Below are 140,907 nucleotides of genomic sequence, written 5' to 3'. Positions count from 1 at the left end.
GTAATAATATGAACCAAAGGTCCAGCAGGTGGCAGTATTACTTTATGACTGTCTCAGCTTTCAGGAATCCCCCTCTTGTTGAGACCTATGGTTGAGACTGGAGAATCACAGGGTTGAGTATTGCAAAAGATTGCAGAACATTACAGTCATTCAAATGTTATGGGGAAAAAAACATTAAAGCCATTTTTTTTTATTTAGAAAATGTCAAGATATTACTGTGTATATAAATAAAATAAAATAATTACAATACAATTTAGGTCATGAGACATTTCATAGAATCTACGGTATTACAGTATCAAATAATGTTATGAATGTTAAGACCAAATAATTGTAGGTTATATTTATTAAGAAGTCAAGCAATTAGACTGATTTTATTTTCATAATAAAAAGCAGGATGTGCCTTTTTTTAATGTTTTAAAAACATGTTTTGCTCTAGTGCTTAAGCTCTGTCAGTTAATTTGAAATTAACGCTCCGGTGTTAATTACTACCCTAACTCTTCAGTTTGTTATTGAGAGAAGTCACTCTCTTTGCCTGCGAGGTCCTCATTAGCTCATTGATTGAATCAAGTCATTGAATGTGAATAAGCATAATTTGGGCTCTCCATATTATCAGGTCGGTTGATAATTATTGTTTATGTTTTTGTGAGGTAATGATTTGGCTAATTAGTTGCATGGTGTCTCATCTGGTAGCATAAAAGGAAATCTTAACTGACTACAGTATGTCACAGTGATCGAATCAGAGTGCTTATAATATTCACACAAAATTATAACTGCTTTTGGTGATATTTTAAATCCTTCACAAACATTGTTTTTTGTTGCTGGTGCAACAGTGAATCAGTACTGCTTGTTAGGGAAATGAGTTGTTGAATGAAGTAATTGTTAGACAGTCAAAGGTCAGAGCTCTTGGGTCCAGTGGGTACGACCCCCGGTCAGCATCCATTACAGATTTCGTACCCACCCATCAGGACCCCAACAGTCTGGGCTTTCCTTACAGACTCCACTCAGGCTTTAGTTTACCCCCACCCCCCCACCCCAAATATCCAGACTGTATGTACTCTCCCCTCCTGCCTCCAGCTGCTGTGTATTTGATACATGACCCAGCGATCATTAGACAGTCTCCAGCGGGCCCTTTTGTAGCCCAAGGGGACACACACGGCGACAACAAAATATATTATTTTCAAAGAAGTATTTGTAAATGGAGTGTGAGGCAAAACCCCCTCCCCATATTTTACTAAGAAACGTGACTTGGATATGGTAAATAAGGTCTCTGTTTAGCAGGCTTAATATGTGGTAATACATTAGACAGGGGGTAATACTTGATGTGTTTCCCATTATCCATTGACTCCAAGCATTTAGGTGTAATAACCGCCAAAAAACATGGACTTTGCCATTGCATTTGTACTAAAAAATTAAGGAAAATATGTTCTCCTTTGATCTTGAATGTCAGCCACTCCATCTTAAGAAAAAAAAAAAGGTCTTAGCTCGTGTGTAGCAGCTGCGAGGGGAAGCTTGGGGGGGAGGCAAAGAAACCCGATAGCTCCCCCAGGCGTATTTTCAGTGCCCCGAAATAATGCATGCTTTTGATTTGTTACTTGTAAACACACCGGATAGCAGATCTGCGATATGACCCACAGTTTCACTCAGGCGTCTGTTTGGTTGAAAGAGGGTGGCAGCAGATGCATCCACAAAGCCACCGTGGAGGCACAAGGTGTGTTTTCTGTTCCTCGGTCAATTACTCTGCGGAGAATGGGATGTCTACATGTCCCCAAAGTGGAGAATGATTGAGTAGAGTGGCTGTAATTTATTAATTATGGTCTATATTCTTAGTCCGCGGTTCTGGCTTCATTCAATTTGTATGGATTGAGGAGTAATTACATTTGGTTTGTGTGTGTGTGTGTGTCTGTGTGTGTTAGGGAGAGAGAGAAAGAGCTAAAGATCTTTATGTCATAATTTAAAGTGCGGGTTACTAACGTTGTTCATCTTCATGTCGTCTCCCATTCTGAAATTTGAATGTTTCATGAGGTCTCTTTCTACCAGTTTATATAATCCACTTTATTCAGGAGTAGAAATAGAAACACTGTGTTTTAAAAAAAAAAAGTCTCCTCGCTCACGTTGAGCCTATAGAGTGTCTACTAATTGCAAAGCGTGAGACAACAATTGAGTTCCTACGAGCGTAACATGACTACTCCACCCTGTGGATGCACCCCCAACATCCCGGCTAACAAATAACAAGACCCCGGTTACCGTAGCTACTGCTTGTCTCTCGGACTGGCTGCAGATTCCACACGGAGGTATAGCTTGTTAATTTAACTCCGCTTTAACTTTAACATTCCTCTCTGTTGGGCCGTCTCCCAGGCTGCACGCGTCACCGCCTGTAATGGACAGTGCTGTGCGCTCGGTGCTTAGCACAGAGAAGGGAGACAGGGGAGACATCAACCTGCGCTCGGTGCTTAGCACAGAGAAGGCAGAGAGGGGAGACATCAACCGCTTTGTGGTGATAATGAATGGAAGCACACAAAAGGCCAGGAGCTGGCCATTTACAAAGCCTGCACATTGTGCTGTCTAAATGGATGATATTGGTAGACACTGCAGCTTTTCAGTTTTTTTATATAGAGAAAAACGTATTTTGGCATTGAAATAAAAATATATGCAGTACCCCTTACTATTGATTATAATGAATTTATACTAGTTATTCACATATTTGGCTTTTGTATGCGCCTTCATGTAATTTCCTAAGCAAACAAACCGATATAAACATGGCTGAAAGCTGTGTTCTTGAATGGATGCTTTTTGGCCACAGAAACAACAGTCATTTTAGTTTAACAGACGTGAACCAAGAAAAAGATACTTAAAGTTGTTTCACCACATTTGATGGTTTAAGATTAACGACTACCCAATTGAAACTTGATGGAAGGATGATTTATGTACCAAAGATGAGATTCTGGAGAACATCCCAGAAAGAAATAACTATTAGTTTCAACAAAAATAAAAATTGTGTGGAAATCACCAGGATGTTCAGATTTCTGTAATTGCTGTCGCTCTCGAAAAAGAAAACTGGAATTGGAAATAATTTTCAGCAGAGTGTGTGTAGGAAGCTACAGAGGAAAGCTAACCATGCAATTACACATGAGAAGGGTGCTGCAGAATCACAAGTGTCGGTAATGAACTAGTGAAGACACCCGCACTTACACAGTGGAAGGCAATGATATAAGCTGCCTTGTAATAGCGTGTGATTAAACTTGGTAACATTTATTTTTTCACTCGAGCACTATGCCACAGTGAAGAGTCCTGTGGAGAGATTGTGCATCTGTCAATTTGAAGATGACTCAATGCATTTCCTGCAAATTCATAACCCAGCATGTAAAACCAGTCATTTTTAAAGGGCTCTTCATGCGCTCTTTTGTTAATTTAGTTAAACATCAACCAGTAGAGTTCATGTTTTACACATTCCTACTTAACACAGGTGGAGATAGAGTTTCAGTAAATTTGAATACATGTTTAAAATAAAACTCCATACCATTAATATTCATTACAAAATAATTCCTTTGAATGTGGAATGAGCTACAGTTGTGCAAGACACAGAGTAGGTAATACTTTATGTAATACCCACAAATGTTGTATGATTATACGGTTACATTGTATACGACATGCATTACAACTTACTATGCAAAAAAACAAAAGAAAGACCGTACTCATATCATATTTATGAATGTTTTTTTTACAATAATTAACTATTTATAAATATCTAAAATATCTCATCCTTTTTCAAGAACAAATATATATTCTCTTACAGCACCATCAAACATGAGGATTAGATGCCTTTCTTTGTCATATACTGAATACCTTTGAGTTTTAAACAGTGATTTAGATGAAACAACCAGTATGAATATTTCTTTGTGCTTTTGGAAATTGAAATCAGCATTTTTCCCTATTTCCTGACATTTTATTGACACAATTATTAATATGCAAATGGTGTGCAGATTAAGCGGTAATTAAAATAACTGTTTCTTACAATAGTCTTCAGTGAAGTTCAATAGTCGATAATATTGAATTACTGTTCAGACCTTTGCTATTGTACATTTAATAAGACCATATAGGCTTCATACCATATTTTGATGAGTCTCTGACATCATCCAATTAAGCATCAAATGCTAAATGTATTATCTAAGAGAAACTTTCCTTTGGTCACCGGCCAAGATGTTAATTTGAACTCGGCAAGCTCAGCTATTTGTTTGGGGGATTCAGGATATTACAGTGATCCCCACAGTATAGCTTGTAAGATATGATCAATAGGGATTCATGAATAATGAAGAGGCCGAGTGGAGCAGAGACACTTAATTACAGTTTCAAAAGCCATTCTCGTTAATTGAGGAGAATAAAGGTGGTGAAGTGGACTGAACGGCGACATTAGAATTTTTTATCTCTGGCTTTCTTTTTTATTACAAAAAAAGACCCGGCTAAAAACACCAGCTGGTAATTAGCAAGTTCGTACTGTTTATCCCAAATTGATGCACTTCTATGTTTGACATTTAATATCGCAGTTTGTTTTGTGTGCTTGCTCCATTTCCTGTGACCACCTGTGAGCAGACTATCGTTCTTTTAATGTGAAGGCTAATCTGCTGCATATCCAGACAGTGTGTGGCCGCTGTGTGCAGCAGATACAGTATTAAATTGACAGCCCTGCCATCTGTTACAGTTATGTGAAATTATGGATAAACTAGTTAACAGACACTTTGGCCCATTGTCTGTTGTTTTGATAATCACCCTTAATAACGGACGGCATCAATATGGTCTTTAAACCTGATTTGGGAGTTAATGGAGTCAGATGGGGGCAGTCAGTGTATGCTCTGGGGCTAATGCTGTTAGAGATGTTCGTAAAGAGCAAATTAAATCAGTCATAGATTGTGCCCTCTCAAGTCAGCCAGACAACCAGACCCATTGAGGAGAAAAAGGAGGGGATTCATATTTTAACCTCTCACAGAAAATGCACTTATGTGGATGGAAAATAAAGTCGGAGCTGGGTGAATGAGCTGGATGTAAATGGTTATTGCAGAGAGTCTTAATGGCTTCCTGTTAGCTGCGGCAGATCGGTTGGAAGCAGAGACGGGGCTGTTTACAACTCAACCAGCCACGTTCTGCGTTCATGGCTTTAGACAAATGTAGTTACTAACATGGACAGTTATTTCATGTCACCAGACCAAAGTTTAGGCATCTTAATGGATGGTCCACAGTAGGTCAGTCATTCTTCAAACACAGTAATTGAGCTGATAGCATTCTGGGATTCTTTTTTTCTGATATGCTAAATTAATAAATAGATTAGTCGGTCATACCAAAACAAATATTCTTGTCTTAAATCATTGTAAAATGTTGCTGTTTGACGATTCACTAAACAATTACTCAGTTAATTGAACCAATAATCTACAGATGTATTGATAGGAAAACCCTTTTCTTATTTCCGCAGTTTAGGATGCAATGATCCATTCTTTGCAATGATTTAAATCTTTTATAAATCATATTGAAATACAAAATTAAAAAATCTTCAATTGCTTTGCCAACTAGAATCTAACTTTAAAATTCCTGTTATCCAGTGTTTCCTCTCTCTGCAGGTTGTTAATGTATTCACCCAGTGGGCCAAACCACACACCTAATTGCCTTGTTAAATCCATCCCAAAGGACAGCACACTACTATTGGTCTGATTCCATCACATTTGGCCCGTCGACAAACGTGTTTTGCCGCACCAGAGGTGTGTAACTCGCTGTTCCTCCCTACTGTGTCTGGTGAGACACGGCGTGGAACAAAGAGCCCGTCGCCTGAAGTCGGTGTGGCGTTACGCTCACTCAGAGTTCACCTGAAACACGGCACCCATGGCTCCAGGTAACGGCCCTCGCTGACTGATACCCCACTGGGATTTCTTTGACTTTATCAGGGGGAAGAATCTGAACTTTGTGAATGGCAATACACACAGGTGGTGACACGTCTCTACCCAATTACACAGATCTTCACATTATTCACGTTCGTCAGACCTGTCACGTCTTTGATCGCAAATAACCCACTTTTATACTTAAACAGTAACATCTATGGTCCAAATGCAAAGTCCATGAGACAAGTTTAGTAGATTATAGAAAGGATGTCTGAGACCAAATATGAGAATCAGTGCCATAAGCTTCCCTGCAGGTAGGAGCTAAGGAGATCACTATCAGCTGTTTGTGAGGAGATGTTAGAATGAGCTGTCGTCTTGAGTTGAGGGGGTAAAAGGTGAACAGCGCACCAAAGGCAGGATTTATGACTATTAGCAGACGGTAAATAAGAAGACAGAGTTTGGCCCGTTGAAATGTGAGTAGTGATGTCATTCACACGACCCCCCCGACACTGAAAGTGAGAGGCGGATCAGGGGTAGACACGTTAGGTGAGCTCTTAGCCCTTTGTGTGACACCTAACCTTAGCCCCAAGGGTCCTGTGCTCCCCATTAAGTGTTACACACACACACTCACACATTCTGCGCTTAACATTGTTTTGTTTCTTGTAAAATTGTGGAACATTCACAGTGAAAAGTGAGTTGGTTTCTATTGATCTATTTGCGGTTAATATTTAGGATGCAAGTTGTTGTTTTAATGTCAGCAGCTACTTCACGCTTTGTTCTTCTACTGTAATTGAGAAACAGTATCGTCTTTGCCCTCAGACACTTGCCTCAAGTGGCTGAGAGGTGACGTGCAGTGACAGTTCCTGTTCCTGACACACCTTCACCTGGCAGGCAGCTTGTCTAGACCACACAGAACCCCCCTCTTTGATTTCATGCCAAAGACGGTTGCATACTTCCTTTCTTTATTTGACAAAACACAGTCAATGTAGCAGTAAATCAAACCTGGTTTGATTTCAAATAATGCATTATTTCTCTGGAGCTTTTCTGCTTGGTAACAGTTGTGCATTCAAGCCTGTTTGTCTCTGAAGGTTTAATGTTAAGGGCTGTCCAAAACTATATAAATTCTTAGTTGAAAAATACTCATAAAACGTTGTCGACTGATTGATACGTTTATTTAAACAACAAATCTGGAGAAACGTGCATCCAAAAATATAAAGAAATTACTAATTGATTTTAAAAAATCTTAGTCACCTAATACCTAATCAACCCTTTATTCAACTCTAAGTGTCATTGGTTCATTCCCAATACAAAAAAATTGATTCCATACAATTGACCTGTTCCTGTTCTTATTGTGGACTGTTGTGAATATACGTGTTATTTTATTATATTCTACTATACTATGTTCACTATAATCTAAAAATAATGCAATTTCAACCAAATACGATTTTAATTTGCTCATAACAACTAGAAGTAATCACCAAAGATTTGCCTTTTGTATGATGTTACAGAAAAACAATACATGCAAAGGGCTTTAAATAACATTTAGCAAAATATATCCTTAAAATCATAATTTTCTCAGAAAGGATTTAGGTATTCTCAAAAGACACCATTAAGGATAAAGGATTCCAAAGGAAGGTGCAGCCGTAATGGTTCGTAAATGTTTTATGGACGCTTTCCCACATGGCAGTATGTGTTTCAGAGTCTCTCCTGCTGCTCTACAATAGTTTTTATTTTTTTGCACGAGTTTGAATATAATGATGATTATGTCTGCTCCACATAGAGGGCAACTTTGGTTCTGTCAAATTAGTTAATTACTACTACTTTGGGCTATGATTTGTTAGAATAATCCCTCTCTGATGTCTTTGTGTTGGTTTGTACGCCTCCCTGCCACCAGCTGTCATGAAGCTATTTTTTCATGCATCCCAAATTAATAGACACTCATTCTGAAGTGTCTGATGCTATTGTAATACAAGCCATGTGGCATTCGGCCAAGGCTGCAATATAAGACACAATTGTTCCTCCTGTTTTAATGCACAGTAATAAGTAAGTAAATGCTGGAAAGATGTGTGTCTGAAATCGCGGTGGCCTTTGTTGCAGATAATTAGGTTAGCAGCGAGAGTGTGCAGGTGTTGAGAGTGTGCTCGTGTTGTGTTTTCGACTTGCTCATATTCGTAGGCTGTCAGGGGTGTCGCACTTCCCATCAGCCCCAAATACACCAACCTCTTCACTATTAAAATGATCACTTTCAATAGCAGACAAAGGAAAGAGGGAACATATCTAGTGCAGGGTATTCTCCCCACCTCTAATGCTTATCTGCCTTTTGATGTCGGCGTAATAAAAGGCCTATTGGGCTTCCACAATGACCTGCAAAATGGACAAGGGCCGATACACTGGGCTCTGACTGTCGCTACCATTAACTAAAAGGCCCAGACATTATGGAGAGCCGGGGATGAAAGAACATGGAAAAAAATCATAATTGAAAAATTGCCTAATGCTAAAGTGAAAGAAAATGGAACTGTGAAAAGGCACTGTAATACTCTGTTATCCCCTGTAAATGCAGCCAAACAAGAGATGCGGCGAGGCATTCTTTTTGAAATGGATGTGGTTCAATTACCTGCATGTCTAAATCTAGTTAAGGCTTCCATTGTGAGGCTCAAACATAACAGGCAGTTTTGATGTAGTGTTAAAGCGTATTATGCCCTACAACCTACATAAAATCAAGAGAGCTATGACTCCATTCAAGATACAGAGGGGAATTAAAAGAGCTCACAGTGAGAAGAAGGTTCATTTAATATTTATTCTGTTACACGCTACCGTTTTCATTACTGTTCCAAAAGAGCTGCTAGATGTTTTAGTTGTGAAAAATATTTCTGTATTTTTTTTTTAATCCCATTTCTGTGGATGACTAATTGGTTCCTGGATCACCTTGCATTTATTTTCTTCGTATAAAAGAGATGTGATGTGTTCTAGCTTTAGCCCGTGATACATTTGACCAGTAGTAGACCTTCTACACTATCAAACTAGAATGGACCCTAAAAAAGCACGGTGTATCTGATAGAAGATAATTGATTAAACACGTTAATAGACAAAAGATTAATCAGCAAAAGTCAAGTGGAGTAAAAAATGCTGGTTAAATATCTTTGTTGTTTTGATTGTTGGTAGGATGCAACAAGCCTTTTTTTGAAATTGTGACGGGAATTTTTCCGATAAAGAATAAACTAAACATGCTGTGAAAATAATGGACAGGTGAACCAGTAATGAGAACAATGTTAATTGCAGCCGTCAAACATACATTTGGTCATTTGTAGGACGATGTTAGTAAAAGTCTGTTTTAAATATGGTTGAAAATTGGATCCTTTTAGAGATGTCCAGTTATTTCTAGACAATTTTATGGACTACATTTCAATGAAAGTTACACATTATTTAAAAAAAAGTTGTTTGAATTGTTGAATTACCATACTGTCTTTTACTTGTCAACCAAAATAAAGCCAGTTTTGTTTTGGCAGCTTTGTCATAATTAGCTGCAAATCAAAAAATGCCTTTTGGGTGAAATCTTTAGATATACAGTCTATGGTGAAAATTCAAGTTTGACAGATTTTATACCCTTTAAAAAAAAAACAGTCCCTTCCAAGAGGGATCAGTAGGTTTATTCTGGTCCTTCAGTCTTCAAGGCCCAGACTAAGCAACAGCATGTCCATGAAGAGGTCAAATGTGAAGCTCATGAGTGTCTGCTTAGCTCTGGGCCAAGTCAGAGGTCTCGGTCAGGGTTATGACCCGAGCGTGAGCCCCTGATATCCCAGAGCAGCATATTGTTTATGAGCCTCTTCTGTTCTGACTCTCACTTATAACCTTTATCATATTTATATTTCCTTTTCCTGTCTTTCTCTGCAGGTGACAGTTAAAATGTACAAGCGTGGACCTCAGGGCTGGCTGGGCAAATCCCTGATCGCCACCACCACCATCCCCCCCAACACCTATGTGATCTTCAGGATCAGCGGGGAGGAAACAGATGCCAAAATCTCAGCAAACACCATTCACAGCATCACACTCAGCCACTGACCGTGTGTATTGGCAAAACAGAGGATAGCATCACTGCATAGCGCTGTGGGAAGAGGAAGCTCTCTTTAATATAACAACAAAAAAAACGTTGCTCAAACCTTCTCATATTTTTACGAGTGCCTTTTACTATACAGTGTTTGTACTTTGTGATATAATGTCTTAAAAACACTTTCTGAATGTCTTTCCATGAATTTGCGATTGTCAGTGGCAATGATATGTTAATGCAGATGGTTTCATATCATTATCCTGATTAACTTTCCCTTGTTTTGGATTTCTAGGGCTGGCCCACACTTTACACTAGCCATTCATTAATCATTACGCTAGCTGATTGTCACGTCAGTTCAGGATTGAAGTGTTTAATGTGTTAATTGTGGCGGCCACAAAGCGGTGGCCACTGCCCCGATGAGGGCCGAGCATCCTACTGCCTCTGTGGGATTAATGGGCAGTGATTTACGGTCTGTTTAGACGGTGTGACTGTAAGGTGCTTTATTAATATGCTCCAGCGCACGGAAGAGATGATAACATATTCAAGAGCGCACAGGCGCGGCCACTAGCTACAATTCATAACTGAGTCACTTTCCATCAGTTACCAGGCTTGCACAGCTGCGCTAACAGCTAGCAATTGTATTTCATGTGCCTGGTAGTGGGCAAAATGAAGTTATTTCCATCATGATACCAGTGCCTTTAGCTAATGCAATAGAAGCAGCTCTCTGAGTTGATGGTATCTCTTTGCATGGCATCTCTCTACCTGAAACATCATTACACTGTACTCAAGCTCCTCACTTTTTCAAACGTCTGTTTACCATTTTACCTGAGGGTAAGATTTGGAAAACAGCACTGTATTCTTTACATTTGTACTCGCACATTTGTAAGAGTGTGGTTCTTTTTCAAATCTTCTTTAACATTGCTTGAATTCAAAAGGTTTTGGACAAATGTGTTGTCATTTTTAAGCTTACCTAGTAAAGAGTTTCCTCAGGAACGGTTTTGTACACAGAACTTATAACAATATGGGAAGAAAATGATTTGGAGAGATATGTAATCCTGAGTGCTAGGTGCATGCAGGTAAATATGAATGTGTTTGCTCTTTTTTTACTTTAAGCACTTTCAGTATCAAGCCAACTTGATTGTAACCCAACCCTTCAGTTGATTGATTTAGGCATGGTTGTTTTTTTAGCTGTTTGTGTTTATAATTTTCATGGTATTCTCAAATGTGTTTTTACATGTATTTGTACTATCTGGTGTCATAATAAAAATATGTAATGCTTTAATTCTTATTATTCAAAGCCACTTGTTGTCACTACTAGGCCACAAGCTTTCTTCAAAGCTCTGTGCACGTTGAAAGCATGCAGCGCGGTGACGGCTGGATATTAGGACTGGATGACTGGCCATGGGGACAAAGCGAGCTCTGTCGGGCAGCGTGGTGGCGAGAGGGAGGGGAGGCTGAGCGGAAATGCACATGGCGATCAGACCAGAACATAGTGTGACAAGGTAACAAGGTAAACTGATCCCAGGCTGCAATTCCTCTGCAAACTGAATCAATGAGGGTTCTGTTAAAGAGGAAATCCTCCCGGATATCAAGTTTATGTGAATCTATAGCACAATGGATTTAGCAGTAAACATGTTTTCCTTCGCAGTAAACATGTGCGTCATGTAACCTACAGATAGCTTTTCTGTACATCTGTAGGATGAATCCAGGAAGGGATGAACTACAATTCCCTGCAGTAAGGCCAGCTGTCTAACTTTGACCTCTGGCCGTTGGGCAAGGTCCCCAGGGTTGCCAGGTCAGGTGACTGCTTTGACCTTTCCTTTGTACAGGACATGGAACTGTAGAGCAGCGGACATGAAGGACCGACCCCTCTCGAATGACATGCGAAGAAACGAGTCACACCCTCATCCATTTAAGTTCCGAAACCCTGCACCACAGTGCTGTATACATACAGGTCAGTACTCAAGGACAAAAAAAGTTTGACTGAACCCCTATCTTCTGTTTTCTGCTTCAGTTTGACCAACTCTAAGGTTCTGATCAGACGGGTCAATACAGTCTTTTTAACTCTCTGTTTTCCGAGATGCAAGCCTGTTTCCTCTGTGAAGGGCTCTAGAGATGAGATTGTGTTGTACTGAGAGTCTAACCCCACGGGAAAAGCTGTGTTTACTGTAAGTGGGAAAACGTTTTGTGGTGACTCAGATTGTGCCCTTACACAAACACAATGTGAACAGCAACTGTCTGCATTAATATTCAGCTGTTAACAATCACTCTGAAGCTATCACGGCTGCTATCTTGACTTTACATTTTTTCAGAGAAAAAATCTTTGTATTGAGTTTCGAACATGCATAACCAGTGTTTGTCATTTAGAAATGGAAAGCAAAATGTATGCATACAATTGAGACAGTGGTTTGTACTGATTGAAATGACAAGAAACACAAACAAACAATAACGACTAAAATAATCCCCTACATTCACTGCCTGTGAGCCTTGTACACACGATTATTTACCAGGAACATTGTTAAATGAATATACAGTGGGGCAAAAAAGTATTTAGTCAGCCACCAATTGTGCAAGTTCTCCCACTTAAAAAGATGAGAGGCCTGTAATTTTCATCCTTGGTATACCTCAACTATGAGAGACAAAATGAGACAAAAAAATCCAGAAAATCACATTGTCTGATTTTTAAAGACTTTATTTGCAAATGATGGTGGAAAATAAGTATTTGGTCAATAACAAAAGTTCATCTCAATACTTTGTTATATACCCTTTGTTGGCAATGACAGAGGTCAAACGTTTTCTGTAAGTCTTCACAAGGTTTTCAGACACTGTTGCTGGTATTTTGGCCCATTCCTCCATGCAGATCTCCTCTAGAGCAGAGATGTTTTGGGGCTGTCGCTGGGCAACGCGGATTTTCAACTCCTTCCAAAGATTTTCTATGGGGTTGAGATTTGGAGACTGGCTAGGCCACTCCAGGACCTTGAAATGCTTCTTACGAAGCCACTCCTTCGTTGCCCGGGCGGTGTGTTTGGGATCACTGTCATGCTGAAAGACCCAGCCACGTTTCATCTTCAATGCCCTTGCTGATGGAAGGAGGTTGTCACTCAAAATCTCACGATACATGGCCCCATTCATTCTTTCCTTTACACGGATCAGTCATCCTGGTCCCTTTGCAGAAAAACAGCCCCAAAGCATGATGTTTCCACCCCCATGTTTCACAGTAGGTATGGTGTTCTTTGGATGCAACTCAGCATTCTTTCTCCTCCAAACACGTCTAGTTGAGTTTTTACCAAAGAGTTCTATTTTGGTTTAATCTGACCATATGACATTCTCCCAATCCTCTTCTGGATCATCTAAATGCTCTCTAGCAAACTTCAGACGGGCCTGGACATGTACTGGCTTAAGCAGGGGGACACGTCTGGCACTGCAGGATTTGAGTCCCTGGCAGCGTAGTGTGTTACTGATGGTAGCCTTTGTTACTTTGGTCCCAGCTCTCTGCAGGTCATTGACTAGGTCCCCCCGTGTGGTTCTGGGATTTTTGCTCACCATTCTTGTGATCACTTTGACCCCACGGGGTGAGATCTTGCGTGGAGCCCAGATCGAGGGAGATTATCAGTGGTCTTGTATGTCTTCCATTTTCTAATAATTGCTCCCACAGTTGATTTCTTCACACCAAGCTGCTTACCTATTGCAGGTTCAGTCTTCCCAGCCTGGTGCAGGTCTACAATTTTGTTTCTGGTGTCCTTTGACAGCTCTTTGGTCTTGGCCATAGTGGAGTTTGGAGTGTGACTGTTTGAGGTTGTGGACAGGTGTCTTTTATACTGATAACGAGTTCACAGGAGCCATTAATACAGTTAACAAGTGGAGGACAGAGGAGGCTCTTAAAGAAGAAGTTACAGGTCTGTGAGAGCCAGATATCTTGTTTGTTTGTTATTGACCAAATACTTATTTTCCACCATAATTTGCAAATAAATTCTTTAAAAATCAGACAATGTGATTTTCTGGATTTTTTTTCTTCTCATTTTGTCTCTCATAGTTGAGGTATACCTAGGATGAAAATGACAGGCCTCTCTCATCTTTTTAAGTGGGAGAACTTGCACAATTGGTGGCTGACTAAATACTTTTTTGCCCCACTGTATATGCATGTAATACATATGCATATACATACATGCAAGAAATACATATACTCATACACATCTGTATACATACACACATACAAACATATGCTGCAGATAAGCTATACCAATAACAGATCGTTTTACAGAGTGGAATGCATTTAAAAAAGGTTCCCAGGCTTCCTGGCATTTCCTGTTTGAGTATGACTTTACATTTTTGACACCATTATTGAAGCTTAAAGTGTCAGTTCACCCAAATTAAAGTAGGAATGTGCTACAGCGTTGGTTTGTACCTGCTCACGATAAAATTGTTAAGATGCTGATGGTAGTCAGGTATAATGCCTACTGTTCTCGCGGTTTACTACATTAGCATGCCAACATTTGCTATTTAGTTCTAACAAAAAGACCAGCCTCGGCTGGTGGTAATGTCATTAACAAAACAAAAATAAAATGTATTTATAATGGAAAAGTCAGGGTATCAGTGTAATCATAATGATGAGGCACCATGAATGTCTGTGACACATTTTATGGCAATATGTTTACAAGTTGTTGAGATATTTCTTGTCTTGAGCAAAGTGATGGACAAACCGACATTCCTATCTATAACTGAACAGCTATGATCTCTCCAGAAGGTTACTCTGGATAATCTAAAGACCCTGCTGTCAACAGTTTTCACTCAAACTACTTACTACCCAATAACAACTGCTGACAACGTTAAGACCATTCACCAACGCTCCTTAACCTGAAGACCCCGTGTCTCTTTTTTTACCCTTTTCTTGCAAAAACAGTTAAACCCATTCAAGATTCTAAAGGGGTTTCAGATAAAACAAACTAAAAAGGGAAAGTGAAAATGTGATGCCCCCAACTTATATAGATATGGAAACTATGATAAGGGGTTAACATGAATCGTATCAAGGGGCAGAAGCAAAACATGCACATACATAATTACAGGAACTGGGAAAAGGTTCATGCAGTGACTGAAATAAAAACTCCTTTCTTAGCACCAGCATTCATAAAAAGCTGATGAATCCAAAGGTTAAGAGTACTTGTGAAAAAATGCATCGTGCCTTTTTTTTTTTATGCAAAAGGATAGAGTGTTATTATGTTGAAAGTACATTTTGCAGGCTTTTATAAAACTACTATGTGATAATGAAAGGAGGCAGGCTGTCTGTCTAATGCCCAACACCCTTTATTCTGTGACCACTACTTTACTGAACAGCAACAAAGCTTTCAGTGTGAAAGCAGCAGAATACACAAGAGATTAAATGTGTTCCACCTCTTGCAGATGTTCAGAATTAAGTAGGGTACTCAAAAGTAACATCAAGACTCCATTAAATTCTGACTTATTAATACACTTTAGTGTCCAACAACAAAAAAAGAAAGAGTATTTCATTGTGTGTTCACAAAGGAATGAATAAAATGGGCACATGGGTAGCAACAGGCAGGGGCCTGCAGAAATTAGCCCATCTTTAAACAACCCATCAAAAAGCACCACACTTGTAAAAAGCTACAGGACAACAAAAGACATACAGGAGTGAATGAAATGAAGCTTCCTTGCCAATTACTGCGGCGAACGTGGCCGCACTGGGGCTTTTTGTGCTTCACACAGGCAGTCTTTTCTCCCCTTGTCCCCGGCTATTGAGAGGGATACATTAGCCAGGCGGGGATGCAGGGCTGGATGGATGGAGTGGAGAGGAGCAGAGCGGTGCGTTCGCTGTCATACAGCTCACTTCACACCCGGTGTTACAGACCTCTCTTATGACTTCACTCACAGTGCTCGCACAAAATGTGATTCTGAACAATGTCATTTTCTACCTGCTTTCTAAGACTTTGCAAAAGTAATCCAGACGTGGAGAATATCTGCTCACTTTTATCTGATATGTTGCAGTGATGATGAATCGTGTGTGTGGTTTAATTTATCATCGTATTTAAATCTATTATGTTTTGCTGTTTACTAATTGGTCAAATAAACCGAGGGCTGATGTCAGGTATGTTGTATAAAAAATACATTTTCTTTTCATTTTCTGTCTCATTTTGAAATGCAATATTTTCCAGATGCACCATGTCAGTAGGAATGATGTTTGGTGATTTTCCATCTCGAAGTCTACATTAAAACCTCCTCAAATGTAATTGAAAAGTGACATTTGTCCAGTGAGTGTTTCATCTTGTAATAAGTACCTTCTTCGATTTAAAACATGACCATTTAAATGCTGTCTTTGACGTGCAAAGTCTGACTGCAACACTTGTTAGGTTTAATTTTCAAATGTTTGTTTCTTCTTTTCACGTAAATGCCTCTGGACCCCCTGACTAAATGCTCGGCTCTTTATTTTGATGGCAATCCCATACTATGCAGGGTCATAGTGTGTAAATGTGCTGCCTGTGACAACTATCAGCAAGGTTAATGCTGCGGATAACAACATCCATCATTAGCGCTGTCCTCTGACCTGCTCCATATAATGTTGTCAAATGTGTCAGGCGCCAGATTATTGGGAGGTATGATGATCAATAGATAAATAACAGGGAGTGCGTGGAGCGGCTGCAGAATAAACCTCCATCCAGCATTCTGCCGCCTGTCACAAATCTGAAATACAAATGGGCTAGCCCGAGGCAAGAGCCATCAATAATAATATAATGTGTGGACGATGATGAATTAGAGCCAGACTCCTCAATGCATCGCCGTTCTACGCACAGAAAAACCTCACTGGCTGAATGCATTGATCTCCGTATGCACATTAGTTTACTTAATCTGCATTTGAGTCGATGGGACAACACAACGTTTCACTTCACTGAATTCAGAAAAGTTAATAATGTCCGATAATCAAAAGCTGTTTATGAAAGCACCTCTTTTTGTGCGCCATTGATTGGACTGTAATGCACTGATAACTCAGACAGTATGCACTTAGGAAATGACAAATGCATTTTGTATTCAATAACATAGATTTTCCCATGCTTAACCACAGGTTGTAGTTCAAACACACATGTCCACATCCATAAAAAAGTATTAACTAATATTGTCCCCTTTTTAATGTTCTCATTGAACTTATGAGAAGTTGAAGGAGAATATAACACAGGAAGTGTGTCATTTCACATTGATGTTAACTGGATGTTTAATTTATACTGCTATAATAGTTTACTTAACATAATTGTATTAAATAAAAATGTATTTTGCCCAAATTTTTTCTTACGTTTTTTGTTAAGCAATTTGATACTTGTGGTTACGAAATATTATATTAATTAATGAATAACTCAATGGAAATGTAGCACCTTACTTTTAAGTGTGAGTCTTATAATTGTTGTTTCATTCATCTTTAAGTAGACAGAGTTTGTTTGTCTGTTGCCATATTACTCCCATTGTTTATTTAAAAACATCATTCATATTCAAGCCTAACTATTTCCTCTGACCAAACTTAAGTCACTCTACATAAACATTGCACATGAACTGATTAATACACACATCACTGCAACAGAGAAAGCTAATATCAGAAAACAGCTCCGAGCAGCTTCACTTTAAACAGTGCTGTCACTTAAGACCCATGAGATCCCCGTGGTCCACAACTGCTACCACAAAAGAGGTGGTGTAAATGTGCCTGCGTACTGAAAACTGCAACAAGATCACAGTGTCTTGACCTAAATGTCACAGGGCAAACCATACAAGAAAAAAAGACCCAAACAGAAACAATGAAACAAATGCACTTTGCCAATGGAACTGAAAAGGCCAATATGGATCACTAATTGATAGTTCAGACCCCTGTGCTAATTCTCTTGTGCCTATACAACCTAAAGACGACTATGTATCAGAAAATAGTATATGCACAAGTTTATCAATCTGTTTCTTACAATGTGACCGCAACACTTAATTGGCTGTCCGTTGGCTTTAAATAATATTCTATTGGGCATTTTGCAAATAACATCTAATAAAGCAGGTTGAAATGGATACAAGGAGTCATTTAAACCTTGCTCCGCAGTCACCCAGAGGCACACAGGGAAACGTGATCCTCAAAGATGTGGTGCATTAGTTCTGCTAAGCTAACCGTGAATGCTAATTGCAGGAAGGACAAACTGTAACCCCTGCCCTGTGGCCATGAACCCATTAAACAGCACAGAGGGTTTCATAGACATGGAGAGCGTACAAAGAGGCTGGGGCTGAAAAGGCCTGCAATCGGATTTCGGTTTGAACGGGGATAACAAGTTTTGCAAAGTCCCCCCTGGGATCTGCCCTCGCCTCATTTTGTTCTGAGATACATCGATACAATGCAACAGGTTTCCGAATGGAATATGTTGCCACTCAGCAGGAATTGACATGAGTTCTCACAGAGCCTGACAGGTGCTCTCTTTAGCATGTGGATCAGTTAAGTTTGGGTACGTCCCCCCGCTGGAGGACATTTACAAACAAGCGGTTCAATACGACACCCTATACGCTGTGGGAAAGGTGTCATCCTGAATAGGAATCATCAAGTGCTGTCTCTGTTTTGTAGGCAACATTAATCACTTAATCAGAACAACACATGGACGCCTCTATTTGTTAAACATTAAGCTTGCTTGGGGCTCAGCAGTTTATTTTTCTGGCTGAGCAAAAGTCATAAACAAGAGTTCCATTTTCTGAGTGTTTTCACCTTTAATCTCTGCGGCTCTGGTGCCTCCTGGCCATACCTTTTCAAACATGACCCCGCTGCACCGACTGCCCCCGACTACTTCTTCATACATACATCCATCAGTTTGACAAGTGGCATGAAAGCTGCTCTTTTTTTCAATTAAACATCCATTTCAGCAATTTACATTTTGAAGGGAATGTTTACTTGCATGTCTGTCTTTCAGGAAAGGCAAGTATGGAAGAGTTTGTTTAGATCTAAAGTGTTTATAAGTTGAGCGTAAGTAAGTAAGTAAGGGTATATTACATTACATTATTTGCCAATCAAGAGGACATAAATGGACAACAGCAAGAAACCTGCAAATAGCTACATTAGCTTCAAATAAAACAAAATGTTTTAAGTACTACATACATTTTCTTTTTGTATGGCCAAGCTGCAGATATATCATGCTACTATGGCAGCTCTTTATATCTCCTTAGATGGAGACTTTCTCTATTGTCAAAATCTGTGACCTAAATGCAGCCTACCATACCGTCATTCATGCACAACATTGGTCAATTCAATCTGATTTCCTAGTCTTATTAGGCCTGATTCTAAAACACCGATGCCACACATTTCTTTGCCAAATGATTAATCTGTAGCATAAAGCCTAGGAGCCCCTAGTAACCTCCAGCCCAAAATCTGTGACCCTCCTGTCACACCCGAGATGTTTTGATTTACTATAGCCCCCGCTCCCAGGTGAGCGTCCCCTCCACCAGTGAGCCCTGTGCTGCCTGTGAGGAGATGGATGGCTGCGAGTGTGAAACCTAGCAGTGGGTTACATGGCCTTGAGCTTCAGCGTCTAATTAGGCTCTAATGTAACTACAATGCTCTGGAGAAGATGTTGTCTTGCCCTCCAAAGCTCTTTAAAAGCCTCCTCGGGGCAGGGGGAGCTCTGAGTGAGGAGCTGTGGCAGGACTCAGCCAAGTCCTAAAGAAAGCTCAGGTTTCCAGCTGGGATGCTCTGGAAACGGGACGCTAGCTACAAGAACAGCAGCTTTATTTAGGACCAGTTTGATGGTTGGTTTTATATCTTCACATTTGAAGGACAGACACAATGTTGGTAATACTTTTTTCATCCAAATCTCAGCAAGAAATTGAAACAAAATCAATAATAAATATTGAATTGTCTGCTTAATTGAGTTGAATTTAAGAGCTATCTAACAAGACAAAGCAAGATATGCTAAAGGAGGATGTTCTGTTACATTTCAAACTGGCAACCCAAATGATTTCCTAAATAAATATCTACAAGCATATCTTAATTTATAATCTGTCATTCACGCCCTATCAGACACTTTTCATGAGACACATTTTTTTGTAACATCATTATCACAAAGATCTGTTGAACTGTTGCCAGCAATGGAAATGATTGGAAGCATGTCTCAACTATCTTTAAAAGTTTTGCAATGAAACAGTTCATTATTGATGATGTATGCTTTTCAAAGTGACTATATAGCTGAATTATTTCTAAAGGAAGAAGAAAGCCCATTATTGATTGTGTCACCGTTTCTTGAAACAGATACAAATACATCATGTGATTTCCTCATTTCTACGCAGCTCATGAAGCTTGATATAATATTGGAAGCCGCTCCGAGAGATAAGGTGTCTTCTCGAAGGTCATCTGTGCCCTCTTGAGTGAACATAAGAGCCTCCTGTGGTCGGGTTAAATGCACATGACAGGCTGTAGGAGCACAATCACCCATTTTAATTGTCATGTAACGGTTTCATGTAGAGCCAAACTGTCTGCAACACTTCAGCGGTTGGAAACCAGAGCCTGGCCACACAACCACAGATGTGGTTAACTGGGCCTTTACTGGAGGAAAGAAAAACAAATATCTGTGGAGACAGGCTGGGAGGAAGATAAGGAAACAGATGTATCTGCTGCAAGCTGTGAAGTTCCAGGCCTTAATAAATGGTAATGAATAAACAGGGAGTGGTGGATGAAGAGCTCAAATATTATGTGAAAGTGGCAATAATAATAAAAGTAAAAGGTCAAATTCAGATTCAAATATTTCATTTCTGAATGATAATCGATTATAAAAGGATGCATTTATTTGTAAATAACGTTAATGTTTGAACTGGTAAAGTTGGGTCTAATTTAAATGCCCCTAAATACTGGTGGTTACATTTCATCAGCATTTTTTCTTTGTTTCTTTGCAATAATAATGTCAATTGGTTGAGTAACTTTAGCAATGAAAAATATGTAGTGAACTAAAATCACATGTTGCTTACTATATATAATAGAAGAAATGCAGAAAATACTTGAGTATAAGTGATTTAAAATGGTACTTAAGTACTTTGTAAATTCACTAAGTTACATTCCACCACTGTATGATAAGGAACCTCATTGGTGACTCTTTGCACATAAGGCTAACAAAAAATACAAATTGTTTCATTATGTACTGAGAAATTGGCTGCTAAACAACCGTCTTTATGAAACATCTCTAAACAATACAGACAAGAAAAATTGTTTCAAGGACACTCAGAGAACATCATTTTCCAATTTAGCGGAAGCCAAAGATGAACAGGAAACAAGGTAATTTGCTGTAGCTCCACCAACAAACCCCCCGCCCCCCCACCATACCCCGCCTGCTTCATGCGCAGTAATTATGTCCCAAAATGAATGCCGTTTCATATTAAGCTGCAGTCATATTCGAACGTCAAAGATGGACTCATTATCGGCAATCATGGGAATTAGTTACATCATTTAACCAATCCCAACTAATCATTTCCAGGATACCGCAGAAGCAGATAGAGCCATTAGAAAAGATTGGAGCTCTTAAATAGAATAATTGACATCTATATCTTCGCTGCTGCTTTGGCTGAAGGGCTTCAGAAATTGCATTAGTTGCAATTGAAAAATCTGAACTGAGGGAAAAAGACACCACTTAGACTTTAGCAGGGCTCTGCTCAGTGTTCCCTGCTCCCATTCATATAATGCCCCGTACCGCCTTAACAAAGGTCTGTGTCGCATCCCACTGTCACCAGAGTAACAACTCGTAAAACTGCAGCTGCTAAATTCAGGGGTAATAATGAAAAAGGTGTTAGACCACGGAAACACCTAGGCCATTTTTATCTCCAATAAAATGTTTATAATGTTTGTGAGTTACCGGTAAATGTTATTTTCCCCTGTAGATTTATCAAGAAATGACTTAACATGAATATAACTTAAAGATGGCCTTATAACCCTTAATGTACCTCCTGGAGCGATGAAGCAGCATTACAAATAAGTTAAATCTAGAAATGAGCAGAGGTGGGAGAAGTACTCAGATCCTGTACTTGAGTAAAAGTAGAAGTACCAGAGTGTAGGAATGCTCTGTGTCAAGTAAGTCCTTTAATCAAAATGTTACTTAAAGGGGACCTATCATGCAAAATGCACTTTTGTACGTCTTTTATACATGAATATGTATCCCCGGTGTGTCAGGGAACTCACCAAGTGTCAGAAAACACAACCCTCTCTCTTCTCTCCTCCATATCCAAATCTCAAAAAACGGGGCTGCAACGGATCTGATACAGATTTGAAATATCTCTGACGTCAGAAACAAGGACCTCCTCCTATATGGGCAACTCTCCACCTATCAGGGGAATGAGAGGTTGCCGTGGCATGGTGACAGCATGGTAACATGACGTTCGTGCCACGCCCCCCTCCTTTGCAGGGGGGCGTGGTCAGCTGCAGCTCATTTGCCACAGAATCAGCCCTTGTAAAAACAGGGCTGGAATACAGAAAATAGAGCGAAAGGAGGCATGGCTAAAATGCATGATCTGTTTGGTATTTTGAAAAAAAAACTTCAGACATGTTTTATATACAGTGGGGCAAACAGGTATTTAGTCAGCCACCAATTGTGCAAGTTCTACCACTTAAAAAGATGAGAGAGGCCTGTCATTTTCATCCTAGGTATGCCTCAACTATGAGAGACAAAATGAGGAAAAAAAATCCAGAAAATCACATTGTCTGATTTTTAAAGACTTTATTTGCAAATGATGGTGGAAAATAAGTATTTGGTCAATAACAAAAGTTCATCTCAATACTTTGTTATATACCCTTTGTTGGCAATGACAGAGGTCAAACGTTTTCTGTAAGTCTTCACAAGGTTTTCACACACTGTTGCTGGTATTTTGGCCCATTCCTCCATGCAGATCTCCTCTAGAGCAGTGATGTTTTGGGGCTGTCGCTGGGCAACACGGACATCACATTGTCTGATTTTCAAAGAATGTATTTGCAAATTATGGTGGAAAATAGGTATTTGGTCACCTACAAACAAACAAGATTTCTGGCTCTCACAGACCTGTAACTTCTTCTTTAAGAGCCTCCTCTGTCCTCCACTTGTTAACTGTATTAATGGCACCTGTTTGAACTCGTTATCACTATAAAAGACACCTGTCCACAACCTCAAACAGTTACACTCCAAGACTGAATCTGCAATAGGTAAGCAGCTTGGTGTGAAGAAATCAACTGTGCAGTGGCGGTTCTACGGGGTGGCACGGGGTGGCAGCTGCCACCTCAGAAAAATGCCTTGCCACCCCAGCTGCCACCCTATTTGGCAGCTTTGTTTTGAAAGAAAAGTTGTGGCTCATCGGACATTTATGAGAGAAAATCTCTAATGTCCGAGTGCAAGTGAATGCAGCACAAGACGCAAGCCTTGTAACCCCCCCCCCCGCTTGGAAATATGATTGGCAGTGATTTCATTTGAACGGGAGGACAGCGCAAAACGAGAAGCATTTCGGATACAAGTAGACAGAAGGAATGAGGTATTTGCGGTCAGGGTATGGCTGGGGTAGGCTACAGCTATACCAATAAATGGCTTAGCCCCACCATGAAAAATGATGTTACAGTAAGCAAAATAAAGTCTGCCAACTCGCGCGGAGTAAATTGCACAGACAGCAGTTAGTAAGATTGATTTCAGTAGCCACTTGTCTGGAAATACCGAAGACTAGAAACGGTTTTGAAAACGTTTGTCACGTAGTGATCGTCTTCTCAATAGAACATCTTTGATAATGTCTTCTGGCCAATCAGAATCAAGATAACAGCGTGGTGTTGTTGCAGGAAGTCCCGACGTTGAATACTTTTGCTGTAGTAGATCTCGATATACATCGGTACAACTATAAGACCCCACGGTTTGATGATTGATAGGTGTTGGCTGTCTTTCCTTTTGACACACAGAACAATGGGGGCTATCCACCCTTATCCACAATGTAAAGTAATTCACACAGCCTCTTCCCTCTCCTCTCTGTAAGGAGCAGCAGGTTCAGCTTTCAGAACAAAGTAAAGAAAAAACTAAAATGATATTCATTTTTTTAAATACGTTGTTTAGTAATATATATTTATTTTTCTTCTTAAGAGATAAGTCAAGTCAAATATTTTTAAATGTGTCGTAAAACTGAAGTTACACATTTCTTTGTGTGAAGCGCTCATTGAACTACAACTCTGGTCTTGCACACGTCACCAACACCAAGATGGCCGTCACGTTGGTACATTTCACCTCTTTCTTTCAGAATGAGGCGAAAAGTATTAAAAGAGGTGAAAATCACTACAAGTCTGGGTATGTTGAGAGCTGTACATACGAAAAAGGGGAGTTAGTCGGTTCCGTAAGAGCCAGCATGCGGGACCGGCTTTACAAGGTTTCGGTGAGTAACACGAGTGTAATGTGTAACGTTAATGTCAGCTAGCTAACATTAGCTAACAAGGTACACTCTTGTGTTTTGTTTTAGTTGCTCTTCGAGAACGAGCAAGAGGTACTATTACTGGTATGATAACAACCTGGTACAAAGCACACGCATCTTGTTAAAGTAAGTAAGTACAGTAAGTAAATTTATTTTTAGCTATTTGGAGGGAATACATCAGTTATGACAGCAGTTACGCGACTCTGGGATTTGTAGCATGCCCCCCGGACCCCCCTAAAGGAGGTTAGGTCCCCCCCCCACTTAAATCATGTCCACATGGATAGGAAACTAAATTGAACACATCTTGTGTTCATATCTTTCTGTTGTGGTGGTCATGCCACACCGTGCACGCGCATGCACACGTGAGTCATGGTGAGATATCTGGATTAAGAGGTTGCTTTTTCTTTGCACAGCATGAAATGAATGGGCTGTGATTTTAGAATTTTAAGCAGAGGTCAATAATTTGTACGGACCTGAAATGGCCCTTGAGAGGGAAAAGGTTCCCCACCCCTGATTTAGATGATCCAGAAGAGGATTGGGAGAATGTCATATGGTCAGATGAAACCAAAATAGAACTTTTTGGTAAAAACTCAACTAGACGTGTTTGGAGGAGAAAGAATGCTGAGTTGCATCCAAAGAACACCATACCTACTGTGAAACATGGGGGTGGAAACATCATGCTTTGGGCCTTTTTTTCTGCAAAGGGACCGGGACGACTGATCCGTGTAAAGGAAAGAATGAATGGGGCCATGTATCGTGAGATTTTGAGTGACAACCTCCTTCCATCAGCAAGGGCATTGAAGATGAAACGTGGCTGGGTCTTTCAGCATGACAATGATCCCAAACACACCGCCCGGGCAACGAAGGAGTGGCTTCGTAAGAAGCATTTCAAGGTCCTGGAGTGGCCTAGCCAGTCTTCAGATCTCAACCCCATAGAAAATCTTTGGAGGGAGTTGAAAGTCCGTGTTGCCCAGCGACAGCCCCAAAACATCACTGCTCTAGAGGAGATCTGCATGGAGGAATGGGCCAAAATACCAGCAACAGTGTGTGAAAACCTTGTGAAGACTTACAGAAAACGTTTGACCTCTGTCATTGCCAACAAAGGGTATACAACAAAGTATTGAGATGAACTTTTGTTATTGACCAAATACTTATTTTCCACCATCATTTGCAAATAAATTCTTTAAAAATCAGACAATGTGATTTTCTGGATTTTTCCCCCCTCATTTTGTCTCTCATAGTTGAGGCATACCTAGGATGAAGATAACAGGCCTCTCATCTTTTTAAGTGGGAGAACTTGCACAATTGGTGGTTGACTAAATACTTTTTTGCTCCACTGTAGGTATGGCCCTACAATATATTATTCAAATATAGCATGGTAGGTCCACTTTAAAGTGTATATATATAATAAAATATAGATTCTGCTGTGATAAAACGCAATCCTGTTCTAAACCACATCAAAGATTATTTCTGAAACAGTATGGAGCTCAAATGCTTTTTCTCTTGCGGGTTTATCACAAGGTGAGTTCCTTCTTATTTCCTGCTTTTTAAACGCATGTGCTCTACAGTACAGGTTAGCTCTGAGTGTTAGCGAGGCTTGCTAATGTAAACAAAGACGAGATTACGTCCAAAACACGTCAGGCATTGTTTCTGATAGCAACTTTCTGTGGGTCCGCTGCCGATTTGACGTCAGATCGGCAGCAAATCTGTATCTGCTCGTTGTACACCCGTTTTTAAAAGATTTGGGTACGGAGGAAAAGAGAAGGGGTTTTATTTTCTGACGCTGCGTGAGTTCCCAGACGCACCGGGGACATATTTATGTATAAAAGGCATCACAAAGGGCATTTTGCATGATAGGTCCCCTTTAAGTAAAAGTATTAGCATCAAATATACTTAAAGTACCAAAAGTAAAATGACACATTATGCAGATTGGACCATTTCAGAATAATATATATTATATGTTTTTGATAATAACTATTGATCATTAAAGTGTTATCAAAACTGGTAAAGGTGCAGCTAGTTTTAATGACTTTGTATACTGCAGGTTAGATTTGTGAATCTACTCCAGGTGTGAGTAAAGTATTATTTAAGTGTTGATTATATTTCACATCATTAACCCAAATCTGTAAAGTCAATAAAGATAGGAAATAATTGTATTGGAGTAAAAGTTTATGATTTACCTCTGAGTTGTAGTAAAGTAGAAGTAGCTAAAAATGAAAATAGTCAAGTAAAGTATCTCAAAAGTGTACTTAAGAGAAGTACTTCAGTAAATCTACTTAGTTACTTTACGCCTCATTTCATCTTAGCGTCACCGGTGTTTCTGATGCAGCCGGGTCATCCAGTTTAGTGGTTTTCTCCCAGTAATAAATAGGCTTTGGTCTGAGCCGCGGACCCCTGATGTCTATCAGCACAGGTCAGTGTCCGGGGGCAAGTGGAGCCCTCGGCAAGAGCAGTGGATCATCGCTTTCCCTCAACACATCATCAGGTGCCTCTTCTGCCCCGACACATTCCTGCCATTTCATAGGCTTTCTTTCAAAAAGGTACATGTGACAAAACATGAAGTTGGCCAGAATTGATATAAACATGTTTTATCATACTGTCAACCTTTAAAACAAAAAAAATGTAATCAGTGTACCGGTAGATGAAATGTAACTCCATCATCCACTGCACAATAACCAAGCAGAACATGACAAAATAGGAGAATATAAAAATCAGCTTTAGTCAAGAAAACAAAAAGTTGGTTTACAAAAGATACATAAAACAAGAGACACAAAGTAGAGTTAGAACAAACAATAAGTCGAAGAGGGAAATAAAAACTGTTCTTGGAATTGTATTAAATGACAGCGATATATATGGTAATGGTACACTGGATGCCAGCAGATAACCCAAATGTGATAAAGGCTTCATACGCAGAGGGAACCATTCCCAGGCCCACTTAGGTTGACCTGTGAACCAAAAACAGGAGATTTAAACCCATTCAAAACTCTGGAGCTAACCCTGAACCATACATGGAGACAAGTGATATCCCATTTACTGAATTATGTTTAAAGTGTTTTTGACTGAGGGTCAACAGTATGACCAAAACAAAGAGCTGCTAAAATACATGTTTTAGAAGTTTATTGATTACACTTTGATCTAGGGATGCACCAATAGAGATATCGGGCTGATACCGACTCAAACAGTTGGGTTGGCTATAGGTGATTCGAGTTGATGTTTATATAGTATATACATTAAATACTGGAGTTTGAATGCATACATATTAGTATACACTGGTATGGGTTGGGTTCTTGGTGCATCCCTATTTCGGATGAACAGTGAGAAAGTCATGTGGCTACTGTGGAACATAAGTGGGAGCATTTTTGTACCAATATTACAACAAAATCAAACCTTGGTCTTCAGAAAACATTCTTGAAAACGACAAATGTCCTCGGAGGAGCAAAACATTTGACCAACAATGTGTTACTGTTTGAGTCCAATAAATCCGACCATATGATGCAAAAAAACAATAAACGGTATTATAAAAGTTCCTGGTCAAACATTGATTTAGTTTCACAAAAATAGTATTTAATACAGGGCTATTGTGGGGGTACAGCAGGGTTCTATATTTACAGCAGCATACACATACTGGTGGGGGAGGATTTCCAAGTTCTAATCTGTCTATCTTTCAACTGTCGGATATTGAAAAGTGGACGGACAGAGATACCGATCGGCATATTGTGCAGCTGGACGTGCCTCCTTGTAAATGCAGCTGCATACAAGATTGGGTGAGTAGCGGACTGCCACAGTGAGGACACGAGAGGTGAGGGAGACTCACTTGGGTTTCGTCTCGGCGTCTGTGACTTGGCGGATGAAGATGGTGTTCTCCGGGTGGCTGATGTCTCCCCTCTCGTGCATGTAGGAGGCGGCGATGGCGAGCATGGTGCCGTCGTTGTTGAAGGCCAGCGAGGCGATGCTGGTCGGGTACCTGTGGAACTGACACAGGCGCTTCTTGTTGAACGGGTCCCAGATGTTCACAAAGCCGTCCGAGCCACCTGGAAGAAGGAGAGGCTCAAGGTCAACCTCAAAAAGATTTAGGTCGTGTTGCTGCTGAGATATGGATCTATAATAACCCTGTGTTCTTCATGTAACCTTGGCAGCTAAATGGTAAAGGTCATAGGAAAACCTGAGCTTTATAAAAAACAATTTGCACACATACAAAGACAGACTAAATGTAGGAGAAAGCTCATTTTCTCATGTACTAACTAGCCGGTCTTACCTGTGGCAAAGGTGTTATGGATACTGTGAAAGGAAATGGCATTGACAGGGTAGACCTGCTCGATTCCCTCCTCCTTCAGTCTGTGGCATTTGAAGGCATACTTCTTCTTCTGAATCTCCAGGCTTGGGTCCAGGTACTCCACAGCTACACGTCCCTCGATTGAACTCAAGGCGTAGCCCTGGAGCAAAGACAGAAAATATGATGTTACAACCCAACTGCTTTTCGTTAACACAGGTATCTATGACAAAGTGTTCTCATAGGAGTAAATCCTCTGACAAGCTTAAACAGTATATTTTAGTACAAGTGACTACTTTCATTCATAAAGTTGACTTTAATTAAAAATGTACCTGTTTGTTGGGGAAGGCCCTGATGCAGCGAGTCTGATACTTGAGACTGGACTCTCTCCTTTGCAGTACGTAGCCCATGTTCCTCAAATCCCACACCAGGACTCGTCTCCCGGCTGTGCCAACGATCAGTCTGTCTCCAGCCACAGACAGGGTATACACCTTTCACAAAGACAAGAAACAGGATGAGACAGGAAAGAAACACACCGCCAAAAATTTCCAATGCCTTACTCGACACTAGACAAACACAATGTTACAATAAGTCATAACGAACACTTTCTATAACAAAGACTAAACAAACAAAAATGTGGTTATATGTTATTATACTATACTACGGTGTATCGTTTGCTTTACCTTTTCAGGCTGAGTGAAGGTGCCAGCGTTGCAGGGCGTCCTTGGGTCCCACAGCCTAACTGATCTGTCCCAGCTGCCCGTTACCATGACGTTAACCTCTGGGCAGTATTCCACACAACGAATGGGGGCGTCATGTGTTCCAACTATTGTATCTTTTTAAGGATAATATTAAAAGATCAGCAGAAATTAACACATACAGCAAATACATGGCAGATGTGAAAATATGTGGAAGGTTTAGAGACAATACTGCCTGATTAAAACTCTTATTAGTATTTGTCAGGTTTGTTACATACCTTGGTCTGTGTTCAAATCATGAGTTTTTAATTGTGCATCTAAACCTCCACTCCAAGAATGAGTTGGGTCCTGCAAAAGAAAAGGGAATGTTATCTGTGTGTGAAGCAGACTTCTGGGGTTTAACGTGACAATAAAAAGACTGAAGAAATATACAAATCTGTGACCTACATAAAAGGCACAGTCAAGAACTGGAGCTGAGTGCTGGTACTTCATCCGCATGGTGTTGCTTCCTACATCGAATAGGCGCACAGTGCCATCCCAGGAGGAAACCAGGAGGAACTGTGTTGCGCTGGGGCTGAACTTAACAGCAGAGATGCTGTCATCTGGTCCCTGGTGTAGCTTGTACTCGTTTGAGCCTGTCATCTGCAAAGATTAAACATATCATTAAGTCTGAAATTGTAACCGAGTGATGCGATAGATGCATAAAGACAAATGTACAGTAAATATAAAAATCATTCACACACCTCTTAGTGGCTGAAATACACATGTTTTTAAATAATATACTTCCGGAAAGTTATACCATAATAGCCTGCCTGGCATTACAATCCTAAAAAAGTATGTTATTTTTTTTATTCCCTATATATTACTGATTTACTCTGACCAAAAACCACTTGAACTAAACCACTAACATAGCAAGAAAGTTCAGGAAATTAAACCGTAAAATGTAAGAGAAAAAATTGAAAATACTTCCACATTCATAATGCTAGGTGAACAACCATAACATACAGGTGGGGGTTGTAAAGAGTTTTCTTTCCCAGATATTGATATCGGATGTTAACTTCAGATAGGTATTTAAATTGGGTTTTATTCCTTTGTTTTCTTTCTAAACCATGTCCCTTAAAAAGGAACAACAACGTAGATGTTTTGATAGAGTTACTGAAGCTAACATCAATGGAGGACAACCGCTCTCCAGCTTGTTGTTAGCCTAGCCCAGTGACAGCGCTTGAGGGTTTAGCTTGCTAGCTAGCCCTACTAAGTACTTCACTTAAAAGTCAAAGCTAAACAATATAGTTTTCTGTTGCAAGGCTGGTGCAAATATGACTTTACGTCGTGTGATCTCGATATAATGTGTTCTTGAGATCGACAACACGACATGTACCGCTACATATAGCAATTACACCTAGCCTTCTGCTAATGGCACTGGTGTCTGCTAATGCTAGCTTGAAAACGGTCAAGATAACGTAGGTTAAAGCCTTGATGATGGCATTTTCAGTTTACTTACCGCTTCAGTTTGCTGTGCTCCCGATGCGAATGGTGACTTTCTTTCACCGCGGAATTATTATATCTTGGTTAACAGCAAAATATAGAATATATAACGTGGAAATGCTACAAAGCAATGTGGCTGCGTGAAGCTATATCCTTAGCTAGCGGCGCCGATGCCTCAGTGGATGCGGATTGGTTGAGTCGAATGTTCAAGTTCCCGCCTGCGACATGATTGGTTCGTTTAAGTTTAATGTCTATTTCCGTTGTCTTAATGCAGATCACATGACGCAGGACTGTTTTTTTTTCTCTCTCTCTCTCTCTCTCTCTCTCTCCTCTTCTCCTCTCTCTGTAAGTATGAGTGTGTTTCATTTACGATTGATACAATGCAATATCAGAAAAACAAAATAATGCATTATTAAAAACAAATTGAATCAGCCTACATCGTAATCATCTTAGCCAATTGGCCTACAAACAAGGAAAACCTAACAACGATATAAAAAAGGGATTTTTTTTATTCAGTTGGCTGCTTCTTAGTGTAAGGCCTTTCGGCAATGCTAAACATACCTATATGCTGTTTTATAAAATTGATTATTTCTATATATATATAGCCTTTCTTCCTTTAGGGTTTTTTTTTAGGGGAACTTTACTCAAATAGTCCAGCCTTAGAATTACAGTACAAAACATCACAGGTTTCTTCTAAACATAAGCAATAGGCTACAATTTACATTTGTGAAGATGTAACGTCTGCCTTTGCTTTTTAATTTGTGAATGACAGAAGGCTACTTGGATCTGACTTGGTCATTTTTTTGATTTTCACTCTTTGTTACCTGGAATTATTTCTGCAGACTATGAATTTAGTATTGCAACTCGTTGGGAAAATGTAATTGTATTTTATCTTAATCTGGCGTTTCCTGTCAAATATTTGCACCATTCTTGAAAATATACGCATCAATACATAAGGCCTAGCAAGAGATCTGTGTTTATACACTTTAAAGTGTCACAATATTCCAGAATAATGGCTCCTCAATTATTTAACTTAAGAATTCCGCAAAATGTCTAAAATCATCAAATCAAAATGTGTAGCTATAATGAATAACTGTTAGAATTATCCAATTATCCGTGTTTTATTTTGGAGAGGACGGTCATTTCTGCAGTCCCTCAATGTGCCTAAACGCCTGATCGCCTATAACATTGTGTTTTTAAAGAATCGTTAAGAAAACATCACTATATCCTCACAAATGTTTGGAAACCAAGAACTTTAGGACACAACTTAATTGAATTATTTCTTCACAAGTACATCACTTTCATATTAAGGATAGATACGTATTTTTTGGAACGAAATCTTTACTTAAGATCATAATATACAGATTTTCAATAACAATATCAGAGAAAAACATACACCAAACAGAGGCTATTTTTGGCTCTTTGCATGGCTTTTAAATTACCGGAAAACATTGCAACATAAAAAGAAATCCCCATCAATGCAGTTTTTTTTAAGGATCACATGATTGTCTTCACTATTACAAAGAGAAAAGGGTTGCTTTTTTGTAAAAGTGAACTATAGCCTAGGTGAAAAAGGCTGGTAGCCTATGTGAAGCCAACATTATTGCACAATATAGGAAAATATCAAAATATTAAATTACACATGTGTTATACAAACACTGACACAAATATCTGTATATGGACAGTCAACCCTGTTTAAAACAAGTAATTTTTTTCCAAACAAAAACATTAAAATATATTTACCCACTTTAGAGCATGTAACAATTTTACCAATAACAATAATATGTTTTGTAATAACATGTTTTGAATGTCCCTCCTATTAAACCAAATGGAGCCATATGGGACGCTTCAGCAGGAAAGGGCTGCCTAATAATAATAATAATAATAATATTAATAACAATAATATAACATAACATTGTCTTCGTTAAATCTACAAAATGTACAAAATGTGTATTTTTTTCCAATGAAGGTCAATCATTTAAAAACATGTGTAGCCTACAGGTGCACAGTCAGTGTTACACAGGCCTCAGCAGTGGGACGTGGTGGGAATAGTACATGTGGTGGGGGAAAGCCAGCAGTGACTGGCCGCTCGGTGAGTTTGAAGCGGGGCCCCCGGCCGATTCTGGGGCTCCGTTCTCGTGGTAAAGTATGGGAACACGCACAATCCTCTGCGCCGCCGCATGGCTCATGTTGGCCGCCTCCAGCTCCGCGGCCAGCTGCCTTTTCCACTTATTCCTCCGGTTCTGAAACCAGATTTTCACCTGCGTCTCTGTCAGGTGCAGGGACGCAGCCAGGCCGGCCCTCTCCGAGCTGCTCAGGTAGCGCTTGATGTCGAAGGTGGACTCCAGCTGGAAGACCTGACTCCTGGAAAACACCGTGCGCGTCTTCTTCTTTCGACAGTGTTTCTTATCGGAGTCCAGCTCGTCCGTTTTCCTCCTCCAGTCGTCTTCCTGGTCTATTTCTTTCTTTGGCTCTTCAGAGTCACTTTCATCCAGCGCGATATCTTCGTCGGCGCTTTCCTCTTTGGCATCTTGGTCTATTTTTTGGAGATCCGGAGATCGCCTGTCCGGTGCCGGCGAAACTTCTCTCAGGCTGGCCTTCTCAGACCCTGGAGGAAGGAACACAAAGGTATTTAAATGTCTTTACCCTTAAACATATCCTGAAATGCAAAACATGTTTCAAAATGAATTATAGACATTTATTATTGGCCTATTGGGGAAATACAATATGGGAACTTTGGTTGACAAATTCACATTAAGGGATACAGCCATACTTCCTTATATTGCATGCGGCTATTTTAAATCCCATACTATAATATGGCATCCCTTCCTGATATGACATAATGGGCCTTTTGCTCTAAAATAAATCCAAATTCAGATTTTTCTAAAACATTACATTTCTCTCATCAACAAAGTTAATAGTATTTACCTCCAGTCCTGAGATGAGTCCCGAGTGTGTATGGGTACCACCAGGTAGACGCTCTCTCCAAATACTGCGCTGATAGTCCAATTCTCTGTGTGGGCAACTCAAACCGAGGGAAGGACAAGTCCCCGAGCCGAGAGAAGAAGTTGCCTTCAAAGACTCCTCTGGACGAGCCGAGGAAGCTTTTGGGCTTCGCTGGTTTGTCTTCGATGTTCAGCAGGTTCTTTATGGAGAACGGAGAGTCTTTTGCAGGTTGGCGAGTCTCTTGCACATCAGAGTCTGCCATCACAGTTTACTGTCCGATGTGGATCACCATCCAAACGTATCTAGGAAAAGAAACGCTTGAAAAAAAAATGATCTTGTTTTATGTTAAAACTATGCGAGAGAGAGAGAGAGAGAGAGAGAGAGAGAGGTGGGAAATCAGCTGATCTGAATGAGAGCTCAGAGATCACTGCGTCAAACTCGCGCTGGATTGCAATGATGAAATGTAAAATGCCATCCGACTTAAAACGTGCTCGGTCTCTGCTATTGGGCAGGTACAATAGCGAATGGGATGTGGGATGAATCCGCGAGGGGCTGTGACGAGAATGGACTCCAAAGAAAAAAGGGCCGCGCAAGCGTTTTGGCTTCGGGCTCAACAGTACGCAGCCACTTATCATCCAATTAGAATAAAGAGGAGAACGTCTCGGGGGTTTTGGGGCGTGCACGTGCCACAATCACCTGTTAGTAAATTGAATAAATGGTGAAGGGACTATCACAACTCAACGTGGAGCTGTACACAGTTTGGATTTGGCACACATATTACGCACAGTTTACGCACTAATGCAAGCCACACAAAACAAAAACACACAAAAAATGACTTCGACTTAAAAAAGGACATCATATTAATTTCGTTTTGCAAGATATGTAATTACAGAAGATGATTCATGATTGCTTGTAAAATTGTGACATGCTGAAGATCAATGTCATTCATCTGTTATTTGAAACTGATTCGTTCCACCTGTTTGTAACCGGAAAGCAATATACCTGCATTTGTACTGCACCAGATCTCATTGACTTCAATGTAATTATATTTAGTCAGGAAGTGCTACAGGCAGACATCAAATTGAATGCTTACCATTGTGACAAAGGCTTTTCAAATCTGCTTTGCACAAAAGCTTGCAAACCCACAGAGCCAGCAGCAGGTGATGCAATGCATGATGAGGATAAACAAGTGTAATAATGGTCTGAATGTAGCAAAAATATATTGTATATGTGTAATTAGACCTGATTACATTTGGTCAGATTAGATGATATAACAGAAGATAAAGACACCAATTTAGTTAAAAATGTTCAGCTTTCAAACTGTTTTTCTAACAATGCATGTTTTAGACTTCACCGGGCGAGAGGGATTTTAAATGCTGGATCTTTCAACCTTTTCTGACCTCTGGATTGTACTTTAAATGTATTTGGCTTAAAAAACCCTAAAGCAAACACACACAACAAGTCTGCATGCACCTGTCTTTGGATATAGATACTTTGTTCATCATTAAGTTAACATTATGCTCAGACTTATTTGTAAAGAACGGCAAAATAAAAATAAGTGAAGATACAAAATTCAAACGAGATACATTTAAGATTCACAATTTAAACCAAACTTGAAGCAGATGCAGAGCACTAATCATAACAATTGAATTTGCTCAACCTACAAACATGCAGCATGTCCTTTTAGCTCAGGGAGCGTTCTCCAGCTCTGAAGGACAACACTGTGTTTTGTGAAAAGCTACTTGAATCCCTGCATAATTAGAGGTCTCATAGCTGTGTTAAAGATGGGGGCGGAGAAAGAGGCTATTTGAGCCGCGTTTGCCGATGCAGAGACAAAAGCAGATAGCTGTGTTTTCATCAGATTATGTTCATTAAGCAGGGGCTTGCACAATAGACAGAACAAGTCAGAGTGGATCAGTGGGGGAAACAAGGTCCACTCAATCAATGATTCCAAAAGAACCATGAGGTTCAATTGAGTAATTTTAGTACAATGTTTGGGCAAAACATCTGGTCTGTTAGTGACATTTTATCCCGTCATTTTGAACCCGTCATAATTACATCTAATTACATCACACATAAAACACTATAGTACTATCAGTGATGACCCATGCCTAAATTATACCTTCATTTCAAATAAAAATATCAAATAACTGCTGTTTGATCAGGTATCTCAGTATCAACAATAAATCAGTAAATAAAATGTTTTAAAATTAATAAAATACTGTTTGATCATATTTAGTTTTTTGTAAGTGGAATAATTCAAAATAAGAGAAAAATAAGGAAAATGTTAAACTACTCTTAGAGAATAAGTAAAACAGGTCAATGTCTTCATTCATTTTTAACTTGCTTTCTTCTTTTTATATAGTTAGAAACAACATTTGTGGGGCACCAGTGAAAGAAAAAGAGAGAGCTTTATTATTAAAATACATTTTAATAAATGTAAAAAAAGAAATGACAATATTTTGGATGTTTGAATTGTAACCGTTTATAACCCTTGACCAAATGGGGATCTGAACATCTACATATTTTAGCAACTCCATCACTGCAGCGGGTATTAATCTGACAGTTATTATCCTAATCAATACATATTAGGTACTGCCAGTGATTAATGGATTCCTCATAAGATCAATTTTTTTACAAGGGGTCATCATGGGTAATGGCTATTACAGGTCTGTTAACATAGACACAGCTTGTCTGTGTTGTGTAAAACAATAAACCTCATTTTACACGGCACATGCAGGCTGTGGAAATGTAATCAGCTGAAAAATGATCAGTGAGTCAATTATACAAGGCAGGCTCTTTTCATCTGAAGCACCAGCATAATTAAATTGATATAAAATATCATTAGAGGTGACAGGCTGTTAAATGATGCGGTAATTGACTGTTCTCAGAGAGAAGCCGTCTCAACTCAGAGTGCTGCTGTCCCTCTGGAGAATGCTGCCATCTAGTGACAGAACTATGTATTCATTCATACTGTATATATAAATGCATCTGCCTCAGTCACACCACAGAAAGAAGGTTGATTCAGTATAATTCACATTTATTGTTATTGCCAAAGTTATTGATAATCGCTCTGTACAGAGAATTTCATGATATGATGTAAATGATCTAGTTTTACATAACGAGGAACTGTACAGTATTTCTGGAGCATAAAAGTGAGTGGTACCAGTTCACCTATTTGAGAGTATCCTGCGAAGACAGACTTTGTAAGTTATTCAGCTCAGTCACAGCCGACCCTCTGAAGGCACTGAAACATTAAAAGAAAGTCAAAATCTTTAAAAATGGTCATATTGAAACATATGAATCAGTTATTCTATTCTGACATGATTCACCACCATATCTCAATAAACAGAAGAATATGGATAAGAGGGGGAGGGGTAAAGCTGCAACGATTAGTCAATTAACAGAAAACAAAAGCCTATTATATTAGAAAATCAATTAAAGAAAATATGTATGTAAAAAAGAGATTTTCTGCTTTTATCAGTTTTATATCATATTTAACTGAATATCTTTTGTTTTTGGACTGAAACACCAAGACATTTAAAGACATCAACTTGGACTTAATGAAATATGGATGTACTTGTTGCACATTTTATAGACCAAGCGACTAAGCGATTAAGTTAAGTAAAATAATTGGCAGTTTATTTGATAACAAAGATAACCGTTAGTGGCAGCTCTATCAATATGACATTTTGTATTCCTAGACTTTTGTAAAAGTTTGACAGAAAGAAAATAGAATGAAAATAATTGCACCAGAGCAACTTTAACCCTAAAGCAGGAGAAATGGAACCACAACATCAGTCACATCATTAGTGCAAACTACTTAACAAAAGCAAACATATAGAACTGCAACAAAACTCTAGAAGATCTACAGCCAGGCATCGCCCAGCGTCATTTGAGGAGAAGGTAATGGAGTGTAACACAGCGGAGTGCAATCCCTCGGGCTCCGATGGATGTGTTCAGTGATCATACTCCTTATCAATGAACTTGGCCATGGTGGATAGCTGGATATTTGTTGTGCCCTCATAAATGGTACCTGCACATGGAGGCGAAACAAAGCATTAGGTTGAATTCCAATAGTACAAAACAAGGTACATTTTGTCTAATTCCTCTGCAGAAAACATGAACCTGCAGCTTTCCCTATCAGGACACAAAGGGGCTCATTATGCAGCGCAGTCTGCCGGAGCTCCAGCTGGATAACTGGGGAGCCAAAAGGCTGGTGTTGACAGGAAAAGTGACATGTTGCCCTGGCATGCTCCCTGGCTATGTGTTGGTATAATGGCACTGTGAGGGGTCAGACTGGGGGAATTCCTGCAGAGTCCGATTACAGCCACGAGCATCAGCCTTTCCCTCCACCCCACTCTGGTCCAATCACCAACAGCTACACCTGACCTTCCCCCAGCCCTTCAGGAGCTGTGTACTTTTCTATATTGCGGCTTAAAGTGCACCTATCATGCTATTTTTAGGCATATATTATGAGTCTCAGATATATAAAAACATATAAAAACATGTTTATGATGTGTTTTTCTCAAAATATAAACAGATCATGCGTTTTAGACCCTCATATCTCTCTATTCCAGCCCTGTTTAGAGAAACGCGGATTTTGGGTCCTTAGTTAAAAAAAAAAAAAAGAGGAGGCGGAGCTAATGCCTGATCAGAATTATATCGGAGATAAAGTTAAATTCTGCTTTGATAAAACGCCACCCTGTTCTAAACCACATCAAGGACTATTTCTGAAACAGTATGGAGCTCAACATTTTTTACCACAAGGTGAGTTCCTTTTTTTATTTCCTGCTTTTTAAAACACATTTGCTCTCCAGTACAGGTTAGCTCTGAGTGTTAGCGATACTTGCTAATGTAAAAAATACCATATTACATCCAAAACACGTCAGGCATTGTTTCTGATAGCAACTCTCTGTGGGTCCACCATCCAAAATTACGTAATATCGGCATCAAATCAGTATCCCTCCTTGTACCCCCCGTTTTTAAAAGATGTGGGTACGGAGGAAAAGAGAAAGGGTTTTATTTTCTGACGCTGCGTGAGTTCCCCGACACACATATTTATGTATAAAAGACATCACAAAGTGCATTTTGCATGATAGGTCCCCTTTAAGTCAGTTATCTAAAAGCAGCTCTCATTAAAAAATGTAAAACAAACGTCAATATTTGTTGAGTCATGCTCACCAATTTTACAGTCTCTGTAGTATTTCTCTATGGGGTAGTCCTTGGTGAAGCCTACTCCTCCCATCCATTCGATGCATTTAGATGTTGTAAGGCTTGCAACCTGAGGAAAACAACAAATATTATGACTCAGATAAAGACAGGAAGAAGTTTCGTGGTGACTGAAATTATATTTTTGCAGGGGTTTCTTTGCCAAGAAAGCAGTACGTAGAATAGATATAAAAACATGCAACTTTTAATTAATGAAACTATAATGAGAGGAATCAAAGTTCAGCAACACATATTGTAAGGGATCGGAACACTTGTGAAAATGTATATAACAGCAAGTATTATTACAAGGGGGGGAAATCCTTAGAAAAACATAAAATGGATTTAAAAATCTAAATAAAACAGATAACACTGATGACACCAATATTTTATGGAAATACATTTAAACACATCCAAAACCCTCAGTGACACCATCATTGTGTTGAGGTGCGGTCACTGGATCAGGTCGTCACCTCTGCAGTGAAGTATTTGGCCATGCAGGCCTCCTTGATGAAAGGTCTCCCGGCTTCCTTCAGACGAGCAGCGTTGTACGTCAGCAGCCGACCGGCTTCAATCTGTGTCGCTACGTGGGCTATTTGGTGCTGCATGCCCTGCAAAAACAAAGAGAACCAGAACAACATTAGAACCCACGACCAAATGGTGATAAATACAAACATGTTGTGCGAAGAGGGAAGACTATTGTGAACCTGGAAGTCAAAAATGCGTTGTCCGAACTGCTTTCTCTGCCGGGTGTAGGGAATAGTGTTGTCGAAGCAACCCTGTGCCAGACCAAGCATCTGAAACGCAGACGCAAAATGAACACTCATTGGACACTTTGTAATCTTGAATGGAACACATTGAGCCTGTTTTAATTAGATTACTTAAATTAAAAAGGTTTACCTGAGCGGCAATTCCAATCCTGCCCTCATTCAACATTCCAATAGCGTACTTGTATCCATGACCAATCTGTCCCAAAATGTTCTTCTCTGGTACCTGCAACAAAAACGCAAGGACTTAGTAAAAGACACAGTGTGCATATCTTAATGGAGCAGTAAAAGGTGTTCTGTGTTACCTTGACATTGTCAAAGTTGAGCGGGCAGGTGGAGGATGAACGCAGGCCGAGCTTGTTCTCCTTCTTGCCAATCTCAAGCCCCTCTGTGTCCCGGTCCACGATGAAGCAGGTGATGCCTTTGTACCCCTGTCAAACCAAAGGGAGTTTTTTCTTCACATTTTGTTGAACATAGCGGCACCATCTTTTTTAGTTAGAGAGGTCTCACTTTAAATGTGACAATTTCAGTGTGATTTGGCTAGTTTGTATTACATGTTAACAATCGCTATCAAGAGCTCAAATGCATTTAAGATATGAGGGAAAATCTGATTTCTTTGCGACGTGAGATGATGAAATAAGGTATATTTAAATTAAGACTTTCCTAGAGAAATACTATCGAATGTTTTATGCTGAAAAAATTGAACAAGAATAAAAAGATGTGTAGTTACTCACAGCAGAGGGGTCTACATTGGCCATGACCAGGAAGACACCTGCATGCTCTGCATTGCTGATCCACATCTTGGAACCATTGATGATGTAATAGTCCTTGTGTTTTTCAGCACGTGTCTTCAGAGAGAAGGCATCACTCCCCGACTCTGCTTCAGAGAGGCAGAAGCTTCCAACCTGTGTGACATGAAACAGGCAGTATAATGGAATTCAGAGAAGCTTAGTGTTATATATACACTGAGAGCCAGTATGTCACACAGTCCTCACCATGTCAGTGGACAGTCGGCTGAGGTAATGCTCTTTCTGAGCTGCTGTACCCAGGTTGCTAAACAGTGTGTTGATCAGTGTGTTCTGGATGTCACAGAGCACTGCTACAGAGGGGTCCACCTTCGCCAGCTCCTCGATGACCAGAATGGAAGAGAAGAAGGTGGAGCCAGTGCCGTTGTACTCTGGTTCAATCTCAATGCCCATGAGCTGTACAAGTAAATTCAACATCAGAGTCAGTGGATAGAAAGAAAACACTGGATTATGCATAATGTGTGTTAATTCACAATTTAACAAATTACATACACCCTGTTCAAAGAGAGATGTCAGGACTTCCTGGTCCATTGCAGAGTTTTCATCCATCTTTGACACAAACGGAGCAATGCGTTCTTGTGCATATTTTTTAACTGTTGAAGAACAAAACACATGTAAAGAGTTTAAGGGAATTTCTGTCTCCAGCTGTCAGATTCAACAGATCACGTGTCCAGCAGATGTCCAGCTCACCTGCTTCCTTCATCATGCTCTCCTCCTCTGAAAAGGTTTGAAGGGGAGGAAAGGAGACAACCCCCTGGTCTGTGGATGTTTCTGTGGCAGGATGGGTAGACCTGCTCCTCCATCCAGCCTGACATGCACCCCATGGTCGAAAGATCTGTCTGCACGACTGAAACCAGAACAGACAACAGTGTTTTAAATGTATATATGTGTACTGAAGCTAATGCAAGCTTTGAACAAGGGTGCGACACAGCCATGTCGGCCATTATTCACCACCAATATGAAGTTGATGAATTATTTCAGTGATACTCGTTTGTGTTTTATGATAGCATTAGCAGTATGCTAACAACATCAACATCGTCATAAGAGCCAGTCGGGTGATGTGACGTAGTTCAAGGATAAGGGATTTATACAGAGGAAAGTATTTTAAAAATCAGTGTCGAAACAAGACAAATGTTATAAACTGGGACAATAGTATTCAGTCTCACCTTTGAGAAAATCCTGACCAGTGGTGCCATGACTTCTTACGAAATGTGATGTGATGCTGCTTTCAAGTGCCTCATATGACAATCGGACACTCAAACTGTATGGTCAATGCGTGATTGCGAAAACTGTTGTAAGTACAGCACAATCACCAATCAGGATGCCCTTTAATAGGTTTAAACAAACAAAAAATATGGGAGTGCTTTATTGTGTGTGAAAGAAAGGCATGCTAATTTTGAATATATGATTTGTTTTACTGAATTAAAGACCGGGTCATAGCTACAGTGAATACATGAATGGGACGAAATCCAGCTTCGTGGGAACCCGGATAAAAAAACATTCTAAAAGGTATTTGAGAAATGTATCCCACAGTTTATTTTATAATATGATCGTCTTTTGTAAAGGTCAATATGTAAACAAGGTTTTACCTACAGTACACGAAGGCAGCAGATGCGTTCCCGGGGACACGGAAAACTGACGTTTCAGCTAAAACGGAAGCTTTCACCTGTTAACAATCCAGGGCCCACTTTTCCCCTTTTTTTCTGCTTAGCGATAATGTTACTTTGACGCTGAAAGGTTGGATAAGAACTGCGTGACGGATAGCGTTAGATAATCGTTTTTAATAATTAGGAAAAGTACGATAAAGGGTCGAGCTAGCTCAGCTGGGCAATGTTAGCATTGTTGTTGCTATGAGCTAACAATCAACATAGGCTGCTAACGTCTTTTCACTTACCTACTGAAGGATATCAGCAGTACAAGTTGCTGAGCTCTACACTATTCCTCTGGGGTAATTCCAGGTTCAATACAGAAGGAGGATGGAAGAGATAAAAACCGAGCCTGTGGATTTTGTAAAGGAATTTCAAGAATACCTGACACAACAAACTCAGCATGTCAACATGATCTCAGGCTCTGTTTGTGGTGAAAAGGAGTCAGAGCAGCCCTTTCAAGCAGGTAGGATTTGAGTACAATTCATTATAAACCGATATTTTTGTTAAAGGAAAAATACTAAAGTCATTGTGTGTCTGGTTTTAGTTGCCCCCAGGAGTGAGCAGAACGGTCTGGATCCTCCCTCGGTGGAGGTGAGCCTACCTGTCGAGGATGGGCCAGAGGTTCAGATAGACGGCCTAGAGAGGACCATCGATGGGAAATACAAGTGTAGCTATTGCAACTACGCAAACAAAGGCATGGCTCGTTTAATAGAGCACACCCGCATCCACACAGGTCAGTGTTAACATTGCATTCATTCATAAGGGCAACACCATGTCTAAACATCTATCTGCATCACAGATCATTCATGGTGAACACCCTTTTTAGTGAAAAGAACAATGCTGTATAAGGTATGATTGAATCAGAAGGTCCCCTGCATAAGTAAAGGATGGAAAATACATTTTAAAACAGCAACATTGTGTGAGTCTCTTCAAGATTTCAAAGCTTTTATTGTCATATGCACATAAGCTACAGTGTAGAAATGGCAATGAAATTCTTCTGACATTACATTTTGATTTAATCAGCTCTGCTCTTTACTTCCTGACATATTTTGTATTAGTCACTTGTGAGAATATTCACACTTACCCTGTTAACGAAACTTCAACGCGATCATCTAACTATTCATTTTTAATGTTTGCATTGACCTAAAATCCTAAATCTTCCCATCACTAATCATCAAGTCCTTTACTGTTCAATCTCTTGTACTGAACACATAAAACACTCATACTTAGAACCTAACTGTTGACTCTTTCACAATAAAGTTTGTTTGATTATAACCACATTATTTTTGCTCTTAATTTCTTCCCTAGGAGAAAAGCCTCATCGCTGCCAGCTGTGCCCGTTTGCTTCAGCGTACGAGCGCCACTTGGAAGCCCACATGCGCTCGCACACAGGAGAGAAGCCGTACAAATGTGACCTCTGCGCCTTCTGCTGTAGCGACCGCAGCAACCTGTCTCACCACCGCCGCCGCCGCCACAAGCTCCTCCCAACGAGGGCCGTCCGCTCCCCGTTCACCAATAAGAGAATGCTGACCTCCCTGCAGAAGAGGACGGGCTCACCGGGCTTCACCAGGCGACTACTCATCAACTTAAACTCTCACTCCATGGCGATGCCAAAATCAGATTATCTGAATAACTTTTCTCACAAGATCCATCACAATTTGAACAGCAGTGAGAACTTGGATGAGAATGACCGTCACAACAGAGGTGCTAATGGTTTCACTTTTACTAACCCACTGGACCAGTTGTCTACACTTGCCGGCCAATTAGCAGACCTCCATCCTCGTGCATCCCCAGACAGAGAGTCCTTTAAAGACGAGAAGCCCATCATCATTCACCAGATCTCGAGTGAACCTATAGCGATGTGTTCAAATCAAGTGCAGACTTCACCTCCTAAAAATGACTCTCCCACCTCAGGCTGCAGGAGTTACAGTCCTGTTCCCGGCCTGGGCTTTGACAACAGCATGAACACTCTTACTGCGAGTGTTAGCAGCCAGCCGAGCTCACCCCCCCCTGCCCTGACCACATCCGAGCAACTGCTGTTAAATAAGTGCGAGCACTGTGATATTCACTTTCAGGATTATATCCTCTACACCATTCACATGGGCTGCCATGGCTACGAGCACCCATTCCAGTGTAACATCTGTGGGCACATGTGCACTGACAAATACGACTTTTCATGCCATTTTGCCCGTGGACAACATAAAAAGTGATTCCTAGCATTCCTTCATAATGGAGTCTTGAATCCTTACGTATTGTATTGCATCAAGGTGACTGATTTACATTTTAAATTTGTTTTCTTATGTAGAGTTTTAAAATTCCCTTTTTGTTTTATACTAACTTTATTGTTGCCTTACTGCTGTTCTACATGGCTTTAAGCTTTTCATATTAGTTTTGAACATACCAACAGTAACACCTTGCAACAGTTTTACAGTAAAACATATATTGAAGCTCTCTAAATTGTCTTTTCAACTCATCCTACAGTCAGTATTACATTACATTACATGTCACTTGTTAGATGCTTTAATCCAAAGCGACTTACATACTCAATACTGTGGGCAATCCCCGCAGGAGCAATTTGGGGTGAAGTGTATTGCCCAGGGACACAACGACATGCTGACTGCAGTGGGCTTTGAACACAACCCACTGCACCACACGTCTCCCAGTATAAGAAAGGGCATTGTGACCACTGTCCTTCTGTGCCATTGCAGCTGCTTGTGTTTGATAGATTATGTTGTTTCATTACTCTGCAGTAATTACCTTAAACATAGGCGGTTATATATGAGACATTTTTTATGAAATACCAACAGTGTTTAACATAAAACATTACGAGCTTCGCCACAGTTTGCCATTCATCAAGGTGCTTTTTATCTAATTAGTAATTATACACCAAGGTTTTCACCTCAGTTGAACTGGCTGGATATATTTTACTGAAAGAAACTGAAGTGCGACTGAACAAATAATTGTCAAATTTTCTGTTCAAATCACACGTTTGTTTCTGCTTCCTGTTCTGATATTTACAGCTCATTTAACAGACTGGAGAAGATAGATTTCAATATCCTTTTCCTTTTTTTGTTACTTATTTATTCCCATAAAACAATTTTATATTTATCTTTTTTATTTAGTAGTTTTTTCTAACACATTTTAGGACAAGTCTAATTTCACTGTAGTTGCTGTGTATAGTAGATGTTAAGACACTGTTGAGGTCTCTGTGACTCCCATGATATAATGGGATGTAATAATAATTTATATTTTAATGAATAGCTTTTTCATTGTGTGAATCATGGTCTAAAGTTAAGACAGGGTAACTTGTTTGTTTGTGATTATCTTTGTATGAACAGGCAGTAAGCATCTGAGATCAATGGGTTTTTATCTCTTTAGTCATAGGTAAGTATATAATTTGTTTACTGACCCCATATTCCAGTGATGTGTAAATTGGCTTTGAAGGGAGATTAATAAAAAAATATATATATAACTTACTCTGAAAATGCATACATTTTCTTTGTTTGACTTAGTGCCTCAATCACCAGCAAAAGTACATTTAATGAACATGAAATAATTACAGTGTCTTGCATTTGCTTGTGTTTTTGAAGCAATTAAATCTGCCTTTGTGAAAATTCAAACAAGTTCAAATCATTTATTTTCATTTATGATTCTCAACAGGATTTCCTTTTTCTCGTGATCAAAAACATCCACTGCTCTTTCCACCACACCTTCCACATCAATGTCCTCTTCTTCGGTGAAAGACGCTTCCTCTAGAAACTGTCTCCGCAGGTTGTGAAGAAACGTTGCTTTAGACTGGTTCAGCTGAGCGGCCAAAGACCTCATGTGCTCAGGGGCGACTTGATTCTCTGGAATTAAGGGGACACAATTATCAAAACAATTGGTGTTAGAGCCAGTATTTTGTTTTTATAAGAAAGGCCACCTAATCGTGACGTCTGTAGTCAACCAGAGTATAAAAGACTACAATTCCCACGGCGCCTCCTCTAAAGTGACAGTGATGGGCGGAAAGACACCGTCGAGGCACCGTTTTTAACTGTTCAATTACCCTTTAAGTTATGAAGTTATATAAGCTTTAACAAAGAAAGAAATCAAAAAACAATACCTAAGTTGTTAGTTATTTTATTTGAGTTTTGCCTCTTGTTTTGCCTATTGTAAAGTTACATGTGTAAAAGTGTGTTATTTTATTTTGAGCAAACCCATTGCATAATATCATCCAAACCATCGGAGGCCAAGCAACTCATCAACTGTAAGTAACACAAATATAAAGGAAAGACAAACGAGTCAGAAATGTCTGTTTAAGGCGTCGAGTGGCTTGATAGAAAACAAGGAAGGAAACCACGACAATTTGCTCCAATTGACAAACTATTTGAAATGTGTGGTATTAATGATGAGGCTCACACACAACTGACCTCTGGCAGTCCTCATGGCTTCAGATATACGGCGTCGACAGGCCTGGTCAGTCTGATGGACAACACTAGAGGCACACTTCAGGCGGTCTGCCTCCTGCATAGCATGAGACCACAAAAAGAGCTGAACTCTTAAGGCGAATATACCGACAGATGATTTTAACATTATTCTCATTTCTTTGTCAAACTTTATGATCATGGTAGGACGGAAAACGTTTTCTTAAATCTGTAGATTATAATCTGTAAGAGAATGAAACAACTTGATTGAAAAGTTTTCTTGGTAAACATGCATTTAACAAATAAAGTCCTGCTTTTTGAAACTTGCAACTACTGGCTATTCTGCACCATTTTGATTAATTGTTCAGCCCTTACTGCCACACAAACGCATGTAAAGTGGCATCATTTGCTTTCATTATTACGATGACGTACCTTTTGTTCTGTGTTGTCTTCAGCCGGGCTCAGTGGGTTGCTCAGGGCAGAGGAGATCAACTCCACCACCCTCTGCCTGAGCACAAGCCAGACAGAGAAAGAAATGGCAACAAATGAATACTTATTTATGTTTTTGAAATACAGTAATTGGTGGTAATAACTCGGCCGTCTTACATGTCACATTCGGAAAAATCGTCTGTGGTGTTGAGTGAAATGCTGTTAGTCTCCCATGAGTTCTTCTGTGGATTTGGAGACTCCAGGCGCTTCACCATGTCCAATATCACTTCAGTGGGAATGGGTTTAGACCTGCTCTGGTTTCTGCTGATGCAGGACTCCAGATCACACTGCAGATACACCTGGCAGAAACCCAGCGAATCTAAAAAAAACAAACAGTCAAATTAGTTAAATGGCCTAAATCTTGCAAAATTACCAGTGTTGCCCTTCATGACAGTTCATTTAGCGGTCTATGCTGTAGAAAGAAAGTGCTTACACTTTCTTGCAAGTTGGTACACTTCATATCTCATGCTTGGATAGTAGAAGTTGTCATCCAGTAGAAAGAGGAGTGGTGCCCGGTCAGCCTGTGAGCGGTCCTCAGCTCCAGGCTGTATCAGAGGTAGGATGCATTGATCCCATGCTGCCCTGTTGATCTGACAGCTGCTCGGAAGCTCTGCCAAAACTCCAGGCTTCTCCAAGAACTGCTCGATGCACTGCAAAACTGCCTGTCTGTGTACCTTCCATTCAGTGTGCTAAAGAGAGGGAAAGAGTCAATCAATGACACCTTTTTAATGCATGCTGGAAATATGAAAATGTATTGTAATAATGGCACAATGCATTATGGACAAAACTAAAACCCAAAGGATGAAAATACCTATCATACTTTTCAGTGACTACATGTGTCTTAGTAAGCGTTTGGTCGATACAATGTCAAAGCCTGAGTTGTCAAACAATCCGAAACCCAAAGTTCCTGTTGAATGTAAAACAAACCAGCAAAAATGTTGCCTTTTTTACTCTTTTTCCGTGTAATCTACTATCGTACCCTTGAAATCGTTAATAAACGTATTCTTCTTGTAATACAAGAATATTACTCTACTAGTTCTGGAAACAGTGTCATTACATGGCACTTTACATGGGTTTTTTGGGGGGGTTATATGAGATGGGACCAATGAAGCTTATCCATCTTTATTACTTCTTGCAGTTTGACACCGTCTTCCTCCCCTCTGGTCTGAAACGCTTGCTCGGGGATCAGGTCATCATACGGCACAACGCTGGCTCTCCAGCCGCGCTGTGCAGCGGAGCGGAGGACTCTGCCGGCCAGAGAGGACTTCCCGGCAGCAGGGAGCCCGCAGAGGACACACAGGCAGGCCGGAATCCGGGACAAACCTCCAGCTTCCTCCGCTGTCATGAGCTACCAGACTGCTGCCTTAAAGTTCATATTTTCTACATGTTGTGGCTATGGGTGGTTGCAGTTGACAGCTAACTTCCGCATCCTTCGACCTCAAAACACTAGTAAACATGTGACTTCCGGACAAAACCCTTTCAAAATAAAAAGCAAAGGGAGCTAGTTCTACTTAGTTTAAGTTATATGTTAAATTAGGCAAATGTACAGTTGTACTAGATGGAAAGTATGGTCATGTGATTGAAATAAATATTTGCATATGTTGTGGCTATGGGTGGTTGCAGTTGACAGCTAACTTCCGCATCCTTCGACCTCAAAATAAATACATATTTGCATATATGTTAAAATATGTTTTGGCTATGGGTGGTTGCACTTGACAGCTAACTTCCGCATCCTTCGACCTCAAAACACTAAGTTTCCGGCCAAAATCCTTTCAAAATAAAAGGCAAAGGGAGAAAGTTCTGCTTAATTGAAGTTATATGTTAACATTTAATTAGGCTAATTTACAGGTGTACTAGATGGAAAGTGTGGTCATGTGATTGAAATAAATATTTGCATATATTGAGAAGTTACGTAATTTACATTTTGTAGAAAAAAAAACCTCTATGCTTCTTAAACAAAATGTTTGCTTTTTCTCGTCTTGAAATAAATATTTTTCACCTTTTAAAAAGCCTTCAAATGAAACAAGAAGGAAAGTCCCTTTGACTGTGCTTCTAACAATTCATGTCCATACTGAGGCTATGGTGAGGGGTAGGCAGAAAATGACTTAAGGGTCACAGTTGAAAAAATGAATAATTTCAAACCAGCTCATTGGAAAAGCATTGTGCAGGTGATCCATGCCAAAAAGCATGATTGTTGGTTTAAGTCATTCTTTATTCTGAGAGAGCACACAGCTAAGTGTCTTAACTGTCAACACGTGCAAATCAAGGAGAAGCAATGCCCTGATACATTTCTTTATTTGGTTAACATTCACAACATCTTTATAATATTTTAATACATATCCAATATAAAATACAAAATGTTTGGTGATATATTTAAAAATATTGTAAAAGACATATTCCAATATATATTAACTTGTCTGCAAGCCTCATCTACCACCAAAGTATTACAGTCAAACTTAAAAGAGGTGCAAGTCAAAATGAGTCTTGTTCTTAAAATGTCTTTTCATACAGTGTCGAGCCATGGTAAACTCCATACATTCATAATACAATTTAAAACTATGTAGTATAAAAAGCAGATCAACTTGGGGGTGGTGGCCTGGGTGGGACTGGTCTGGGGACTCCGGGGCCCTGTCTGGGAGCTGGGGTTTTTGCAGTGGCAGAGCTTGAGTTGTCATTCCAATAATCCAGTTCTCCGTACCTAAAACTAACAAGTTGTGTGACAATTCTGTTAGACCGGTTATACAGGCGTTCCTTTGAATAAAAAGCTCTAATAGCCACCTGTGTATGAAGGTAATATTGAAATAAAAATGTTCTTACCCAGAAATTGGAAGTGAGGTTTCTGATGGTTGTCCAGGCTGGAATTAGAAGAAAAAATTACTTAAAATCTGAATTTCTGAAACCAAAACATTCACCTCTTTTGTTTCTGAGATTTGTTTCCTTTTCTGGTTCAAGTCTGCAATAACCACGGTCATCGTTGTTTTACTTTTACAGCATAACCCGTCTTTTCAAAGTTCTTCAATCTAATTACACAACACAGAAATAGAACTGTATGTTTTTAATTTGAGATATAAATGATAAATGAATTGTAATGAAGGAATAGATTTTCATGACAATGTACATTTCCACTTCTCCCTAACTTCCACAAATTCTAATTCCTCAAATTTTAATTCCTCAAGCCTGGTGTAGATGAGTCTTTCTATTATATGATTTCATCAGCATTCTTTTTATATATGTGTGGATGTTAAATTCAGAAGTCCAAAGAGGAGTTTGTTCCAATTAAAAGTATATTTTTCTCCCATATATAAATCACCAATTCTCTATAAATCTTTCACCAAAAAGTATATACATTTAGACATCTGCTTATTTTGATAAACGTGTCTCTTTTTTATTTTGCACACATTTTCAGCTGTTGAATTAACAATGCACTGCTTTCCCTACAGTGATGATGATCAAGAAAAAGAACAAATATTTACCCCCACAGGAGGAGCTTGTACTTGAGGCTGTGTCGCGGCACTTGTGGGAACATTTCCGTTTGCCTGCCCATTTCCATTTTGAGCATCACGTGATCTAAGAAAGTGAAACATTTATGAGAAGCACAAATATATTCAGCAAGATATAAACCTTTGCAACTGTAGACTTTAAAATATCCATCTTTATGTGAGCTGATGTTTACTTTTTGCCTCTGTTAAGACACCGGTCCAGGGAGTCCCTCCTGAAGAAGTAGAGCAGCACCAGAACCAGAAGAACCAGAAGAGGAACGACCAACAGGAAGAAGATCAACAGGCCGTCTCGGAGGGAGTGGTCTGAGGTGGGAAAGGTCATAATAACAATTAGAACAGTGTATTTAGTTACACCAAATAGTCAACATGTATTCCTAACAGATAACATCAGCTATTTTTCGTCTTAGCAGGACATTTCCCCCCCCCCCCCCCCCCCCCAAACATGACACTACAAGAATATGATAGACACCACTTATATTAATACCTAAGAGTAGAGGATGGGTGCAAAAAAAACAGCTTAGTTGTATCATGTACATCTAAGGCCAGTATAACAGCTTAAATATCTGACTCTTTGTAGTTCATTATGAGTAGCATCACAGCATGAGAAGTGATGACATTGAATGAACACTGTGTCTTATTTCTAATGACAGATAATGATGACATTTCAATATTATTTAAATGTTCAAAAACCAAAACAAACTCAAATCTGAGCGACATGACAACACACGTAATAAGGAACCACAGAGTCATGCAGACAGAAGACAGAATGATTAATATATGAGTAATATGAAGCCTATTAAAGGACTACTGTATTAGATTACTGTGTATCAGGTGATGCTTTAAATAACTTAAAGATGACTTCCCCAATTTTGAATTGGCATTTAAGTAAAGCCAAGTCATATTAGCGCTTTTATATAGGACATTTTAAAACATTAGGAGTTCAACAAAAGTGGAGATTTGTGAAGATTTGCCTCAATACAGGTAGTTAAATACATAAAATTTGCTTGGAAAGGAATATTTCATGATTTAATACCTTCCTAAAATAAAAAAAGGTAAGAATATCAGATACGTATCTACAGTACATCAGATGAAAAAGCAGTATACATTGGAAATAAGTTAAGAGGGAACTTGACAAAAGCTATTGGGGCTGCTGAATTTAAGGGTCTGTAAAATTGATTTAAAACTTGATGGTGGCCTGGGTGCCACAAAAACCTTTGTCACCTTGGACTTTGAGGCTCGAGTGAGGGACTGAGGGAAGTTGTTGTGAGAATGACCAGAGCGAACTGGGGGCAGGTTAGGGGAACTGCATAGTGCCTTTGAATTTGTGTGTACAGACTGATGATATAAACTCACCTATCTGAGCAGGACCGCTATCTATGCTGCCACCTCGCCCAGATCTGTCACATTTAGGCGGGGCCCACCCATTTTTACAGTGGCAGTGCCCTTGGTCATTACACACCTGGAGAAAACAATATAACAGCCGAGTCAGACCTGTTATTATGGGCTTGGAATTTTATTTTTAATTTTTAAATGCTGCCTCACCCCTCGGCCATTGCAGGTGGTCTGGGCATCACAGTCCAAGTCGGGCCTCAGATTAGAGGCATTTTGACACATAAAGTCCATGCAGGTCTAAGAGAAAGAATACTAATTATAATGTATTGGTGCACCAAATTGAATCACTTGGCATCATTGTGTCCACTCCCACATTACTTTTCTGTACTGGAACAAAATCACATTTGTTCCTGGTCACATTCCTACCTTGGCGTGAACACTTCTTACAATAGCTTGTCTGTTTACCTTTCCTTCCTCACAAGGGCTGCCAGAGTTAACGTAGGCCGGATCTAGCACATCAGTGCCGAGGTTGAAGTCGGCATTAATACACTTTGATTCTTTAATGTCATCAATACTGACTGTGGCACCAGAAGGGACGGTGCTGAGGTCCACGTTGACACACTGCAACTTTCCACACATTGAATTTCTGCAGAGCAGGTTCAAGAAAACAGTCATACAATTAAATTCCGTTTTCTTTATGCTGGATGTATCCATAGTGAATCATCAATCATTCAATTATAAAAAATCTTGTACTTACGCTAAACTACATTTAGCGCCGTTTCCACAGTTCCCAAATCTATCTCCCCTCATATTAATAGTCTTAAAACAAACATCGTCTGCCTTTGTTGCTGGATCTGTCAAAAAGAGAAAACATATCCATGATCATGACTACACAAACCTGATATCTTATAGAGTTCAACTAAATGAAACAGTCTTCGTATATAGCATTATTGAATATACCTGGCGCAAAGAGATGTTTGCACTGGAAATCATACGTCTGGCATCGGCCTTCAAAGCAGTACGCTGAAGCTCCACTGTATTCACAGGGCAGGCTGTCCATGAGATAGAAGTCCTCTGGGCAGAGCGGAGTCTTGCCATCACAGTATTCAGAAAGATCACAGGTGTTAACAGACCCTCTGCATGGCGTTCCAGCAACTCTGATCTAAAACAAATCCAATCACATACAGCAATATGAAAGACACACCTTTCTTTCTTTTAAAAGTGCAAAGAACTTTTTGTCCGAGGAGCTGTTAATTGCCTATTTTCCTTAAAGTCATAAGCTAAATAACTCCTCAAGTCCAACTAAAGGCTGACCTGACAGTTGTCGCAGCAGAGCCCCTGAGCACAGGCAGCCCCCGAGTTGAGTTTGCAGGTGGCAGGGTTACAGCATTTATTGTCACATTCCTGTATGATATGAAAACGGAGAGAACTTTGGTCACCACCGCATTTAAAGTTTAAAATCGTACTAAAATATGTATTTGAATGAGGTTGTTACATAACGTGTATTTATAATCTGTAAAGCTGACACTAGAAATGTGTTAGTGTTACATGTTAAAGATATGAATCTGTACATAAACTGATTTGTAACTTTTTGTGTGTGTGTGAGAATCTTTAGCAGCAGGACTTTACCTCTGCTGTGCCACAGTCACATTCCTCTCCTTTGTCAAGCCGGCCATTGCCACACACAGCGACACCGACCATATCTGATGGGGAGGGCTGGTTTTTCAGACACGTGCCGCCTCCACGAAGGATCAGCTTCTCAAAGTCTTCTCCACTGCAGCTGCTGAACATCGGGGAACCACTATAGGTTGGAAGGATAAACCATTAATGTACAAATCCAATTGGACAGGCCTCACAATACAATACAGCTTTATTTATAAAGCACTTTAAAACCTCCAGGCCAAAGTGATGTACAGTCAAATAAACAAACAAAAACATACAAAAAAAACACACAGCACAGCTCAAACACACCATAAAAAAAAAATGTCAGCATAAAGTGTGCATATTGTGAAATCATATTAGGCTTCATGATCTCCATCCTTGAAAGTGCATTAAAAAGGTCATACATTTGCTTCTTATACTCAATTATATGGAAGGATCAAGTCCTCTACAGTAAAAACATAGACCTTATACATTTAACCTAATAGAAATCATAAAGACAGCCATCTGCTAGTTTTCACACCACAAAAAACACTTCTTAATTTAAGGGTAGATACACTGTCTATGTAAAGCACTCAGATTACACCATTTTATTTCAACTACTTGTTGTTTAATTTCATGTCAAGGAGTTAATAAATATTTTGTGAGAGTTGTGTTACCCAGTACTGGCCCCCATGATGCAGCCTTTTACATCGCAGGAACAGCCCATTCTGTCGTGGTTCATGCCCAGGTTATGGCCCATCTCATGAGCCACCACAGCGGAGGCAGCAGGCAAATTGTTGTGATTGAACTGAGAAAGCACCCAGTGCAAAACAAAGTAAAAGAGATATGAGAGTATTTTTAGGTCAGAGTGTAGGGAAACATTTCAGGTTATTCAATTAAGTTATCAATTGTTGAATCAAGATACTGTATTGTAGATCTTGCATTAGGGAATCTTTCAAAAGTGTAAACTTCATGAATTGGATATTATTTGGAATAGTTAAATAAAGAAAAAAAAAGGAAAAAGAAAGCACCAGATGTAAAAACAAAAATATTCTATTTTCTGTTCATCAGGAAGTAAATATAATTCATATTTCAACATTTTAAATGGCATAATGTTAAATGTCACTCTTAAAAGTAAATTCTCATTCAAGTGGCATTCAAAATAGTTGAATAATAATCCCTCCTTCTAGTGTGATTTTTAAGAATATTTAAACACCGTAAGGCATCACAATGCAAAACTTTTTACGGTATTCAGTCAGCCAAATAAAGTTGCCTTGTCATTGTGTTTAGCAAGACTGTTCAAGTCTAACCTGTTTGACTCCTTTGTTATTTAGAGCTGCACTTAAAGAACAACCCATGAATAATACAGAAGGTATCTGTTTCTGTATGGTGTTAGAAGTTAAAAGGGAGTTGAACTAACCACGTTGATTCCTCCAGAAGTTGCTGTGGAGCAGACTGTGCCCACGAAGGCCATACCCACTACGTTTCCATATGTCTTGGGCCTACCACTGAAGGGGACCAAGAGATAGATCACAAACTTTACTCTTCATGTAATATGCCGTCATCATATAAGTAAAAAAAAGCCAGAAAACACATGTCACTTACATAATAAGTTGTCCAATGTCATGCCTGATCTTTGGTAATAGCGTTGTCTTCCTCCACTTGACAAACTTTCCCAACACATCTCCTGCAGAGCCTGTCTCCACGTCAAAGGGAGTAGTGTCCTTAAAAATCTCCAGGCCCACCAGCACCACACGGATATTCAGCTTTTTGTAATACTAGAATAAAACAAAAATTACAAATATAAAGCATAGCACAACCCTAGAGCTTATTCAAGAATTAAGCGTTCTTTCTTTTGCAAACAACTTAACATCTCACCGCATCCAGTAGATTAGCCATTTCCACCATTTCCTCTCGTACCGCTGTATCGTTTTTCTTCTTATAAATATACTGTAAATACAAATATGAAAGATAATTATTGTAGATAATATTCTGCTCTTATTATCTCCAGCATTGGAAAAGCATAGCGACAAAGTCATGTTGTAGCTAATTATCAATTACTTACATAAAAGTGAAGACAAAAAAATACACACTCACCCTGAGATTATCGACAACTAGCACAAGCTCCACGTAACTGGTTTGAGGTAAATTGCGCTTCCTCTGTTTAAACAACAAACAGTCAAGAAGGTGAAGCACACATTTAGACACACTTTCAATTTCAAGTCCTGTTTACACTTTAGATATAAGTTCAGGTGAACTTGTAGAGCATCCTAACCCGCAGCAGTGAAGTGAGCGATTGGCCAGGCTCAAAGGGTTCATGGCTTTGCGTTGATGAAGCCTCACTGACGACCCCACAAGTGGTGGGCTCGACCTGAGAGTCATCCAGCAGGTACAGAATGTGCTCATTGGTTGTCGACTGTGGCACAGGTTCAACCCCATAGGTCTCATTTCCAAGAATGATCACACCCCTACAGAGAAATATAGATGAAGTGCACAGTAGACACAACAGTAGGTACACATCTCACTCTGTGTCAGAGCCGGATTGTGGCAATGCATTTAAAAACTTAGTATTACCTGGAAAACTAACTTTGGAAAAGAGAGACTCAGATAGATTTGATGAAATTGGACTGATTCAAACAAATCACCCAAATACACTTCCACATAATCAAAGTAAAAGTCAGAAAAGAGACATGTACAAATTATTGAGGTTCAAAAGGTCAATAACAGTTTCTTTATTGCTATCGATCAATAATTTTGAAAATAAATAACATAATTATGATATGTTTTCACTGAAAGACAATCAATGTCAAATCAGAGCCCTTTCTCTATCTCAAAGTAGGAACTAAAAACAGCAAGAGGGATTTTCCAACCTGAGGCCAGAGCATGTGCTGAGCGCTACCAATGAATCCTCATATCCCTCCACCTCTCCGTGGTAATAGCAGTGTACCTGGGGAAAAAAAGAAAAACATGGTTCAAGAATTGAAGTTCAAACAAGGAAAACAGAATGAGCAAGTGTCGACTTACATGCTGTTTTGGATGGGATGATTCAGGGTTACCAGTTGCATCACGTGAAAATTGAACAAAGTTTGGGTGTAAAAAGTCTCTGACAAGAGGAGGAAGAAAATACACAAGATATTTAATCTGAAGCATAACAAGGTCTAATGTTACTTTACTGTCTCCAATGGGCGACATTTGTTTTGGAGAAAGAAAGTGGCTGCATCAGGAGCAGACAACTCAACAAACGATACATAAAATAAAAATGCATTCTGCAAATATCAGCCTTGAACAACCAGACCACAAACATCTCAAAAACATACACACTTTAGTATATAAAGAACGTGTTAGTGGTGTGAGTATAGACCCATCATCTTCTCTGTTGTCTTAACCAGACCTGAATATTAGATCTGATCAAATTTGAGGTTGCTTGTGAGAACACTCAAATATTTCTATTTTGTTTGCACATTTCACAACAAATTGTTGAGGTTAGGGGCGGAGACAATCGTTTGTAGCCTACCTGTTCTTTTTTAGATGAAGGAGGTGCTTCCTGTTGTTAATTTCAAGTGCATATGATATTGCCTCTTCTCCATTTTTCTGAAATGGGAAAGAACAAGGAAGTATTCTTAATTTTCATATCAAACTACTTTAATGTTCAGTTGATATAATGAATCAGGGTTGTTTACAGTACCTACCTCTTGTGACTGTTTTGGTTTGCTGATGCTCCTTGTCAATCTTTGAATCACTTGAGGATTTACAATGGAGTACTTGGAAAGCCCAGTGAATATGTCTGGAAGAAAGATGAATAAATAAAAATCTGTTAATACTGTGAGAGTGGTTGAGTCAGGATATTTCTTCTCAGGACGCATTGCACCGATACTATAATTAAACCACATACAAAAAACAATGAATTGTGAAGTAGTACTGTGTTTTTAGGTTTCTTCATGTCGATTCAAAACAAAAAAGCAGCTAAGTATACACAATGAAACTCTTCTGTAGACTACAAACAAGTTCAATGGAAAAACAACCACATCAAAACCATCCAACCATCGTTGTCTCGGTTTACAAAAGAAGAAAAACACAACCTATTTCTGCTCCATCGAAGGACTAAAGCTGTAACTTACCTTTGTTTTCAATCCTCGAAATGTAAGACAGCAAGACAACAGCGAACAAAGAGTATTTGCTGTCCATGACTCTGGTTAAAGTGTCAAGATTATTTCCCCATTAGGTCTGCGCTATCATGTCTACTACTAATGTATGCAAGTGTGTGCCTTTGCTTCCTTCTCTGGGTCAGGTGCGTCATGTGGGTGTGGCTAAGGACAGGTGAGCTCCACGGATTCAGAAACCAAATGCAAAGCTGGTTGTAGCTTAATATCTCCAAATTTTGCAAATAGTTGAGCTTTACAATGCTGTAAATGTTAGTGTTAAGTGAACGGTTACACTGCCTAAATGATTTACTTCTATCCTACAGTAAGTGGGTGACTTTCTGTCGCATTCCTTGTTGTCGTTGTTGTTGTTGTTGTTGTTGTACACACAAGTATAAATATATATTGATATAAATATAAAGACTTAGTACGTCTACATAAAAAATAGCATTGGTTTCCAGAGGGCCTTATTCAGAATTTCTGAAAAAATTACTTTTCTATGTCAAAAACAACATTTGCGAGAACTGCATTGGAAATATCGCGTTGTTTTGGAAGTTGAGACGTCACGTCACCCATAGGCGGAAGTGTAATGTTGTTGAACAACGGCACTGTTTTTAGCCATGTTAAGTGCGTTTACCATTAACAAAAAACAACAAATGTTCTTATAATATAAGTTGAAGTTATTTCATATATCAAGTTATCAATTTAAACTACTCGGATAAAGTTTCTGACTTTATTCTGAATTATTTGCCGGTTGTTTTTACACCAGTTAGCATGTAAGGCAAGCGTTAGCTTACAAGCTATGGTTTGTTGACAATTGTTTCTCGACAGCTTGTCGATTTTTCTATAACTCTATATAATATTAAACTACAAGACATAATGTTCCTGCTTCATTTAGTACTTATCTAACGCTTACAAGTTACGAAACGTCCCATAGTCACCAAACCAGAGAATGGTGTCCCTTTGGTTAACCAAAGCACTATGCGCTTTCTTTAAATAGATTGTTTCATGTATGGCGTCGTACCATATATTAAGATTAACTAACCTATTGAAGAAAGGACTAACCAAGAATCAAGTCTGGACAAAACCACATAACGCCTCAATCGTGGTGTCAGCTCAAGTTGTATTGTGAGTATACATTCATTTTCTTTGTTATGTTTAAAGTGCCAAGACGCACCTTTCTCTCCATTTAATATGGACATGGTCTTATGTGTTGGTTTTTCTTTTGTAGAATGACTGCACTCACAGACTTGGAACCTTTAGCAAAGAGAATCAGGTTTGAAACCAGTGCCCCAACTTCCTTTGCATCTTTCCTCAAAGGTATTTGGATTAGATGCCATTTTAAAAATTCACCAAATAAGTCATTAGCTTGGTTTTTGATTTGTAACCCTTTTTTTCAGTCCCAACTTTTAGCTTTAAGATAGGAGATAATGACGCAGTAAATAAAGAAAGAAGGCAACACAACCCACTTAAAAGGATGGATATACGGCCAAAGGCTGGAGCAGATGGTCTGCGAGGCGTAAAGACAAAAGGTAACCATCAAAGAATCGGCCCAAGACAACAACATAATTTAAAAAGTACTCTTGATCAATGGTTGGTTAAGCCCAGAAGAAACCCAAGTACAGCTGACGGATGCCAAATCCAAGAGGATGTAGAGATGGACGGTGATGACAGTGTCTTACAAAGCACCTCAGCTCAGGTTCTAGACTGTACAAAGGCAGAAAAGCCTGCTCTCTCTGATTTGGATGAAGACACCCAGCCCATGACACCACAACACCTGTATGAAGACAATCCAGTATCCCCAGCCTTCATGGATTCTGCAGAGAGTGAGCATATGCAGACACTGTCTTATAATTATGATACGTTTAAGAAAGAAGAAGTGGAGACATGCTCAGCAACACAATACCAAAATAACAGACTTCTTTTCAGGGACATCATCACCAGATCTGCCTTCAGACAAACAAGGTGCAGACAAGGAAAATACCTCGGGCAAACCTCATGTCAAATGGCTGGGGACACCAATCAATGATCTCAACAGAATGCCTGAATGTGGGGGGCCGCTTCCACCGCTGAAGGATGTTCCTGGCCAACACACTGTGATGATAAGGGTTGGAGTATTTCTTTCTTCACACTTCAGATGTTTACGTCATTAAAACAACAGCCATTTATCTTGTCAATCTAATGTATTTGCATGTTTCTGAGACAGTGTTCAGAAAAAATGTGTACAAAAAGAATCTGTTTTTGTGTAAACTTGCAAAGGAAAAGTAAAATAAAAAACCTGATCTTTAATATGTATTTTTGAGTGTGTCTGCTTTATATTTTATTGTAATTTGGATAGTTTGTTTTGCACACAGACCACATGCTCTAATGCAATTTGTTTGCATTCACTCCCATTGACAGACGGACCTTCTTCACAATGGTAAAGTACCTGTTCCATATCCTGCTAGGTTTAAGGATACCTGGGATGACATCCATGTCAAGATGCCCTGTTCCAGTTTGAACCTGTTTCCTGTGCATGATGAGGTAATCTATTTATATATAAAATGTTTATTGACATGTCAGTATTAAATAACAATTGTAGTAATGGATTATGTTAAAAATATATATGAGTGGCACATTAATGTAAAGTTTTATATGGGCAAGTAAACAGTAAATACTATGACTGACCTAAACTATTTTAAAGTCTTTTTGTGCGAACAATAAGGATACTATTATGAGCATTGGTATATTTATTTGTAGTAACTCTCAAGAGTTGTATACTATTTAGTTGCTTACCCATCCACATTACATGTTTCAAATCTGCATGTGCGAGAAATGAAATAATCAAATCAAATCAAATTTGATTTATATAGCACATTTATAAACGATTTTTGGTCGATCCAAAGTGCTGTACATATAATAAAAATTGCCTACAGTAGAGACACTTTACAGCTAATACAACAGCACAGATTGTTCAGAATATCTATGAGAAAAACGGCTGAGGGGGTAAATGACGAAACTGTTTTACATTGATTCATTAAACCACTGCAAGAAACGGGCACAACAACACAGCCTTGTTATTCTTTATATGCGTAACTATTCACCCCGCAGAGAACTAACAAGCTGTGTGCTTCAACAGGAAACACAAGAAAGAAAGAATAAGAGTCGGTGGGAATTGATCAAGGAAACTTTGAACGACGAATTTACATGTCAACTCGAGTTGAAGGCAAGTTTCACATCTGTGCGCTATCCTTTTATTGGCAGGGCCTAATACATTTCACTCTGTAAAACAGGCATTCTGCACTGTGGCTGTTGTTACCAGACTATGCCATAAGATGGCGTCATAAGCCCAGAAACTGAGAGGCACACAGTATCTGAGAATGTTACTATTTTGGCCAATATGTTTGTTATTTTAATACACAAATGTAGTAATATTAACTTAAAAAGATTCATTTAGATTCTATATTTCAAATAATTATTGAATTTTGTTTTTAACAGAATGCCATTTTGAAGTACAGTTCCTCACAGGCGAAGAAATGGGACTTCACCGCATTGCGACTTTACTGCACAAAGGTAAAGAATATCAATGATTCCAGATGTAGTGACTAAAGTTGAATGTTCTTGTAATTGTATTATCATAAGAGTGAGTTCATTAATACTGGCATGCAGATGGACACACATGTTGAAGTTGTTAGAGGGTTAGCTGACTAATGAAATCTCATCTGTCCCATCATGATACTTAATTGCCCGACAGAAGGCATCGTAAACCAGTGTTTCTCAAAGAGCTTGGGTCAAAGAGAGTACAGATGTCTCATCAGGTAGTGAGGGTAATGTCTTCAGCTTGTGGATGAAAAAGTAATATGGATGTCTCATTTGACACCAGATTAGATTTAGTTTAGTATAACCAGTACTTAAGTGGGATTGTGAATCAATATCAATCAATAGGCCTACTTTGCAGCCATTTTTCCTTTCTTCTTGGAAACGCAGAATAATTCAAAGTTATGCAGTACAATTAGTCTCTCATAGACTGAACTGATACTGTTTTTAAAGTAAATATCTAGCTAAGAGTGGTAATGACATTTTTAAGTTTTTTGAAAAGTTTTGTTCTATATTAGCAAATTGATTCTCAAGCATTGTGAGTGCATTTTTGCAGCATTACACAAACAGAGGCACAACACTTGCTCCAAGTTTGTACAATACAATTTTCATATTCTATGTTTTTGTGCAGTTTAGAGTTCTGAAACTCAGATTACCTGTCCCCAGATAACCCCGTGTTGCGTTATGATGGCCAGAGCTCTGTTTGTTTATTGGTTGTTGCTCAGAGATGTCAGTGCGTTTTCCTGCCTGGTTCGAAGGCCATCCATCATCTCCTGTCCTGATGCGCTCTGCGTCATCCTTTGTACAATCCAGAAGGGCTGTACTACTGTCTGGTTCATGAAAGGAATAGCAATCTTCCTTTAGTACAGATGGGCCATCTTGTGTCATGAGTGTTTGATTTAAGAAATCCTGAGCATGTAAGAATAGACAAATAATGGCCTTTATTTTCCTTGTAGTAAAAAGCACTCATCCACTCAGTGCTTCATAGCATCACCTTGAGTTCATGATGTTTTTTACAATATCTCAGGAAAGGAAGCATATGTAATGCTTGTTTATATGAAAGCCATCATGTCAATTATTTAGTAATGGATTTTTCATAGGAGAATGTTGAAGCCCTTTAGAGGCAAAGTGGGAGTCCAGAGAAATATTTTAACATTTAGCTGAAAGGTCAAAGTTTAGTAAGTTGTCAGAAATGAAATGGCATTTCATGACATTACATCCTAGAAAACGATTTACTTCAGCCTTATACTCTTGAGTCAATTGTGTGCCATATATGTCATAAATCATGTCGAATGGGATTTTTGTTGGATACATTCTGAACATGTTGAGAGGCTTTAGCCGTAGGCAAAGTTTTGTTGTGGTTGGATTTGAATTGTATCAAGTCAACTTGGATGGAAAGATTAGATGTTTTCTGACTGCAAAATGTCCAGTGCCATTACATCTATTGAAACAAATATCTGCTAACCGTTCCCACCCCACGCCTCGTCACCATGGGTGCTCGGGCTTTTAGCTGCACTGCTCCCAGACTCTGGAACTCCCTCCCCCCGCACATCCGACAGTCAGACACAATCACCATATTCAAATCCCAATTAAAAACCCACCTGTTCAAATCTGCCTACTCACTGTAGTGCTCCCCATTATATGTTTCATTTGTGTCCACTTGACTGTCTCCTCCATGATTTCCTGTTTGGGTTTTTATCATGTTCTTTTTTTTTAACAAATTGTATGGTGTCCTTGGGTGTCATGAAAGGCGCCTAAAAATCAAATGTATTATTATTATTATAATATGGATTTTAAACGAGGTGTCACATCAATTGTAGCTATTGCTTTGTCGGTTCATATTGACGGTGGTTTGTCGGAGTAAGTAAACACATGTTAAATTTGACGTAAAATTGTGGCAATGAAAGTGTCACAGATGTGTTTCATTTTAGATATTTTTCATGTCACTTTTTAGAGTCGCGTATAAGTCATGGTAGCGCACACTTAATAGATTGGCTTTATTTATGCTCCATATTATTGCAAATTTGACACACACAGTTCCTCTTGACAAAGTCTGTTTATTGCCTCGGCCCCTCTATAGAATATATTCACTGCTTAAGTGAGTGGATATATCTGCGTTTTTTTATAGTTGATTATGCAGCAGAGGCAGTAGCAATTAGGCTTCGTACATATCTCACAGCCAAGAATATATAGTGTTGGTATTTAACCTATTTTATTGTAAAAAACAATCACAGAGTTTTTTATAAGTCTTGTTTATTTCCAGTGCAACCCACAGGCAACATGAGGAAAGGCAAACAATGCCATTCTACCTACTCCATTTTCCCCTCTGTTACTTTTCCGTTAGAGATTTCAGCTTGGAGACCCTGGAGCAGGCTTTTTGCGAGTGTCGGAGACATGAATGGCATGGAGTGACGGGCTGGGCAACCTCATTGAATATTCATTCCTGCACAATAACCTTATGAATATGTGAAAAGCTGTTGACGGACAGCATTGGTTTTTGTCAATTTCGCTTTCTCCATCACAACCAGTGTTGTATTTACGGTTATGAGCACGCAAGCGGTTTATTTTTACACGGCCACACGTCCACAGAAGCAGTCAGGCGGATTGCTTTATTGCTCGGACCTGTGGGGAATAGGAACCCCCGAGCATCAGGAGTTGTGTTAAATCTGAATCTGGTTTCTTAAATCTGGTTTCTTACTGCCCACACTCGCACATCTTGCTTGATTACATTGTCAGTTGGGTGTGATGTACAGACCTGTATCAAGTCATACAGAGTGTTACTTCAGTTGATTTGATGCAGTGTCTTCTGCTGATTTAAAGAGCTTGGCTTATACTACCTCAGCTATATCCCAGTCTCGCCCTGTCAACTGCCTTCATTTATTACGCCCCTAGGGGCAGTTTATGATGTCAACCGGGTCATTACTTATGACAGTGTTTAGTCAGGCTTCCTTTGCCATAATATAAATGTCCTTTGCTAAAACACAAGTCAAGGCTCCTTGTCTTGGACACACACTGTCCTTTCGGTTTCAAATGCTTGGCCATTTGCATCTCTTCCAGGAAGACTGTTTAATCAGCTGGCATGGCTGTGCGTGCAACCTTGATTGAATGGCTCTGTGATTGATCATTCTGACATTTCGTAGCCAATATGGCTGAAAATACGGGTTGTATACACTGTATATTGTCTACTTTACATTAGAGCACGTAGGCAGTGTTGTGGAGTCATGTATGATGTTACTTTAATATGTTTTTCTGTTTGGTGATGTTATTATATACAAACTGTTCAGCTGAAGCCAGATGTATTTTAATTATAGCTTTCACAATCCATTTAAATATAAAGTCCAATATGAGATTAAAGACAGTTATTCATTTTTCTACTATTTGTCTTACATCTGCATTTATTTTGTACTTGATTTAAATACGTTATTGCCTTTTGATGTTCTGTATAGTTTACATTTCATTACTTTAAGTTTCTCAGTGAAATTGTACATTTTGAACAGCTAATAATGTCACAGCTGAGTTTTGTGGCAAAACAACAAACATAAACAGATCTCTTGCTCTCTCCAAGGTCCTGGAGCCTGATGCTGCTGAACATCTGTTTGACTCCCTGCTGCCAGACATGGTGCAATTAGCACTGAGAGCATCTGAGCTCTGTACCAAGGTAACATCACTAACCAACAGGCACTGACTCACTGGTCCGTGACACAGTAGATCACCGCAGCAGGTTGATCCCACGGGTCACGACATGATAAATATCATGGTAGTACAAATGGTGAGGTCAAGGCACGTAGCTATTGATGGTCATTTCTCTGATGTTTTAAAGTCCTCTTGGTCATCCGCTGCTTTCAAGTGCGGATGATGAAGAGCAATGTGAGTTAGCAGCTGAAAAAGTGTCATTGTGTAGCCATTTGCAAGTCATTTAAGTTGTATATCTCGGAGTGTTAAATTGATCAAGAATGACCTTTTTATATACGGTAAACATATTAAGTGGCCCAGACCACAAGAAAAATATTAATTAATCGAACATGTTTGTGCTAAAGCATTTAGTGTAGCAAATTCTAGCATTGTAAGCCATAAACAAGTGTGTATTTTAGTGTAAAAATGTATTTATCATTTTTATAATTAGCTATTTTCTATAACCAAATGTATTTTTTGTCTACAAATTAAACATTGAGTGGCTAGCTAGTCTTTAAGTCTGTGTTTGAGATAGAGGAATAGATTGATATTAAAGTCAACTGAATGGGCTCTTGCATTGATCTGATCTACTACCACATACAAATCTGTGTCAGATTGATTTGAAAGGACCTCCATCATTCATATTGTGTTTTTTCTAAATTGGTAACTTGTATCTTATCACTTACCTTTCCTGTTTATCTCTCTTCCCTAATTCAACAAGCACTCCCAATCGCCGTGACAGAATAGCTTTTACAGATGCACTGTTTATTTATAAACGAAATGCCGTTATCAGGAGTATGAATCTCTTGTGAGCAAAGGACGATTGTGATTATGATTGAAGAAGCATGGAGTGGTGCCAAATTTGTGCATTTACGTACTTCAGTGTCTCGTTTGGTAAATTGATAAAACAAATTACTTTGACCTTCCTAAATTGTACCTCTATTCCTCCTCTAGCCGATACCCCTCCTTAAAGAAGGCCTGGACCACTCCATCACCGTGTCTCAGGAGCAGGTGGCATGTCTGCTCGCCAACGCCTTCTTCTGCACCTTCCCCCGACGCAACTCCAGGAAGACTGAGTACTACAACTACCCAGACATCAACTTCTTCAGGTAATGCGACGGTGTGGTGCCTTCATACCTAATGTTCAAATAATCAGTTTGTAAATGACGCTGCTGGGACAACTTGTTTCATTTCCATGAGAGGGCACTACTGTATACGTTTTCGCTATAAACCATTTTATCTTCCTGCTGGGTGTTAAAGCGAGCATTTACATTGTGTGTAGATTGTATGAGCAAAAGCTATCTGTACAGTGATTAGAAAAAGGTGTCATGACATTTGAAAGAACTTGATGTGTCCTTTTGCCTGCAATACTTACAAGAACTTTACACTATAATGCTATTTGTTGGCCAATCTATCTTTCTTTGGCACTTGTCAGTTTTAAAATAAATATGAATACAGTTCTTTATGTGTAGTTAAGAGCCAAACCTTTCCCTTTAAAAGCATCACATAGGAAAAAGATTAATGCAGGAGTTGTTTTTATTCCAGCAAGCTTTTACTGTAGAGATGGTCTGGGTGGTGTAATGCCAAAACAGTCTGCAGGCCTCTGCTCAGTCTTGTCCCCCATCTCTTTTGGCATCACAGTGTAATTACCTAAATGGAGGTCAGAATTAGATTAACATTGACTCAGATGGCTGCTCTTGACAATGGAGAAAGCCATTGGCTGTTTTGCAGAAGGCTGTTACAGAGTTCAATTGCATCAGCATTTCATTCACATAAAGGTTTTGCTGCGATTTGAAAGGAGAGCCCAGTCATCTTGTTAGCCTGCCGCTAAAAATGTCCCTGAATCACCGATTTGGTGCGAGCCAGCTTTGAAAGTTGTGTTTTTCAAAACTGTTATTTTCCTCTGCATTTCTGTTTCAAAGGAATAAGAAGAGGAAATACAAACAAAGCTGTTTATCTTCCGATGTTATTCTACCTCAATAGAAACTTCTTGTTTGTAATAAACTGCACAAAAACCGATTTATCACAATGCAAATATGAACTCTACAATGAGATAAAGCTGACTATTAAAAGTATTTTTGTTTTGTTTTTTGGCTTAATAAAATGGTGGACCTGTCAATCAACGGATTCATCAAAAGCAAACTTTATTTATAATTTGACCACAAAGTGCATTTAGCTTTTCTTGTTAAATGTTTTCTTATTCTGATGATTGAAGAACCCAACCGCTGTACATACTGTGGTCACTTATCCCCTTTTGTCCAGTTACATAATAACTTTTTTGTATACATCTATGGGAGGTCTATTGATGTTATATAACTTTATTAATTCTCTCTTTCCCCAAAGAGAACATGTTACTAAAAGCCTGCTCTTACTAGTGGCCAGCTCATGTCAAAGACTTATGCCCTGAAGACTACACCACACACAATGGTTTCTAGGGGCAACACTGGATGCGGGAGCTGACTTGGACGAATGCGTCTCTCGGCCCCTGAAGGGCTCTCAGTGCATCAAGCTTTTGTGGTTATTTCATTTCACTCGCATGACATTTTCTTTCTCTTTAACGTGGTGTTTGAGGAGGGCTGTTGCGTTCTTTACAGAGTTTAGGTTACAGAGATGGTGGGCTCAATGCTGCATTCAAACCCGCCCACTGCACCTCGCTACCAGCAGCTTTGTGTGTTATTTTTCAGGAGGATTGACCTTTTGCCTCCTGAGGACTCTGTTGCTTAAAAGCAACACAGGGCTTCTTAATGTACCCCCGAGGAGGGAGCCCTGGTTCCCTCTCTGTTCTGTTCCCTTTTTTGTGTGAGTGCTGTGAAGTAGCTCACCAGTGTGACTCGCCTCGGGCCACTCCATTGTCGTAACAGCGAAGGAGCTCCTGCATAATCGGATAGTGACTGAAAGGGAAGCTGAGTGAGAGATGAACCAATTCATATCAAAAGTTAAAGCATGACTGAACTCACATGGCCAAAGTGGAGGTCTTGTGTTTCGACGCACTGGAGAGTCATGTTTCCCACTCATGGCTCTAGTTGTTTAACCAGTGGATTACTGAAAGTGTTGGTCATTGGCTCTGATGCTGTGAATAACCTGTTTGCCAAAAAAGACATATGTATCCTAATATCAAAAAATCTCTTCCTGCCTTCAGGCTCTTTGGCGGGGGCTCTTCAAGCAAGATTGAGAAACTGAAAACCCTGATTTGCTATTTCAAAAGTGTCACTGAGCAAAGTAGGTGTTACAATTTCATTTGAAAATGTTTGCAATATGTTATTGATGCAAAGTGATTTTATAAAAGACAATCATTCCTTACTTCCCTTTTTTGCTTTTCAGCGCCTACCGGACTTGTGACATTCACACGAAAAAGCTTGGATCGACCTCTGAATTGGAAAAGGTGAAGTGTATTGACACTGTTCAAAGCGTAGTAGTAGTATGTCAATTGTTTCTGCCATTAAAAATACACTGCAGCTTGCTAAATACTAAAGCTAAAAGACTGTTTGGAAGCAAGTAAGAATCCATGGTCTCAACTTTCATCAATAACTAACAGACATTATTCATTCGTTGTGTTTCAGCTCAGAGGCTCAGCTCACAAATCTCCACATCACTTGTGAAGGAACCATTGAGGATGATGGTTATGGAATGCTTCAGGTAAGAATAGTATAGCAATAGTGTTCACTAGTGAATATACAATGTCATTATTGTTACTTTAATGGACTTAACCTCGCAGTATCCTTTATTTTTGCTTGATAAATGTCTGCGATATACTCCACCCTGCTTGGTTCCCATCCCCTTTTCCTCTGATGCAGTCAGTCACTAAGCCACCACATTCTGGAGTCTTTCACCCAGAATGCTTACGACTGCTGAAAAGGCCTTTTTTAGGGAGCTGGTGGCACGTCGGAGGGAGTGTGTGCTGGGACCGGGGTCGAGGCCTCTGAGCCTCCTCTGCTCTCTGTGTCGGCCCTGCTTTCTTTACTCTGTCAGGACGGCCCGCTCTGCCTTTCACCTTTTGTTTGCCTCCAGTTTCCACAAGCTGACAGTTGATGTGCACACATGACCAGCCCCGGGGTACGCCGTGGCCCGGATTGATGGATGCTCTGCTGGGGTGCGGGGGGGGGGTGGTGGGTGGTGGTGTGTGTGTGTGACAGCCTGTCAAAGCAGACTTTAGAGGCTCGCTCGCTGTCCCAGTGTTGAGTGACCAGTTTGGGAAGATCTGCGGCTCGATCCTTTGAAGCCACTTCTTTGGGATTGTGACGGGGTTGGCGTGTGCTGTCTTTAGGCCAATGAGCAACAACTGTCAGGGAATTCAATAATAAGTTCCACACGGCTGATTTCTGACTAAAACCATGACTCGTCACGTCTGTTTCATGAGCTGAAACGATGAGCTTTCTTTTGAATCATAAACAGACCAAACAAGTAAATCAGTGACACCCATAGATTTGCGCACACAGCACAAGCAGCAAGCAGCAAGCTATAGCACAGGCACCAGTCGGCCGTCAATTTAGCAGCATGTTATGACTGGAGGGAGATTTTTACTCTGGACTGCAGGACTCCGCTCTTGTTTTTTTATATTTGCTACTGGCAGCAGCAGGCCTAAGTGCTGCTCCTGGGGAGAGCTCATTTTGGCATGGGGGACAGACGTCTGAGTAATGTGAGCACCTCAGGACACCTTCCCAATCAGCATGTCAGGGATTCTGTCACAAATAAATAAAATAAAAAAGCCTGAAACCTTTTCATGAAGGGTTTTCCACCTACTGTCCAAGTTTGGGAAACTACACGTTAAGTCAAAGAAATTTTTTTTGTTCTATGAGCATGTGACTGCAATATGCAGTCCATGCTGCAAGGGATGTTTCAGTGTTTTTTCTTCATAACGTGTCATCCATCTTGATTTGCAGGTGGATTTTGCCAACCAGTTTGTGGGGGGAGGAGTCACCAGTTCTGGTCTAGTCCAGGAGGAAATCCGTTTTCTGATCAACCCTGAGCTTATTGTTTCTCGCCTCTTCACTGAAGCCCTGGATCATAATGAATGTCTGATCATCACAGGTCAGTGATAATAAAACTCCTCCACACATTGGGTACAAATACAAAAGAAATCCTCTGAAGAAATCTTTTTTCTATTCAATCATTTATGCTTTAATCATTTGATCCAGATCAGATCAATAGTGCCCCTGGGTTTACTTTCTTATGCTTGACCTATAATTAGACAGAAGAAACAGAAGGCGTTTCTGGACACACAGAGCATACAGTATACACCTTCAATGTACCCATTCCGGCACAGCATGAGGCTTATTTTTTTCTGTATATTGCCCTGTTTTCTGTATCTGTCCTTGTCCCATGTTGCCTTTTTGATTGGCCCAAAGGTAAGGGAAGAGTCGCATCAGTCGGGAGTTGTAGATTGGCCTGTCCTGATTGCTCAGCTGGTGTCTTTCTGTCATTTAACTCCCACAGACTACTTCAGTATTGAGTGGTTGTGACAGGCCAGTAGACGTAGTAACAACCGCTAGACGTATGAACCTCAGGAGGAGGCTGATTGCTGTCCTGTTTTTTTCAAACTGCTCAACACTGTTGACTCTTTGCTTGATTGATTTGGATGGAGAGTTTGGAAAACAAAAGTCATGTTATATAGTAGTTGCTTTTATAACACTAACGGAAGTTTACTTTTATCCAGTAAAACCATTTCAACAAAAAAAATCACAAAATAAGTTTATCACAAAAGTAACTTTGTACATTAAGGGAATAATCAGGCATAAGAATTAGAGTAAAAAAAGGTAGCTTTTTGAACTTTTTACTAGTATTTTTAATATATAGCAGGATAAAAATACAGCTCTTGCCTTGTAACACATTGAATTCCATTTGGGTCCATATAGATCTTACATTATGACATTACAGCAACTATCATCAATATTTTTTAAGCTCATTGTTTTGGATTTACATCCATTTTGTTTTGGTTCTCTCTGACCCTATAACCTTGCTTTCCAACACAGTCAGAAATCGTTTGATAAACTATCGATACTATCCTTGTCTAGCACCAAATATTAGCTGCTTATATAAAAAAAAAAACTTCTGATTACATTGGAAATAAATGTGTCTTGAAATTATGCATTTAAATATATTCAAGTGCATGACGTAAACCACTGTTACAACACACAAACTCACTGACCATAAATATATTACCAAGATGCATGACCAGGGGGTGGATGAGCAGGAAGTGAGGCAACAGAGCCACCGCCCTCCTGATCAGCATCACACCACTGCAGCAGATCTTCTGTGCTTGGTGGAGTCACCTTCAGACTCCTTGCTGGCCATCTCTCCCTCGCTTCCACTTACGCCACTTAACTTTATTACCCGGGCCCAGAATTAATTATAGCTGGAAGACCTGCCCAAGACCTGCTCCGCTAATGGACTCTCCCATTCCATCATCTTTATTAAACCCTTCCCGCATCTCTTGTCCTCCGTCCTAACAGCCAAGTCTAAGCCCTAGCTGCGTTGTGGCCATGTTGTAAATCATGTCCCCCTGTCATGTGCTTTGGCATACAGCATGGAAGCTAATGGCTCTTACCTCTGCAGTGACGTTTGCAAAAGTGCCCGGGCCTAATTGAATTTATCTTTGATTGCTAGATATGTGGCTGCCATTGGAGCGGTCAAACGTATAAACTGCATCAAGGTGAAGTCATGTGATTCATAGATGGAAATAGTGAAATCTTGCTTCACTATTAAATGTTACCTTCTCGTTTCTCACTTTTACCTCAACATGGCAATGAGATGCGCTCCTGACCTTTTTCTGTCTCTGGTTCACCATCACTATGAGACAGTTTGTTGTGATGTATTTACACATGAAAGGAACAACCTTCAGGAGCACCGCACATTATACCTGGTGATTTTTATGCAACCTTTTTGTCATTTAGAAAAATCATTTTTAACAATCAGACACATCTTGGCCGGGCCAAGATTGATCTGATTCGCACTGCAAAAAATATCATCATTGATATTGTTCATGAAGGTTGTTCCTTTCAAACGCAAATATGGTTAATCATAGAGTTGATATTCTTGGAGGACCATTAAAGGTCAGATGTATGAATACTTTAGACAGGGCGGCAGGGCATTGTATCAGTTATGCAAATGTCCTTCAGTGGTCTCCCGTAGTAACTTGAAACAATTCTGAAACTTTCATAAAGTAACTTGTATTGAAAAGCTTTTTTAAACCCTGTCCCCAAATTATTTATAACACAAATTGTGGTATTGAACAGCAAAGAAAATAACAAGAGGTTCTCTTATCATCTTGTTGAATATATTTGGAAGATAATGGGGTATTTTCCGTTATCTGCCACCTGTGCCAGTTTACTGTCCAGTCTTATGAACTAGAAGAGTTACAACTCCGCACAAACTTTGTCCATAAATGGTACTCTTTAAGTTTAGTGTAGATACATATTTTCATTTATTATTGCAAATCTGTTTGCAGCCAGTTGTTGGATTGTAAGAAACTGTCTTTGATGCCCCTGTGGGTTCATCTTGAGAGGGTGTGGCTGTGCTGCATCCAGCCACCTTGATTGTAGTAACTCAGGGCACCTGGATCTGTTGGCCTGCAGCTTTTTAAAGCCTCTGCTCCTCTCTGTCTTCCCTCTGCTTTCTCATACAGGCACCCGGTTCGGTTGAGTATGTTATTAGTTATTTCAGTTGTTTTACTTTGTGCACCTCAACACCCTCACACATACATGTTCATGCAATCCTCACCCTGCAGTTACTTTACTGATACCACTGACGTTCACACCTCATGCTTTACTTGTTTTGCACTTGATTCATTTGGCTAATTTGAACCACTTGCTTTAATAAACATATTTTGTTAAATCGTTGATATGGTGTGTCTCCTCTTTGGGGGCTCGGCCTATGGGTTATTGTGCTGGCTTGGCGCTGCTATTGGGGGACACATCATGTCTTTTGTGTTTCAGGAAGCTTTAGTGTTTGACAGGGCATCAGGTTCTGTGTGCCAATCAGAAGGGAAGATGTTGCTGTTTGAAACGCTTTTGTAAAGGGATTTCCCCGCTAGGCTTAAGTGGCATTTCCCCTTGGGTTGCGTCTGTTTGGTTTTTTCATAGTGTTGTGGTGACGTGGTTAGTGTCAGCTGTTTTCGGACAGCTGTCTCGGGGGCACGTCCGCGTGATTTTGTGGTGTTGCCTGCATGCAGGTCGCTCCACAACTAATTACCCGCCGCAAGCCACATGAAGACTAGGTGAGATTAGTAAGATTTTGGTTAGGCAGTGAGGGGGAAATTCTCTGTTGGGTTTGTCTTTTGCCCATGCGTATTGGCAGGTTAACACTTTGCTTTCTGATTGGTTATTGGTAATATATTATGGCTTCTTTGTCGGCGTTTGTGGATGCGCCCTCAGTGTATTTCTTAGATGATTGCAAGAAGGCGCAGTTGGTCGAAATAGCAAAGCATTATAAAATTGCTGTTGTAGGGAGCAAGCTGAAACATGAGATTAAAGCTGTCATCTTTGTTTGAGCAGAGGGTGTTGCAGAAGAGTGAGTCTGCTGCGGCAGGGGTCGGTAGTGGTTCAGACAGCTGGTTTGACGTTCGAGCAGCAAAAAGAGCTTTTGGCCATGCAGTTGGAGCAGGAGAAGTTGGAGTTGAGGTTGGAGCAGGAGAAGTTGGAGTTGAGGTTTGAGCAGGAGAAGTTGCAGTTGAGGTTTGAGCAGGAGAAGTTGCAGTTGAGGTTTGAGCAGGAGAAGTTGCAGTTGAGGTTTGAGCAGGAGAAGTTGCAGTTGAAGTTGGAGCAGGAGAAGTTGGAGTTGAGGTTGGAGCAGGAGAAGTTGGAGTTGAGGTTTGAGCAGGAGAAGTTGCAGTTGAGGTTGGAGCAGGAGAAGTTGGAGTTGAGGTTTGAGCAGGAGAAGTTGCAGTTGGAGTTGAGGTTGGAGCAGGAGAAGTTGAGGTTGGAGCAGGAGAAGTTGGAGTTGAGGTTGGAGCAGGAGAAGTCGGAGTTGAGGTTTGAGCAGGAGAAGTTGGAGTTGAGGTTGGAGCAGGAGAAGTTGGAGTTGAGGTTTGAGCAGGAGAAGTTGCAGTTGAGGTTTGAGCAGGAGAAGTTGCAGTTGAGGTTTGAGCAGGAGAAGTTGCAGTTGAAGTTGGAGCAGGAGAAGTTGAGGTTGGAGCAGGAGAAGTTGGAGTTGAGGTTTGAGCAGGAGAAGTTGCAGTTGAGGTTGGAGCAGGAGAAGTTGGAGTTGAGGTTGGAGCAGGAGAAGTTGGAGTTGAGGTTTGACCAGGAGAAGTTGCAGTTGAGGTTGGAGCAGGAGAAGTTGGAGTTGAGGTTTGAGCAGGAGAAGTTGCAGTTGAGGTTTGAGAAGGAGAAGTTGCAGTTGAGGTTGGAGCAGGAGAAGTTGGAGATGAGGTTTGAGCAGGAGAAGTTGCAGTTGGAGTTGAGGTTGGAGCAGGAGAAGTTGAGGTTGGAGCAGGAGAAGTTGGAGTTGAGGTTGGAGCAGGAGAAGTTGGAGTTGAGGTTGGAGCAGGAGAAGTTGAGGTTGGAGCAGGAGAAGTTGGAGTTGAGGTTGGAGCAGGAGAAGTCGGAGTTGAGGTTGGAGCAGGAGAAGTTGGAGTTGAAGTTTGAGCAGGAGAAGTTGCAGTTGGAGCAGGAGAAGTTGGAGTTGAGGTTGGAGCAGGAGAAGTTGGAGTTGAGGTTGGAGCAGGAGAAGTTGAGGTTGGAGCAGGAGAAGTTGGAGTTGAGGTTGGAGCAGGAGAAGTTGGAGTTGAGGTTTGAGCAGGAGAAGTTGCAGTTGAGGTTGGAGCAGGAGAAGTTGGAGTTGAGGTTTGAGCAGGAGAAGTTGCAGTTGGAGTTGAGGTTGGAGCAGGAGAAGTTGAGGTTGGAGCAGGAGAAGTTGGAGTTGAGGTTGGAGCAGGAGAAGTCGGAGTTGAGGTTTGAGCAGGAGAAGTTGGAGTTGAGGTTGGAGCAGGAGAAGTTGGAGTTGAGGTTTGAGCAGGAGAAGTTGCAGTTGAGGTTTGAGCAGGAGAAGTTGCAGTTGAGGTTTGAGCAGGAGAAGTTGCAGTTGAGGTTTGAGCAGGAGAAGTTGAAGTTGGAGCAGGAGAAGTTGGAGTTGAGGTTGGAGCAGGAGAAGTTGGAGTTGAGCAGGAGAAGTTGCAGTTGAGGTTGGAGCAGGAGAAGTTGGAGTTGAGGTTGGAGCAGGAGAAGTTGGAGTTGAGGTTTGAGCAGGAGAAGTTGCAGTTGAGGTTGGAGCAGGAGAAGTTGGAGTTGAGGTTTGAGCAGGAGAAGTTGCAGTTGAGGTTGGAGCAGGAGAAGTTGGAGTTGAGGTTTGAGCAGGAGAAGTTGCAGTTGAGGTTTGAGAAGGAGAAGTTGCAGTTGAGGTTGGAGCAGGAGAAGTTGGAGTTGAGGTTTGAGCAGGAGAAGTTGCAGTTGGAGTTGAGGTTGGAGCAGGAGAAGTTGAGGTTGGAGCAGGAGAAGTTGGAGTTGAGGTTGGAGCAGGAGAAGTTGAGGTTGGAGCAGGAGAAGTTGGAGTTGAGGTTGGAGCAGGAGAAGTTGGAGTTGAGGTTGGAGCAGGAGAAGTTGAGGTTGGAGCAGGAGAAGTTGGAGTTGAGGTTGGAGCAGGAGAAGTCGGAGTTGAGGTTGGAGCAGGAGAAGTTGGAGTTGAGGTTGGAGCAGGAGAAGTTGGAGTTGAGGTTGGAGCAGGAGAAGTTGGAGTTGAGGTTGGAGCAGGAGAAGTTGAGGTTGGAGCAGGAGAAGTTGGAGTTGAGGTTGGAGCAGGAGAAGTCGGAGTTGAGGTTGGAGCAGGAGAAGTTGGAGTTGAGGTTGGAGCAGGAGAAGTTGAGGTTGGAGCAGGAGAAGTTGGAGTTGAGGTTGGAGCAGGAGAAGTTGGAGTTGAGGTTGGAGCAGGAGAAGTTGGAGTTGAGGTTGGAGCAGGAGAAGTTGAGGTTGGAGCAGGAGAAGTTGGAGTTGAGGTTGGAGCAGGAGAAGTCGGAGTTGAGGTTTGAGCAGGAGAAGTTGAGGTTGGAGCAGGAACAGTTGGAGTTGAGGTTGGAGCAGGAGAAGTTGAGGTTGGAGCAGGAGAAGTTTGAGTTGAGGTTGGAGCAGGAGAAGTTGGAGTTGAGGGGTCAGCAGCAGGAGGTAGAGAAGTGTTTAGAGGTGGAGAAGGTGCTGGAGGTGGAAAAGATGAAATGTGATGTGGAACATGCTAGATTACGGCTGATTGGAGAGGGCAAGCTTTCTTCTGATGGTTCGGCATCAGGTAATGGCGATGTTATTTCTAACTTGCGGTTGGTGCCAAAGTTTAATGATCGTGACCCTGAATTTTTTTTCACCCTATTCAACCCGTAGCTGCGGCAAGAAACTGGTCAGATCTGGACAGAGTGCTGTTACTTCAGTGTGTACTCACTGGGCGAGCACAAGACGCTTTTTCAGCTATTTGTGGCAAAAATGCTTTGGACTATGCTAGAGTAAAATCAGCAGTGTTAAAATCATACGAACTGGTTCCCGAAGCGTATCGTCAAAAGTTCAGAAGTTGGGTCAAGGGGGATAAGCAGACACATGTGGAGTTTATCCGTGATTTGACTTCTCATTTTCAGCGTTGGTGCGCGGCGGCAAAGGTTGCCAGTTTTGATAGTCTTTGTGAGCTGATTGAGTTTAAAGATGTTATCCCTCAGCCTGTGACCACTTACTGTATGTAAATGAGCAGAAGCCTTCCACCCCGCTTAGAGCTGCCGAATTAGCGGATGATTTTGTGTTTGTGCATTAGGGGAGTTTTACAGAGAAGTGTTCTAGGGGTGATTGGAGACATGGAGAAGATGGTGGCTATTCCCGTGGTGGTTCAAAATGTTCACCAGGCTCCTCCCGTAGATTTGCAGGTCCGGGGCGACTTAGCTTGAATGACTTGGCTTTATACACACTTTATATACAAGTTAGGTACCATGTTATACTGTCCATTCTGCCTCTTTGCTCGTCTGTTTTCTGTAAATAAAGTATTTGTGAACCAGTTTAGGTACTTGAATGTCTGGTTTGGGCCGTAATTGTGCTTATTACTTTAAAAAGTGTAAGGCAGGATGATTATAAGTGAAATGTCTGTCAAGCAGACTGCGCTCTAGAGACCCCCCCCCCCCTGTGCACCTCCTTATACCTGCTGACAGAGGCCCCTCTACTAATCACTTGGTTTATTCACTTTGCAGCGTGAAGCATCTCAGCGAGTGCTCTCGACAGCCAGATACTAATGAGCGCTAATGAATGGGAAGTTAATTATTGGCCTCATTGGTTTGACTGTGCTGCTGCTCCCCCCCCTCCCCCTCTCACCCTTTTACCGGTGTGGAGTGTGCCCCTGTGGGCTGGTCAGACGCTGCTTCTCACGTTGTTTCAAGGGGGGTAATAACTTGACCTTCCTCTTGTCAGGAAACAGCTGCTCCGGTTTCATCCGGTCACATCAGGCAGGATCACTAAAGACACCTGAATGAAAACCTCTGGTGATTACAGTTAATTTATAAAGTCATTTGTATATTTATATTTCCTGCATACTTCAGTACCTTGTGTATTCCTCAATTCGATCAATAAAGGTATCATTATCCAAACAATTGCATCAATGTTTTTTTTAATTGTTTTCTTAGTATGAATCTGAAAAACATAGAAGGGAGTACTAATCTGATCTTTTAATCATTACAAAGTTAAAGGTGTGTTTAATGTCTGTGGGAAACGGGAGCTACGAGGAGGAGGAAGAGGGCAAACTAGCAGCGTACAATTGGGGGGGGGGGGTCAGGAGAGGGGGGTGTTTTAGGGGCTGATGGGTACATTTGGAGGGCCATTTGGAGTCTGTGGGGTTGCAGGAACTTCAGGACAACGAGGGGAAGTTAAAACCTCCTTTCTGTCCACTTCCTGTCGCTCTTGGATCTTCAGGATCAGCTGTTTTGATCTCCTCGCGCTTCGTCTTCATTCGCTGCTGAGGAAACCAGAGAGGTTCACGGGCAGGTGGAAGCTGGGGATGGGGTTCTGTGGGGAAGAGAGTAAAATAACGGTTATTATTTTATAGGCAGGTTTGGATTATTGCTGTGATTAGTAGTAGTAGTAGTAGTAGTTACTATTTGGATGACAAAAGACATTTCAAGAGTAACCAGTTGTAGATACTGTTTTTCTTTGCATTTCTACTTTTAATTTGTTTTTGATTTTGAATCTAAACTGATATGTAAATGGTGGAAGCTGTTGTTGGTTTCAAAGTGTCATGTTTTTTTAGGAGAATGTATCCACCATCTACTTTATAGTATATGACTGGCACTCATAACAGCTGACAAGATGTCGTTTTCCTGACACAGGCGTGAAATAATGTTTATATGCTCGGTAGTTATTGCTGTTTTTATTTATTTTTAAAAGAAGAAAAACATATTGATTTTAGCTACTCAAGTATAATAACACCTTAAACCGCTTTATAGTGGGTCACTACTGATCTTGATGTGCCGGTTACCAAAGTAACTTTACCTGCTTTTCTTTCAGATTTGCTATCTGAACACAACCGGAAGGATTCTTTAATTCTGAGCATGTTTAAATATCAAGATGAATGTGTTAATGCTTTGTATGGGGTGTGACTAATGTCTGTGTTTGTCCTTACCAGGTTCACAGCAGTACAGTAAATACACCGGCTATGCTCAGACCTACAAGTGGGCTGGCAGCCACCAGGACACAACCCCCAGGTATTTATTGAACTTAGCTGCTTTAGAAACCTTAAAATACCTTATTTATTTCAAACAAATGCTACTTTTAAAGCTACGTAACAATTGTTTATGGCCATGTTAGCTCATGGGAGGGCAGTTATGATTGTTCTATCACCTTGGTGTAGACTGAAACACCTCAACAACTATTTGATTAACTGCCATCCAATTGTATGATTTCCTAACACTTCCCACACCATCCAGTACCGTTACCATGATGTAAATTCAGACATGTCTTTGTATGTCACAAAGATAGTTTTTTATCTGTTTATTTTAGACTTTATTTACGGGAACTTCCTATTTCTGTCATAGGTCCAGCTCTAAGATATTATTGCGTAATTTGACTAAAGCATATATGTTCTGTTGTACCTTATACCATTTTCTTTATTTGTTGGCAGAGATGGCTGGCAGAGAAGATGCACAGAGATTGTGGCCATCGATGCGCTGCAGTTCAAGAACTTCCTCGAACAGTTTCGTCCCGATAGACTCGACCGAGAACTAAACAAGGTCATTTTAGTTTTTATGTTTGTGTTTTATTTTAAATGTATATCTTACAGTATCATGTCTTTCTTGTGTCTCTGCTCTGCATGTCACAAAACTGAGCAGGTCGTTATTTATATAAAAAAAGCACTTGTAAAATAAAAAGTTACTATTTTAATAAATTAAAAACAAAAGATGTCAGCTCATCGAAACTTTAGTCACTTTGTGATGAGTGCTGCTGTAAGTGTTTTTTTGGTTTTGTATACAAAGTGTGCACTCTTTGTATAATTGATGGGAGTGGAAGTGAATGGGCAATCTACCGCTACTCTTTGATGTTACACTCTGAACTTCCATCGTCATGGCTTTTTAACGGCTTATGGCTGCAATTATCTTTTAGCTTTTTTTGCTAGTTAACTTAATATTTGCTTTGCTCAGACTTATTGACTTTAATGTCAGTCCGTTTGGTTGATAATTGGGAAACAGTAACATAACAAATGTCAGCTGTGATGACATGGATGTTTACTCTTCTCTAGGTAAATATTTGAACTGTATGTAATAGAGACTGATGGATTTTTACATTTGTAGAGAATAGGCTTAATGCTATTCATTACCATTAACATATTTGACCTTACGCCACTGAACCATAGTTATTATATTTACAGATTTGTTTTAAATAGGAATCTTCCATGTGTGCAGTCCGCCCACTCAAAGAAAATCAAGATGTTGTCAAATCAGAAGGCATGGAGGAGTTTGACAGCTCTGACAAGGGTGTGAAGAATGCACCAACATACAGATCAATCCTGTTTCGAATATTGTCCAGCTAACTGTCACATCGGCCCTTTCCCAGGAACAATTTATGACTGGTCAGGAAGAGGGTGGGCTCGCACAATTCATTTTCACTATTCACTTCATTTCATGGTGAAAATAAATGTCCAGAGCCCCTTCAGATCTTTTATTTGACCTGTCTTCCTGTCAAATGCTCATGTTGCTGCACTTTGGTTTAGTATATTTAATGTGCAATGCTTATTATTCAAACCTACGCCAATTTCACACCAGTTTGAATTGAATTGAGGAAATAGGTTTAGCCAAATGACATAATGTTAAAATGTATGTTGAGCCAATCCAACCAACCTTTGATGTGTTCATGCATTAACTGATGTGTCGAGCACAGACCTGCAGGCAAATGGAATTACTTTGCATTTATATCTGATATAAAGGAGACGTTCTGTAGGACTGGCTCTTATAAAAAAAAAACTACCAGTGAGCTGAAATAAAAAGGTGATTCTAAGACCTGAGGCTCATCAGAGTGGATTTTGCATTGACAACTTGATGTGTTGTCACCCCTGAGAGTCACCATTTTGATGACGGAAGGGCTATGCTTGTCATAATGCATTGGCAGTATCTGAAATCAGTCCCTATTTGCTACTTAGTGCATTATCTTTTTTTCTTTATTTGAGTACCATAATCTTAATTTCTTAATTGATATCATACTCGGGTACACAGTATTTTGTAGGCTTTTCTCAATGCAGTAAAAAACATACAGTAAAATCAAATAACAGCAGTGATAAATACGACAGAATTGTCTTTTTCTTTTTATCCCAATGTTTAAGTGAATATATCAAATATGCAGTGTAAACAGCATTCATGGAAAAGTCAATAGTGTATGTTTGCTTTTGAATAACATTTATCCAACACTACATAATAATAGTGATTCATGGGTATCTAAATTCTCAATGCACTACGCAGTGTAGAATACATTAGAGTTTACTGTGTAGAAAATTGTGAACAATTTCATACACGGCAAACGTTTTTTACAGGCTTCTTTTCTCATGAAAGACACTATTAAATTGTTTTTTGCATTGTTTACATTTGCTTATCTAATATATTGTTTATCATTTATTTTGTCTGTCTTTATTTAGGCTTACTGTGGCTTTGCTCGCCCTGAAGAACAAAGCCATAACCTCTCGGCAGTGGCTACAGGGAACTGGGGCTGTGGGGTTTTTGGAGGTGACACACGTCTGAAAGGTAAGCGCTGACGTAATGCTGCCTTAAAAAAAAAAGAAGCTCAGATCATCTGAATGCACTTGGCAGTCTAAGCGGACACTCTTCCTGGATATAACGGAATATATTTCAGCTTGAAAGGCTCCAGCAGATCAGCGTGGGCCATCCATTTGTCTTCCGGGAATGCATTCATTTAGTTAAAGCCTGTTCGTCGCCTTCCTTCTATTGATCAAATGACAAAGTTAATATGTTTCATTAATAGTGAAATTGATCGCCAGCTCAAGTCCATCAATCCGTTTCAGCTTTCTGTCTCAGCCTTGTACCACGGACACTGAAGAGGGAGCCTAAGGACACTTAATGCTAACAGTTTGCAGTAGTATCTCTGCTTCTTACTTTATGCCTGAGCCACGGTGCTTGAACACTATACATACATATTTGTTAATTAGCTATAGCACGGTAAAGCCCTCCATAGGCATCATCACCTATTGTCTGCTTAATGACACGCCTCCTGGGAAGAGCTTTGAAATTCGGATGCTGTTCTCCTCCTGGGTTTGCCTTCTGTGGCCTCAGATAGCCAGATAGTTTTTAATTGTCAGATAATTCTTGGGAAAAGCGGATGAAACGGAGCCGGGGACAGAAACTGCTGAAGTGTAGGCATATTCCGCTTATAGCTCTCTTCTGAAAATGTTGATTCAGTTATGCTCGTTAACTTGCCGCTGTCCCAACTCTCATTAATCAGCAGACATATTTCCAGTCTCTTAAAATATTCAAAGCTCTCTACGGGGCCAGACCTGGCTTCTCTTTGTAACTAATCCAGAGTTCTCAGTGGGGGTGAGACCTATTCCCCCGATTATTGCCTTTTACAGTCACTGCCACCGAGGCGGGTGGCGTACACTTCAAATACTAACATTAGCTTAGACCTCTGTTAATATATACTCAACTGTATATCTGTGAGTAAGAAGATGATAATGTTTGAACAAACATGTAAAAACAGCATTAAAAGGTCAATCCTTTTTATTCTAAAGAACCCGTTTTTTGCCTCTCTCACAGTGGAGCGTTAACACAGGCAGCTTCTTTTCCTTCAGCTCTGCTCCAGATGCTGGCAGCTGCTGAGGCGGGCAGAGATGTGGCCTATTTCACCTTTGGTGACAGCCAACTCATGACAGATGTCCACAAGATGCACTCTTTCCTAGCTCGGAGCAAGATCTGTGTCGGTAAGGAAAACAACCCGTCTGCTTCCTTTTTACATAAAACTGTGTCCCTTCTTTCTAATATTTCACCACCAAGAGTGCGACAATAAGGATATTATAACAGGATTAAATATGCTTTGGAAGGTTTCATCTTTGGATTTAGCTGTGAACAATGTGATCTAATGAAACAGACTCTACATTATGCTGTATGTGATATGATTTCAATCCTCATATTTTCTCCCTCACAGGAGAGGTGTATGATCTCCTGGAGCAGTACTACAGCTCCGTGTGCAAGAGCTGCCTCGGTCGGCGACCTGAGATCAGCCTGTACTCCTTCATCTACCGACACTCCTCCCCGGCGCCAGATGACTCCGACGGGGACTCGCCCAGACATCCCGTCCCCACAGACTGCAGTTAGGGCCAGGTGGCTGATGAGTCACCATGCCTAATCTGCGATAAAACAAAACCCACCTTAAATACTGCCTTTTCTTTTTTTTAAGAAGGCTTGATTAACTGTTTACCAAATGGGAGCCAAAAAGGACCATCGAGCATGCAGACCCTTTTCAAAAACATCTGAACTGCAATGGCTGATTAGTTACAACCCTGTCTGGCGGGGTGTTCATTTTGCTGCCGCTGGTAATACGACGATGGATCGAGCTTCAATACGACGCAATTGTGATTTTAATGGTGAAGCAAAGGTTGCCATCCATCTTCTGAGTTTGTCATGTTGCCTTTTTTACACCCACACATATCCAGCCTAATTGAATTGGCTGTCAGAAATCAAGTTAAAGGAATAGAATAACAAGAACGGGGTTTGGAAAGCTAGGAGCAGTCTCAGGAGAACAGTTTGATTTAAATAAGATTTTACCTTCTGCGTTTAAAGCTACATTTAGTTTCAATTATGACTTCCATGAATCTGTCCTGCTCACATTCGAAAGAACCAACCGTTGCACTTAACATTTTAATTTGATTGGTTTGTTTCTATATTTTATAAGCATTTACACTTTGAATCTGTTATTTGTAGGCCTTCTTACTAATTGCTGTAGAGCTGCACTTGAACAAAAAGTAGGATTTGTTTCGCTTAAATAAAATCAGTTTTAAGAAAATCTCATATTTCTAATATTGCCTTTGTTTGATTCTGAAGCACCATTTAGAGCCACACGTCAATTACACGTCTTTGAACAATCACAATGAGAGCCTCTTGTTCCACTGAGGCAATGTGAGTTTCTGTACAGCTTTGCCATTTATCTTCACCCTTTCCCTCCCAGTTTAATAAGGTCATACCTTTTATATAAACTGTACATGACACCTCATTAAGTAAAGAGTAGATCGTGGAACATCCAGTCAGGCAGTGGGGCTCCTGGGGGATTTCTCTGTCTGTCAGATGGAACACAGCTTCATGTGCATTAAGAAGAAGCTGCTTGGCTCGAATCCTCAGAGGTTCGACCGTTGGCCCTTTGGCAGGTTTGATTTTGTGTCATTTGTTGGTCAAAAAGAATCTCAGCAAATTATATATTTTTTGTATTCAATTCCACTATATTAAAAATGTAAGTTGATATGTATAATACCACCATGCTTGATACTGATTTTATGTTTTTATTACAGCAATGTATTTCAGTGTGTTGTGACTGTTCCTCATTGTGTGATTATCTACTTACACGCCTAATGAGCTGTTATGTTTCACTTTACAGATTACCCAGCCAGCAGGAGTTTATTGATTCAATATTTTTAGTTCAATGTTGCTTCAGTTGTGTCCCCAGACAGCGTGCGCGGCACTGAATGGAGTCCTGGGGGCCTGTATGTGAATGAATGGGGAGTAGGCGTCCCTGGTGCTGAGCCCTCATGGAATCAGGACTTGAAGTAGGTGGGTCTCTCTTTGTAGCCGGCTGAGTTCAAAAGAAGCCTTTCGTGGCGTCTCCAGAGGGATCCATCACAGACACACAGGGGTTTCATACTGGATAGATCCCTTTGCCGAGAACCCCATGTGTGTGTTTGACCTTTTGGCTACAGTCTGCCATAAAGTTACAAACATGAACAGTGTTTAGTCTCTTCAACATGATCACACTTTGACACATTTCACTGTTATGCAGTTTGGCGATGAACAGCTGGATCAATAATGTAGTTTCGAGATGAGACTGAACTTGATAATCTCAGCGCTCCGTGGGTTATTGCAAATGCTATTTATTATATATGTTTCAATTTAAACACCTTTGAGCAAAAAAAATAACACACCCCTACCTGTCACTCTTCCAATAAAAATGTTTTTCTTTGTCCAGACACCCTGCCATAGATTAAGTGCAAATAAAATTGCCCAATTGATTAAGAGAAGTTTGGTAAAAATGAATTTTTGACATCATTGTTCGACTTTTGAGCATTGTGTTGAAGCATTAATGAGATGGTTACAAACGGTGGGCAAAGTCTGATGAGTGGTTTGATGTTGAGAATCGGGGGATCAGCTATCCTTATAAGAGGTACCTGTATACTTATACAGCGCTACAGAAATGCTGTTTTTATTTAGTCTATAGTATGAATTATCTATGCTCCCCAAAGGGCAAATCAATTGCATCAACCAGTTCATGATTAGATTCTGTTTGAATCTGGAATGACATTGCCACATCATCTTTCCACTTTTCCTTTGTTTCCATCCAAGAAGGTCAGCTCTTATAACGAGGCTACTGTATTATGAATGGAAAGGCCTATTTGAATTCATTATGATCTATTTACTTCATATTTCCTTATCATCCGTGGATGTCTTTGGCAGTGTTGGAGTGATGGAAGGATCTCTTGGCCACAGATTAAAGGAATTATCAGCTGAATATTGATATGTTTGATTGAACCCTGGGAGCTGTGGCTTACATTTGTTTGGACTGAACACATAAGACACAAATATGATTCGTAGGCATGAGCTTCCTTTTGGTAATTATTCATACTTCGTCCTCTCCGTTATAAACATCTTATTTAATGAAAAACTGAAGGGTGCTGCACATAATGCATATACATAACGGAGCACTGGGGTCCATGTGGGATGCGCCTCATTTGCAATTGACTTAATCTTCAAACATCAGTAATTAACTATTACTATTTGAAAATATTTTGGTAAAAGAAAAAAAACCTTTGCAGTGTAACCAAACTATAAAAGTACTCCCTCCTCAAAACAAATTTTAAAAAAAGTTTAGAAATCGAGAACTCTCTAAGGCAAGATTATATTTATTACTGTAATGAATTTGTGCCATTCGCAATTTTCCCAGGTGCATTTTGTTACAGTAGTTAGGAAAGGGACACCGAGCTTCTTAGTGAATCTGACACCCTTATTTAAAGGACACACTTAAAAGCTAAATGTTATTGTAAAGCTGCTAGGGAAAACTCTAGCAGGGAACAAACTGCTTAACACTAATCATTGTTATTGAAACAAATGACAGCCACTGAGATGAAAGACAATATTGTAGAGATGTCCCGATCCGATCACGTGATCGGGGATCGGAGCCGATCACTTGATTTTCAAAAGATCGGAATCGGGAGGAAAAAAATCGGGGATCAAGATTTTTTTATTTTTTTTTAAATACTTTTATTTTTATTTTGTATTCAATGTTACAAAACAAAAATGACCATGTTCAAGTCTTAAAGTCATCCTGAGGCCTTAGTTTTGGTTTCAAATTCCACAACATCATGTATGTGTTGCTTCTTTGGGGCTTGTTTTCATAGACCTATTTCTCTCAAATCTGGCAACAGAGTGGGCAGGGCACAGTGTCTAATTGTAGCAGTAAGCTAACGAGTACTGATAAGCTTTATTTTTGTTTTGATCCAATGCTGCACAACTGATCCAATGCTGCTGTGAAAAAAAGAAGCTATATCCATGTTGGATAGAATATCCAGTTTAAATAAAAAAAATAACCTTAAGGGACAACTTGAATGCTTTTTTTCTTTTCTTTTCTCTTAATGCATTGCATAAAGATCGGATCGGGAAAAATCGGTATCGGCAAATTGTCAAAATCAAATGATCGGAATCGGATCGGGACATCCCTACAATATTGTGTTTGCCATGTCATGCTCTTCTTTAAATTAATTGTTTGCCATCATGATTAACACATTTTGCATCATCTGGTAATGTCCTAAGCTTTCACTCCTGTAGCTGTTAGCATGTTTGAACTCGGGGTGACCTAAATGTTTCACCGCTTCCTCCGTGTCCTGTGTGGCGCCTCAGCAGTGTCATAGCTGCTATCGTTTGATGGTAATTGCGTCTCTCCTCCGGCTCTTAGCATGCTGAGATGGTTCCTCATCCAAAGGCAGTTCCTTTACTGCTCTGAAAACCTGCATGCATTGTCTTTTTTTTATTCAATCCAAATAGCTTGTGGTCAAAAACACTCTTAAATATGGGCTGCTCGAAAGGAGGGCGGAGGAGGCGTATAAATCCATAACAACAGCAATTATTTATTAGTGACAGCTTTCTATGGCCATTTTAGTTCAAATGCTTCCACTGCAATTGATCCCCAAAGAAAAATCAATGTTTATGTGAAAGCTGTAGCTTTTAACCAAACGGACTGCTGGCTCCGTAAGGTCAAGGATTGAGTGAGTGAAGTTTTTTTTTCTCCTTGTGTTATTAGATTGCCTATCTATCATTGTAGTGTCATGCGATTGATACTGACTAGGCTTGAAAGAAAGATGGAGCAAGGCCATTGTTGCTCCCACACAAGTGTAAAGTGTAGCCTGAATGCAACAGCAACTTGTGTAGAAAAACGGTTTGAAATGAGCAGCTAATCACCTACTGCTTCTGCTGCGTGATGGCTCTACACAACATTTACAAACCCAGCATGTTTAGTAGAAAAGCAGCAGTTGGGTTTGCAGCTGTGGAAGGATGATTACCACCATGTATGTTTGCAAATCAGTTAAATTAGGGGAAATCTACTCATTGCTGTCCACTTAAAATCGCATGAACTGTTCATTAGCTTTTTCGTATGCTTGATGAATTCATTTAACCATATATTAGTATTCTAACCATCACATGTAACTTTCCAGGTATGAAAGAAATATTTTCTGTATACTGCTGAATTGGTTTACTCTCCTGAGCGTATCTGTTTTGAACTGAAGGCATCTCTTCCGGCCTTTAATTGCACACGTGTTGCTCCTTCCATCCACGAGGTAGATAACACCATCTGCTCCTTGTCCGCACAAGTCCAATCATAATTTCAAAAAGAGAAAAATATATTCAGTTCCTTGGCAAAGATTTCATAGTGATAAGGGAAGCTTATTAGAGAATATGAAACGCATGTTTTTATTTTGACTTTAAAAGTGTTTAATATTACACCATTATTTGCAATGGTATGTGTTTGTATGCAATATGTGTTGGTCTTTGAGTTCTTTGGGATTGTAAGCACATCAGGCAGATGCCTCTCTCTGGGTTTCAAAGGTGCCAGAAACAGATGCTTCCCACGCATTTCAAAGGAGACATTTTCCTGGCGTTTGGCCTTGATCATTTTCCGGATATGATTAGATCCCAACACATGGCTTCAGTCATTAACTGGGAGGCAAACAAAGTCAATAAAATAAGTTTGAGTGTTTTTTACTTCACCTTTAAGTGCGGTGCTGAAACGATTGGATATTGAATTGATTTCATCCATACTATTCTGATAATGGATTAATCGGCAATGCAATTTTGTCCCAAAGAATGACCAATTTCTCAAATGTGAGAATTTGTTACTTTTCGTCTTTTTCTATATCCTTACAAATTGAATTTATATTCAGTTTTCTTTTTGTCAAACAAACATGCAATTTGACTTCTTTTTCATCAACTATCCATCTATTTTCATAAATATACACTGTTTCCACAACCCATGTTAATATATTAGTAGTAGACCACTATATGTACAGATGTCCAATTTCACTTTTCACTCGTCACTTTAACTCATTTCGTACTTCATAATTTAGATGACCAAATATGTATATATGCTGACAGTTATTTTACTCTTATTTTCACTCATCTCCTATTTCATAGTTTTTTATTATTATTATTATTATTATCATTATTATTTAAAAAATGTCTTGATTTTATTTTTGATTTTATTAATCTGTGTGAATCTGTGCCGTCCTGTTTTTCACGCTTACCCTGTTGCTGCTTGTACTGAATTTCCCCACGGGGATTAATAAAGGTCCATCTTTTCTTATTTTATCTTAACTAGACAAACATTTTGTGCAAAATCTTTAAAAAAGGGATGAAATAATGTACAGTAAGCCTCCTTTAACTGCAAACCTATAATGTGATGGTCAATGCTTGGAGAACGGGACCCTCAGCCGGACCTTTCCCTGATATCTCAAAGTGCTTGATATGTTGTTTTCTGCATGCATGTGAGAAGTGTGTGACAGTGGGCTGTGGGGGATATCAGAGCAGAGCGACTGGAGGGCATGTCACGTGTCGCAGGTTGACTCCGTCGGTCCACAGAGAGGAGGGAGCTGTCTGCATGGGCCTCTAGTGCCTTTCAGAGTAGCTCTGTTAGAGTGGACCTCGAGGCTCTGACTTGCTGTGGAGCTGTCAACGTTAGGGTGGCAGCGCACAATGCAACGACCCCTTTCCTGGAAGTTGGACAGGATGTATGTGGAGCGTAAAAAAAAAATCACAAGCAAATTGGTTATGTTGAGACCTCTGTTTGAGCTTTGTTGTTCGCACATTAATTACGGTAATAATCTGTCAGTATTTGTCTGTTTTTTGTCACAAAACAGTCATTTGAAAGCACAATTAATTCACCAACAAGGGTGACCGTGGGTTGAGGATTTCCTGGTTAGAAAGTGAATCCCCCTGGGCCTTTTTACTGAATCTTAATTGGATTTCATCTGCGAAAGCCCTCTAGTCTTTACATAGACATCCTTTTTAATCAAAACATAAATGAGACATGCTAAAATGATCGCAAGTATCATAACTCAGGGGGATTCATGACTGGTAAATGAGATCATTCTTTTATCTTTTCACTCTGCTTAGCATCTTATTAATGATCAAGTACTTAATTTTTTGATTAAGACCATATATAAAAGCACATTGACAAAATGTATGATAAGATATAACTTTTTTCTATAGAGATGTGAGTCTAATGATATAATGCTGCATAAGATTATTTGTATTGTGGTGCAAAGTTATAACAAAAACTGCACTTGTTAATAAAATAAACAAATACAACATGTATTAACATGTATTAACTTGTATTTGAGAGAAAAAGGGCCCAGGAAAAGCTTACTTTAAAGGGGATCTATCATGCAAAATGCACTTTTGTACGTCTTTTATACATGAATATGTGTCCCCGGTGTGTCATGGAACTCACCAAGAGTCAGAAAACACAACCCTCTCTCTTTTCCTCAATACCCAAATCTCTAAAAACGGGGCTGCAACGGATCTGATACAGATTTGAAATTGTTCTGACGTCAGAAACGGGGTGCTTCGCCTATATGGCCAACTCTCCACCTATCAGGAGGAAACAGCCACGGCCATTGCTGTTCGAAAGCGCTGGAGACGCTGTAGTATATATGCCAGACCTGTAGGTGGCGCTGTAGTCTGTCACAAAAGCAGCGAAGAAGACTTCTCACAGATTCAGCCCTTGCAAAAATAGGGCTAAAAAATAGCAAATAGAGCAAAATGAGGCATGGCTAAAATGCATGATCTGTTTGGTATTTTGAAAAGAAAACTTCGCAGATATGTTTTATATACTGTAGGTATGGCCCTACAATATATTATTCAAATATAGGTCCACTTTAAAGAAACCTTTTTATGGCCCAAAATGTAGTTTGTAGTTTCAGTAGTACAAAAAATAATTGGCAGTAATTTACCCACTTCAATTACTATGCTGACCAGCAAGCCCATGTATACTATAGTTTAACAACCAGTTTGATTACATGTCATTCACAACTCCCCATCACTGGTTATTTTCTACATGTCAGTTATATGTTTATTGCAAATATAAAATTCCTGAATTTGCAGCTGTTTTAAATTATTCTACGATAGGTTCCTTTGCATTGGCCAAAAAGCTAACTTTCCTGAGTCTGTTTAGAGACTGGAGATGCTGTCTGTCTCTCTGTTGACAATCCACACTGACAGAGTATTTGTTGCGCCCATCGGAGCTGTCTTGTGGGTCAGTTTCTCTGACAAGTGTGGTTAGAAGGGCCATAAAGCAGCACCACCACCATTTCTCAGTCCTGTCCATTACATATGAACAAGTGGCTAAACTGACAGGCTTATTTGCACCAGGACACATGTAGCTTAGATTACACTATTGCTCCTTTGCCAAACTCCGCTGGTTCTCAAACAAATCTCATTGACAAAGTATTATGAGTGAAAGCTAACAGAGAGAGGGTAAAGAGAGAACACCAATATAAATCCAACAGTCAGTCAGTTTGCATACACTTCCTTAACGGATAAGGGAATGAGATCCTTTTTCCTCCTGCTGCTCAATTACCCAAGCACCCATAAAAACCTGAAGTTCTGTCTCCAGAGTGAGATATCGTCGCGCTGCTCACAGCAATAAGAGCGAGATTTAGGATGAGCCTCTCCTCTGTGACAGTGACTCGGCAGAGGGCCCCTCTCTGTCACCAGATATTGCGGTCCCCAGCCGCTCATTAAAGATGGAACCATTACTTCACGGCTCCGGCTCGCTTCTCTCTGCTCCTTCTTCATCTGCCTTCACAGCCCCCTGGAAGTAAATAGACACAAATTAGCTCAGGAATGTACAGAAAGCAAATGAGCCGATTCTGTGAAAGGTGGCCGTACAGTATCAATTGTGTGGCCCATTAAGTTCCTAATGCCTCTCACCATATTTCTCATAACGTCTCTTTGTGGTAGGATTAAGTTTAAACTCCCCTGTGCACCATGCAGCGTAATGTGTTTGTTGTTCATTGTGTGTGTGCGTTCCCCCGTGGTGCAGTTTGGATTGAACTGTTTTGTTGGCTTCACCCAAAGAGGAAGTAAGATCACAGAACAAATGTATTCATTTTTACATTACATTATAGTTCTTTAGCTGACGCCTATATGTAACTAACGATAAGTGCATTTAAACCATGAAGATACAACATAAACATGGCAACAATTATTGTTTGAAGGCTTGATTGAATGCTCTTTAACTCTACTGTACACATTGTATGTAAAGTTGCAACATGAACTGCATAGCTCAACTTTTCATATAACATCTTCGTTGTCAGTTAACCTGAACTAATGCAAAGGCAATTGAAATATGTATAGTGTGTACAATCACCATAAGGTTAAACATGCAAACATCAGTAATCCTTGACATATGTTTATTAACATTAAACAGTCAAACTGATGCATCTTCGAATGGCAATGACCCAAAAATACTATTAGACTTTCACCTGACCCGTTAAACCTCTCATTATGGCAAAAATAACAACATAGATGTCCTAATAAAATCCAAACAATCTATTAGGAAACTTTTGTAATGCTTTTTTTCCCATTTAGGCTAGACTAGTGTCTCATTCCACCAAACACGGGAATGAACACACCTCTGTTTTCCCATCTGTTGGCACTGCATTGGCTTCCTCTTAATGGGTCACTTTAATTGGAAGAGTCAGGAAGCGGGCGCTGCTCCGTGCCGTGTGGTGTAGTTACTGGAGTCGTGAGAGTGATGGAGCCATTGGCAGCTGGGGTCTGGAGGATGCTGCTTCTGAACAGGCCTCTGTTCATCTCCTCTCCACCCCTCTGCTCCACAGGGACAACGCTGCTTGGACAAAATGGTCACCTGGGAGCCGAGCACTTAATGAAGCACACCTTTTTTTTTTTACTCCTCTTCTCAATAAACCCCTTTTAAAAACCGGCAACAACCTCCCATCTGCCATGGCAGCACAACAGATCTGTTGGGGAACTTGTGAGGGAATTGCCTTTTTGCAAAGTGTGTGTCTCACATGATCAGAGCCACAAAGCCTACATGCATGCAAACTCATGCCTTTTTATTTGCCCTCCATGACAGTATAGCTATTAGCTGCCTGGCGGCGGTTTTCACTTGTCAAGTGTTATGCGAAGTCCTTCAGAGCTCATGGCCAGTTTACAAATGTCTCTGCTTTACCGAGATGGGCTTTGTGAGGAGAGTGCTGCGCTCTTAATGAGTTCCTTCCATCTAACTTTTATCCTTTCTGTCGCCTTGGATCCATTCATATTTGGCACTTATGCAATCGTCTCTCTGAGTTTCTCTCATGCTGAACTGTGAGGCCACGCAGGACGAGGGGTTGTTACTCCGATGTGAGGAGAGCATTTAAGTGATTGTCTCTTCGCAGTGCTTGTGTGGATGATTGACTCGGGTCTTGAAATGATGGCCTGGCACAACCATTTACCTTCTCGACTCGAAACCAGTCGTGAACTCACTTCTTCCCTCTATTTTCTTTGTTTATCTCTGCAAGTGTGTGCTTTAATATGATAATGATCAAAATGATACATCTAATGATTAATGACTGTTGGGATTTTTGTTCTTCACACTAATCATGACTTTCTGCACTTTCTCTAAATGTAACACCCTGACCCTTTCGCTTACCATCCCCACTATTCACTCAGGAAGCTCTTTCACTGAGGCTACTCAAATTAGCTCCGGCCCCTCGGTGAGAGCCCCACTGGTACAGGACCTGTCGCAGAACCGAGGCATAAATCATTCCACAGAGCAGGAGCCGTGGCAGGCCGAGACGCACATCCACCTCCCGAGATTTACGCTGCACAGCGAAGCACGGCCCCGCAATCTGGATCCTCTCCACCAGGTCATCTTCAAATTGGTTATTGATCTTCCAATCACAAAATGAATCATACGTTGCCAAGACTGTTTATGTACCACGTTTACAGTAGTGTGGCTGCTGTTGATGCTGATATGGAACCTGGGGATGGATTATTGTTTTAGAAACCGCAAGAAAACAACTACCTGCGCTGAACGGGGAGTAAATAGGAAAATAAATTAGAAGCAGTCTACCTTGAGATGAATATATGTCATGTTGTCATCCAGCAGAGCCTCATTATAACATATCAAAACAGCTGAAGAAACTCCTGACAGTCGTTGAAGAGCTTGAAGTTGGCTATATTCTCCTGTTGTGATATTCAACTGTGTGTGATTATGGCTGCAGTCCTTCTTAATTTTTTATTCAAGAATAATTGCAGGGCCTGTGATAATATTATACTGCAGTTCTTTAGAAAGCATAACCAATTCATGCTGTTGGCTATTTTGGCTTTTGTTCTCCTTTATCTGATGGAAACAAATTCTTCACACACATTTCTAACTTTGTTTTTAATAGAAGCTTCTTCATCACTATACTTCATAACGCTGAAATACACACGATTCTGCCATAGCAGTATCACTACTTGTATCTACAGCTGACTAAAATCGGACAGGTTTAATAGACTTACTTGCTTTCAGTTCTTGGCATAATGTATTGTGGCATAATATTTAATGGGACTTCACTTCTTGCCCAATTAGGCTCCAAGATGGTATGTAGATGTAGCTTCTGCCCTGGGTGCAGTTTCCTCATAAATGCCAGAATGGCCATTATCTGAACTCCTTTGTGAATGAAAACAGACAGCTATAATATAGTCCTTCACCACCGTAATTGAAAGATTGTAAGAGTGGTCCTGTCTTTGAATGTCCTTCTTAAATGTCAATATCTAAAACCAGAACACACCGTTTTAGACGGATAATGTCAAGCTCAGTTTAATTTTCAAAGGTGGCTGCATCATTGCTCATGACTCCCGAACTACCTAATCAATTAATCGTGCTGTGGAACACATTCATTTGACAGGATCAGTGTAACTAATTGGCTGTTGAATGGAGTTAGATAGTAATCTAGTAGCTGTTATTTTTCATTCATGGACACGTGTTTAATTACAGAGGCTCATTAGGACTATATGGTGATAAGTGGCTACAGAACATGACATGATTTAAGCTGATGTGTTGCGGAGCATGTCCATGGTCAGACGTGAGGACAGGAAGCTGCGTTTCTACTAATTGACACCTTGCTCACTTCAAATAAAGATATAGTTATTTATATTTGCTGAATCAATTTATGACCTATTCCTGCTAAGATCACCTTCAATGTCTTGTTGTACAGATGTGGATCTCTTTGTAATTCAACCTACCAAGGCATATTTATTACGGAGGATGTTTATTTATATTAAAGATCCCCTATTATACTGTTTTCTTTTATCAATATGTTATAGTTCTCAGATATATACAAAACATGTCTCTGAAGTGTTTGGCTCGAAATACCAAACAGATAATGCATTTTTGTAGTATCCCATAAAACCCTCTGTTTCAAAAGTGTGGATTCTCTGTTTTTTTACTTTAGATGCTCTAGGAGGAGATTCAGGTGATAAGGGGGGGCGGGGGGGGGTTACGTTGGTTGGTGATTGGCTAATGGTTACACAAGCCAAACAAATCGTTATGACATCATAGGGTGGCCAAAATCTGATCAGCTCATTTTCAGCTTCATTTTTTTATATAAATGGATCAGGATAAAAAGAGAGAGAATCTTTTTTCCTGAAACTTTCAGAATCTCTTTACACAGAGGGGACACATGTTGATGTAGAAGAGACATCAAAAAGTGGATTTTGCACAATAGGTGACCTTTAAGTATGAGGGTTTTGATTTACAGATACACTGACCCTGCTTTGTCGTTCTCAGGTAAGGTAGAAATCCAGCCTCAGTGGCCTTTAATTTTTCTTGGACCCTGACAGCCTCTAAGCAGGGAGGAGGGCCTCTGGTTGTACAGCTCTGCTCCCCCCTGCTCCCCCCTGCTCCCCCCTGCTCCCCCTTGCTCCCCTCTCCAGTCGATAGCAGCCAGCAGGTAAGGCTCTGTCTCTGTCTGCAGCGTGGCAGACTCTTATTAGTGCTAATGTACTCTCATCATCCATCTCCAGGTGGGCTTCCGCCATTGATGTCGACGCCAAGCCTTGTCACTTATTGCTCCTCACACAGTGAAAGCTCTGGTCGCCGCCAGCACGGGCTTTAGATGACCCGGCTTAATGTTCTGTCGATAGCCTCGCTGCTGGACAGCCGGTGTCAAGCACTGTGAGGAGACTTTTCCTCACAGTACTTTTCAATATCTAAATCCAAGGACAAAAAAGTTGATTGTGTGTTTCTGTTTGCGATCGTCATGACGGAAGATCCAATAATTGCTGCCGTAATAATCTTCCTGAGTTCAAAAATCCTGTTTGTGAGCGTTAATAACCACTGTTCTGGGTTGTTGTACATACTAAACGTTTTTTTTAAAGTATTCCACCTGGACGTCCTGAATCATATTTCTTACCAGTATGTTAATTAACAGGGGCAAAACAATGTAGATGTTTAGATCAGAATTTGTGCTTGATAATAGGTTTACGGTTACAAATCATTTCAAGGTAAGTAATACCTCATAATGTTCCTATATTCTCATAAGTAGGGAAGTTTAGGTATAGGTCGGGCCTTGCTCATGTTGATCTTGGAAGGTAAAGACGAATGCTTGGTATTGAACAGAACAGTTTAAGGAACATTGAGAAGCTTGGGATTGTGGACTTCTTCCTTAAAACTTTAAAAAACGTAATTTTCAATAACAACACCAGACATATGAAAACAAAAATTGGGTTTTTAAACTTTCTGTGTGCAGGAAATCTTATGTGAGGGTGCAGTTCTTGCAATGATATCTGAAAGATCACAATACTTTTCCCTCAAAGTCTTCATTTTCTTTGTAGACTTGGGGATTTCACTCTTAACACACTGAACCTGTTTTGTATTCCAAGTTTATTTGTACCAGTTCATGGGAGCTTGACTAAATGTTTAATTTTTTCCGGGCACTTGATCGACCTGGTTCAGTGATTTAACCAATGGGGAATTAAATGTGGGTTTCTCCCCGAACACCTCATCAGATGCCAGTGAAAACGAGGCCATCTGTTGGGAGCGTGTTAGTTAAGTGGCCATGCTGCAAACAGACAACCCCATGCAAATAAGTCCAGAGGTTTCTGCAGTTAAAGTTGTACTTGAGGCCAAATATTATGGTTTCAGTTTACTTCACAGACATGTTAGCTTTGCTTATGTTCCTTAGCTTTCTGAATTTCCCCACGGGGATAAATAAAGGTCCATCTTAGCTTAGCTTATGTCAGAAATGAGTTTCCAACATTGCTGCAATTACTGTAAAAGCTGTTTTTCTGAAACAGTGACTAAATTAAGTGTTCTTATATCTATTCTGATTAAGAGCATAGCAACACACAAGAGGGATTTTATTTTTCTATCAGTTATGGAAACCAATGTAGATTTCCAAACTGTATGTACGTATGTCCTGTATCCGTCGAATTGCACAAATTAAATAAACACCCAGAAACAACATTTAATGATTTTACTGCCATGTCCGCATTTGACTTTACATACGCATCAATCTACTTGAAGAAATGTATATTAAGAAATAAAATACACAAGGCATTCATTTAAAAAGAACACACTGACACTATTAGACATAATAGCACGATGTTCATTTTATTTTCTTAAATCGAGTATCACATTTTGCTCAACAACAGTTTTATCAGAACTCAAATTAGGAAGGTCTTCTATCAACACCATTTTTTTGTAGCCTAAAAAAATAAATCAACATTTTCTTTTCTTTTCATAAACATATGAGTTTCCACTGAACATTCATTGAATATTAAATGGCTTCATAAAACACTATAATATCCCTGTCAAGGATGTGTTACACGTTAATTACCATTCACAAATGTTGTCATGGATGAGTGTGTCAAGGATTTATCAGGCCACATTATTACTATGCCACGGTTCAATGGATATAACAGCTGGATTTACTCACAGGGATTATATATGACTCTTTATGAACAAGACAAAGGGGGAACCCACTGAAGCACACATAACAAATAGTACATTCTTTTACAGATCACTCAGGTTACACCATTAACACCAAGTAGAACAGTTCAAATGAACATCAGAGGTAAAACATGAAACATTTATAGAATATCTGGCAGGAAAACAGTTTGCATCACTTTATTTTAAGGCATTTTTCTTACATTAGTGTACCTTTCACCAGTATTTTACCATATCTTTAATCTTTTCAGGTGAACATATCAAAATACAGTTAGTTTGAAAGAATAAACATGCAACGTGTGTCGCTTATATAGTCTTTTCTTGATAGGATGGTTCACATTCAGTTTGGCTGGTTATTTGGAGATCAAACAACTGTCATCTGAATACAGGACAACACATATCCTCACATTTTCACAGCTACAGACCCCAGATTGAAACACAATATATATTCTTTGAAGAATCCGAGTCACAGTACACTTTGAATGGACCATTTTGACAGCATGCATGTTTTAATGTCACCAATATCTCCGAGTATCAAAAATAGGTCATTTAATACCACATAAGCTCCATGCATCTACAGCAATTGTTGATTTGCTAAATTGCACATATACCCTCACTGCACTTGCTACTGTGTTATTGCACTACAGTATATCAATACATCCCCTACTCTACCATTAAGTGCAAATAAAAAGCACTTCTAGTATACACACAAACACAGTGGTCTGCCTCTATTACCACTGGACTGTATTTTACTTACAACGCAGCACTGTTTATTAAAAGCTACACTTTTAAACTATTGCTATGGAACACATACATCTAAACTCCAAAAGTGCCACTAACACCACATAATGTTCTCCCTCTAAACACATGATTCATAACCAGTTCTCTATGTTTACAGTTATTAATTCACATATATCAATATAATTATCTTAAAGTGTCTCATCAGACAGACTTCACGTATTCATAACATCTTTGGCAACCTTTGTGGTGTCGTCAATAGAATAAAAAAATACTTAACTTGAGCATAAAATGGATCTAGTATAATATAAAGTATATTATGATCCAGTTTGTTACAATGACAAGAACAACGTGAAACAGAATCACATTTACAGGATGTCATGATTGTTATAATTCTTAAATATACTCTTATTTTCAGAAACCTCTCATATATTATACTCCTACTCTATATTCTTTATATATATTTATATTGGGATCACTCAAATGATTCTCTCTGATGGAGGAGTGCCCCTTTCATCAGTGTTACATAGCGTGCATGGCTTCAGTTTCCTAAAGGCAGCTTAACTTAACGTCAGTCTGCCGAGTCAAACAGGGACCTGAAATCATTATAATGTCTACACACATCAACAACAACAAAAGTTCCCTTTACATACAATATAATAAGTTTAAGGCTTTGCATTTTGTTGTCAAAGGAACACTATTGCACAGACAACAAAACACACTCTACTACTCTACTCTAGTCTAGGTCTAAGGCTGCGGTCGAAAAGTTAAAAAAATCTTCCTTTGTCTTTCCCTAACCACTTTTCCTTAACCTTGATGAGGTCAAGGAAAGAAGTAATGAAGAATAATAAGGACAAAGGAAAGGACGTGTAAAGTAAATATTTTCCAACACCACATCATTTGGTGATGCCGGATGTTATTAACGTGGTTGAGCAGTCAATTCAAATGTTGCTGCCACCAGGAATTGTGGGACCACATTATCTCCTGTCCAGTCTACCCTATGCTAAAGAGGGTAAGAAAGGAAGCATTCAACCACATATCCTTGAGATTTAGAGAATACGCCTGAAACATCAGGTCATTTCCTTCAGTTAGGAACCGCCCTATCCAATAATACTAATGGACCGCAGCCTTAGGTTGTTCGGAGGAGCCTCTGAGTGGGAGATGCTCTCTTTGAATGGCTTACTTCCCTGATTTATAAGGCAGGCTGGCTCCCTGGCCGCTAGCAGCCGGTTTGGTTGCCGCAGCGCTGCTTCTATTGCACAGGTCCCTGATCTCCAGCAGGCTCTCGTTCAGGGCTTTGACGAAAACAGCCGAGCTCGTCCCCGTGTTCTCCCAGAAACTAGACACACAGAAGATGATGTGGTCCGACTGCGGGTTATAACAGGCGCCGTAGCCGTTGGGCACCACCGGGCCGTAGCAACAGAACATTTCCACTGTGGTAGTGACCTAAAGACAAGAGGACACAGCATGGGTTAGAAACGTTTTTCAACTAACAATTTGTATTGTTGTTTTATCTGAGGAATCTTGATGGGTCACTGTGCACTTTCAAGAGTATGTGGTTGATCTCCACTTTCTTGTAATCATGGTCATGTCATGAAAAAGCTGAGGGACTCGATGTACCTTCAAAAACGATCTCTTTGAAGCTTAATCAGGATCCAACAAGAATTAAGTACATCTCTATTTCTGCTGCAGCGACTTGTTTCCTATCACATTTATCTTTGCTCACAAGAGAATCAACTAAGGATAGATTAGAAGCAACAATTACAAGGAGGAGAAAATGTTATTTGTTTAAAATTAAAACAAAACCTGTTACCTGACTGGTAGAAAGGATGAACTGGTTACTGCTCGAATACGTCTCATCACTGAAGATCTCTGGCTTCTCCATGTTGAACTCCTTTGCGATTCTCAGAAGCCCGAGGAGGTGATTGTCTATTGCCATTCCTGTGATAGCCTACAAAATAATTGTTTTCTTAGTTTCATTTTTTAATAATTTAATTAATATAATGGCGAATGGTTTAAAAAATACTTACTGCAATTGTATAATTTGTCTGGGCATTAATTGCGTCCCTTAGTCGTTTCATTTGTTCTGAATCCTGTTAAAGAAGTACAAATCAAATTGGGGGAAAAAGCATGGCATTCTGCCACAGTACAAAAAGAGAGCCAGTAAATTCCTTTTTCACTGACATGTTTAAATCTGCAGGGGCATCATCTGTTTGGACGGGGACACTGGTCGCACCTGTTTCATCTAAGCAGGCGTGATGAACAGTAATGTGGGAGTTATTCAGTAATTGGGGTCAAAGTGAGAAAAATTACTCACGGTGAAAGTGCCCCTCTCGTCTGTCATGGACATCACGAAGGCCAGAGCCTCGGGGGTGGCAGAGCGAATGTTATCTACCCGACCGTCTTGGAATCGCCGAATGGACGCGCTCTCATACGTGGACACCAGCCTTTTATTGCATCTATACAACGGGACAAAATCACATTAACATGAGTATATTTAAAGGGTTAATTAATGGCCACATTCATTGATAGAGATGATGAATTTACTTGTAAAATGCAAGTTGTAAGGCAACTTGTATGAATGCATCCGGGCTCATCTTCAGTTTTTTGATCAAGTCTTTTCCATAAACGTTGAAGTTTAAAACATCCATGTCAAGATTATCCACCAGCCTGAATGAGAAAGTGCAGCAAATATAAGACATGATGTTCATAGAAATGATTAATTTTAAAGTTTAGTTTCATGGTCTTGCCTCTGGAGTCTGTCTCCAGATGCTGCTAAGAGTCCTTGGATGTGTGGGTTACATTTCCAGAGCAGCCTTTTCGGAGGGGGCGGGTCTCTGATGCTGGACGCCCTCGCCATCTTGCAGGGACTTCCTGTTCTGTTCAGGAACACAACATCACATCCACTGTTGGTCTCAGCAGCATTTATTGAGACGATGATAATTAGAGTATGGTTATATCTTTCTCACTGACTTACATGTATTTCATCAGGTATTCAGAGAGCTGCACCATAACTATTCCCTCAAATGGGGAATGGTCGCACACCACTCCACATACTCCATCCATTCCTACAACAAACTGAGGGAAGGGGGATTAGCTAAAAGCCCAAACTCTACATGCATGTAGGATTGAAGTGTCTTGATGCAGCCCTACCTGCATTGACTTGTCATACCAGCGATTCGCTCCATTCTTCTCCCGGCCTCCGCCATGCAGCATCAGCACGGCCCGGGTGGTGTCTCTAGCCTCCAGACCACAAGGCTCATCCAGACACAGCACACACATACAGCTCTCCATCAGAGCCAGAGAGTCCCTGTTGGTTTGATCTGGATGGAGGAGAGAAGTATCAGATATGACTTTGTTTATTTGTCTGAAAATAGTTTATTATTGATGAAAGCCTCCTAAAAAGATGCGTTTCAGACCTTTCGTAAGGGCATCTCTGGCTTGTGCCCATTCTGTTCTCCCGTCCGACGTCAGGACGCCCAATGGAGGGAGTCTCTCTTCAGCGTTTTCTGACATTTTCATGATTTTCTCCAGTTGGGATAAGATCTCCGTCTCGTTGAGCTGCTTGCTGTTTGCGACTACGTCCAACACGAAAAACTAGTGAGAAAAATGGATAACAGAAATGATATGTTTCTTAATTATTTCATCGTGTACTGTGTCACATGAGGCGACTTTAATAGTGGATTTGTGTTTGTGTTCAGATTTGCCTGCTATGAGAAATGTATATCTGAGCTTATTGTTACTGTGGTACAATATTGGACCACTCAGGTACATGGGTAACTAGGTAATTATTGTAAGGACTGAAAATGGCCTTAAATATGGCTCCTCTACTGCAATCACTTAAACCGGCATCTCAAGGAAGCTCTGCCAGACTAAATCAACAGTAATTAAGTTAACCGCCTATATCTCCACAGGGACAGGCCCTTATGTGCCACAGATTGATAGTTCCCAGAACCATTTCCAGGTGGGAGCTCCCACTGTGCCTTTTTCTGCGGTAATTTAAAGGCACAGTCTGCGAGCTAAATGCAATGAAAACGGGGACCTAAGACATGTTGGCTACGGGCGTTTTATACATTCACGGGAATCACTATTGTGGATTAAGAGAGTGGTTGTGCGGTCTTAAAACTTAAATGTTATCAGTTTAGAAACACACAAAATGTTGATTTTGCATTTGTAGTCGTGTGTATGTGACACTTAGAAATCCAATGTCTCTATGTTGATTGATATACAGTATGCCTACTGGACAATATGAAGCGTCTACCATGCTATACATTTTTAGAAATGTCTCGTTTGAGTTGGAAATCTTCAAGTTAAAAATAACAGGACAATACTTCCTTCTTAGTAAGACCCAAAGATCATGATGGCCTAAATGTTTGAACTGCTCCATTTTGTTAAGATGAGAAGGAGGTCTGTTTTGCTTTTCTAACAATATGTATCTTGCACTGTGTTTTGCTCCCTTTTTTTGCCAACTCTATAACCTTCATTTATTTATTTCATTAGGGCAAGCTCATCCTCTTTAAATTCCTTCAAGATAAGTGTCCTACTGCCTGTTACTGGATAAAAAAACATTATATTCAATACTGATTATGTTCATTGGGGTTATTGTGTCTGATGTGGCGTTCTGACCACTTTCACCCACAGCTACAGAGGACATAATAATACAACATTAAAGGATCCTTACATGTACTTATATGTTCTCTCAAATGCACCGGAACCTGTCTCCAGTTAGAAGTGTGATGGAGTGTGAAAGGTTTTCTCAGAAGCCGGCGTGCTGACCTGGTTCTTGCAAGCCACGATGATGTGCTCCGGCGCTGAGGAGGCTGCCTTCATCTGGACCTTCAGCGTGTCTGTCTTCAACCCCGGGTAACGGTAGGAGTTGAAGATGCGATAGTACTGCTCCATGCACAGAGGGGTCCCAGCTAGCTGCCCGCGAGCAAAGTCCACGGGCAGCGCTCGCCTGAGAGACATTATTACACACATTAAATGACCTCTAGATTAGGGGTGTCCTAACTCTTTTCTCCGAGGGCCACATACAGAAACACATACGAAGGGCTGGGCCACTCCCCAGAGGTATTCTGTAAGAATAAGACAGCTCACAGCTCTCCAGAGGGTTTCATTTATTGTGTTGGCAGCTCATTCCTTAAAAAAGAAGCTTCAGATTGCTTATAATAAGAGGAAATATGAAGGGTATATTTCAAGGTTGTTATGTGAATTTGTCATTGGGCTTTTTTCTTATCAATTTAGATTTGTTAGAAAAAAAAATCAACTTTAATTGACTGGATTTATTTGAAAATTGGGCCTATTAACACATGAATACTGTGTAATATATTTGAACATATATATTTAAGAAGTACAATATAAGACAAGCAGAAGTTTATTATACTTAAGTCATTATACTTTTTTAATTTGCTGAGTGAGGGCCGATTCAAAATCGTCCGTGTGCCGCATTTGGCCCCCGGGCCGTAGTTTGGACACCCCTGCTCTAGACTCTCACTGTATCACTTATTATTATACTCCATTTTCTTTCATAGATGAGGTGTAGGGCATGCAGGTGGACACTGAGGGCGAGACAGGTTATCTATTAAAGGTAAACGTACGCATCGATGAGAGCCTTGTAGTCCAACACTCCTCTGACGAGACGAGCAGCAAATCTTAAAAGAGAGAGAAATTTGACATGTATAGAAACTCTGAACATACACAGTGTACTGGCTGGATTATAATTAGATCTACTCTCATCTCTCACAGGACTAACAGTAATCTCATTATGGTAAATTAGTAGGATACAGTGGGCGGGCTGTGTGCGTTTATCTGTGTTTGTGAGAGAGACGCAGAGTTAGTCTGTACGTGTGAGTGGGCGGTGTGGGCGAATAGGGAAAACACAGAGCCCTGTCAGGTCTCATGTTGTGTGCCATTTGTCTTGGTGTTATTACGTTCAAAGCCAGATCAATACAAAGGAGGCGGCCGTGGTGTACCACACCCCTAAATGAGGCTGACTAGCAGTCTCTGTGGAGAGCTTGGCCCTGTCACTCCCAATCTAATAAGTGTCTGTTTCAGTGCATTACCAGCTCGGGGTGCTCTGGAAGTATTCAGTTAGTACGACATGAGCTGACAAAAGCTGATGTTGAGTTACAGGGCTGGGTGGACTGGAGTAATGTTCAGTGGAGCACGGCTCATTTAATAATGGGCAGAGATTTGGCCAAGAGATGATGCCAGTGATTTTCTTCATGTCTGTGTTTCAGATCTTTATCTGAGTCTGCTGAGAAACATAAACCCTGTCAGTGGCTGCACACCTGAGTGATATACTGTGCACTTTCTATTGCTCCCTATGGCATTGTAGTGTGTTATCACTTCTAGTACCTTTTGAGAACTTCTGCAACCAACAATCGGTGATGTTGCAGAGCATTCTGGGAGTTATTATGTGACAGGAAGTACTTTCTTTGGTGGAACTTGGTCCACTTATGTACTTTTTATTAAATTAGAGTTGACCTCTTTTCCCAAAAGGACTGAACAGTTAGGACAAAGTGAAAAGAGGGTTTCCCACAGAGCTTTAGGCTGAGTGACTGAAAATGATTCTGCAGCTTTTTGATAATCAGTCAATTGTTTGTAAATTATACGGAAAAACATTATTTAGGTTGCAGCATCTGAACAACGTAAATTGTCTTTTGTGAAAATGAACTAAGAATCTGTGGGATTTGGATGGTTGGTTGGAGAAAAGAAGCAGATTGAAGACAACCTTGTGCTTGGTGGTGCGATATGTTACTTATGGTATTTTCTTAAAGAGAGTGAGATTAATTGATAAATTGTATTTTGTTCTATTGGCTGCTTTTCTTGAAGTTTACATGCCTCAGTATATTTACGAAAAATGTAAATGTCCTAATTCAGATGCATATTTTTCACATTGTCTGCTTCTTTCTTTCAAAGATAAGGAAGGAGAGTGGATACAGTACAAATGTACATCACATGCAACCTTTCTACAATAACAGACCCACGAGTCGAGCACTTACCTGAGGGCGTCTTTCTGATCTCTGAACGTCTGCTTGGGAAACACCATGACGGGGCTGGAGTTGACCGGCAGGGCCAGCCTGTTGTTCAGGTACATGTCTTCCAGCCAGTAGTCATAGATCTAGATGAAAACACAGGGACACCTTTTGAGAGATGCGGCTTTGTTCAACTTTTTGGACTCCAGTTATTACTTTCAGAGTTGAGACGCAGAGTGAAAAACCATTACAGTGTGTCACTGCCAGGTGTAAATAAGAGTGGGAGAGAGTATGTGTGAGAGGGGGGGGGGGGCGAGATGGATGAGTTGTGGACTGACTGCAGGTGGAGAGATTGAAGCTACAAAGGCTCCAATAAATCTTCATCCTCAGAGGTTTCACTTTTTCTTCAACTTTTTTATGAATGGGTTATTTACTAGTATAGAAGAATTTGAGGTTTTTATTTTCATACTTTATAGAGCCGAAACAGAGTGGGATGCCATATTATAACAAAAAGGCAGAATCAATGCTTAATGCGAATGACAAATTCTGTTTTGTAAATACATTGGATTATAATGATAATGCATGAAACAGAAATATTATTGACAGAAGAAAATCATTAGGGGAAAGGTTTTTCAATAACTGTATTGAGTTTTGCAAATGAGAGTGTGATTAACTAAAAAGGAGAAATGCATCCAATTGTTCTTTTACACGAGTAAAGCCAAAACAAATCTTTATTGATGCCGGGGAAGGACTGAGAAGGTTTTTATTTTCTGTGTTTTTCCAGTTGATGCACACACAGTGAAGAGTAGCAGTGTTACCCAGTTTGTTGTCTTGTCCCTCCGTTCTAAAAGCTTCTTCTGGAGAACCTCTCCGACACCTCCGGGAGCCCCAAACTTCTCCGCGATAGCCTTTGTTTTCTTGAACTGCTCCTCCTTCACCAGGTGTTGAACACACTTCAGGTAAGTGTCGAGTGTTTGTTTCAGCGGGGGCAAAGGGACCTTTGGCAACGCCTGAGGTAATATCAAAAACAGCTTGGTGTAAATACTCGTAACAAGTAATGAAAGAACTGCAGCTGTTCAGCATGTTGATGTCCTCTTGATTCACCGCAGGTTCACAGCTAAAGGAGGAATTCCAACACATCTTTTCTTTATGTTTTATTATTAGACACTGAGTTAATAATTCATCCTTAGTGCTTTGAGGCCTATTTAAGAAAACATTAGATAGCCCTTGGGACTTGAAACCCTTGTTTTTTATATGGATGGGAAATTGATTATCTTTTCTATCTGATGTTTGATCATTAGCATAATGATACCGAAGAAGCCCAATATGTTTATATTGACCAGTTCGTTGGGATTTAAAATACATGGTCTAGTTTCGGATTCCTGGGATCAGGGATTGTGTAGTTTTATTTAAATGTATTTATTTTGAGCAAGTCACATCAAGTTTTACCCTGGAAAAAAACAATGAAAAACAAATGTAGAGCCAACCAATCCACAGAATGCTAACTGCATTATGATACAATGTGCCACTGTCAGTTGCTATATCATTGGAATAAGGCTTTATACCCCTGAAAGGTAAAAGGCATGCTGTCATTTCGCCCCTAGCGGTAGCTTAGAGTAAATGCTGCTGCCGCTGTACTTGGTGCTGAACATCAGGCCTATTACTTTGCCCGCTTAAGCACCATGGACAGCAACAGCGCTCCGTGTTAAAAGGTATAGTAAAGATAAAGAGTGGCTGCTGATGTAAAGAAAAACACTTTGACTATAGAGACAATGACATGTTTTCATACTTGGCCGACTGTTGCTCTCCCCGTCTCTTTCTCCATGATTGGCATCTTTGCGTTCCTCTCCAGTCAAGGGGAAGTGATGGAGAGCCTGTAGAGACGATCTGAGGTCAGTCCTCCCTGCATGAAGCATGTAAAGACAAAGCAGACAAGTTTAAAAATACAGTGAATAAAATTAAGCCTACTGAGCAATGGACTACTGAAAGTGATCCAGCGGGCTTCCATTCTTCTTCATTTTGTAACCTAAGGCAATTTGCCGCATGTCCTTGAATCCCAGCTGCGCCTCATCGTTCACCACTGCAAAGAGATACGCCTCTTACAAACTCATTTCATCCCTGTACTGTATGTCTCAAAAGCTTTATTTATCCTAAAACGAATAATAATTCAGCCAATAAATCGTAAACGTGCACGTGGTTATTCTCAGAGACGTTTGACTTTGTAATGGCATTTTGATTTAAACAAAAGTTCTAAAACTAAAACATTTGGAACGATTTTTGATAATTATTTGTCCTTGGATGCAAGTTGTTTGTTAGAAAAATGTTGATAATAATAATAAGAAATGAAAAACGTTTCGTATTCACAAAAAAGAGAACTTTGAAGTAGATGACATGAGTTGTTAAGATGCATATTCTTAGTCTCAGTGCGCCAAAGAAGCTCACAGCAAGTTTCTAATAACCACAAAAGAGAAGAAAAGTGACTTTACCTGATCGGTGCACCACTGACGATGTCAGAGAAGTGTGTGGAAGTTTACGTCGCCTCCCACCTCCACGCTGTGAAATCCCATATTAGTGAGCTCTGTTCAGGCGCTGGACTTCTCCCCCGTCCCCTCGTCTCGCCATGCGGCTGTGGCTCCACCTAAAAGCGCGCCTCGGAAAATATGCTGAAGGTGTTTGCATCCACCTACCCCCTTGGGGCAAGAAACTCCTCCCATCGAAATCTATTCGCGGAACATATTATCACAGCTCGCCCCCACCCCCCTCCCTTGCACACACCCGATAATACATTTAGCATAGAAGAATGAAGTGGTGGCCATTTTTTGGTTTGACATTCAAGGCTCTTGCGATGGTCCTGCGGGTCGGCAGAGATGAGAATGTCGGGGCTTTTAAGGTTCAGATTCAAGACTTGCACTTTCTGCAGAGTTTGTGACTGATTTCAGACAATACATGTTGAACTTGTGCGGAAAATAAATCTGCTTTGCCGCTTGAGTCTAATTTTATAAACTGCTGGGCACTTGGGTCTGTTGATTTGTTTTTTATTTTGTTTTCATATTGTGGATTTATCTGCACTTTCTGTGCGTTGGTTGTGCACTGTGAAAGAGGTGTATAATCAAAAGTCTGATTTCAAAGTTAAAATCATAATTTTTTATTCATCACATTAATATTTGTCGTTTGTCATACACAATGACATACACATGTGACTTGTCTTTTAAACCAATGTGTCTTAATGCTTCTTAAAATATGTAATAAACCAAATTCGTGATTTAACAAAATAGGTCCAACAGTCAGTTTGTTTTGATTCGTTTGAAGCTTGAAATAAAAATGAAATCGGCAGTGTCACACAGATTCAAACAGAGATTTATTAAAACGACAATTGATAAATGAATACATACTTTTTCATCTGAAGGAGACTGACTTCATTGGCTACGTCTTGACAAAATGTTTCATACATACACGCGCGCGCACACACGAACGCACACACACTTTGTAGAGGTCCACGTATGTTGCAAACATTTACATTGTGCATATATCCACATATTTACAAAATCAATGTATTATGATACATTTAATTTCAAACAACAGAAAACATTGAATTAAAAAGAAACAACAAGCAGGCCCACGTGTTACAAAATTGAAACGGACGATTTTTTGTAACAAACAAAGAGGAAAATCAGGCCTTTGATGTGCAAGTAAAAAAAGTTATTTCAGAGACTAAAAATATAGGCTATTTTGTGTAAGGGGGAAATGTGCTGTTTATAGTTGGTCCCATATAATCTTGTACGCACATTTATCTATTTATATCTTTTTAAAGTACACACAAATTCAACAGTAGCTGATAGATCTCACAAAACTCCAGATATACGTCCATGACAAACGCCACATAGACTTGTTCGACACAATGAAATCACAGTCAAAAAAGAAACTCTGGAAAGCGGGTCACACCATCATGATTTGGGTGTTTATATTGCACATCGGTACTTAAATAAAAATGTACTTTACTTTAACCTTTCCAAATATCTCCAGGGGAATGTTAAGGGGGCGGTGAGAGTGTGGCCGGGCTAAGTGTACTCCGGACCGGACGACTCTTCTGACAAAGACCGCTGTGCTCTAAACGGGTCAAACCCATTTTCATCTACTGACAGGGAATTCCCTGCCGTACTGTAGCCCTTCTTTTTAGCTCTCCTCTCCTCCATCTTGATAGTATCGTACAGCCCCTGCGGAGCCTCCTCTAACAGGTTATCTCTCTCTGAGTAGGACGGTTTCATTTGGCACACGTTGCGCAGCAGCAGCAGGGCTGGTGCGTAAAGCACATTGACGAGGCCCATACCCAGATTAAGTTGTACAAACCCGAAATTGTGCACTATCTGGCCGGCCACTATAGGACCCATGGCATAAGCAACAGAATAGGAAATATCTGCTATAGCGTAAACACTACCGTACACTGAAGTATGACGAACGTCAACCAAAAACGCAAGAGTCGGCAGCAGAGCAGTGTCTACCAGTGCAATGCCAAAACAAATGCCGCACAACGGCAGCATGAGCTGGCCGAAAGTTTTACATGCAGGGACTGTGCAGGAGCTCGCTCCTATGATAACCATACCTAAAGCTCCGTAAAACCACTGCAAATGTGGATGCTTTGCTGCTAATTTAACCGTAATGTAAACACCGAGGACATGGGGGAAGAAGGCTGGGAGCCAGGCGATCCCCATTTCCCACTGAGTGGAGTGCATGTTGGTCTCCATCCAGTTTGCTATGGTGGGCTCTAGAAAGGCCAGGGGGATGTTACACACTGTGAGCGCCCCGGCCACCACAACAATGTACGGGTCAACCATGAGTTTGTATATTGGGGTACCGACTGGCATGTTCTCTCTAGTCCTGTTGGAGAACGGCTTGATCACGGTCAGCAGCATTAAGCCGTCCGCCAGGCAAATGCAGGCGAGCACGATGAAGGGCACTTTCTTGCCCGCAAACTCGTACAGGACGCCCCCGAATGGAGGCGCCACCAGACTCCCGAAAGAGATAAATGCCAGAGCGATGCCCAGCGCCGTGCTCCTCTCCGACTCCTCCGTGTATTTGTCAGCTATCATTGCGAATCCAGAGGTGTCCGCGAAGGCAGACCCCAGACCCTGCAAACTTCTGGCTACAAAGAGAGTTGCGTAGTTTTCCGCGATTGCAAATATGCAGGTGGACACGAACATAACAGAGAGTCCGATTAAAAGTGGAATGTCATATCCAACGCGGTCTATGAAAGTTCCCGACAGCGGGTTAACTAAGAGCTGCAGGATGGCTTTGGATGCGAAAAGTACTCCTATCTGGATATCTAGATTGTTTTTGTTGATTTTGTCTAGAGCTGTGCTGTTGTATGAGGAGTTGGGGTGTATCACTACGTGGACGTGCTCTGCCTGCTCACTCTCCAGCTCAGCAAGATAGTCTGGGATAATTGGCACGATTACCATGTACAGCATATTGTCCAGCAGGAGAGCCACGCAAACAATCACTAATATGATCCGTCTCTGCTGGTGGGGATCCTTCATCGCGGTGCCTAGTTGCTTGGTCTTTTCACCCATCTTGGACAGTTTTACTGCGGCTGATTTCACCAGCCCGGATGATCCTCCTTCTCCATCCATGATGTGCTTTTAAAAAAACGATTTTCAATTACAAATTGTAATTGTTGTGCTTCTCCCGTCTGCTGTCGATCTTTCAACACCTCGGATGACTCATTGGTGTTTCCTCTACATTGGTGTGATGCTCTCCGTCCTCACCTCGCCTGTGCGTAAAGGGAGAGGCGAAGGGGAACTTGGCTGCCTCATCGGTGAAGATGGCTTTCTTCAGCTTCCTCAACGTGTCCTCGCCTCAGAAACATCCGATGTTGTTTCATGATCTCCAGAGAAGTGACGTGGTGAAATCGCAGACTTTCTGCACCGTGCAGAGGTTTCGGTCGCCAATCTTACATGGCAAAGTTTGTTTCAAGCGATTTTTGGTTACTTATTTGCAACACATAGGACGCGCAAACTCTCATCTCCGTGTCCATTCCTCCTATCACCTGTGGCACTTTAGCGCTCTGCTCTGAGACCACGAGTGACTTCTTGGCCATTGGTGCACATTAACCCGCAGGTTCGGGGCTATTTTAGTCCCCTTTTTTGTCTCCTCTTTTCACCAAGAGCTGTGACGCATCACCAGCTTGCCCCCAAGTGGATCCCTTCGCCACTCGCCTCCTTTATGTTAATTTCCAACCATGGCAGCAATCACTTCAACCAATAAGAGCCAGTGAGCACCATCTCACGAGCCTCTTCAAGAGCGTCGAAGAAAAAGCGGCTTTATTACACTATATAAATAATCTTGCCTTGCCTTTATTCTTCTTATTGTCCAGTTTGTGACTCTCCACTTTGGCATTATTCTTTAATGATTTTCTATAATTTTACATTTGTAGACATACATGCTCACGCAGGTAGATGTAGTGATACATATTTATCAAGGCAAGTTTATGTATGTATATTTCAACAAAATACTTCAAGTGCTTTACCCAACAGATTCACAACGATCAATCAAGCTTTTTATCAAACCAAAATCTATTCAATGTTAATCTCGAGATAATACGTTTCTAGTATTCTGGCACACACCCACAATGGGTACATTTAATATATTTAAATCCCAAAGGCGACTTAAAACAGTACAAACATAAATACAAAACAAATATAAACACTTTATATGAATCAAATGTCATTAAATGTCAGTATACTTAATTGTTGCTGAAAAGAAAACTTTGGAAGCTTACTATATCAGTGGTGTTTTTTAAATGTGTACCACCAAGGGTGTAACTTTGGTTTGAGAAGTAGGGGGGACACAAAACAGGGGGTCCTCCGCAATGAAACATCGTTCTCGATTTAATTCCATTTCCTGCCTTTCTACAAATATATATTAGGGACTATGGTGTTAACTAATCCAAGAAAAATGTGTAGTGAGTATAATGAGTGTGCAAACTTATCTATCCATGAACCTGTTTTATTTGTGATGACCTCACATCCTATAGGGGGGCCCGGGGGCATGCACCCCCGGTAAGATTTGTTTCTTTAAATTGAAGTTAAAGGCATCAATCTGGTGCACAAATTAAGAGATGTATGGATACAGCTCTCTCAACACTCATATGAAACAGAACTGTATATATTTCAATACTCCAAGAACCATTAGAATATGCTCACAACCAATAACACATCATTGATATACTCCTCTCTCCTATCTTTATCTTACCTAGTCTGCATTCTTTCTTTTTATTTATGCATATTTTACTAATCACTTCCCTTTCAAACTGTGTTTTAAATTTTTTACTGACATTGTAATTACTTTTTAACTTATTTTGAACAACTATATTAAATAGATGGAAATATTTGTTTAGACCAAACCGTTTGAGACCCACTGAGATAACTTAGACTAAAGTTTACAATATAATCCCTCAGCGAGTCCTTTACCTCCCTGAGCTGATGTTATCTCAGCCTCTCAGTCCGACAGGAGAGGAATCTCCCTCTCCTTATTGTTGAAACAGCTTCTAATCTAAATCTCCGAGCTAGCACCAGATGCTAACAACAACCCCCGTAACTCTCCCTCTCTCTCTCTCTCTCTCTGTCTCTCCCTGTCTCTCTCTGTCTCTCTCTCTCCCTGTCTCACACAAAATGCGCTCCTGCCACACACACACAGAGACGCTCCTCCGTGACGATGACCACTTGCGTAAAAATAAAAATAAAAAAAATAATTGAAAAGTGGGGGGGACACAAACGGGATTTTGAAAAGTGGGGGGGACATGTCCCCCCTGTCCCCAGTGGAAATTACGCCCATGTGTACCACACTTGAACTCATAAACGAGCCGCTGCTGCAGGAGCTGAAGAAACTTCCGCACCACGAGGCTTTGGACAGCTCCTGTCACCACAGACAAAGAGTATTACTTGAATGAACAGTAACAACTTTAACATATAAGGAAAAAACAACAACCACAAAAGCATGTATTAATGTAAAAGACCATTGTAGGAAGCTCTTACTTACAATGAGGACATCTTGCCACTGTACGGGGATGTATAGGGACCTTTTTAGATTTTCTACAGGACACGGGTGACATCTTGTGGTAGAAATAAGAAATGACTTACAACACCGGTAAAACCATCCCGTTAAAAACACTTCTTATCAGTGATGTTGCCCATAAAGGTAAAGATAGCTTAAAAACCTATGATATTACAGGAATTTGTTATCACTTTGGTTATCACTTAAATCTGATGTTTTTATGGTTCGCTCCTTTTTGTCTCCTGTAGTTTTAGATTATTGAATTGTATTAATGTGTAAAAACAACACACCAATAATTGTTTCCCATCATATTAAACGAATAAAAGCTTTGTTTGTTTTTTTCCTGTTTATTTTTTAAACACTATTTCTTTACTAGAACCATTATAATGTTGCCAGTAGAGGGCAGTGAAGACTTGCACATAATGCAATCCATGGTTTAGCTGTTTTACCTAGGTCAGCATTGTATTTCAGTTTATGGGTTGCCCCTACAAAAAACTCAAAACACATGACTCCTTTCTTGGAAAGATAAATAACCACACATTTAAATCAACCTGAGTTCTTCAATCCAAGTTAAAACGTGATTGAATATATTTATTTTAGATTTTCTGGTGCTACAAAATGGTGTAAAATGTGTTTTGAAATCAGTTAAATTCTTAAAAACAAAACGTTTTATTCCTATTTTTTTTAACAGGGACTAGTAGGTTCAATTTAGATACTTGTGTAGAATGTATAAACTACACAATAATTTACAGCACTTGTATCCCTTTAAATTCAAAATAAAACAATAGTATCTGGGAAAAGGTCCTATGAGATTATTTATCTTATTTTACTTCCACTACAACTATTAACAAGTATTATTAAGATAACAATAACAGTGAATTGTGTTCCTCATGCTATGTATTACTACTTCGTGTCCTCTTTTTGAAACTAGATTATCCCGGATGTATCTTGTATTTTCATACTGAATGTACAACCAAGAGAAAGGAAATACTTTGTAATGCTTATGATGATAACTTTTATAAAGCAGCATTTTGTCTGATGATGTCGTGTAACATGCAGGCAGTGTTTGATGCAGAAAAAGAACATTAATAAACTAACAGGAGGATTAACACACCACAGGAAATAGCTGCCCAATTTCGCTAATGAGGAAGGCTTGGCACAGCAGCAGTCGTTAGATTAATGCCCTTCATTTTTTTTAAAACACAGATTTCCTACAGGGATGTGACTCCATACTGCAACCTCTCACTCATGCTGGTGACTTGGCAGAGGCAGCAGGAGTTCAGAGTGTCGGCTTGGTCTTTTGGGTTGAGATAAGAGCAGTGACCTGGCCTTTGAAGACAATGTAAAAGAGGTTTAAGGCCAGAAGAAAGGCTGTCTATAACGGCTCGTGAGGCAAATATCATCTAATCCAGATCTGGAAAACAATCCTTTTAAATGTTTCAAGAACAAATCCACATCTTTAACACAATTTGTTATCGTGTGAAAAAAGAAATGGCTACGGTTTAGGGACCGACACATGCAGTGTTACGTAAAAGCTTTGTTTTTGTCATGTGACATGTCCCTGTCTAATGTGTCACATAATCTGACCCCTGGACTGTATCGTGTTACTTCACTGCGACCTTTGCTTTTTCCTCTCTCACAAGCTCTCATGTAAATAATTTAACATAAACCATGCTTATCAGGCCAATACAGAGTTTATCATTAACCTCGCAGCTAATGCAAACAATATCTTCCTCAATTGACCTCTGTCGCTCAGCTTTTACACGGGAAAGACGGTCTGTTTATTTGCTTTTCCCCCCAAAATTGTAACAAGTGGATCTTGTATACTTAAACATATCATTAGTTGGCAAAAGATAAAGCGCTCTTTGACCATAATCCGCCTTTTAAAATGCCTCATCTTTTTTGATTATGTAAATTATCAGGCTGCAGTTAATACAATGTATATTGCATGCTCTAAGAGTTTGAGAATAGAAAAGAAAAGCACCACTGACAGCATTTTTAAACTTGGCTGTTCTGTTTTGGATATTTAAATCGTAACTTGTGTCATGGCTCTTCAGGGATTGCCATGTCCTGAATATTCTCTGAATTATGAGGGATTTTAGTGATTGATTCAGGCTCTTTTTATCTAAATGTAACTTGTTCTGGCTTATCTCTCTTGCAGAGTGCATGCTTGGACAATAACGTTTGATATTGGACACTTCTGTGTGTCTTTATGTAGGTCGTTTCTTTCAAATGACTTGTGCTGTCACATTAGTGGGTGAAGAAGAAATTAGATGAATTTAGAAAAACTGGAGATGAGATGATGATATTAAAGATTTCTCAGTGAGTTGAAGTTGCATCAGGGGCCTCAGAATATTAGCATTTCTGGCGATGAGCCTATTTCTCTGGTGCAATTTCGGACACAATATGATTACTAAATCTCTCTGAACATGTCACACATTGTGCACCTGTGTGGTGGGGCTGCTGATTCTGCTGCGTCAGGTTTTATTACAGATGTTTTACTCGGACTGTGACTAGCATTTGATCTAACGGTCATATCCAAGCACAGACAGCAACACCTTCACCTCATCCCTTGGGTACATAATCTAAATCCTGCCTTTCTACCAAATGAAAAGGGTTGTACAGAAGTCAGATTGAGTCTCTAGCTCAATGTGTCGTTAAGCTCAAGCTGTCTGTGACACGTTCTCCTTTGGTACTGTGAGCCTGTTGCTATAACACTGCTTCTATCTACAGCTCTGACCGAATTAGATCACTGGTCTATAAACACTTGTCCTGCAATCAGCTGTCTATCAATGGATCGGCTGTTTCCAAGAATTTGATGCTAATCTGTTGGATTCCCCTGTCTTTCCTGATCAGCCCGGTGAATGAGGAGCAGTGGAGTTTATGAGGAAGTAGAGAAATACCTGCTGATAGAAAGAGCTTGCAAGGACACTAAAGAGTTGGCTGCGTGACAGCGCTGTGAAACCTTCCGACCTTCTGACTGACAAATGTAGCTTAGCAGCTTTACACTTAATTTAGCTTTCTGTGTTTTTTGAAACATGTCTTAAAAAACAAAACTAGACATTCAACTGTTGGATTTTATGGTTCTTCTATTTACACCAAATATGTTATTCAAATATAAAGATATATTACAAAATAAATAAATATTATATTTAATAGAAAATAGAAAAAAACCCACCAAAATCCTGTATTAAAAGATGAGTGTATCCAACTCATCCAGTTAAGCAATACAATTATGCTGTGATTTGGAGTAATTAGGTCACATTATATGAATATAATGTTCAATTAAACTGCTGATTCTTCATTTTGATAATTATAAATATAGCATGCGGAATAAAATCCTTTAAAAAAGGTGTGTCTCACTTGTTTAGTGTAGTTCTAAAAGGCATTGATCTGGTGTCAATGGGTTTTCAGACAAAACTAAATGCTTACGATGAAAAGTTAGAAGATAAAGGATTGGTTACATGTGATATAGATATTATGGTAATGTAGGACGTCAACGGAAACATATTTGGACGGCTCTGAGAGGGTTCTCGGCTCCTCCTCCCTTTGGCTGCCATTGGTGGAGAGAGGATTTCACCTGCTGACGGCCGCCTGGCAGTAACGTCAGTAGCGCCTGAGGTTATTGTGACACAGGCTTATTTCTGGAGTGCATGTATTAAGCAGCTCAGAGATCAGCAGGCTGGATTCTTTCCCTTGGAGTGGATGAATGGCTCATATTTAGAAACTACAGAATGGCTTGCATGTAATCTAAGAAATTGGGTTCAACGATCAAATTCCACTGTGTCAGTCCAGCTGCTTAAATTCTCATTTCGTTCAGTCAAATAGGTTTATCAGATTAAACTTAACTAAAATATTTCAGGTTTGATATGCAGTCCATTTGGTAAAAAATGCATTTATGAGCATTGTGGCATCCAACAACTAAAATTGTTTTTAAACAACTCATCACAATGTAAGACGTGTGCAAAGAGTACTTAGTAAATTCCATTTTGGCACACCAGTTTATTTTGTTAAGCTACAAGGCAATCCAAAATGAGATCTAACACAATATCTACCTCTTCATTTATCAGTTTATGGATTTAAATAGTCAGATTCTTTCAAATTAGTTCAAGTTTACTTTACCCCAGTTGTTTACACGTAGTATAATTGCATAATACAGTCTTAACACAGTCTCTGCTTTTCTTACCATATATAGAAGTTACATCACTATGAACCACCTACACAGTGAGGGTATGTCTGGAGGCAGGTTACATGTAGAAATTAGACTTCCTACTCAAAGCAGCTCAGCTATTCAGCTTTAAAACAATGTGGCTTTAAAGTAGATGGAGCATACATTATGAGAGCAGCAATGCAAAGTGTTTATTGTAGGTGGTCTAACATGTACGGGTGAGCAGATTAAAGACACATTGCAGAATGCAGTCATTGGAAAGTCTTACTCAGGTGTGTCAAAAATGCAGAGATTGTCATGAGTTTCAGCTGTCAGTCCACACATGAAAATATAACAACTGTACAGGCATCAGAGCTTAATTATGTTTACAACAAGACAAATGTTTGTTTAGGACTTTTATTTTGGCTTTGACTTAATATCCGGTTGAACAATCTTCACTCCGGTGAGGAAGTGCCACACGCCGCCTCTGTAGAACTCATTTCCAAACGAGTAGAGGAGAGCGTTGAAGAAGGGGTTTGTCTTCGCAATAATTGGAAGCACCTGTGAACACAAGGATTTTCTCTGTGTTAGTACTTGATTTAAAGGGCAGTACAAGTTTGGGTCTCATTTCTGCCTCAGTGGCCATAATTAAAACAAAGTATTGGCAGATAAGGCCCCACAGAGGTAGAAATTAGCAGTCAATTCTTTTTTTCTGTAGGGTATTTTCTCACCAAATGGTATGTTAAATTAAACAAAAAAAGTGCTTACCATTCTTAGCTTGGGAGATACGACGGTTACATTCTCGAAGCAGGCGTAGACACACATGGCGACGTAGGGGCCCCAGCACATCAGCATCACCCTCAACGGCACCTTGGTGTTAAACTGGAGAACAAAGTTCATTAAGTGTTACTGTTGCTGTACACATTAAATGTAGTGGAAATAGAACTTGGATAGTTTGGTTATAACAATGTCACTGTAGTCAGAAAATATATATTTGTAGTGCATAACTCTCTAAACACTGAACTTTGTGCAAGAATAATGAAATACAACATATTCATTAGTTAACTTCAAAAGGTGTTTAGATATATGTTTACCTCTGCACAAAGACAGTCTAGATGTTTTATGCTAAGCTAAGTTTAATACCTACTAGCTATAGACGTGAGAATAATGTTGTTTTTATGTTTGCAAGAAGGAGGATCACAGCAATTCCCAAAGTTTCAAACTATTCCTTTACCCTTGAAAGCTATTTACCTCATTGCTGCTGTAAGGTAAGTAAAACACTCAAATGTGACTACCTTGCTAACAGCAATAGTAGTTGTTGTATTGTTGTTGTTGTTGTTAAGGATTGGAGGTCAATTCACACATTCAACTTAAGTAGCTACTGACATGTTGGCGGCCTCATTGTGTTAGCATCTCCAAGTATGACAATTAAAATGGCCACTGTGTAAGCTACAATAGGAACAACTCAAACAAGACAGGAGAGTTCAGGTTGATAATTAGAAAAGGGCATTTCTTCTGTCAAACTGATCTAACATCAAAACAAAAAGAAGTGGAAGTTCTTTTTAAAATATATCTAGCACATGTACCCTGTGGTGATGGATCTTTTTGAAGTGCTTGTTGATGGCGTCGTAACATGACATCATGATATAAGCGGGGAACATCAAGTAGAGCAGCGTCAGGGTCAGCATGTAGGTCATATAGTCCCTGTTGAAAAGAAACAAAGAGGAAAATAATTAGCAATACCTAGTGCAGGTGTTGTTTTGTCCTTTTCTGCTGAATATAGGCATTGCATTGTGAATTTATTGTGATGAAAAACTGAAAACTGGCCATTTTGACTAAGCCAACATTCTAGTTTTGATAGCATTGCATATTTCTAAACTGCACCTGTCCCCTCTGGTGTAGTCCAGTGTGCAGCAGGTCCTCATAGGCTCAAAGTCATAAGCGGCCCATCCCATGAGAGGAACAGCAGCCCAGAAGATGGACAGAACCCAGATGATGATGGTCATCGTCACCGTGGTGCTCCAGAAGAGCTTCTGTTCTACAGAATAAACGCATACATACTGTCACTTGGATGTGAGTAGACATTTGAGGAAATATCTGTTTGTTTAGAAATAGCTAATAACGTGTGTAATTACTTTTTTTTGCTATTTCTATTGCAATAAAAAGACTGAATCTGAGACATTCGGTTAGTGCATTGTTTATTTAAATGTTCTAAGAGCTCAATGGAATATTGATGACAATAAAAATACAAATGCCTTCTATAATATTTATTCATTGGTTTGTGTAATTCAGTGTATTAAATGGGTTTACTTTAGTGATGTTTTATATTACAGTGGAACCTTTCTGGTGATGTGTCGTACTCACTGGTGCAGTACTGGTGATACCTGTCCCAAGAGAGGGCAGCCATGAAACTGATGGAGGCAAGGACCGCTATCATGCCCTGAAAACCATGAAGGGCACATCCATTTTGACCAAATGGCCAATATCTAGAGAGGACAACGAACTTTGATCATTCTCCAGCATGTATGGGGGTGTTGCCTACACCAAATATTACAAACATTTACTATACGACTACATCAGGCTGTAAAAGCATGTTGGAAACAATCTTGAAAACATAGACAAATAGTAATATGTGAGACCCGAAGAGTGATGTGCTCTTTATTCAGTACTGAAAAGGTAAAAACTCTAGGTGTTCACCAAAACAGTCATTCAAAAATAAACTTTAATCATGTGTCTTACTATTGCAGTTTTTGTGCTAACATGGTTCATTTTAAAGAACAAATGGTGTAGGGTTCATACACAGTTCATAATGGGGTCAACACAATAAGGGGGGTCAATAGGGGCCCCTAGTGTGTTCATCTGGCCTGCTGAGGCTTTAGCAGGATGTTACAAAAGTAAATGTTGCAACATTTAAATTAAGATCCTATTAGGTAACCTGCAAATAGATATGTAGAAAAAAAAAATCGTTCCACCCTGAATAAAGTGGAGTTTGGATTGTGAAACCCAAAAGGTTATTTAGTTTGTGCAACCCATTGGCTAATATCAAATACAAGGGGCCTTTGTATAAAGAACAAGAGGCCTTTGTATAAAGAAGTCATCTTTGATACCTGAGGTAGCTCGAATACGCAGCTGTGAGTCCATTAATATTCAATAAGAGGTCAGCCACAGCCAGGTTGAACACAAAGAAGTTGCTGGGAGTTCGCAACTCCTTCACTCTGACAAAAGCCAAGATGCTGATAGCATTTAGGAGAAATCCAAGCAGGCCTGAAGTAAAAAAAGAAAACACATGTCTATTTAGTTTTCACTGTTATTAGTCAGAGTTGATCAGCACAGTTCTTTGTAAGGTTGTACATAATATCACCAGCTTAATTGTTAACATCACAATGAGAACAACATGAAAGGTTGGGATTTCCTGATTTAAGATGCTTTTATTATTTAGGGGAATTCAGAGTGAACTGTCCCTTTAATTGTCTCAACATTCCGGTGTGCTCGTTGAACTCACTTACCCCCAACAAGAAGCGCCGAGCCGTATGTAAACATATCAAACTCCGTGAATCCCTCCGGTAATGAATACGATGCCATATTGAAGTACACAAATCAAACTTTTGCATAAAAAAACAGGTCCTTTTCCCGTGTAACGCACCACCGTCTGCTGCGAAACGACGCCTTATATAGGCTCTTTCACGTGAAAAAGCACAAAGACATTAATCTTAGTTAACCCCTCCTGAAATCCCCCAAAGAATGTCCTAACGAGCAAACTTTCTGCAAATGTGCGATCAACAAAAGTTTGCGCGTTTGCTGCTCAACTCTTTGGTTCAGGTTTGCTGATTCAGAGCTCAGCTGTGATTTTGGTCAATTTGAGTGAATGTATGGCCACAGCAGGAAACCTTCTGGAGAGACGAACTTTTCCCTCAACAACTTGGCTCGGCTGACGCTCTTATGATGCTGTGGTTAATGGGGGGGAGGGGGGGGAATGGAAACATGGGAAATGTTATTTTCCACGAAAGTGTATCGATTAGCAAAGATGTGAAACACCAAGAAGCATGTTAACCCCACATATTGTAGGTTTCACTTCACATATCACAACATAAGTAGAATGACCATGTAATGGTTATTTTAGCTTCATGTTATTACTGCTCATTGACATGTCTCTCCGATGTCTGAAGCACATTTTTAGTTTTGGACCATATAAATAATGTATTATTGGATCGTTTTTTTTTTACTTTAACCATGAATATAATAAGGAACTGCGCATTTAAATTTGATCTAGGTTTTTTATTTTAAAACGTCAACAACTACATTAATTGTATACATTTGTGTGTATACCCATATTGGTACCACTTTACAATAAGACTACCATTATAAAGGATTCAAAAAGGGTTTATAATTAGGTTATTAATTAGGTTGTAAACACTTAATTAATCATTAAGAACCATTTATAAACCAGTTCTAACATCGTTTTCATACATCAACACAGGCTCACTATTTGGCAAGGTGACTAAGCCTTATATTGGCTACCTAGCTTACTTCGTCTTCTTCATCAGCCAACATCCTTGGTATCTGTTGTTCACTGAGTTGATTCTCCCCCCATCCATCTTGATGTTTCTTGGCATCTCTTTATGACCATTTATTTATTACTAACATTTATAACTGCCAAAAGGGAGCCTTATCGTAAAGTGTAAAACACTACCAGTTATAATAAGGTTTAGCAGTACAGATAGATGTGGGCTCACTATTTGGCAAGCAACCGGTCCCAGTTGCCCTGTTTATCTCATGTCTTATAAAAGCTTATTAATGATGTATAAAGTATTCACAACCTAATTAATAAATGAAGTACAAACTATTTGTAAACCCTTTATAAGAGTCTTATTGTAAAGTGGTACGCACATATTACAAACAGTTATAGGCCTATGTTGTTAAGTATATAGGGTTACAACAGCATAACGAGATGTGTACCTGCTATTGCACAGGAAAGAAATGTCACCAATGTATAAACTCACTTTCATTAATAACCCACGTAAAAGGCCCCTTAGTTCCAACTACCAGATATCAACACTAGTCATTTAGACAGAATACAACCCTCACATGATGTATCATTTAATTTTAAAACATGTTATGGACACATTTCTGTTGCCTTACAGAGAATCAATGGTATTTTCAACAATGTGAATCTGAGGTTTCAGCTCAAAGTTTGCATGTTTTATAAACCTTTAATGAGGAAACCCTGTTTTAATCTTTTCACAAAACATATCAATTATGGATGTACAGTCAATAAATTAAACAACTCACAACAACACAAACTTTACTATAGAGCCACACTTACTAGCCACATTAAGTAATAAAGACATCTAAGAATTCATCACAAACGTATTCATTTCTGTTCACCAAAATAACCCTCAGTATCACGTGCATCTGGAAATTGACATTTGACTTGAGGCAGCCCTTACATTTAAAAATGTAACAGTTGGGGAGTCTGATAGCATAACTAATCTGCCAACAGATTACCACAAACTCATTAACTATGAAGTCATGATGTGTCCCGGTAGACTTATAATACCCTTTTCACAAACCATCCATATTGTCCTGAGTTAGAGCTCAGTGAGCCGTACCGTTACAGATTTCCTCACATACAGACAAAAGACCTGCAGAGTGGATGCTTATCACTGCTCTGACACTGCTCAATATTACAGATAAAATACAACATTTTGAGCATATGATGTGTGTATCAGATATTTCGTCTTATGCCCAATCACAACAGTGAAGTTCATAGAGCTGCACAGTCCCTGTTTCACAATGCAAATGTTTAAATACAACAATCTGTTAATCTTCTGCAGCTGAGTGTGAGGAAATAATAGCCGGCCTAAACGAATATCACCAACAACATGAATAGAGTGGATTGATCGATTGCAAATATCCTCAAAACCAACGTCAAAGATGTACTTTTAAATTTAGAGAAGATTTATCTGAACAACTTAATTTTTATACTTTCCTTTCGTGTACTGTTTGATGCCTACCGTAGTTGACAACAAACTATTCTTTAGCACAATAAAGCCTTATCTTCCAGGAAGAAATCCTTATCTCATTTACTTTGTTAATCAATATGATGTTAGCAGGAGGCTAGCAACAAATGAGGAAATGAACTGTAACTCGACTGAATCAAATATTACAAACCCTGTCTGTAATATTTCTTTTTTATTTCTCCAAAGTGCTTGCAAGCTTGCAGTGCTTACACATTGATGCATTGACCAATAGTTAATCACATCGTCATGATCTGTTGATTTGGCAACTAAACAATGGTCCACTGTTAACCTTTACACCGACAGACTCCAGAGAACAGGAGTGAGATGAAAAACTGTACTAATGTTTTGGTTTATTCCTGTCAAGTATCAAAGAAATACGGCATTAGGGTGCTTTTTCTCCTCAACAACTAAGATGGAGGAGTATTAATTATCAATCCACTGTAATTTGATATTAGATATTATGTCCCATTTTACATTTACCATAAGAACATAATGCCATGATGGAAAGTAACTGCACATTCACTTGTATTGTCATCCCTACACACAAACAATAATATAACTGAAATAAGTGTGTGTACAATGTATAATTAATACTTTTACTTTTGACACTTTGATCAATTTGCTGATATATATTATTGCTGAATAATTCATGTATTTTTATTTAAGCAATATTTTGAATGCAGGACTTTTTGGAATATTTTTTAATTTGTGTTTCTACTTTATCTTAAAGGTCCCTATTATTCTTCTTTTTTTTGTTACCTTGGTTGGTTATTGGCTAATGGTTACACAAGCCAAACAAATCGTTATGACATCATAAAGTGGCCTACATCTGATCAGTTCATTTTCAGACAGGTTTTTATATAAATGGATCAGGAGAAAAAGAGAGGGGGAATTTTTTACTGAAACTTTCAAAATCTCTTTACACAGAGGGGACACATATTTATGTATAAAATACGTGAAAAAGTGGATTTTACATCATAGGTCCCCTTGTTGAGCAATTGTGCATCCAATTTTGGCCAATTGCTTTTCTGTACTATTTCCCTTTCTCCAGATAGGGGGATTTTCAAGCTGTACACAGACTTGGGCTATGAGAATATTTATTCTTGGATTTATGTTTTACCTTTGGCCTAGGACAACCCTCCTGAAAGAAATAGAACAAAGATGTATTAATAAGAGACAGAGAGATGACTGGATTAAAGGATTTCAAATCCTGTTGCACGGCCGTGTCTAAACCTCTGCACCTGGGAAAAAAATTCAGAAACCGTGACAACACTTCTGTCCTCATAAAGTGTGTCATAGATAAAATACTAACATGTTCTACAGAATATTAATGCAAATGATAATAACATAATACAGCATCATAAATAAATAATAATGCAAGAATATTCTCACATGATTATTACACTACTAAAAAGCATGGTTTATTTTATATTTATTTAAACCCAGTGATCAACTGTATATGGTTACATAGTGATATATTTGTTGTTGTTTAAAGTTTGGGATTAATATAAAGAAAGTGAGTAACACAAGACAATAGATGCCTGCAGAAACTCTCCACTGCCATCTAGTGGTCGTGTATTGCACATTTTCTGAATGCTGATTCAACCTGTCAGCATGTACTAAACATTATCAATGCACGACTACGTATATAAACAGCCATTATTTTAGTACAGGCTAACATACCAATAAAAGATGAACATGTCCTGAAACTGTAAAACATTCCTGTGTTTTCATATCAGAGTTGTGATCTGTTTTTGGTGACTACTTTGAGGTAGGTGTCCCATCACTCTAATAGTGTTTACTCAAAAAAACAAAAAACAAAAGAATATATATTTCATTTGTGTCTAGGAATTCGTCTTTTTAAATGATTCTATCCGGTAAAGATAAATTGTTTCAATTATCCATTAAGGTAAACTATATGCAGATAGAGTTGTATGCTTCCACTTTATTTATGTGCAGTACAGTTTTACGTGTCTACAATAAACCATCCAATCAACTATTGGAAAGTATTCTTCAGAGAATAAAAGTAAAAACGGTGCAGCCTATCAGGGTTCAGGAAGCAATAGCCTTATCGTGTGATTGAAAATAACCCAAGTCCCTTCACTAATCCCTGCCTATCCTTTTTATCTCAGGATTCAGACCAGTCAGAGCAGTATGGAGCTGTGAGCCTGCAATCCACCACGATGCATCCCATGCCCCGTTAACCGCGAGCTGTAGCGCCTTTTTTTTTAATTGTAGTTTAGCTGCTTAGCCTTTTGTAGCTTGCAGGTTTAAAAATGAGTCGACATTTTACTGCTGCTTTTTGTCTGGCTTTAGTTTTTCTCCCTTTGCTGTGCAGTTCATGTCCTGCACAATGCAGCTGCTTCTACCACAAATTAAGCGACGGATCAAAAGCAAGGTAAATATGTCAATTTATTAAATTAAGCATTATTGTCGTTGGATTTAACTCTGAGTAGGTCCGCATGTGTTATTCTTTAGTGCGTGCCAAAGTGATTTTCACGGAAGCCTTCTTCTATCCTGTCACTCTGTATAGTGGAGGATTAACTTGGAGTGGCCCTTTAATCTCCTTTGCTTGTTACTGAACAATAGGTTACTACGTTTTTCTCAAATATCTGCAGAACTGTGTTATTTTAAATCCAAAATGAAGGCTGAAAACATATTTTGTATTATAAAATCCACCCTCCATTTTTAAAGAAGCATTGATTTAGTTCCTCCTAACTTAACATTTAATTAATTATATTTGTGTTATTTTCTGCAGGAGTGTACTTTGCAATGACCCAGAGATCACTGTGGTTCCTCCAAATTTTCCCAGTGACACATCGAAGCTGCGAATTGAAAAGACAGCAATCACACGGATTTCAAGTGACAACTTCCACTACCTCAACAACCTGGAGTTTTTATGGATGTCTTTTAATTCACTGAATACACTGAATGTGGACAGTTTCCGGGGTCTGTACAACCTGGATGAGCTCCGGCTAGATGGCAACTCTCTGACCTCCTTCCCCTGGGAGTCTCTGACTGACATGCCAACCCTGAGGCTCCTGGACTTACACAACAACAAGATCTCTGCCATCCCAGCCGATGCCACTATTTACATAAAGAATCTCACCTATCTGGATTTATCCAGCAACACTCTTAACACAGTTCCCTCTGAAGTTCTCACATTGTGGCTGAGTGTGAAGCCATCCCAGGAAGCAGATTCCTCTAAACTAATTCTCGGTGAGGATCAAGCGGTGACATATTGGGACACAATAATTTATTATTTTTAAGCTGCCTTGCATGACGACCACTTCTTTGACATTAGAGGCATTTAAAGCTAAATTAGGGATTAGTCTAATTATGTGTGTCATGTCGTAATGACGATGAATGTTTTCATTTAAACAAACAGTCACATGTACTTGGTCCTGGTAATACTTGTTTTTGTTGTGCTTAGGAAAATGGACTGGACTATGGTGACAGAACTCTTTTTGTTTTACTGACTGCTGTTTGTCACTTGATTTCCCCTGCAGGTCTCCATGACAATCCGTGGATGTGTGACTGCCGACTGTACGATTTGGTCGAGTTTCAGAAATCTCCCTCATCATCTGTTGCTCTCATCGACACCAGGCTGCGGTGCGCGGATCCAGAGAGTTTGTCAGGGGTTCTTTTCACTGAGGTGGAGCTGCAGAGGTGTCAGGGCCCACGGGTGCACACGGCCGTGGCTCGTGTACGCTCGTCACTGGGCAACAACGTCCTGCTGCGCTGTGGCACAGTTGGAGTCCCCATTCCCGAGCTGTCCTGGAGCCGCGCTGATGGCAAGAAGATGAACGGCACCAGTAAGTTCTGCTGATCTACTTCAAGATGTGCTTACAATAGAACATTATCTATTTCTGTTGATAGTGAAAGTGTCAATGAGATTAAAGCTGTTCTTTTTGTGCTAATCTATTTAACTAATCACTGATCGTCTGCCCTTTGTATTATACAGTTCAGGAAGAGATTTCGAAGGAGGGCATCATATGGTCGATTCTGAGTGTCCCTGCAGTCGCCTACAGAGATTCTGGGAAATATGTGTGCAAAGCAACCAACTTTGTGGGCACTGCAGACGCCATTATCTCTTTGGTGATCACAGATTCCATTCAGTCGGAGGAATCGATTGCTGCTGTCTCCAAGAAAACAAAAGGGAAGAAACCTGGGGGAATGGGAAGAGCGGCATACCAGGAGAAACTTATTGCCAGATACGTTCCTCCACCAACCACCACAGCTGCTCGGCCCATAATCGAACCTCTAAATAGCAAAGGAGTTACTGGGAAGTATGAGATTGAGAGCTACAGCATCTCTGATGGTGCTTCTAAGGGTAAAGGCAAGGCAGCAGACCCTCAGAAACCGTTGCAGGTGGACGCTCTGAGCAACCTGGCAGCCAATGCCTCATCCTTACAGCAAGTTCCGGAGAAAAGGGTAGTGCGCTCGGTGAAAGTGATTGGCGACACGGACCATACCGTCTCTTTGAACTGGCGAGCCCCTACAGCCACAAACATCACAGAATTCAGCGTCCTTTATGCTGTATTTGGCGAGAGAGACATGCGTCGGCTGAACGTAGCCGCCGGGAAGAACCGAATCACCATTGCCGGTCTTGTGCCTAAAACAAAGTACATTGCTTGTGTTTGCGTCAAGGGCCTGATCCCGAAAAAGGAGCAGTGTGTAATCTTCTCAACAGATGAAGCAGCCAGTGCTAGCGGCACTCAGAAGCTCATTAATGTGGTGGTGATAACAGTGGCATGTGTGATCGCCGTCCCCCTGACACTGATCGTGTGCTGCGGGGCGTTAAAAAAGCGCTGCAAAAAGCTACTGGGGCGAGAGTCCAAAGAAATTCAGGACTCGTACGTGACGTTTGAGACCCTGGGCCCCGGGGCCAAAGGTAAAGGGGTGGAGGGCGAGTATCTGACCAGGATGAACCCTGATGAATCCAACAGGTTGCTCTCAGCGAGGTCCAGTGTTGACTCCGAGGCCACAGCCAGGAACGAGGGGCCACCTAACGAGTACTTCTGCTAAAACCAAACGAATGCCTCAACTTCCAGATGATGCACTTTGTTTTCTAACGGTTTACGATGGGAATAGATTACTGCTGTGCTCAGAGACTTGAAAGACTGAGGACAGCGGACACTGATTGGATGTATGGAGTTGATTTAATGCCTTGTAGGAATAAAAACAAGCATTCATTTGGTGGTCCACGAAAAAGGGAAAATAAACACAGTGACACGGTTCATTTACATGTTGTGTACAGTATGTTTGTAATAAATAACTTTTTTTTGTATTCATCATGCACTTTTAAAGTTTTTTTTGCAGAGGAAAATGTTGCCCTTAACTTTTTGAAATCAAATAATTTCAATTTTTCCAAAATGTAACTTGTGCATTGTGTTAAAATCCGTTTTAAAAACTAAGTATTTAGAGAGATGATGAAGCAGCAGTTATAAGTATATTTTCTATGTAAGTACGTTAATGTGCCAGGTTTAATGTTGGGTCAAAAAACCTAAAATATTGTACATTTTATAATGTGTAAATATTTGTGACCAAAAATAAATGTCTATATACATGAATGTACTATATAAAAATAAACATTTTTCATATTGATGTATGCTCCCAAGTTGTTTCTTTCTTCGCAAAATATAGATAGAGCAATATTCATCTTGACTGAAGCAAAAATTAGCTTGCTGGCACGTTGCATAATACATGTTGCTAACTAAAGGGACATTACATGCTAATGTATGGTACAGGCAAAGTCACTAAGCACTCATTTTGTGTTCATGGCTAAGTAGCACATGCTTAAACACTAAACTAGGACGGTAAACATTAGACCTGTTAGCATAGCTCTCAGAGCAGCTAGCGAGCTTTGTTTGGGCCTGTTAACATGTGAAGCATCAACCACACCTGCATTCTCTGAAAAAGATTTAGGTGTAATGAATTTAACTTGAAAGTCTAGAATATAAAATGTTAACAAAAAAGTTAACAAAAAATCCTGAATCGAATTCCCTTAATCAGAACTAGCTAGATAGCATTATTTCAAGAAAGTTTGCAATTGTCTCTGGAGGAATTGTACTGCCATGCACTTAAACAAACACAATTATCAATACTTAATTTAACATGTGTATGATAATATGGAGATTGCTGACATTACCAATAGCGGATTAATGTCTTTGTCTGCTTTGTCAAAACTAGCATGCGCGGCAATAAAGAACATGGATATGTAGGAAACTCAAGGACTATAGATCTTGTCTGTTTTCACACTTGTTTTTTATGCTGATTTAACAACCTGAGAGATAACCAGTGTTCAGATTAGAGAGGTCAGATTACAGTCCTCTCCAGACATCTGTCTCTCTGTCTCTGTGCGGCCCTCCCTCTCTGTGCGCCTAAGCCTGACCGGTTCCGGCCCGCTTAATACAGATGGCCCTCCTGTCAATGCCTGTGCTTTGGTAGGGGACAAATACACTGGTGCTAAGCAATTTGATTGAACATATTGTGCTGTCCTTCTTTTGAGCTAATCTGACGATGTTTTCCAGACAAGGTGTACTATTGCTATACCTTTCCTGTCTCCTGTGTGTCTCAAATGTCACTCGGTGTCTTAAGTGTTACGTCAATGAAGATTAAAGTAATAGGCTTTCTTCCACGCAGCCCTTGTCCTGCCCTCACAGGCCTATTTCACATGCTCCTCCAGGAATATGGACAACTTTGGTGTCGCATTACGTATCACTTTGGTATTTTATCCTTTCACCTCTGGATTATCAACTTGTTTGACCGGTTGCTCTTGCACAGATGACAACTTGGGAAGGTAGGTGAACATTGAAACTATACAATCTCTTAAAGTAGGTTATGTGTTAACCCCAATGCTACCAGTTAGTAGCTCTTTGTGAACAATATCTTACAATTTGCACAAATGGTGCATGTACATGAGTAGATATATAAAATAAACACTTTAATTGTCTACAAATATCCCACATTTCCATTCTAGGTCTTTACTATGTATGGAAACCTCCATGGGACGTATCCCGGACAACATCCCACATGATTTCACTAAAATCCGAATTGAAAACTGCCACCTGACCGAGTTACCGCAGGGATCTTTCTCTAAAGTTAGTGCCTTGGAGTTCCTCTGGTTGAATTTTAATGAGATCACCTTGATGAACGTTAAAAGTCTGGATGGGCTGGCAAACCTGACCGAGCTCCGGCTGCAAGGGAACAAGCTGACTTCAGTAACATGGACAGCGTTTCAGGACACGCCAAAACTGAAGATTTTGGACCTGAAGCACAATCGACTGGATGTCCTGCCCGAACACGCTCTGAGACATTTACCTGCACTGACCTACTTAGATTTATCCTTCAATCAGCTTAGTGTGATATCAAAAGATGTCTTCATGAGTTGGCCTCTTTACCAAACTGCAGAAAAAACATGGGGGAAAGAAGGCGTGGTCTCGAATGTGGTTTTGGCACTGCATGACAACCCCTGGTTGTGCGATTGTCGTCTCAAAGGCTTTGTTGAATTCATCAGGACGGTCAGCCCTCCCATCATTCTCATGAACTCTTATTTGATGTGCTCAGGCCCCGCCTCCAAAGCTGACAAGTTCTTCCATGAGATCCAGTTAAAAACATGCATGAAGCCAGTGGCCTCTGCCCCAGAGACTAACATCACTTTACCTCTCGGAGCAAATGCAACGCTCACATGCTTAGTAAAGGCCAGGCCAGGTCCAACCATTAAGTGGATGTACAGTCTAAAGATTATAAGGGGATTTGCGGGTAAGATTTATTTTTTATTACTACCATCCATTAAACTGTTGTGAACCTGCTCCCGGAGAACTTAGTGTGATGTATGTCAAACTCAGGCTGCATCTATAATGAAAAGATTCAGGAACAATACCGTTTCAGTGTTACCTTACTATGACTATATCGCATGTAAACAAACCTCTGACTCTATGGTTTCTCCTTGCAGCCACAGAGACCAACACGGACGAGGAGACCATCACCTCAGAGCTGGTGATCCCCTCTCTTCACCTGGCAGACCAAGGACTCTATACCTGCACTGTCAACAATTTCATTGGCAACTCCTCTGTCGCCATCACGGTTAATATCAGCCCCTTCAACTCCTCTGCTCTTCTCCCTCCACCTGTTCCCATGGTGTTGTCCGATGAAAATTCCAACATTGACATCCGCATTGCCAAGCAGACAGTTTACGGTATCACCCTGGAGTGGCACGCAGAAACAGACAACCTAGCAGAAACCTGGTTCACCATCCACTTTAGTAAATTTGATTTACCCAAGAAGGAGATGATCTATATCGGCCCCGGCATCAACACCTACAGCCTCAACGACCTGCTTCCTGTCACCAAGTACGAGGTGTGCGTGACCTTAAAGAACCACAAGCCAAAGGAAGGCCAGTGCATTGTGTTTGTGACAGGAAGTGACATCAGTGAGCTGGAGCAAAGAGAGAGGCTCATCCACATTATCGTCATTGTGTGCGCCATGGTGTTGGCAGTACCAGTGGGCATGTTCGCCTGCACCACGGAGGCCAGGTTCAGCTGCTTCGATCGCTGCGTGAATCTGTGGAAGAAGCGCAGGCTGCATGGGGGAAACCTCCAGGGGACCGAGAGGCAGGGGACCTTTGACAGCCTGCAGGCAGCCAGCGATGAAGGCCTGTGCAGGGACTCGGAAGAAAAGCCGAAAAAGAGGCGGAAGTCTGAGGACAGGTGCAAAGGAGGAAGTGCAGCTCAGCTCTACTAGAATCTAAATCTACAACTGTATATAGATGTGTATTTGTAAATAATGTAAGCGTGCTTCCTTCTAATGTATCATGTTGCTGGTTCAGTCACAGGGCTGAGCATTCGGTTTTCCGGAAAAATACCGTATTCTTAAAAACTAGAATCATTTAACAAAGATTACTGCTGTTGTAAAGGTAACTTCATAATTCTCAACATCTCTTTCAAACATCTGGATGAAAAAACACAAACACACTTTGAGAATTCTTGAATCAAGATCAATGATAAGTTTGATTGCATGTTCTTTGAGATGTTTTTTTATTTGCAGGGCTTTTATTTGTCGGAAAACTCTGCAACTGAATTGTAACACTAACACATAACAGGCACAATCGGGCTATTTTAAGTTGACTCATGCTGTAAATATATATATATCTCAAGCTAATAGCTCAAAGTGGAGATGCCTTTCTTCCATATTATAAGGAGAGTTTGTTAATATCTGTGTTAATAGAAGAACTTTGTGATAAAATGCATTTGATATTTCTGTAGTTTTGATACTAAATGAAAAAATATGCTAAATGTAAAACATGTACAAATCTATATTGTGTACATTTTAAGTCATTTTAAATAAAACCTTTTTCATTGTGTTTCTTTTGGCAGATTCCAGATTTGATGTCTTGTAATGGAATGAAATGCTGTTAGGATTAAAGGGAAGTCAGAGACAAATGCTGAGACATACTCTGATTTTTTTTACATAAGCTGTGTTTTCCCGTGCATTTATACATACACTCGTAAGCAGATTAAAGAGGTTTTCTATCTGAATCCTATTCAGCAGGACATGATATTTCCATGTAATGACAGCTCCGAGCCCACTGTGTCTCTCTGCATCAATTGTAGGCATATAGAGGGTCTTTTAAAAAAAATCTACTACTTCTGCTTTTATTTAAACTTAAATTAATACAATTTGACATACTATACACTGACATTTTTTTCTAATATTTTTGACGTACTATACTATGACTTTTAATTTTAGTATGTTAAGGAGGCTGTTGTTGAAATGCAAGCAGTTTTTAACATTATTCAGACTCAGCTCTCTGAACTAAAGCTTCTTTTAAATGTTGATAAAACCAAGGTAATGCTCTTTTCAAAAGCTAAAAAGACACCAGAGCCTGTTGTAGATATTGTAACTACGCAAGGAATAAAAATTGAAGTGGTCACCTGTTACAAATTCCTTGGCTTGATGATTGTCTCACTTTTAAACGTCATGTCAATAACCTGCTTAAAAAACTGAGGGTTAGGCTAGGTTTCTTCTACAGGAACAAGTCCTGTTTCTCGCTTGAGGCCCGGAAAAAGCTAGTCACTGTGACCTTTTTACCTGTGCTGGATGGACTATGGTGATCTGATCTATATGAATACACCACTGAGATTTGTGACTAACTGTAAAGCATTAACCCATCACTGTACCCTGTATGCAAGGGCAGGTTTGCCTTCACTAACTGTACGGAGGCTCAGTCACTGGTACATTTTTATATATAAAGCCATGTTAGGGAAACTTCCATCCTACATCTCTGATCTCACGGCAAATTGTAAGTGGCTACTGCCTGAGATCGCATGCTGTGGTTTTATTAAATGTGCCAACTGCTAGGACTGTCTTAGGGAAGATAGCTTTTAGATGTGCAGCTCCACTGTCTTGGAATAGTCTGCAAATTAAATGGAAACTGAGCAATCTGGTGCCACTAAATGTTTTTAAAGCTCGGTTGGATGCTACTCAATCGGATGCTGTTGGTAAATTGTAAATCCCTGTAACGATGCTGTATGATGTCCTTTTTGTTGTTCTGTTTATGTTTCATGTGGAACCTACTTGAGCAGGTCTCCGATGAAAAAGAGATCAATGATCTCAATGGGATACACCTGGGTAAATAAAGGTTTGAAATGAAATGAAAGTGTAGTACGTAACTCACTGATATATGCTATGTAGTCTTTTCAGATATTTTTGACATACTATACTATATTGTTTTTTTAGATTTCTTCGACATTTTATATTATGATTGTTTTTCAAAATACTATACACTGAGAATACACTTAACAATGCCATTACTTTTTATGTATTTTTTGACATACTATACCATGATTTTTGTTCAATACAATGACTTTTTTCATTATATTTTTGACTTTTTTCATATTTTCATTATACTATAATCTTTTCATGATATTTTCAAGATACCATACTTTGATTTTTTTCGACGTACTATACTATGACTTTTCTTTCCGACATACTATACTATGTTGTTTTTTCTGAAATGTTTGAGATACTATAGGCCTACTATGACTTTTCTTTCAAAATACTAAACACTGACTGTTTTCTCATATTTTTTACATAGTATACTATTTCGTTTTTTCTGATATTTTAGATATACTATGATAAGACTTTTATTCGAGGTACTATACTTTGACTTTTATTTGAAAATAGTATACACTGACTGATATCCGCTTTGTAGTTATTTATGATTTCTTCCACATTTTGAACTATGACTTATTTATATTTAAGTACTCGACATACATGTCATTTTTAATATATACTAAGTATAATAACTATTATAATAATAATAATAATAATATAATATAGTATAGTTATAATAATAACTAAGATTATACTAAGTTGTTGTTTTTTGGGAAACTATACTATGAATTTTTCAACAAACTACATTACTTTTTTATAATCTTTATATAAATACTATATGATGACTTTTCTTCATATCTTTGCATATAGTATACTATATTCTTTATAGTCATGACGAATAATGACTTTCTTCAACATACTACATACGTACATACATACATACTACATATATGCTGAGCCCCAGACGGCCCCCTCACATGTAAATATCACCCATGTGTGAGATCTGTTGTTTCTAAATGTTTTGTTTCTACTTTAAATTAATCAAAACATATTAAAAACTAATATAGCCTCGGGACAAAATGGAGCACAGACCACATTATTTTTTTTAATATTTATTCAAAATCAAGACAGTACAAAGACGGTACAAATGTTACTTCAAAGGACCAGGCAAGTGTTATTTATAGTGAAGATATATACTATTTATCTTCAAGATATTTAAAATGAAAGATATAGTCAGACACAAGGTATGGGTTACAGCAATTAAATCTATTTTATTTGCCTACATTTGAAGGCATTGAAGAGAAACATGGAAAGTAATACCTAAATGTTCAACATAGACTTTTTATTTCTATATCTATATATATACAAAAGAAATGCTGAAGCATGTTATGTACATAGTTATCTATTCTTAAAAATCTTGCGAAGTTGGATGGTTTCATTTTTACGATTTACTTGTATGTTATGTATTGCTGCAAGATACAACAGAGACATGTTTGTATCTTGTCATATATGCATATGTACATTTCAAATGTCATTGATATAAAAGCATTTTTCTAGAATTACACACTCAAAAGAATAACATGACATTGTTAGCTGTTTACTTTGAAAACCTACAGTGGCACATTGTAATCATACATACATAGCAACCTCTCAGCTTTCAGACAGCTGATGTAAAACAGTTAAAACATGAACTAACAGGTCATTTAGCACTTAATAAGAAGCAGTGTCATTTCTGACCGTGTCGTTCAGCTGCACGCTCTAGTGAGCAAGAAAAAAAAATGTTCAAGGATTTTTTCAGTTAAATCCTAAATCTGTGTTTAAAACACAATCAATTCATCTTTTCAGAGAGAGATGCAACTAATGTATACAGATTGAGTCTAAGTAATCCTCTTCCTGGTGCTTCTTACTGTTGAGACGATTAAATCTTCCTCAAGATGGCAGTGTGGTGAGTTATGTCCCACTACCAGACACACACTACAGCTCTCTTGAGACTGATGATGCCCACTTGTTTAATACCTCATCTCAAGACGTAAATATCTGTAAATCTTCTTGTTACACTTCTCTTACCATTCAGTCATGAATGATCTACAGGTAGGCCCGCCCTAATAGATCATCACATGCCGGAGACAACTTCCGGGCAGTAGAGAGTGACAGTAGTTACAGCACCTCAAACTGGGCGCTTGTTTGACAAAGTTAATAATTACTTTGGTTGCTCTCAACTATTTTCTGCTCAAGCCTCATTTTAAGTTCTGACACCAAAGCAGAGCTGAAATTTCCCTCTTTGAGCTGGCAATATTTCGCTTTTTTCATGGAGCCTTTCGACGCCAGCACACCAGATACTGTCGGGACCGCCCAAGGCCTCTCATTGGACCGTGTGTTACACGGGGGCGGAGGAGCGCAGGGGGGTGGAGGCCTCAGTCGGGGGCTGTTGTTTTTTCTATCTTGGTTGACTATGAGCAACTCATCAGGGTTATTGAATTTGACAACAGGTGATTTGAAGATCCAGGGCTTCTGGTTCCTGGTTCGTCTCTTAATGATGCGCCGTGCTGGCAGGATCCTGTTTGACTTTAAGTTGCGCATGAACATAACTGTAGAGATCAAGACAGTCACCCCTACCATTAAGCTAATGACAACAATTACCATGCCTAGAGCTCTCATTGGATTGTCCCTACTTTTCATTAAAAAGGCCGCCATAGGCCCCTTGAGAGGAGTCTGTGAAAGAGCAAAATAGAACAAATGTTTTAATCAAGTCCAAAGGACAGAATCCAAGCGTTAACTGAGCATTTGTTCAAAGCATGCAAGCATGAAATGGATGCGCAAAGCACTGACAGAGGAAGACCAAACAACAAGTCTATCAACAAAGTGATGCTCCCAAACTCACCCCTGTCTTCCTCCTGTCCTCAGCACAGGATGGCTAGTGCAGAGCTAACTATGCTAACACTAGGTGTTGGGAATGCGTCTGGCAGTGCGATGCATTAGGGTTTCTCTTTGGCATGTGACGTATGAGGGCTGAGTAAGAATGATAACAGCTCATGAGGTCAGAATGAAATGAAGTGCATGTTTGTTTGAGACAAATGGACATAGAATCCAGGATTAAATCCAAAGAAAAGAGCTCGTCTTTGTCACTTGAAAAGCCTTAGAGTCTGAGTCCTGCACAAGAAAAAACATTTTAAACAATTGTGTAAAAATCTAATTTCCCATCAATTTGGAATATTTATCAAAAAAAGAACTATTAAAAAACGTTAAAGAAAAAAAAAAGTTTATTGTTGTATTAATCCTTCAAAAACGCTCCAGTACTCCTTTACACAACATAACCGATGACAAATATATAGCGATCTTAAAGCTTTCATATATCCTATCACTTGGTTCTGCGCACCACTTTGATATAGCTACTCTCTGGGTTGATTCTGGACCGTTTCACTGAGTCACAGTACAGGATTGTGGATATGCAGGTTGTTAGTAAAATGAGGGAAGTGACAATGCTGAGACAAATTCCAAAAACAGTCAGCGGACGCTTGCTGAGGCCCATGAAGTATGAAATAACTCGGCCTTTGATCTGAAAAGCACGATACAGAAAACAGAAACAACACCAAAGACAGGGAGTCATCCATCATGCAGAGTGAAGGAATGGTAACAACATAAAGTAATGTGTGGAATAATGTAAATGACTGAACTAGTTAAAGGATAATGCTGCTGTTGTATTATATTTCATAATTCTTTGATATTTTTCACACAATTCATTGTTGGTTTTGGTCTCTTCGTAGGACTTGATGCTAATTATGACAGCCAAATAATTATCAGCATTTTCCTTTAAAGAATATGAGACCAATGAAGGATGATTGGCTGAAACAAGGATGATGAAATAGCATCTGTGTAGCATGACAACAATGCCTATTACCATATGTTAAACTGCTGAATCTACAGCTCAAGCTGCCTAAAGCTTGCAGTAGAAAGCGCTGTTAGCATGCTGCGCGTCAGAACCAGCCTTACCGCCTCAGTGATATCGATGTTGACAACGGTCGTTGTGCTGAAGGATGGAGAGCCTCGGTCCCTGGCCTGGACCACCAGAGACCACTTGCAGTCCTTCTGCTTGGTGATGTTCTGCACAATCTCCATGGACTTGATGTAAGGCTTCAGCTGGATCTCCCCTGTGTCTGCATTGATGTCAAACGCGTTGTCGGGATCTGCCATCATGATGGAGTATTCGATGACGTTGTTCGGAGACTCTGCATCTTCATCCACTGCCTAGAGAAAGTAGCAGAAATAACTTTAAATTGTTGGCTGCCAACAAATCAATGTACTTAATGGAAATGTGTTTTGCAAATCACAAAGCAAGCCTACAAGAGTATTGTGATGAAGGTGATGTACAGTGCATTTCATAAGGACATATACAGGAATCCTTCATTTAAAAATGAATACATTTTAGGACCTTTTTTAAGACCCTTTTCATACATTTTAAGAACACTTTACCACTTTAAATACTAACCAATCACATAAGCTATACACTTAACTTACACTTATATATGATAACCTACTTGTATTAACCAGTCAAAACAACAATACAAAAAATAATAATTGTGAATGCCATAAAAAAGTCACATGAAGTCATATTATAGTCATAGTATACCAACAAATGGCATACATGTAGTATAAATAACATGAAGGTCTCATAGTTAAGTACAATTGCTAATCCATGACATCAAAAGGTAACTGTTCATTAAAATCAGTCCTTTCAATGTCATTTTTGTATTATTTAGCTTTAAAGTTGGCACTCTTGGATGTCAGCAGGACCACAAACAGCTAGTGCCATATCGATTACGAGTAAAAGGGGGAAATGCTTTGACATGATGTACCTCCACTTTGACTGGTGTACCAATTATCATGGTCTTTTCCAGGAGTCTTTCATCAAACGATGGAGAGTGGTCGTTTATGTCGAGCACCGTGACAAAGGTTTCCGCCACGCTGTACTTCCCCTCTGAATCTTCAGCCTTGACGTAGAAGTTGTATTTGGACCTGACCTCTGCGTCCAGGCTGGTCCAGGGCTGCGTGGAGATGAGGCCTGTCGCCGGGTGGATGGAGAACCTGCAGGATCAGAGACGTTCAGACAGTGTATGAGTCATTCTGAGTCAAACACGAGCCAGGTGTTAACTAAGGCGTCTCAAAATTCACAGCACATGACATCGTGTGAAGCTCCACATGACTCACTTTCAAAGTACGATAAAAAAAGCAGATCCTTTCTCGCAGGAAACATGTTGTCAAAACATCCCCAATCCTCATAGAAATCATGAATACACAGTGAATTATTATCCTCTAATGTGTCTAAGGTGCTGTGTTGTTTATAGCTTATGAATGTTATATTTAAAATTCCTTCATTTCCTTCGAATGATTCATTATAATGAGTTACATTTATTTGTATGTTTTCTACCTTCTTTGTCTGTTTGCCATGATCCTTTAACAATTTGACTTCCCTCTCTAGTGATCAAAAAAGTCTATAGGAATAAAGATTGACACTATCTCCGACAATAATGTTGTGTTTCGTTGTCCTGAATATGTAGTATTTTGCCAACAATAGATAATCAATCACATAACATATGCATGTACAGTACTGGCTCGGGTTTGTGTTTTCGGAGAGCTATCTTATTCAACACCAGGCTTAATGCCATTTCCTTCAGTCACTTTTTCTTTCTAATTTTCCACTGTGAAAAATCACAAGTCGCCTCGAAACTGATAACTTTCACACAATTAATTTAACTCGCCTGCAGAGGAGCATAAATTCTCACTTTCCTTGCTGCATGCTGCCGCTGATGTAGCTCCAGCTGTCACCTTGCATGTTAATTGGCTCTCTCTTTATGAGACAGAGCAGGCTGCCTATTTTTAACCCGCCAATCCAATTAGGAGATTAGCCAGCATCTTGCAGCCATTTTAGAGTGAGCTGTTAGTGCTGCAGAGTGGCCAATCAAACTGTTGCCCTGCTTACCTCTTCTTTCAAAACAACAACGATGAGTCAAGACCACGTGTCCTGCTGGCCGAGCTTACAAAACACCAGCAGTATTGAGTTATATATACATTAAAAAAACAACTTTTAAGTCCTTGAAATGTGCTTTGCGGAAGTGCAAGAGTTCAATATCCAATCAGATCAAACCTAAACTGGCAGAAGTGACAGGTTTTCACTTACAAATCTGATCCTGATCCATAAATCGTGTATTTGACTTCACCCCAGGGCCCTGAATCTGGATCATTTGCCTGTTGGACAGGACAGAACAGAGATTAAAAACCAAATACTTATGGCACATTTAGTATATAAAGAAAACTGCACGTATGTTACATAATAATCGAATGAAAATGTATTCAAATTATCTAAATTGGGAAGCAAAAACTTAAACCAAGGTGACTGAAGGTTGTTCAGTTAATGTTCATTTGAATGCTGCTGGCTGAGGATAACCAGCTAGGGTCTTAAGCTCATGCGGGGGGGTGGGGCACACTATAAGTCGCTTCCTGTGGTGGGCGGGGAGGGAGGTATAGGTCAGCATGATTAACCTTGAGGCAAAATTAAGCCTTTGACATGTCGCCTGGTTGCAGTATAATGGAAAGGAAGAGACACGTGTGCCAATACTTCCGTAAATAAACCATCTGCCAACAACCTGCTTTCATCTAATGAACTGCATCGAGTAACATGCATGTATTGGAGCATGATGGATTATGTAATCACTTTGTTCAGGTTAAATCAGAGTGTAATTGTGATTGACTCACTGTCACAGACACAACGCTGGAGCCTCCAGGTGAGTTCTCAGCGACTCTGGTGATGTAATACTCGGACGTGAATTTGGGGACGTTGTCGTTGGTGTCCAGCAGGTTGATCACTATGTCAGCTGTTGCACTGAACCGCTCAGGCGTGTCGATCTCCACCGCCAGCAGCTGCAGAGAAACATATGCAGAGTGGGAATAAATCAGTGCTGAAATCTAATTGATCAATTTGATTGTTGACACATAAAACTTGCAGTTCTGTGATGCTGAAAGGCTCATATAACAAACTTAGATATTCCTTTTTGTTTTCAACATTTAAGGGTGATGTCAGAATCAAAAAATAATTCCCACACAAATATTTCACTAATAATCGCAGATGCTTTGCTACATTAAAAAAATAACAAGTCTTAGTGGCTTGTTATTGTTTTAAAATTAACAGCTAACCACTCTGATAATTCATACTTATTTATGAAGCTATCAAACTGTACACCCTTCTTTATGAACATCATTGGGTTAGGTGGATGTTATTCAGAGAAAACTGTCAATTTGAAGACATCATCTTTGGCTTTAAGCAAAGGAACTAATCAATTGAAAAT

At 39.8% G+C, this 140,907-nt stretch overlaps 14 protein-coding genes and 1 long non-coding RNA gene across 15 annotated transcripts in view; 6 read left to right on the top strand and 9 right to left on the bottom strand.

Annotated features, from left to right (window-relative positions):
* The window catches only part of LOC307024439 (uncharacterized protein), a 15,111-nt gene extending 3,923 nt beyond the window's left edge, over positions 1-11,188 (top strand). The window contains exon 7 of the mRNA XM_079658528.1: positions 9,753-11,188. Within this exon, the coding sequence (XP_079514654.1) occupies positions 9,753-9,920 (168 nt within the window). The 3' untranslated portion in view covers positions 9,921-11,188. The remainder of the gene's footprint in view (positions 1-9,752) is intronic.
* A 15,813-nt stretch (positions 11,189-27,001) lies between these two features.
* Positions 27,002-30,977, bottom strand: bub3 (BUB3 mitotic checkpoint protein). The gene is made up of 7 exons (XM_079657403.1): positions 30,776-30,977; positions 29,722-29,916; positions 29,553-29,622; positions 29,260-29,411; positions 28,909-29,067; positions 28,562-28,739; positions 27,002-28,337 (listed from the first exon to the last, which is right to left on the bottom strand). The coding sequence occupies exons 2-7, from the start codon at positions 29,914-29,916 to the stop codon at positions 28,117-28,119; spliced, it is 975 nt and encodes a 324-aa protein (XP_079513529.1). The 5' UTR covers positions 30,776-30,977; the 3' UTR covers positions 27,002-28,116.
* A 1,196-nt stretch (positions 30,978-32,173) lies between these two features.
* On the bottom strand, positions 32,174-34,666 carry hmx3b (H6 family homeobox 3b). Its single transcript, XM_079659732.1, has 2 exons — positions 33,688-34,666; positions 32,174-33,367 (listed from the first exon to the last, which is right to left on the bottom strand). The coding sequence occupies exons 1-2, from the start codon at positions 33,965-33,967 to the stop codon at positions 32,775-32,777; spliced, it is 873 nt and encodes a 290-aa protein (XP_079515858.1). The 5' UTR covers positions 33,968-34,666; the 3' UTR covers positions 32,174-32,774.
* A 2,062-nt stretch (positions 34,667-36,728) lies between these two features.
* acadsb (acyl-CoA dehydrogenase short/branched chain) lies at positions 36,729-41,821 on the bottom strand. The gene is made up of 11 exons (XM_079660367.1): positions 41,653-41,821; positions 41,177-41,333; positions 40,979-41,079; positions 40,676-40,882; positions 40,415-40,585; positions 39,986-40,111; positions 39,814-39,906; positions 39,621-39,710; positions 39,387-39,524; positions 38,890-38,989; positions 36,729-37,741 (listed from the first exon to the last, which is right to left on the bottom strand). The coding sequence occupies exons 1-11, from the start codon at positions 41,680-41,682 to the stop codon at positions 37,665-37,667; spliced, it is 1,290 nt and encodes a 429-aa protein (XP_079516493.1). The 5' UTR covers positions 41,683-41,821; the 3' UTR covers positions 36,729-37,664.
* A 132-nt stretch (positions 41,822-41,953) lies between these two features.
* LOC307025597 (zinc finger protein Pegasus-like) lies at positions 41,954-45,806 on the top strand. Its single transcript, XM_079660368.1, has 3 exons — positions 41,954-42,598; positions 42,680-42,868; positions 43,444-45,806. The coding sequence occupies exons 1-3, from the start codon at positions 42,463-42,465 to the stop codon at positions 44,343-44,345; spliced, it is 1,227 nt and encodes a 408-aa protein (XP_079516494.1). The 5' UTR covers positions 41,954-42,462; the 3' UTR covers positions 44,346-45,806.
* On the bottom strand, positions 45,756-48,486 carry pstk (phosphoseryl-tRNA kinase). The gene is made up of 6 exons (XM_079660369.1): positions 48,157-48,486; positions 47,461-47,716; positions 47,145-47,346; positions 46,971-47,046; positions 46,545-46,638; positions 45,756-45,983 (listed from the first exon to the last, which is right to left on the bottom strand). Exons 1-6 carry the CDS (start codon positions 48,370-48,372, stop codon positions 45,766-45,768), a joined length of 1,062 nt encoding a protein of 353 aa, XP_079516495.1. The 5' UTR covers positions 48,373-48,486; the 3' UTR covers positions 45,756-45,765.
* Positions 48,487-49,303: 817 nt separating this feature from the next.
* Positions 49,304-57,826, bottom strand: adam9b (ADAM metallopeptidase domain 9b). The gene is made up of 22 exons (XM_079660045.1): positions 57,619-57,826; positions 57,190-57,284; positions 57,015-57,091; positions 56,525-56,603; positions 56,371-56,447; positions 55,776-55,968; positions 55,598-55,660; positions 55,379-55,450; positions 55,106-55,278; positions 54,921-55,008; positions 54,178-54,308; positions 53,489-53,660; positions 53,174-53,263; positions 52,820-53,021; positions 52,617-52,713; positions 52,325-52,505; positions 52,070-52,156; positions 51,881-51,986; positions 50,701-50,830; positions 50,501-50,594; positions 49,845-49,882; positions 49,304-49,731 (listed from the first exon to the last, which is right to left on the bottom strand). The coding sequence occupies exons 1-22, from the start codon at positions 57,683-57,685 to the stop codon at positions 49,605-49,607; spliced, it is 2,439 nt and encodes an 812-aa protein (XP_079516171.1). The 5' UTR covers positions 57,686-57,826; the 3' UTR covers positions 49,304-49,604.
* Positions 57,827-58,228: 402 nt separating this feature from the next.
* On the top strand, positions 58,229-83,841 carry LOC307025409 (poly(ADP-ribose) glycohydrolase). Its single transcript, XM_079660046.1, has 18 exons — positions 58,229-58,767; positions 58,871-58,959; positions 59,040-59,465; positions 59,569-59,747; positions 60,040-60,162; positions 60,758-60,844; positions 61,117-61,191; positions 64,781-64,873; positions 65,842-65,996; positions 68,027-68,106; positions 68,209-68,269; positions 68,448-68,523; positions 69,768-69,915; positions 78,457-78,535; positions 78,952-79,060; positions 80,953-81,058; positions 82,120-82,248; positions 82,473-83,841. The coding sequence occupies exons 1-18, from the start codon at positions 58,652-58,654 to the stop codon at positions 82,640-82,642; spliced, it is 2,301 nt and encodes a 766-aa protein (XP_079516172.1). The 5' UTR covers positions 58,229-58,651; the 3' UTR covers positions 82,643-83,841.
* An 8,361-nt stretch (positions 83,842-92,202) lies between these two features.
* Positions 92,203-95,208, top strand: LOC307023507. Its single transcript, XR_013803722.1, has 4 exons — positions 92,203-92,446; positions 92,756-92,952; positions 94,860-95,022; positions 95,096-95,208. It is a non-coding gene; the product is annotated as an uncharacterized lncRNA (long non-coding RNA).
* A 1,454-nt stretch (positions 95,209-96,662) lies between these two features.
* Positions 96,663-107,359, bottom strand: chatb (choline O-acetyltransferase b). Its single transcript, XM_079659645.1, has 15 exons — positions 107,221-107,359; positions 106,524-106,637; positions 105,553-105,744; positions 104,762-104,880; positions 103,355-103,408; positions 102,534-102,714; positions 101,177-101,354; positions 100,911-101,080; positions 100,735-100,835; positions 100,508-100,636; positions 100,305-100,427; positions 100,075-100,216; positions 99,788-99,850; positions 99,571-99,708; positions 96,663-99,203 (listed from the first exon to the last, which is right to left on the bottom strand). The coding sequence occupies exons 2-15, from the start codon at positions 106,566-106,568 to the stop codon at positions 98,937-98,939; spliced, it is 1,902 nt and encodes a 633-aa protein (XP_079515771.1). The 5' UTR covers positions 106,569-106,637; positions 107,221-107,359; the 3' UTR covers positions 96,663-98,936.
* Positions 107,360-107,947: 588 nt separating this feature from the next.
* slc18a3b (solute carrier family 18 member 3b) lies at positions 107,948-110,840 on the bottom strand. The gene has a single exon (XM_079656784.1). The coding sequence runs from the start codon at positions 110,359-110,361 to the stop codon at positions 108,793-108,795; it is 1,569 nt and encodes a 522-aa protein (XP_079512910.1). The 5' UTR covers positions 110,362-110,840; the 3' UTR covers positions 107,948-108,792.
* A 6,491-nt stretch (positions 110,841-117,331) lies between these two features.
* rgrb (retinal G protein coupled receptor b) lies at positions 117,332-120,854 on the bottom strand. The gene is made up of 7 exons (XM_079660508.1): positions 120,437-120,854; positions 120,038-120,194; positions 119,295-119,416; positions 118,815-118,968; positions 118,517-118,634; positions 117,699-117,812; positions 117,332-117,491 (listed from the first exon to the last, which is right to left on the bottom strand). Exons 1-7 carry the CDS (start codon positions 120,510-120,512, stop codon positions 117,348-117,350), a joined length of 885 nt encoding a protein of 294 aa, XP_079516634.1. The 5' UTR covers positions 120,513-120,854; the 3' UTR covers positions 117,332-117,347.
* A 4,363-nt stretch (positions 120,855-125,217) lies between these two features.
* lrit1b (leucine-rich repeat, immunoglobulin-like and transmembrane domains 1b) lies at positions 125,218-128,387 on the top strand. The gene is made up of 4 exons (XM_079660273.1): positions 125,218-125,348; positions 125,709-126,169; positions 126,460-126,765; positions 126,915-128,387. Exons 1-4 carry the CDS (start codon positions 125,227-125,229, stop codon positions 127,976-127,978), a joined length of 1,953 nt encoding a protein of 650 aa, XP_079516399.1. The 5' UTR covers positions 125,218-125,226; the 3' UTR covers positions 127,979-128,387.
* Positions 128,388-129,337: 950 nt separating this feature from the next.
* Positions 129,338-132,359, top strand: LOC307025529 (leucine-rich repeat, immunoglobulin-like domain and transmembrane domain-containing protein 2). Its single transcript, XM_079660255.1, has 3 exons — positions 129,338-129,752; positions 129,933-130,714; positions 130,908-132,359. Exons 1-3 carry the CDS (start codon positions 129,643-129,645, stop codon positions 131,693-131,695), a joined length of 1,680 nt encoding a protein of 559 aa, XP_079516381.1. The 5' UTR covers positions 129,338-129,642; the 3' UTR covers positions 131,696-132,359.
* Positions 132,360-134,674: 2,315 nt separating this feature from the next.
* Positions 134,675-140,907, bottom strand: part of LOC307023935 (cadherin-related family member 1a) — an 11,933-nt gene continuing 5,700 nt past the window's right edge. Inside the window, exons 13-17 of the mRNA XM_079657633.1 lie at positions 140,318-140,482; positions 139,743-139,810; positions 138,421-138,649; positions 137,558-137,812; positions 134,675-136,279 (exon numbers count right to left, since the gene is read on the bottom strand). Of these exons, the coding sequence (XP_079513759.1) occupies positions 135,761-136,279; positions 137,558-137,812; positions 138,421-138,649; positions 139,743-139,810; positions 140,318-140,482 (1,236 nt within the window). The 3' untranslated portion in view covers positions 134,675-135,760. The remainder of the gene's footprint in view (positions 136,280-137,557; positions 137,813-138,420; positions 138,650-139,742; positions 139,811-140,317; positions 140,483-140,907) is intronic.

Source organism: Notothenia rossii, assembly GCF_949606895.1.
Source record: "Notothenia rossii genome assembly, chromosome: 11".
Taxonomy (NCBI): Eukaryota; Metazoa; Chordata; class Actinopteri; order Perciformes; family Nototheniidae; genus Notothenia; species Notothenia rossii.
The sequence above is the reverse complement of the archived record's forward strand: the minus strand, read 5'-3'. Positions and strand labels throughout refer to the sequence as shown.

Excerpts from the sequence above, each read along its gene's own strand:
- slc18a3b (XM_079656784.1), bottom strand. The coding sequence starts at position 110,361 with ATGGATGGAGAAGGAGGATCATCCGGGCTGGTGAAATCAGCCGCAGTA.
- adam9b (XM_079660045.1), bottom strand. The coding sequence starts at position 57,685 with ATGGACAGCAAATACTCTTTGTTCGCTGTTGTCTTGCTGTCTTACATT. Across the intron at positions 55,451-55,597 it reads TAGTTGTCGATAATCTCAGG|TATATTTATAAGAAGAAAAA; the intron begins GTGAGTGTGTAT and ends TTGTATTTACAG. Across the intron at positions 49,732-49,844 it reads ACCTCACTTCCAATTTCTGG|TTTTAGGTACGGAGAACTGG; the intron begins GTAAGAACATTT and ends ACAACTTGTTAG.
- pstk (XM_079660369.1), bottom strand. The coding sequence starts at position 48,372 with ATGACAGCGGAGGAAGCTGGAGGTTTGTCCCGGATTCCGGCCTGCCTG. Across the intron at positions 47,347-47,460 it reads GTACCAACTTGCAAGAAAGT|ATTCGCTGGGTTTCTGCCAG; the intron begins GTAAGCACTTTC and ends TGTTTTTTTTAG. Across the intron at positions 47,047-47,144 it reads GATTTTTCCGAATGTGACAT|GCAGAGGGTGGTGGAGTTGA; the intron begins GTAAGACGGCCG and ends GCTTGTGCTCAG.
- hmx3b (XM_079659732.1), bottom strand. The coding sequence starts at position 33,967 with ATGGCAGACTCTGATGTGCAAGAGACTCGCCAACCTGCAAAAGACTCT. Across the intron at positions 33,368-33,687 it reads GACTCATCTCAGGACTGGAG|GGTCTGAGAAGGCCAGCCTG; the intron begins GTAAATACTATT and ends TCCTTCCTCCAG.
- chatb (XM_079659645.1), bottom strand. The coding sequence starts at position 106,568 with ATGCCAATCATGGAGAAAGAGACGGGGAGAGCAACAGTCGGCCAA. Across the intron at positions 102,715-103,354 it reads TACAAGGCTCTCATCGATGC|GCGAGCGCTGCCCGTGGACT; the intron begins GTACGTTTACCT and ends AATGTCTCTCAG. Across the intron at positions 101,355-102,533 it reads TCGTGGCTTGCAAGAACCAG|TTTTTCGTGTTGGACGTAGT; the intron begins GTCAGCACGCCG and ends TTTTCTCACTAG.
- rgrb (XM_079660508.1), bottom strand. The coding sequence starts at position 120,512 with ATGGCATCGTATTCATTACCGGAGGGATTCACGGAGTTTGATATGTTT. Across the intron at positions 119,417-120,037 it reads GCGTATTCGAGCTACCTCAG|ATATTGGCCATTTGGTCAAA; the intron begins GTATCAAAGATG and ends TGTCCTCTCTAG. Across the intron at positions 117,813-118,516 it reads AAAAGATCCATCACCACAGG|TTTAACACCAAGGTGCCGTT; the intron begins GTACATGTGCTA and ends TTTGTTCTCCAG.
- bub3 (XM_079657403.1), bottom strand. The coding sequence starts at position 29,916 with ATGACAGGCTCAAACGAGTACAAGCTACACCAGGGACCAGATGACAGC. Across the intron at positions 29,068-29,259 it reads CCTTCACTCAGCCTGAAAAG|GTGTATACCCTGTCTGTGGC; the intron begins GTAAAGCAAACG and ends TCTTTGTGAAAG. Across the intron at positions 28,740-28,908 it reads GGGCCTTCCCCAACAAACAG|GGCTACGCCTTGAGTTCAAT; the intron begins GTACATTTTTAA and ends TCTTTGCTCCAG.
- LOC307025597 (XM_079660368.1), top strand. The coding sequence starts at position 42,463 with ATGGAAGAGATAAAAACCGAGCCTGTGGATTTTGTAAAGGAATTTCAA. Across the intron at positions 42,599-42,679 it reads AGAGCAGCCCTTTCAAGCAG|TTGCCCCCAGGAGTGAGCAG; the intron begins GTAGGATTTGAG and ends GTCTGGTTTTAG. Across the intron at positions 42,869-43,443 it reads GCACACCCGCATCCACACAG|GAGAAAAGCCTCATCGCTGC; the intron begins GTCAGTGTTAAC and ends TTTCTTCCCTAG.
- LOC307025529 (XM_079660255.1), top strand. The coding sequence starts at position 129,643 with ATGGACAACTTTGGTGTCGCATTACGTATCACTTTGGTATTTTATCCT. Across the intron at positions 129,753-129,932 it reads ACAGATGACAACTTGGGAAG|GTCTTTACTATGTATGGAAA; the intron begins GTAGGTGAACAT and ends TTTCCATTCTAG. Across the intron at positions 130,715-130,907 it reads GATTATAAGGGGATTTGCGG|CCACAGAGACCAACACGGAC; the intron begins GTAAGATTTATT and ends TTCTCCTTGCAG.
- acadsb (XM_079660367.1), bottom strand. The coding sequence starts at position 41,682 with ATGGCACCACTGGTCAGGATTTTCTCAAAG. Across the intron at positions 41,334-41,652 it reads TGGTCAGGATTTTCTCAAAG|TCGTGCAGACAGATCTTTCG; the intron begins GTGAGACTGAAT and ends TTCTGGTTTCAG. Across the intron at positions 38,990-39,386 it reads CCAAATACTTCACTGCAGAG|GTTGCAAGCCTTACAACATC; the intron begins GTGACGACCTGA and ends TGTTTTCCTCAG.
- LOC307025409 (XM_079660046.1), top strand. The coding sequence starts at position 58,652 with ATGGCGTCGTACCATATATTAAGATTAACTAACCTATTGAAGAAAGGA. Across the intron at positions 68,107-68,208 it reads CAAAAGTGTCACTGAGCAAA|CGCCTACCGGACTTGTGACA; the intron begins GTAGGTGTTACA and ends TTTGCTTTTCAG. Across the intron at positions 68,524-69,767 it reads ATGGTTATGGAATGCTTCAG|GTGGATTTTGCCAACCAGTT; the intron begins GTAAGAATAGTA and ends CTTGATTTGCAG.
- lrit1b (XM_079660273.1), top strand. The coding sequence starts at position 125,227 with ATGAGTCGACATTTTACTGCTGCTTTTTGTCTGGCTTTAGTTTTTCTC. Across the intron at positions 125,349-125,708 it reads AGCGACGGATCAAAAGCAAG|GAGTGTACTTTGCAATGACC; the intron begins GTAAATATGTCA and ends TATTTTCTGCAG. Across the intron at positions 126,766-126,914 it reads CAAGAAGATGAACGGCACCA|TTCAGGAAGAGATTTCGAAG; the intron begins GTAAGTTCTGCT and ends TGTATTATACAG.